Genomic DNA, 135,554 nt, shown 5'->3' on the forward strand with positions numbered 1-135,554 from the left:
CCCAATATTAAGGACTAAATATTACCTGGGGAAATCCAGGGATTTATAATAATTCCAGAGATTGTCTGCGCTGTAATCCTCTGCAAATCTGACATCGTCTGTAATTTGGAAAGTAAAATTTTTCCAGCACACATCACCTTCCTCTATCCCAGACATTCTGGGGTATTAGTAACTGTATGAATCAGACTGAGTAATCTCCTCTAGAATTTAGTACATTCACTGTCTTTTAGATAAGTGATATGAAAAACAGGTGTCTCTACGGCTGTAAACGAGCTCTCAAGTTTTCTTTGCTAAATCATAAAGTTAACAGTTAACTGGACTATAAGAGAAGTCTGCAGCCATGCTAGTAGCTCTGAGGTAAATGTTAACTTCAGCATGCTAACATCATCTAGCAGGTGTGATGTTTCCCATGTTTGCCAGCTTTATTTAGTGTTTTGTCACGCTAACATGCGTTAGTTAGCGCTGTACAGCTGGAGATGATGGGGATGGGAGTAGTTTTCAGTCATAATCCAAAGTACTTGTTTGCAGTTTGATGGCGCAAGATGAATATTAAAGGGTTCAGTTGTGGTTTATATTGGTTGATAATTAGTTAATTATTTGGGTTGGTAAGACTACGAATCATTAATAAGCTGTTATTAATCATTGGATAAAAAGGGCAATGACCTGCTGATTGCCGAATAGTGAGCCCACATTTATCTGTCGTGATGAGCCTCAGATCTCAGAGGTTACTCAGCTTACATTGTCTTCTCCATCAGTCAGCTGCATCACATTTAACCATTTTACCAGCATGTCTTCAAGGTCAAAAAGGTTCATCTGGCCTTTCAAATTAACAGATGTCAGTTAAATAGATGTCAGTTATTCACTACTAGGATTAATCAGTAGTAAGCAGTAACTGGACCTTGCCAAATAGTGAGCCTGCATCAATGTATAAAAACTGTAACTTGTTTACAAGGATATTCTTAGACAAAATCCTACCCTTCATTTTAGAAATATGCTGGTTCATATATTTCTTTCATGCACACATTCAGGTTTCTGTTGAACATAAAGTTGTTTTTGGAGTTTTAGCAGCAGTGGAAGATGATCGCTGCAAGACCAAGTTCGGAACAGTCAGTCTGTACGTTGGCACTGAGAGTATAGTTGGCTTCACTTAGTTCTCCACCCTGACATGCTGCACAGCATTTGGCGTTTGGTGGGTGGTGCAATCGGTGAATTTCATTATCCGCTGTGGACGTGCTCCACAAAATGCAGAAGTTTGAGGATGATTCACTAATTAGACAAAGTCCTTCCCACTCTCAGTTTTCACACTTGGCTGCAGTCGTGTCCACTGAGCTGCTCTTTTCTCTCCAGGAAGACTAAAAGTGCTTAAAAAGATGTATAATGATACCTTCCTGTCTCTTTGTCCCAGTCCGGCTCCTACCGCAGCTACCTGGTGCACGAGGACCTGGTGGTGACGGAGCGTATTGACGATATCAAGCCTCTGGGCTTCTACATCCGCCGGCTGTGTGATGGAAAGGAAACATACAGGATGCAGCGCCGCTCCAGCCTGCCAGGTCTGGATGTGCTGTACAGCTAAAACTGACTTAAGCTTCCTCCACGTTTTAAAAATACCATCATGTGCTCAAACAAATGACAGATTAATGCACATTTTTCCATTACTCAAAAGAGGGGAAACCCCCAATTTAACTTGAACATATTTGTGGACATGGTGTCTGAGCTTCAAACCTCTGGTGGGTTTTTTCCCCTGACAGCCGATGTTGCTAGGATACGTCTAAATATAATCTAAATTTTAGCACAAATATGTTCAATTCAGCTAATTTAAAAGGAGCCACTGTTTGTATCTGGTTTCACTTGCCATGGTGCCACTCCTACTCCGTATAATAAGGCTAGCAGTCACAGGAACCATCTTGGAAAAATGCGTGAAGTTTTCCTTTCTTTCCACCGTGCCAACACTGTGTTAATGCAGCATTAACCTTGCACAGCCTACGTACATCCAGCAGTGTACTGAATGCATTTGTCATGGATGTGTCATGTGAGTCTAATCACAGCGTGGACTAACTTTGTGTTTAAACCACATTTGGGATCACAGCTACACTGACGTCAGCCCCTCAGCTTGGTTAACTCTTTTGAACTGATAGAAGCAGCTAGTTTATGTTGCACTAATCAAACAGTACCAACATTGTTAGTCAATCACGCCGGTGAAATTATATGGAGCAAATGTCCGCACAGAAGTGATCGGGGGCTTGGAGCCGCCCAAGCAGGTTAGGATAAGCTGTCAATCATGACACCACACACCCTTTTTATAGCAATAAATTAAAGTAAATAAAACCTTATCAGAAAAAAAGAACACTTGAACATACACCAGATCAGGTGATGATGAGAACTACTTTAAATGACAGAAAGCAGTTGCAGCCAGCCACCAGGGGGCCATCCAGATGTTTGGCTTCACGCTTGGGAAGCTGTCATACCGCACATCTTTATATACAGTGTACGGTCAGGACCAACAATTAAACACTAATGTAGAGGGCGCTTTTATAACTTAAACTTCTGTTTTGTTTTCAGAATATAAAGGATGTACTGAATACTGCAGCTAAAATGAATTCAGATTTCAGTTCCGACTGAACGTATCAAACACAAAGGGGTCACTTCAGTATCTGGGACTGACGTTTGCATCTCTGTGTCCGTCAGGTGGAGGCATCCAGAAGCGCTCGGCAGACGATTGTTTCACCATCCATCACTTTGAGAACAAGTTTGTGACGGAGACCCGCATCTGCAAGGCTTGATGGGAAAGCTCGTGCGTAGGTCAGAAAGCAAGCGAGAGAGAGAGAGAGAGCAAGCGAGCCAGAGTGACAGAGACAGAATGTGAGTAGGAGGGAGGAGGCGAAGGAGGGAACAACTTTTAGCAGAAGGTTACTTTTGTATAAAACTCTTAACTCCCGTTTTTGCTTCCCCTGCTTTAACCCTAGTGATATGTGACTTTAAGTTCATATAGCCTAACGTCCCTCCTCTGCTGTATTCCCCTGAACCTGTATAAGTCATAGCTCTCTTGCTCAAATATTCACTAGTTAGTCTTGTACTGATAACCAGCGGCAGCCTGCTTACTAAGGATTTACTAAGTTTCATTTGTTACGTTGTTTTTCTTTGTTCTGTTGCTGTAGCTTCCTGCTGACTTATCTTATCGTTGTTTCTGTATTACAAGATGAAATCACCTCCAGACGAGAGTTGTTAGTCCTTCTACTGAATTTCCTAGTGATCCTGAGAAGTCGTTCATATCAGACCTGTTTGTGTGCGTCAGCCTACTGTTCCTACTAGAGCAGCCTCGACAAGGTCTACTGTATGTTATAGTGTGAAATAGCACAAGTCGCCCTGGAAATGTATGGTATGGTACAGTGACAGTACACATGTGACATGGTTGTCAGTGTCTTGGGTACCGGCGAGGTTACAGGCTCTCAGTCACCATTTTTGTAGATATTTCCCAGAGTGCCCTGCTGCTCCCAGAGCCCTCTGCTGTCCCGCTGTGTGATGATTTTATGTAATTGATGGTGCCATACCTGATGATGAACAGTCCAGCACCCTATATGACCAGTGTTTGTGTTTGTGTAGAAACCTCATTTGTGACAATAAACTTGAAGGATGGTTGATGAGCTAAAGGAGTAAATAAGCTAAAGGGAAATTTCACCAAATTTGACTTTGAAATCACTTTCTGTTAAGAGTTTTCTGAATTCTTATTAATCAATTTGGAGTCCCGTCATGAGGTTACATGTACTGAGACAGCTGTGATAAATAGCCAACTACAAGTGGCTGCAGGTATTGCAGAAAATGACATCTTTAAAATTACCACAGGCAGAGTTTGTTTGTAGAATCACTTGAATGAATCAGCACAAAAGAAACGTACTGATTGAAACCCCCAAAGGAAAAGCTTGAAAGTGTGAAAACACAAAAATAACTCTAAGTCATTTTCAGTGGTTTCCCACTTGATGCCTGCACAGAAAGACAATCAGACAGGAAGTGTGCTTGTAAAAATGTGTTTCTGTCTCAGCTTTTTAACAACACTAGAAGATTAAATAAAAACCAATGTTGTGTGCAGCTACTCAAATGAACTTCACTTTGTTGCTGAATAAAGTTGAATTTCTTTACCTACTGAACATTTCGGCTGTCTCCTTATTATTACAGCACCAGTGAAAGCAGCACTTAAAGCTAACACCGTCCCGTTTATCCTCATCTGCAAGAAAAGTGCAGCCTGGTTAGGGAGCCAGTGCACTCTTCACCAGGGTCATACGAATTTAGAAACAACAGATGCATCTTTAATTCAAATATAAATATAAAAATATGTCATGTATTCACATACGTTTGGATGTAAATTATATCTCCGTAGTTTTTAGGAATGCACGGACTTTATGTCAGGGTTCAGTGGTTCAGATCAAACCGTTGCCCCCCCCAACTATAGTGGTTCATCGTCTACCTCCTCTCCTGCTGTTATGCAGGACAGGCGCCTGCTGAAAGTCATGCTGGTCATCTCTGGTATCTCTGGCTTGCTCAGTCGCCTCCAGAATTCATCAGTGGTGAAATAGTACATGAGTGGGTCCAGGCTGCAGTTCAGGCTGGCTAAGCAGAGCGTGAAGGGGTGACATCGCAGAATCAGGTCCCTGAGGGCGCAGCTGTTCAGGGCGTTGGCTTTAGCCAGGAAGTCCAGGGGCATAGTGACATGGTAAGGAGCAAAGCACACCAGGAAGACCGCCGCACAGCTTAGGACCATCCGTAACGCCCTCCGCTTCTCCCCTCGGTCAGGAATCGCCCCTCCCCTCCCCTCCCGTAGGCTCCCAGCAGTCAGACAGGAGCAGGCTAACACCAGGATGAGGGGGATGATGAAGCCCACCAGCTCGGCTATGATCAGGAGGGCCCAGGCTGCTGGAATACTGACAGTCCTCATGGGCAGCTCTGAGAAACACACAGAGTCAGGTCCGCTGAGGGGGGCACCGGCCTCTGAGCTGAGCCTGTCACGTGAATCAGGGTTCAGGCTGCTGCTGGGGTTCCTCAGCAGAGGGAAGGGCAGACAGCCCAGACAGACCAGCAGCCAACCGAGGACACAGATGAACATATCTCCTTTTCGCTTGGATGAGTTGTACCTCAGCGGGCGCATGATGAGCTCACAGCGGCGCACGCTGACGCACACCATGAAGTAGATGGAGGCGTACATGTTGACGTACTTCAGATAGAAGCAGATCATGCAGAGAGGATGACCGAAGGGCCAGGTGTTGTTCAGGTAATAGTAGATCCGCAGAGGCAGCGAGAGCACCTGAGGAGAGCAAAGAGTGTCAAGGCTGTAGAAGAAGAGCTACAAACAAAAACAAATAAAATACATAGATTAGATAACATGGTGTCAGAGCCCTTTCACCTTTAAACCAATCAGTTAGTTGGTCTGCAAAGACAGTTTTGATCCTTATTGTTGAAACTTTTGGTTTGCAGTGTTTCAAACCTGCCCAATAAACCACTGAAACCACATGGTTTCGTTTTTTTCTCTGCTGGGGGATTTCTGCTTTTCTTTGTTTTATAACACTGGATGTTAAGTAACCTTTGCATTTGCACTTTGTTGGAGGTACAAAACAAGCAGCTCGATGATGTTTCCCACAACTAAACTAAACCTGACATTTAGTAGGTTAACCAGTTTTATTTGAACACGTCTATTTCTAAATAGAATATTAATAGTTGATGAATGGTTTATAACAGTCTATGACACATTTAAGTGTAGTTGTATTCTTATTTAAAGTCATATCGAGTGTTCGTGTATTTTTCAGCACCTACAGCTCCTCTGAAGCGTCCTAACAAGCAGTGTAATACTGTGTGAATATGAAATATAACCCTTTATTATATGAAGTAATTGTATTTATCAATTAGGCTCTATTGTATTCATTCATTTAGTATGAATTCAATAGATATAGGTAGGTATTTTTTTTACTCTTATGAGAAAATTCCACGAGCTAATGAAGGCCATGAGATGTGGCTGAAAGCTCTAGCAGAAATCTAGCATGAGTACCGTTGTTAAGGTGAAGTCATGAGGGAACTTTCAAGATCTACAAGTATTGATTTGTACATGTGTATGAGATAAGATAAAACTTTTTATTGATCCCTCAGTGGGGAAAGTTCACTGTTACTGCAGCTCAAGGACAGACAGAAAGCACACAGTTAAAGGAATAGAAATTAAAAAAAATATATATATATACAGAAAAAAACCTTATATACACAACAGAAACATTATATACAGTAATACAATAAATATAAAGAAACAAACAACAGGGTGGGATGGGATGATATGGATTATGTATTATGGATTATTGCACAGTTGCCCATGAGTTGAGTAATGATAATAGAGTGCATTGAGTAGTATTTGTGATTGTGGTTGGTGCAGCAGGCTATAATGCAGCATTATACAGTCTGACTGCAATCGCAATGAGCATTCAATAGATGTTTTCTTACACAATCATTAATCATCAATGTCATTAAATGCCATTACAGCAGTATTATACAGAGCTAACAGTGGGTTTATACACCAGTCATGGATGCCTCATGGAGGAGGCTCACTCTGCTTCAAACCGGATTAACATTACAGAAACCGAGAAACAGATTGCAGTTTCATTAAACTCTGCCCCAGAGTAGCCTCTGTAGCTGCTTTTTAAAACGTTCTTAAATAACCCTGCTTGAGTGAGTACGTATTGCAAACTATTCCGCTGAGAAAGTTTTCTTGACAACATTTTCTCTAGATTGAGGAATTGTATCGTGACCCCTCTTAACCTTGTGTCATGCTTATGTCTGTTCTGTGAAAATGTTACTCTTGAATACAGGGAGTGAAGCTGTTTCAAAACACGTATATTGATAAAATTAAAAGACTGCACATTAATCTGTCTTCCGTTTTCAGCCAGGCCAGTGTGCATTTGGTTTATAGGCTACCTGACTACAATTAAAGTGTGTTATAAATAATCTATAGTCTTATCGTGCTGCTTGCAAATGCTTACTGTGGGGTCAAAGTAAAATGTTATGGTTAAAGGGTTGATTGAAAGAAGAATTCATAGATTAAGTGGTAATAAAATCATTATGTGCAGCTCTGCCGTCCACAAAGAAGAGGATTTATCTAAACAGGAGATATCGATAATAAAAGTTATCTGCAAATGAGACAAGACAAACAGACATAAGCAAACATGCTGTAGACGCATACTTGGGGATTTAGATGAATGAAAACCTAATTAAGCTATTAAACAAGAAGCACAGAAGGCAAAAAGGGATTCTTACCTGCAGCAAGTCGGCCACAGCCAGGTTCATCATGAACACCACAGCCTTCTTGGTTTCTCTGATGTAAATCCTGAATACCCAGATCGCCAGCACATTACCCAGCAGCCCCGGTGCTAAGATCACACTGTACACCACTGCATACACACGGTGCTGGTACGCCTGAAGATCTTCACCGCTTCTACAGCTGTGGTTGGCAAAGTCCATCGTAAACCAGGCGCTGTTTGCTGCTAACTGTTAAGACAAGCCGCCTTGTGAACCAACAGGAAGCTTGAATCAGGAAAGCCGCCTTTAGTCTGGTGATGGACGTGTGTGAGCCTCCATGCTGTCCATTATAAAGCTAATTGTTGATGTGTCAGACCGCTTTCAATCCCAGGAACATCCTGGTAGAGGACAAAAGAAAGGGACAACTCATAGAAACCTGATGCACCTCTCGCCCAGTGCATGCTGGGATAGGTAAACAAGACGTTATTTGTGTTTATGAGCTTGCAATTGCGGCATGTTTTGCATGTTGCACGGACAGATACCAGTTTTATGACTAAAACTCCCTCAGTCACAAGCACAAGCTCTCTCTCTCTCTCTCACACACACACACACACACACACACACACTCATACATGCACACAGCTGGTTATACGAGGCGTTTTACCACTGCCTAACATAATGCATTATTTGTGTGTGTTTGCACCTTTTGCAGCAGCATTTACTGTAAATATGCAAACCCACAGATGAGGTGATGCTACAGTCTCCCACGTTATGTTCACTGCTGAATGCCTCCATCTGCAGGGGAGCTTACAATGAGCCAGGTGAAACTAAAGTGGTTAGCAGGCCAGACCAAGACGGAGCTGCCCTCTCTAAGTGCGCTTAGACATGAGAAACGGCCCTTTCTGTGGTGAATCCTCATCACACGCTTCACCTACATTATGCTTTAAGACATTTCCACACAATGAATGTAATCTCTGAAGATTGTAAAACCTCGTGGGCTATATTAAATCCTGATGAGCTTCAGAACTTGATTTAGCTTAGCAAATGGAAACACACAGTAACGTTAGGACCTGCGCTTCCAGCCTGTAGGTGTGATCCACCCACTTTAGTAGGTGTGATCTGATTCAGCATGGGCTTCCTCACAGTTTGTTTCAGCCCATGTAAACCATTTGATTGACCACACTTGTGAGTTGCTGATTTTTTTCCCACATAGTTATGAGAACAACTTAAACCTGAGAAGATTTTTTTCTGTCCTCTTGTAATGCCTTTAATCCCCTAAGTCTGAATGTGTCACTGTTTGGCATCGTGAGTAAAAGTAAAGTAGTAAACCTGATTATTATGTATGGCTTTATTAACTGTCGGTCATGCTGTCCTCTGCTCTGTTCTATTTACGAGCTTCTCAGCTGTGATGCAATTGGTACTCAGATCCATCACTTAAAGTAAAAGTACTACTACAATTAAGCAGAAGCCCTGCATTAAAAATCCTCCTCAAGTAAAAGCGACGGAGGTATTGTCAGCAAAATGTAGTTAAAAGGTCAAATGAAGTATTTAAGTGTGCAGTATCATACACTGTTGCCCATAAAGTTGGAATAAAATGTTTTTTACCTCTTCTCATGAAATGATTGTGACAATGTGATTTATTCTTGATAAATAAAGTGTATATCTTCTCAACTTTATTGATCAAACTCTTCCAAACAGATCACAGTGAAACTTAAACCACAATTAACCTTTGCTAACTGTGTATTCAGGCTTTAACAAAATTGGGGGTATTGAACAATTATTCCAACTTTATGGGCAACAGTGTACATATATAGACATTTTTGGTTGTTAATACTGATGCCTCAAGTGATGTAACTGTCTCATGTACTGTTAAGTCCAGTGGTCCCCGCCAAGAGGGTTGCGTCCCTCCAAAAGGTCTGAAGATAAATCTGAGATGATCGATGAGGAAAGAAGAATATCTGCTATAAAAACTTGTATTCCATTTTTAGATTTTCTTATCATGACAAGGAGCCCCGACTAGACGCTCAGGAATCTCTGGTTCAGTCTTAAATAATGTGCTGTGTTTTATGAGCCCATCATGTGTTTCTAATGTGAACTCTTAACCTGAACAGTAGCTATAGCTGTAAAATAAATGCAGTGGAGCCAAAGTACAATAATTCCCTCTGAAATATAGTGGAGTAGATTTATAAAGTAGCATAAAATGGAAGTGAAGCACAGTGTCTTCACAGTTAAGCTCAGGGCAGCGGGAGGTGTACTTTCCCCTACTGCTTCCCAGAGAGGACATTAACGACAGCAGAGGAATTTTGGATAAGTTAAAGGGGGATTTGCTTTAAGAGACACAGAGTAAACTCTTCCACAGCTCCCTGGACTCTGCCTCTGCTCTCTGACCGCCTCTCATCCAGAACAGATCTCCCAGTGGACCCTGAGCCTCCGGTCTTCCTTTTAGCCTCACTGACCTTTGATCTGTATGTGTCTGTATTAATGTGATTCTTCTCTCATCACTCAAACTTGAACTTGAACTTGCACGTACAGATCTCAAATGTTCTGTCATCCCCCCCCCCCCCTGCAGCTTATTGCAGTGGTATTACATGCTCAGTGATGACCTATCACGGCCAGCCCATCTGTGATATCCAGCAGTGCCACACGTCATCTTATTGTGACAGAAACATCATCGCGTGTCTTTGGATCTTGATATTTGGGTACACCAAAGAAAACCGGATGAGTGTGAGGGTTAGGGGTATATGAAGAGTTTCACTTTTTCAAAACAGGGCTGCATCCCGACCTACCTTAGATCTCAGCTGTTTTAGGCCTTCGTTCTTGCCAGTTGAAACACATTATTTCATCCACTGTGATTCATCTCTCCGTGGGAGGTTGGCACGTTAAACTTTTTCCACGATATGTGGCCTCATGTATCAGCACCCAAAATGTTGCCAGTGAGCACCCAGGTCCCTCCACGTGTGCTGTTTTAAGACACAAAACATATCATGATCCCCATCCCCTAGATACTATAAACCTCCAGGGACTCATAAAGGAGCACACAGACACTCTGACACTGGCCTACAGAGACACATTCACACCCTCAGCATAACAGACATTCCTCACATTGGAGAAACTTGCAAGATCCCCCATGAGGCATGACTCTACACTGAAAGCATCCAGCTGTTACAGCCTCTCGCACAAAACTCACAGTTTCTTTAAAGAGATTCATAAGACCGACAATATGCAACAAACATTCTCACCTCTGTCTTCAGACTTGGTGCTGCGTCGGATCAAAAAGCAGAAGGGCTGGAGCATCAGCCAACACACGCCATCCCCTCCCTCCTCCACTTCTAATACCATTCACTCTGTCTCCCCGCCTTCTCACGTTCTCACCGACTCTCTCACTTACTCTCTTTTTTTGTGTAGAATCGCCATTTTCTGTATCCTGTGTAATGATATTTACTTTGATTTCTCCCCGTGTTCTCTTTATATGTCGGCCTGTCTTGCTCTCTGCCTGTGTCTCCTCTGTACTGGGGGTTTCAGCACACATAGCACTTCCTGTGAGTGTGGGGGTGTGGTTTACAAGAATGTCTGACACCATGACTTCTGCTATTAGGGCTACTGTTGTCCTTGTCGACGATGTGTGTGAACCATGCGTGTCCTTCTGATGATAGATGAAAACATATGTATACATATGTAATAATATGTACGTAATATATCCCGACTGGGAACTGATACTGAAACTAGAAGGTGTTGTTTTTTTAACCTCTCACATATTTCACAACACAATGTTTTTAGTTACTAAATAGCAGATAAATGTGATTAAAACTGGAGTATGACAGCTTAGAGATAAGATGTGGGCACATTTTGTGGCAGGTGAATCAAACACCTGGCAGTCTTTCCTAAGGTGGGCTGCCTGGGGGTGGGGGTCGCCTCAGAGTTGGCCCAGACTTGGGTTGAGCAGATGCACGAAGAGGTGGGTGAGGTTTTTAAAACCGGTAACTGCCAGAGTTTGGCAGTTACTGTTTGTTGAAGCTGCTGCAACTGCTGTCAACTGTCTTTCCCACATCATCCTGCGAGAGGAAGTACAGCAAATATGAGATAACGCCTGTTTTTATCTACTGTCACCCAAAGGAAACCTCATTATGAAGAAAACTTAGATACACAATAGAGACCAGCATTGTACCAGATAAGACAGAAAGCACAGATTGGATTTTATTTACAATACATATACAAATAGCTTTGACATTTATGAGATAGCTTATTTAAAATTGTTCCATTTTTTACTGAAGATTCACAAGCTGTAGGCAATCTAAGATAGGCAGGATATTCACATAGATATTGTGAGCGTACACATCAGTTGACGATTTAATATTTGTTTCAGAGGTCGGAGCTCTTTGGTCCAGTTGGTATTCAGACAGCGGTGACATGTGAAATAATCTCATTGTCTGACTCTGATCTTGTCAGCCTGTTTTCAAGTTCAACAGAATGCATCACGGATGTATTTGTTCGGTTTGGCCGCGTCATTCCCTGAAAAAAATACACAAAAAAAACAATGCTAGTCCCTGTCCGAGCAGCTACTCTCCATGCTCATCAGTCTGTGCTGTGCGGGCCGCTGGGTCGGGGAGCTGATCGGGGAGGAGAGGAGCGTGGAGGTGAAGGAGGAGGTGCGCCTGGTGAGGTGCAATCTGAACTCAGCTGTTAGAAAGTAATAAAGCAGAGGGTTGAGGCAGCAGCTCAGGCTGGCCATGCACAGGGACACGGGGTGGAACTGACGCACAGCCATTCTCGTCGCACAGTGGGACACTATGCCCTGCGACACCATCAGGTAGAGCAGGAAGTTGAGATGGTAGGGGGCAAAGCAGAGCAAGAAGAGGGCAGAGCAGCTCAGCACCATCTGCAGAGCACGACGCTTCTCACTATTTGCCTGCTTTTCATGGTATTTATCCGCCTGACAGTTGGAGGTGACTGACTGGAGCCGGCTGCGCCCTGAGGAGTTGCTTGTGGTCGAGTTTTGCTGATCCTGGGTCTGTTTCTGGTTGAGGGACCGGGCAATGCGGATGGAGCTGTAACTGATGCAGGCCAAAGGAAGCAAGAAACCAAACAGCTCAGCGAGAGCCATCATGGTGACCGCCATAGAGAGGGGCAGGCGGCGCATGGGCAAGTCCTTAAAACATCCCACTCTGGTAGAGCTGGGGCTGGAGACTGGCCTCAATCTGCTGGGGCTTGTACTCCAAGGTGGTGCGTAAAACTTGGTGTAAACCAAAGGATGCTGGGTAGAAGCATCCAGAGAATAGGACATGTTATGGACTGTCTGCACACTACTGCTGCTGCTGCTGCTGCTGCTGCGCATCAGGATGAAAGGTGAGCAGGCCAGACTGACCAACACCCACACTATGATACTGATCAGCAGGTCGTAACGCCGCCTCCACCGGCGGGCGAAGAATGGGTTGAGCAGGAAGACACACCTCTGCATGCTGATACACACCTGGACACAGAGGAAACAGTGACATGAAAATTATCAACCAGATTTAGCGAACCAGAAGTGAATTTGTTCTGAGAACTGAGAAAGGAGTCACAGGCTTTGACTCAAATGACTTCCTGTTAGACCTAAAGTCATGCATCACACATTTGACTCTTTGAGAAATTGCTAAGTTTCTTCCCAGGATTCCAGGTGTATTTTCGCTTTTCTTACCAGGAACACAATGGCGGCGTACATGTTGAGGTATTTGAGGTAGAAGCAGAACAGACAGAGGCCTCGTCCAAAGGGCCAGGTGTGTGTGAAGTAATAGTAAATCCTGAGGGGGAGAGACAGGATGTGGGCCAGGTCCGCTAACGCCAGGTTTATCATGAAGATCACCGCCTTGGTCTTCTTACTGTGGAGGCACGTGCAGAGGAGTTAGCCGTGTCCACAATGCAAGTGAGGCTCTCTGCATGTAAATGTGTGTTTGTGCGTGTACCTGATGTGTCTGCAGAGGACCCAGAGAGCAGTGGTGTTGAGCAGCAGCCCGGGGATGAAGAGCAGCAGGTAGAAGTAGGTGTACATCTTGTCCATGCTCTGTTCCCAACTGGTCATATTGTGGCCACAATGTGAGGGGGAGTTGGCTGGGGACTCCTCCCTCCATCCAGATGCATTCACAGTCATTCTCTCAAAAAGACGCTGGCGGCATAATTCAACAACCCATTACTTTCAGTCCTTCATCTTGTCCCTCACACACTCTTAACACCTGCAACAGAAAAAGGAGAGTTGACAGTTGCGGACTTGATGAGTTATTTTGGGGTTCCTCATTTAGCAAAAATCATGTGTGCAGTTTAAAATATTAGGAAGCAGTTATTAGTATTACTAATATGTAGTGCTGCCAATACTAATGTTAATGTGCAGCTGTAAATGTCAATAAGTGACAGAAAATATATAGTGACAGAAAATATATTTAGGCCCAAATGCAGGTAAGTGGTGAACTAGGACGCTAGCTAAGACCAAGCAAGTGGAGGATAAACAGCAGCAACCTCACTAGTGGCTTATAGCTGAGTGATTTGTGAAATATAATGAAGCCATTAGTTGCAACTTTCAGCACTCATTTATATGACACATAACAGGAAATGCAAGAGGAAATATGCAGTGCCCTGCAACTGATGTTACCCTGTTCTCCTGTGTCTCATTACTAGCTAGCTGATTAGCTCTAATTTTGAGTGTTTAGTTTTTGTCAGTGCAATATTTTTGCACTGACAAAGAGAATGTGTAATAAATCAGAGATGTCTGTGTGTGGTGGAAGGAGACAGCAGGAAATGTGTGGAAGTATGATAGAGCATTTATTCAGCTTATCACTGAAACATCGCCTTTCCTCCTGCCCTCAAGACGAGACCACACCCTTCCTCTGCCAGTCCCAGTGGGGGGAAGAGAGAGCCAGCAAATCTTTGCCGCTTTACTGTACACTTGACTGGTGTGGACACTCTCTCCTATTGGCTGATGGCAATATCAGTCTGTCGCGGTCAACCAACGAATCCCCCCACGTTACCTGCACAGTTAAGAGTCGTGCAAAAGCTAAAAAGCGAGTTTAAGGAAGTTATACACAAGTCAACTTCTGAGGATGAATCTGCAACTTTCTTTTCTCAGCATTGTGTAGAAAGCATCGTCACACATTTGAACAGTTTCTCAAACCACGTCATATGGTTCACTCTTAAAATCAAACCACACTTCAAAACAGTCATTCCGAATAGTGCTGCAGCAACATAATGAAGCCTGCATGACAACAGTGGACGTGGAAGCAAACCACACCTCATCACACCTCATCTTGACTTATTTTGACCTAATCTGACTTTGATAATGCCTATTACATGAAATTCTAATGTAAAATGCATCTAATGTTGCATTTTGATGTTACATCAAATGCCGAGTGAAGGAGCATTTCTTAAGCAAGACCACAAATGTTCAGACATTTTACCTCAAAACAAAAACTGTGCCATTACCTTGAGCTTCTCCTTATATGATCAGCATGGACGGAGGGGAGAGGTTAGAGCCAGGAGTGACCACAGGCGACCGCATGCTCCATCCACTTCACACTCCTCTGTCAACAGCAGGCTGACGCACAGACACAGCCTGTCCTCGGGCTGTGCAGTGGCAAACAGGGTCAACAGCAAACCCTCCTGAGACACTTCAGCAGCAGAGAAAAAAGAAAAAGAACCTGTCTGTGTGTGCAAGTGTCAGCATTATAGCCACCACTGACGTGGTTTCTGTTTCAATGTGTAGTTGCATGTGGGGATGGCATGTGGTGGGGGCTGGTCTCAGGCTCGGCTGACTCTCTTTTCTTAGGTATAGTGATGAAGAGAAGAGGAAGCTCTGCCCACATGCCTGTTTACTCTTTCCTACATCACGAGTCCCTAGCAACTCAGCCAAAAGACACATGCCGTATTGGGCACACAGAGGGTGTAGTTAAAAAAACAAAATGACAGCACTTGCAGGTGAAGATGTTAATCTAAAACACAACAGACATAGAGATGCTAGTTCCTCTGAAATTTAGAAGCCATCTAAAGCAGGTGATCTGGCACAGCGGGGGGCACCTTCTACACCTTCTACAACTTCTAATGCAGCTTCTAAGTACACATCTACACTACACCTCTAAACTGTATTGTAGTGTAAAAGTCTCTCTAAAAGTCTTTGTATTATGCAATATTTGGAGTTGTGTCAAAAAATGCGTCCACTTCCCCTACCAGATGCTACACTTCCCTTTTTAAAGTTTTATCCAAGCATAAGATTTGGTAATATAGATTCACTTGCAGATCAACCTCACGTGTGAGCTTTAGTCCTCTGAAACTTTGCTTGGTATGTGGCATTTGCAACTTTTGCAGTATGTTTATGGTTTCAGTTATGCGACATCTAGAAAAACAGATTTATTACAAGCCTCTAAAATGGCAGCAGTTTTATCCGTCCACGTGAGGTCACACCCTGAGAGAACAGGTTCCCAGGCTGTTTCAGGCAGCTGCATGGCTCACGTGCAGCTTCCTGTGTTACTGCAGTGTGGTTTCACCTCATACAAAGTGCAACGCAGAGCCAGGACAGGCTATCAGCACCCACGACTGCTCATCACTGAACAGTCGTGGGTGCTGATATCCGTCACTGGAGTCTATCGTGGTGTTTTCTCTGAAACGTTTGCTCTCACTAACAACCACTAGAGGTCACAACAGGCCACACAGTTTCCTGAACCATGCTAAACAGTTTTTTACTTCAACAATCAAAGGGGCAGATTGCTCCTTTAAAGGAAACATTTGAAGGGCTGAGTGTCTTCTGTTGTAATATTTCAGCACATTCTTGGCATGAACCACTCAAGGGGTTGCTGCATGTTTGTTTTTACACTCCCACTCCTCTTATTTCCTGCTCTGCAGTACTTCTCTCCACTCCAGTGTTTCAGTCCTCCTCTGAGCTACCCTTGACCCCAAATCCCTGAGTTCATCAACTGTTGTCTCTCCGTCTCCGCTGCTGGATGCACATGGTCACATCAGTCAACTACCAGAGAGGCCTTCTAGGATTATTAGCTTTCTTGCCATCTCTCTGTACATACCACCACTTCATGTCTTACATTGCCAAGTGTGGCCATGAATCTAACTCTGCATGGCTCTATGGAAGAATGGATAAACAATTCAGTGCTAACATCTTGTATAATGTCCTCGACAGCAACGGATTCCCGTCTCCAGCAGCAGCCTATAGTATGCATACAGAAACATATTACCGGCCCTGCAGCTTCAGTCACAAGAGCTCTCTGATCTTCCTTCTACCTTCTCCTTGCTGTGCTGTTAACGTCCTGGCTTATTGTTTTCAGGAGTGCACATAATTTCATTTAATAAAGAGTTTGAGTGGGAATAAAATCTTCAGCAAGCTAGCTGGTTCACTAACTGTCAGGAAGCTCATTAGCTCGATTGCTAACGGTAAAGTTCAATGGTTATTCAAGAGAAGTACATTTACCAATGACTCCTGTCTTAAAACTGTCTGCAAACGTTCACTCTTTTGTGGTTAAACTCTGACCGAGGAGGGTTAAATAAAAGTCACTGGTGCTTCAGCTAATAAGCAACGAAAGCGTCTTCCATTTTGGACTTCCCTTAAAGCACAGCCAATGCAGTTTGCATTGGTTAAGTTATTTGTTAAGGATTTCACTGCCATTTGCCATTTTAATGCTGGTGCGAGTGGGCTTTAAATCCCACTGGGGTCCTGCGTGATGGATGTTTTTGTATTGATGGCATACTCAAAGCCTTATTTTGGATAAAACTATTCACCACATGAACCACACATTTATACCCGCAAACTCAGCAAACCCCTGGATCTGCTGACTAATGACATGAACTGTTTTGCGATTCAGATTCGTGCACTGTAACACGATGATTTGGGGTATTTAGTCAACAGTGTTCACTCGTACTTTGGAGTGTGCGCGCATTGCTGTGTGTAAGAGACTTTGAGAAGATCTGCGGTCTAAGGCCAGATTAAGACAGAGAGACCTCATTCAGAAGCAAACAATGGACCATTGCTCCAGTCATAATAACCATTTGGCCTGTGACACAGCACACAGGCCAAGGTCCTCGACTGGATCAGAGCTGCCCTCGGCTCCGAGAACAAGATCGCACTGGCTGCTTGGTGAAAATGAGGATCCAGAGCAGAAAAGCTCCTCCATGAGTTCAAACCTACAGTCAAAGGCCGGTCCGGACTATGTTTGACCGAACCAACAAGCCCGAGGCGGGGGACAGAAATAATAAATGTAGCCACGAAAGCAATTCAAAACAGACATTTAATGGCCTCAAACCTCAACATGAGACACATTTAACTCAGCAGGTCAGCGCGCTGCTGTGTTATAATAACAACGGGTCTCACCACACTAAAGAGTGTCATAACATTGACGTCTAAATGATATAATGTACTGTGAAAGCATGAACTTTATAACAATAAAACTTAAGGGCTCAGTGTGTTACAAAAGAACTAAACAGCATATTCCAACAACGTGGACGGAAATCACCATCTTATCCACAATCCAGTGCATTTGTGAGTGTTTGTGTGCGTTTAGCCTGAGTGCTGATGTGTTGGAGTCTCTTTTAGAGGCTCTGCATGTGTCTGGATAATAGTCCCCGTGTGGCTGGGTCTCTGGTCCCCGTAGTGTTCTCTCATAACAAACACACACAGATACATTCCTCTGTTCTCCAGTGGTGGATTAATCCGTAAAGCTCAGGCCATACCTCAGGACTTACCTCAGGACTTAACTAATCTGCTGAGTTATGTGTTTGTCACTTCCAGGACCAAACAGCTGATTGTTTTATTTGTCAAATTCAGGGCACCTGTCAAATCCACCTTGTCCTTCTTTACCGTCCTTGTTCCTTGCCGAGTCAGAACTGACTCTCAGACATCTTTGAGTCTTTTCCATTGCTGGACGGAGTGTGTGTGTCTCTGGGGAGTGTGTTTGCTGTGTCCTGTGTCTCAGTGTCGCTGCGGGGGATACTCTCTGGCCGGGAGCCGGACCCTTTGCCTCCCTTGGTCAAGCTTTTCTGGAAGCTCTCTGAGGTGAAGTAGTAGACCACAGGGTCCAGGCAGCAGTTGAGACTGGCCAGGCACAAAGTGATGGGGTAAAGAGTTCGGGCAAAGCGCTCCACGCCGCAGTTAGCCAGGGCCTGGGTCCGCACCAGGGCGTACAGGAAGAGGATAGAGTTATAGGGGACGAAGCAGATGATGAAGATGCCAAGATGGACCAAAATCATCCGTAGGACACGTCTCTTGCTGTCACAGCCATGACCAACAGTCACTGGACGCCGCAGTGTCCGCAGAACAAGCGAGGAACATACCAAGTTAGCGAGGAGGGGGAGAAGGAAGCCCACAATCTGGAAAATAAATAGGAAGCGTATAAAAGCTTGATGTAAAAGTTTAACTTTACCACTATGTCTCTGATTAGGTTATTAAAAAGTGTGTAAATGGTGTGTGTGCATGTTTATTTGTGTGTCTATCAGAGCGTCCTCGCTCACCTCGATGAAGATGGTGATTTTGGACAGGTAGGTCCTCCAGGTGCTCTTGGAGAAGCCCTCAAAGCATGTGGTGGCTCTGTTTGTGCTGTTAATGGTGGAGAAGAAGGTCACTGATATTCCTCCTCCTACGATGGTCAGCCACACGGCGGCACACACCAGCGCCGCGTTCCTGCGCGTGCGGATGGAGCGTGAGCGGAAAGGGTAGACTATCGCCAGGAAGCGGTCTACGCTGATGCAGGTGAGGAAGAGCATGCTGCCGTAGATGTTGGTGATGAAGGCTGTTCCTGAGACCTTACACAGCCCATCTCCAAATGGCCAATGGCGGTTAACATTGTAGAAGACCTTGAATGGCAGCGTGAAAACAAATACTAAATCAGATAGCGCTAAATTAGTCATAAACATTGTGGTCTCGTTCCGCATCTTCATCCGGAAGCAGAATACGAAGAGGGCCGCACAGTTGGTGATCAGGCCTAAGACAAAGACCACACTGTAAACCACAGAGTACAAGTTGTACTTGAAGGAGTCGTCAATGCCACAGTCCTCCATTCCAGTCTCGTTGAGCACCAGGCTAGCCATGGTGACGGCCTAAACAGGGAGGGCAGGGGCTCCACAGAAAAAGAGTACACCAAGGCCGTCAGGGAAGAGGGGAGCCGGGCCGGATATCTGGGGATCGGAGGTGTCAGCAGGGGATCCACCAGTCAAGTCCCCTCCAAGTCATCGTGGACAATCAGATACAAAAATGGAGTCTGAGACAGTCAGGATGTACGCCTGCAGGGCTGGTCAGTCATCCTGTGGAGAGAAAAGGAAAAGCCCACGGTCACTTCCTCACTATAAAAGTTACAGAGCAAGAAGCAAACAACTCCAGCTCCATGAGATGAAGTGTATTGTGTGTAGTGCAGTGTGTAGTATAGTGTGTAGAAGGCAAACTTTTATTCTGTTACATCTTAAACAAATCAATCTTGAATGTACAATTTTGAGAAAACCACTGTAATATAGAGGAGCCGGAGTTGTAGGGTATTTTCTGAGAAGACAACGGTATACCACTTTATCTTTTATAACATTAATCAATGTGACTTACACACTTCACAAAATAAAAGCGGCACACAATCTTAATCAGTCACAGAGAATGAAAGAATATTAGAAATGCTTCAAAATTAACTTTACAACCTGTATTGAATTAATTTTAATTAATTAACCTGAATTAATTCAGGTTATTGCATGCTTGTCAGTACGTGTGTGTGTGTGTGTGTGTGTGTGTGTGTGTGTGCCTTAATGCACTTCATGTGTCATCTGTCAGTACAAATACAGTCTCATCTGTCCACAGCGTGTCAGCTCACATGAGGCACCGAGGCTGTCATCAGGACTGTGAGCGCAGAAACGTGTACCATAGATCGTGGGGCCCACACTCCTTTATGAACCGACGTCAAAAGCCTAATGTAAAATCCATCCAGCCACAGAAGAACAGAGAGTATCTAAGGCCGGGCTCCAACTGGAGGAAGTAAATATGTCAGCATGTTGCCTCGGTACAAAAGAGCTGCTCCCACCATCACAGAGCACTGTTGTCAAGAAACACAATAGCTTTGTTGTCCGACGTGAACCATTACAATGATTTAACATTGTGAAACATTTTCCAGCCGTTTACTTGAAGAAATATTTGGGTGAATGTGTGTGAACAGGAACTAGGCTATTGGGAATGTGAGGAGCGCTAACTTTCTTATCTGTGAACACACTTGTATGTGAACACACTTGATATTCTACATCCACAATAAACTTCATTTATGTATTGCGGAAGTGATGCCCAGAGACTTATAGCTGCCATCATGAAAAATGCACACTTTATGTAGTATAATGACTAATAACATCTGTACCTCAGAGCTCTAATTTGTTTAATACTTAAGAAATGTGTTTGGATTTAGTCAGAGACTTAAACTAACTAGTAACACACTAAATATTACACCGACATATAGTAAAGCCCCTACATGTCATATGATTATATAGGATCTAAGGAAAGACACTATCCAGTTGCATTATGGGTTATGTAGGATCCAGCTTGACCAACATTGTGGACTAAAACCTCGGGACTCCTCGGCCTCTGCTGTATTGATTCTGACCTCTTTTATCTGTCTTCACTAAAATCTAACCCAACTTTACAGGAGAGCAGTTCTAAGTAGCTACAGCACCCGACATAACAAGCGAAACTGCCCTTATCTTTTGTTACGCAACAGAGCTACAGCAGCAGTGTGGTGGCCACTGGCATCGCGTGTAACAGTCCCCAGCGTCTCTGGATCAGATTCACTCTATCTGTCTTTTCACACACACACAAAGGCGACGCTGTGAGCGCGAGCAGTCCATCAGCCCCGTCCTGTGCCAGCTGCAGTGTGACATCTTTACTGCGTTTTCACACGCCTCCCAGAAAGCCTCCGCCGGCCCTCACAATGCCCTCACTGTACCCGTCTGGGCCCAACACACACACTTACATATGCACAAGTCTCCACACGTGCATACACAAGCAGGCAAAAACTTATATGTGCCAGTCCTCACACACACACACACACACACACACTGTAGGGTTCTGTGTACTGTGGCTCTGTCCCAGGACCTCTGACAGTGCCGGCTTCATATTCTGCTGATGTTGTTTCTGCAGGGAGTCGAGTCTATAGAACGTTGAATTTGGCTGCTATACAGTTTATGCTCAAAAGAAACAAGAACCACGTCTACCGCAGACCTGGAGCAGAGACACATTAAGTGTGTTGTGGATTTCTGACCTGAGTGTGTGTGTGTGTGTGTGTGTGTGTGTGTATGGATTTCATGTACAGGTCGTGGACAGCTGCACAGTTAAAGGGGTTCCCCCCGCCGTCGGCCGTGGCAGTGACAGAAACAGGCCTCTGGGACCCGCTGATCTGAACGGATCGAGTTCAGGCTCAGCTCACATCCAGCTGTTCCTTTCTCTCACAGGCTCGGAGCAGGAGGGCAGAGAGAGCTGAAGGTGGAGGACGAGCGGGCGTACAGTGGACATCTTCAACTCAAAGGAGCCATCGTGCTGAGTGCGTTTTTTAATCAGAAAGCTCCTGTTAGAATTATGTCTCAAGTTACATCACTCCCAATGTCATGAATATTAAGCTCACCAATCAATTTCTGTTCATTAAATCACTTAAGTCATTTTAATTCACTGGTTTTAGCTTCACAGATGAGAATACAGGTTTACAAAGAGTAAATAGTAGTAATTTGGATATTTTTCTTCTCTTCTTCTTTCCTTAGGTTTTGGACTGATAAACAAAACAAGAGTCTGAAAATCTTGCCTTGACACTTAATAGACCAAACAATTCATCTTTAAAATAAGTGAATAACCATGCAGCCTTCATTCTTAGAAAAAGAAATGGTGAATTTTTGTTGAGAATGTGGAGAAATTGGAGAGCTGGCTGCTTTGGGATTCAGGCAGCACCTCATTCCTCTCCTGAGAAGTGTTGTTTTGTGCCTCACACATGTAAATTGAGCCTTGTGACACACATTACATCTGTCAAATCCTTCATGATGTTCGATTTTTAGGCCAAAAAAAACGTTTTATTTACGTAAAAGCTGCGTGGACGCACTGATCACACTGTAATTCAATCATCACACTGTGATCCAATCAACAGCTACTTGTTGAGGCCCCACTGAATCAGCCAGTGTTGAAAGCTGTGTGTGTTATTTGTGAACCACAGCAGCTGAGGGCCTTGTCATACCCAGTGAGCTGAAGCTGTGCAGGCTCACAGCCTGGAGAAGCACTTTATCAGTGCACACTATCAGTTCTTATACAGCTGCTTTAACTGGATTTTGGGGCGTCAAAAGTTAGAAGCTGCTCCAAAGTTTTCCTCAGCCAAAGATAAAAACATGTTTTGAGAGATGTTACAGGACAAAACAGAGGAAACTTACTGGCAGCTGAATGATGGTGACAGCTCACCTCCCGGTCACTGATGTTTGTCCGTCTGGCAGCCGAGCAGCTGTCAAAAGCAAACCTCCATACTTCTCCTCCCAAAAGTTGTGGCTGACTTTCTCCAGAGTCAAACTGCGTCTAAGCCTCACGGAGAAGAAGCCGCTTTTTCAACCGGTCAGAAACAAACAGATCCTGCTGCTGGGAGTCCTTCTCTCAGTCCCTGCGGATCTCCCCGTCCGTCAGTCCGTCCGCCACAAATGGGAGCGCAGCTCATCCTAGCCGGGGTGTTTGTGTGCGCGCCTGCGCGTGCGTGTGAGCGTGCGGGTGTGTGGGGGAGCTCGGCCACAGGAAACGAGACAATAGCACCTCGGCTGGGCAGTAGGGAGGAGGAGGGGGGGGGGGGGGGGGGGGGTAGGGGACTGTGGAGAGGGAGGGGGGGGGGGGGGGAGCAGGGTGGTGTCATCAGCTGGAGAGATCACAGTTTATTAGGATAGTGTTAGAATAAATAACTGTTTTATTACTGTGTGGGCAGAAGCAACTTCATTCAAGTCAAAAGTTATAAACACATTTATCTTTTATATTACTTGAGTACAATTCTTAACTTCTTCTACTTTACTTGAGCATTTCTGTTTTATGTCATATTATACTATCTCATATGGAGATACTGTACTTGCTGCTCAACTTGACAGCCACTGGTTACTTTACATTAAAACATATAAAATAAATGTATTTGACCTAATGCATTGCTAAAGATTAAAGTGGTTTCCAACCATCCTGGCTTATGGCCACTTCCAAAAAAAGCAGCATCTAGTTCAGGGGGCCACTTTTCAGATGTTTAGCAGTTACACCAAAGGGTCATTTCTTCTTCTTCAACTTGGTCACATGGTCGATTTTCTGATCACACCTCTGCACTTTTACTTATGTGGGATGTTGAATGAAGGACTTTTACTTTTACTTGGAGTATTTCACAGGCAAATACTTTTTTTATTTGTTTTATTTTTGGTCACCAGTTACTTTGCAGATTGAGATTTTACATACAGCACAAAACAAATGAAACACACACATATGATGGACAGTTATAGATTAAGTTACACAGCAGAATGCAAAGTAATGTGTTCTGTAATGAAATCAGCTGTAAAGCTTGTGGGCGAGTCCCTGTATGCTTATATGGGCTTATTATAGGTTTTAGAGTTTATTAATAGTAGCTACTGATGACAACACCTGTGTACTGTTACAGACAAAGGTTAACACAATACTGCATGTGTGATATGTTCACAGCACATTTATTTCAACCTCAATGGTTTCATAAACTATTTTTGACCAATTGTTTCAACTGAGATAAAGTGACTGTGTACATCAGAGCATTACTGAACTCCCCACAAGCAAATTACATATATACTGTTTCACCTGCAGTACATTAAAAGAAGATGGCAGTATAATTAAAGCTCAAATGGAGGGTGGGATCTGTACACCAGCCAAATATACTGGTAACTGTAATGTGTTAGACCTTACAATAACAACGTAGTGCTATTTTGGCTGATCAAAGTCCTGCAGTTCCATTGTTACAATACAATCTTAATGTCTGAGGCTACCAAAAGGGTTATTTTTAGCCAGGTGACAAGGCTGTGCTGGACAGGTTCCCATTGTGTTCAGGCTGGCATGGGGCGGCGTGTGTGTGTGTGTCTTTCTGTGTGTGTGAGCGACAGAAAGAGAGAGGCACTTGACAGAGGGGAAGTGGTCTTTGAGGGTAGCGTCTGGCAGGCTGATAGCACCACAATAGCACCAGGGAGGACAGGACATCCTGCTTACTGCATAAGCTGAACTCAGACACACACACACACACAATACATTACACACCACCAGATGTCTTTTACCTCTTGATTGTTGCATGAGTCACACATTGTGATAAAAACATGTTTCCTTAATGATGTTTCATAACATGATTTTAGCATTTTCCTTTGTTTATACAGTGTAAATATGGCATCGCTTAGCAAGTGATCATTTTCAAATCTTCTCAAAGAGTTTCCCGTTGATTTGGAAAAGACATCATTTTGGCAGCACTGACCCACTGGGCCATTATGGGGGATAAAGGGTGAAAAACAATATTCTGAGCCTTTTTATCACAAAGCTAAAATTGTCATGACAAATAGTTTCAGATCACTTCTATGAGGATTATGATGTGGCAACGTATAATTATATACACGATTTGCAAGTTTTCATGCATATCTTGTGAAAGAAACAAATGTTTTTGTGAACATTTGTACAAATTTATCGTGACCTTTTGATTTTCCGCCAACATCATTCCCTGTGTGATCAATGCTGAGCCAAGACGAGCAGCAGTATTCAGTGGGCCACATGAACCTTACCTGGAAGCCAGAAGTTTGCACCAGCAATTCTCCCTGGACAGATTAGGTGCCATGGTTCGTGTTCGGTATCCATTTCATACAATAGATCCATGGATAAAGCTAGACGAAGACTTAAGTGATCACCAAAGTTATTACAATTTATACTGAAGGGAACATGATTGTCATGATTGTAATCAATTCACTGACCAACATTGCCATAATAAGCAGTTTGCCGCTAGTGTGGCTAAAAAACCAATGGGTCAATGTTTTGTAATAATTTTGAAATTTGTATTTTCCTCACGTTACTATAAAATTGTTATGACAACCGTTTATGCGCAAAAAAAGTACTGAGCTTATTTCTGGTTAATTTTGTTTCTCTGTAGATGACTTGACATCTCCTGTGTGACATCTCCTTAAGTGTGCAATTAAGTCTGACAAGGTGATTGTACAGCTGCAGTGGAGCGCTGGTTGCCTGTGATGTGCCGATAATCAAAGCAGCCAAATGGGGCCGAGAAACAAAACCAATAAAGATGAAGGCTGAGAAGAAGAAGCTGTGCTAAAATTTCATGATTGGATGCGACAAAAGATGTTTGATTGGGTTGCAGAAACATCTCCCAGTCCTGACACACACACACACACACACACACTCACATGTATTCACACACCCCTCCCTCCTTCTTCTCTGTGTTTGGTAACGGTAACTAAGCTGTGCTGCCCCGGCCGAGGCTTTGTGAGTCACACCAACCAGAACAAAGACCCCATTACTGCACCCTCCCCTCCATCCTCTCTCTCCCTCCCTCCATCTCCTCTCTTTTTCGACCCCTCTGTCCTGCTCTCCTTTAATGCGTTGATGAGTGTATATCCTTTGCTCTCCTCCCCTTGCCTCTGTCCATCCTCTCATTCATTGGCTCCAGGAGGGTTTAGGGGCAGCCCCGTCGTGCCATACATACCTCTGCCCTGACAACAGGGCCGGACAAAGGCAGCGAGGCAGTACAACGCAGGAGTCTTGAGCTTTATAGGCTCTATGGACTTATATTAACATGATTGCAGTGGGGTGTCCTATGCGTGTATACATGTAGCTGTACAGCTGACCTTAGCCCCTGTGAGCCAGCGTTCAGCTCTGACCTGATTAGAGTCCGGCTCATCCAGAGCAAAGTGGAGCCCGGATCAATGCTGCCGGCTGGGACTGAGGCCACAGAGGGAGACCACAGACACTCTGCAGTTACAACCAGAGATCGAGCAGCGGCTGTTTACCCCACAGCACTGATAGGTGCAGCATGAGCAGCCATGGGTGAGCGCTCGCTCTCCAGACTGCGAGGCAAAGCAGACAGGCTGACCAGACTGACCCCAGCCTGTGCAGACAGAGCCTGCTCTTTGTCTCTGAGATATAATGGGCTGATGTACCTTGCCTCAGGGTACATATGGTAAAACGTTGGAGATTTGATCAGCTCATTTCCAAACATGGTCGTCTTGGCAAGGCAAGGAAGGCAAGTCTATTTGTATAGCACAGTTCAACAACAAGGCAATTCAAAATGCTTTATGTCAGACAAGGGCATTCAGAGAAGGAGCACAAGGAAGTATAAAAACAGTAAAACATCAGGTTTCATAAGGGTAAAATAAAATAGGGGATGAAATAAACTAGAATAGAATAAAACAGATCGGAGAATCAAAATTATTAGTTTAACTTGATAAAAGATTTAAAAGAACTGAGAGTTTGAGTGTGTGACAATCTAAGAAGTGGACTGATGTGATTGATTTCTCTGGTCTGACTGAGGACAGCAGCGTTCTGAATCAGCTGCAGCTGTCTGATCAAGAGACGTTACAGTAGTCAAGTCTACAGATTAATGATGAGAAGGTTTTTCTGAATCCTGCTGACACATAAGTCCTTTAATTCTTGATATATTATTAAGGTGACAGTGGGCAGGTTTTGTAATTGTCTTAATATTGCTATGAAGCTGAGCACTGACTGTTATTGACTGATATTTTAGTTTTATCGTCACACGACTGTTATTGTCATTACAAAAGGATTCCAAGGATTTGTCAATTTATAAAGCTTCATTTAAGGGGTGAAAAGCGTTATTTGACAATTTAGAGTTTCTTGTGACAGGGCTGAAGACAGACTGTAGCTGACCAGGATTGGAAGTTTAAAAAATCTGTCCTCCCAACAAACTACCAAGTGAAAAATACATTTTTTAACCCTTTTTATTGTATTTATTAGATCATAGCAGTTAATTTATTATGTCTAAGTTTCATTTAATCAAAGTATTTCTTTCAAGAAAATTCATCTGGAAATAAACATTCGCTGAGTAAAATATAAACCAAACTCTGATTACAATAACTCAGGATTAAATCTCAGAATATTAGCACCAGATTAAATAGTAGTAACAGTCATTTATTTATCTTTTGTATAGTGCACAATTTTTCACATTGACATGAAATCAGTGTGTCATGATAAGAGGCGCTCGGGTGGATGTGGGTGTATTTCTTATGATTATGCAAAATCTGCAAAACTTGTTTCATAATTTCAGAGTGGGGTAAAATTGGAAGCATTTTGATGATGAAATGACTGGATGATACAGAAATAATGGCAGCTAAGTAGTGTGGATATTAATAGTTTTCATCTCTGTGTGGATCTTTCCAGCTGTAAATAATGAAACGAACGGTGGCTAAGAATTCATTATGTAAAAGTTAGAAGATGTAAACAAACTAAGATGGTGATTATCCTTCACCCATCACCCGGAAAGAGCAATTTTGACATTTTTTGGGTAAAATTGTGCCTCTCACCATTTCATACTGACAAATGTGCACCGTCCAAAGGAGGGCGCTAGAGCTGCATGTCAGAGCCAGAGGACATTCTGTGCTGTATGTTAAAGGTTGGCTGAAAGATGTTCATTCATGGGAAACAACATGTTTGTGATGAAGTTAATAGTTTTGTGCTTATACCTGCTTTACACTTTCTTTATTCTTGTAACGAATCCTCACATCGTTTCTCTTCTTTCAAAGCCTGCAGCGCACAAATGAACACTGCCGTGTTGAAGAGGACACACAGAATCTACTTTTCTTGTTAATAGTTTGACGTCCCACATTGTTTACTTGTGACTGACAGCCCAAGTGCCAAAGTACACTATGCAGGGCTACCCCTGCCAAACAGAGAGCATCATGGGAAGGAAGCTGCCACCACTGTTCCTCACTCCTCAGCCTGTTGTTTCCAGCCTTAATTGATTAGTTCCAGGAACGCACACACACACACACACACACACACACACACACACACACACACACACTGAAGCAGCCATACTAATTGGCTTAGTGATGTAACTCCGTCTCCTCCTGTGTCCCTGCACTTTGACAACAGCTCCCTACAGCCAGCAGAATGAGGCAAAGGTAGACTGTGCTTCCCTCTGCTGTACACAGCTCACACTGCAATACAATCCTGTTATATGACAGGAGTGTTTATCCTCCTGGATCTTGTCCCTTGCAGACATTTTTCAGCAGTGACTGCGGTGTGTAATGTGCTTGATGTCCCCAATTCCCTCCAAACATTACTAATGCAATCAGATTACTCAAAGGATGCACATCTTTGATCTTTCATATCCTCCGCGACAAATTCTGCAGGGATAATCGTAGTGGCTGATATCTGTCAGCTTCAACCCGGCATACAGTGTTGAAGCTCAAAGCCCTGTGTATTTTTCTTATCAGCTTGACCAGCGTTTGACTCGTATACACAGAATGCTTCTCCACTGTGTGTGTGTGTGTCTATATAGTAGCTGGCTAAGTGAATGTTTGACAGCAGACTGTAAACAACTTCAGATGGAGCTGTTTCCCGAAGAAAAAGACATCTTCTTGCTACTGAACTGTCCCAGCTTGTGCTTGTGCTCAGTTTGGCTGTTCAAACAACACGCTGCACAAAAATGTAAACAGACACATTTGCGATCTATTGGTGAGGACGTGAGATATGATATACAAACAGAACACACCTTTAAACCCACATTATGAAGAAGACGACTTGGTGTCTTCGCTCTGTTGTATCTTCCTGGGCCGTCTGCCAGGTCAAACATTTGAGTGGCTCAGAGATGAAAGCATGTTCACAATATGGAACAGATCATAAACTCTCAGATCAGCTTGCTCACAAGCATCTCAAATGGAAACTGATGAATCCCATATAAAGCCACATTTTACTGGATTTGAAATATTCATCACACTGCATGTTTTAGGTTTTTAATGCATGCCTGATGTTTGATTTTTTATGTTACATCTTATACAATGGATGTATTTCCTGGAATGGTTTCCTCATTAAACTGGAGACTAACTTTTCAAAAGCAATAAAACTGAAACGTTCTCTATTTGATTCCCTCTGGGGTTTGCTGCAGTCTCACTCCATCTGGTCTAACCAGTTGTTTATGGTGACTAATGTTTAAGCAAATAATTTTAGTCAGTTCACTGGCTTTTTGACTCACTGTACACTGTACACTGTATTTTAGCCTGTCACATATTAACATTTCAGTGATTTTATGTGAAACACAACAATCATCTTTCTCAGAATATTTACGACACATATTTAAATTTATTTTCATTATATAAATTAACAAAGAATAAACCACAGTTTTGTTTGAGTTCATGCTATTTTATGGCCAAAGCTGCTAATGAAATAGGCTCTTTCTCTTCTGTGGTTTGCTAAAGAGGACAGCATAATGCAGCCATAAATTTAACAGCCATAACGTCCTCCTCAAGCAGGAGGAGAAGGCTGGAAGGGAGAGAAGAGGCCCCAGACCCAGAGCGGAAGTTTGATTGTTTTGTTGTGTTGAGGAAAACATCTGTGATCTGGAGTCCTGCATTAGTTTTGAGTGGAGTGAGAACAACTGTTCTAGCAGCACAAGCATCCAGACCAGGCTGCAGCTGAGCTGGGCCCAGTGAGAAGTCCTGAATCTCAGAGTCTGCTGAGGCCAGCGTGACACCAGAGTGGCCTCCAGTCCCAGCAGCCCCAGCATGAGCAGAGAGGCCAGGTGGTGAGCATCGGGCAGCTGCTGGCAGAGCACGCTCACGGCCTCCATCCACCAAACGGATTTCCCTCCCTTCTTAATCTCACAGCCCGCCTCCTCCAGCCACCAGGCCAGCGTCCCCCCCAGCCGATGCACCCAGTGCAGCAGGACAAGGCTGTCGGTGAGAGCCAGCTGGCCCAGGAACACAGTGGAGGGCTTGGTGGAGATGTGAGGGGAGTGGAGAAGCAACAAGGCTCGCAGGCTGAACATGCAGCACACCAGCAGGGGGAGGCCTGCTATGTGGGGGAACAGCAGCACTGTCACCAGCTTCAGCAGTAAGAACTGACGCAGCCACCCCCTAGAGGCCGAGAGCCCTCCTTCTGTGACTGAACCAGGCCGGCACCAAGATGTTATCCCCCAGACAGACTGAAAGACTTGTTTTGATCTGCAGAGAGTGCAACACATGCAGGTTAGCTCAGTGTGACCCCCCTCAATGGTTTTGGACAATCTCTATAATATAAACATTAACTATGTCTCTCTGCCGTGCCGATTTAAAGGAAACACACACACACGTAGTTTATCTCTTCCACATCATTCTCTTTACACCTTTGTTTTATGACTATGCCACAGTGTTATGCAAGTAAGTAAGAGCCTGGGCAAGCAAACAAGCTATCAATAAATTCTTCAGTTTTACAGGTATCATGACTGCGGTTGAACGTCATCTGGACTTACCTACTCCAACTCTCATTAAAAACGATTTTCTGTGGCAGGGTTTTCATTTTGAAATAAAGGATAAAGGAGCCTCATAAACAGCATATGGTGCAACATGACACTTAGGTCACTATGACACTTCAGTTATTGAGGAAAATTGGTGTAATTCAGTTTATTGATGGCAAAATTAAAAACAGCCAGAACCGTTATTTTTACAACATGATGAACATTTATTAAATACAGGGGTTTTCGCATGGTTATTTTATTCAATCTGATGCATTTAACTCTCTGTCCACTTTACCATCTTTAAGATATAAGCCTACATCCCCTCCAGCCACTGCAACTAATGATTCAATAAACACACACATCTACATTTGAAGAAAAAGTTTCATCTTTGTTTGTTTTGGACTCACCTATGTATTGGCAGGAAGTTGAGATTCAGAGTCATTGTCCTGTTTCACCTGGATGTGGGCTGAGCTTTTCAATCCTATGCCAGGCCCTCTCGTCACAGAGGCCGAGTGAGAGTATGCGAGGAGTCCCCTGTCTCCTCTCTTTATTGACGCTGGTTGCTTCAACTCAACTGGGTTTGTCTGCAAATGTCATCATGTCTCGTCTGGAGGAGAGCCAGACTGCATCTGACTAATGCTGGCAGAGAATCGTTGCCCGAGGGGTTTCTCCTGCAAACTTGTATGTCTGTGTGTTCTTTCACACAAACCGAAGCCAACAAAGGAGCTAGTGCCGAGGATTAAGTTGCCAATATACCTTTCAGGAAAGTATCAAGAAACATCACATTGACTCATTTCAAATGATTCCAAAAAGTGTATAGCTCAGTATAAACACAGAGGGGATGTAAGAAATGTTTCCACAGCTTGGTTTCAGGTATTTCAGTGTAGGTGTAATGACCCACATGCGCTGTCAGTACTCTGAATACTGTTGTAGGACAGGCTGAGTGAAACACACACCCGTATCCACAACAACCAAAGTGTGATCACCATGATAACAGGACTTTGTTATCACTGCCAAACAATGTGACTCTTCTCTAAACTGACTAATCAGTCAACTCACTCTAGCTTTACGATTTGCATTGCTTAATTCATCACGCTGCACTCCTGTGATGGTTGACTGGAAACAGGTGGTTGTAGTTTTAGTTCGATATACACAGCACATACGACGTGATGGGGTTTAACAGGCCAGGTGTGTGAGTAAGTCTTTGTCACACCACGTGAGTATTTTTGTGTGAACTCTGGTATGAACGTCTTTGCCAAATATAACAGGAAGTGTTGAAATATGTTTAGCCTCAGAATGAAGGCAGGAAATGTGTGTGTGTGTGTGTGTGTGTGTGGGGGCAGTCTTGGTAAATGAAGACGTTCTGGCTTGTTCTCATAACTTACAAGGACTGCTTTAAGGTGAACACTTGGTTTTAAGGCTATGGTTAGAATTGAAGTTAAGGTTAGGTAAGGGTCGGGGTCAGGCGTTTATTTGTGATGGTTAAGGTGAGGGTGAGGGGCTGGCTGAGGGCGCATTATGTTAATGAGATCCCTCACAAATAATGAAGTACAAGTAAGCAAGATGAACAAGGGCAAGGTACTTTCAGTACAATAATAATCATAATCATAATCATCATGATAATAATGACATCCTCAGGCTATTGGTGTTTATGGTGTTTTACTCATGTTTAAACTCCTAACTAGTCTATTTTTTAGTTCTAAGAGAAGAAAAACAGTTTTATCTTTAATAACAATATGTTCTTCATGAGTCCACATTTTGAGGATCTGGTTTCAAGCTTTAATTTCCATTTTTTTCCCCACCCACTGAAAATGCATTTCCTCCAAGAAAAAAAAAGTTTGCTTGACCCCCTGGAAGTGCTGCTTGCAGTGTTGTCGAGAACTGCCCATCTGATCGACTTCACACTTGACACTAGAGTCCTTTGGGTCCTCACACCCACCAAGTGTGAAGTCTGTCAGAAGAACTGTTTCTAGCGATACTTACACACACCTGAGGTAGAGAGGCTGTGATTACGGAGAGGGGATATTTGTGGTTTCCATATTGGAGAGCTCATGATCTTCTGATTGTTTTCTTTTAATGGTATCTTTAACATTTCACATCCAAACAACCTCACACTCACACTGCACTTCCTTTGTCCACAAAGCTTTATGTGTAGACATAAAGCTTTGTGTGCAGACAAAAAGCTTTATAAAAGCTCAGGTTAATGATTCAAAGATTGCCCAATGACTTAGCAACTGATCATAATCAGACAACTTCTGGTAAAATTACCATGCATTAGTCTTTTGGAACAGCGTTTTTCTAACCAGAAAGCTCTCAGAAATGGTGAGTGCTTCATAGATTGCACATCATCAGATAAACAATAATGTCGAGGCTTCCTCTATATGCACTCTCAGGAGAGATTACTACATTTCTCCTTTTTATACACTGTCAGACTAGACAGATTAATCTCTCTGTGTGTGCTTGTTTAAAAGTATGTATTTCATCGATGAAAGCCATTTGTTTGGTGAAACATCACAGCAAACCTGGGCCTCATATAACCGCACACAGTGGGTAAAATAACTATGGAACACGTCACCATTTTTCTCAGTAAATATGTTTCTAAAGGTGCTATTGACATGAGATTTTCACCAGATGTTGGTAACAACCCATGCAATCCACACATGCAAAGAAATCAAACCATAGATGTCCATAAATTAAGTTCTGTGTAATAATGTGAAATGACACAGGGAAAAAAAGCATTGAACACGCTTACTGGAATTTATTTAATACTTAGTACAAAAGCCTTTGTCGGTAATGACAGCTTCAAGACGCCTCCTGTATGGAGAAACTAGTCGCATGCATTGCTCAGGTGTGATTTTGGCCCATTCTTCCACACAAACAGTCTTCAAATCTTTAACCCTTTCATGCATAGAGGTCACTACAGTATACAGCTATTCAAAAGCTGTTTTCTTGTATATGCATGAGTTTTGATGGCATAGTTGCACATCAGCCACTACAGTGGATGCTGCTGCATTATCTCATACACTGCTACCCAGTGCCAAGCCATTGCAAGTGAAAGAAAAAGAGTGAAACCAAGATGGTCGACAGACAGCCAGAAACACTAAGTTGCTCATTTCTTTCTTTTCAAACCTTCTATAAAAAGAAACCCTTGCAGGTAAGAAAAATATGGTGAAATCAAGTAACATTTAAGGAGTCATGCAATTGCTAAATTTTCCAAGTATTGATTTTATATTGGGAGGAAATTATGATTAACCACATCATACACACAATTGTACATCATGCATCACTGGCTATATTTCAACTACTGGACATGTAAAAATATCTTTATAAAATTTGGGTTGAAAAAAAAAAAGTTCAAACCTTGTTTTTCATGCTTAAAAATGAATAGAAACACTTAGTAAAAAAATCTTGACTGAGGTTGTCATAATTCATGCATGAAATAGATTCAGTTTCCTTAGCTGTGTGTTTGGGATCATTGTCTTGCTGAAATGTCCACCCTCGTTTCATCTTCCATTTTTCCATTGATCCTTCCTTCAATTATATGAAGTTTGCCAGTAACCATATCCTGAAAAACAGCCCCACACCATGATGTTCCCACCTCCAAACATCACTGTTGGTATGGTGTTTTTGGGGTGATGTGCAGTGCCATTTGTCCTCCAAACATGGCGTGTATTATGGCATCCAAAGAGGTCAGTTTTGGTCTCATCTGACCAGACTATATTCTCCCAGTATTTCACAGGCTTGTCCAAATGCTGTGCAGCAAACTTTAAACGAGCTTTCTCTTCAGCAATGGAGTGATGCGTGGTGAGCGTGCATACAGTTTGTGGCGGTTGAGTGCATTACTTGTCCACAAGTGGTCCTTGACTCTTGGACAACTCTTCTGATAATTCTTTTCACTCCTTTGTCAGAAATCTTGCGAGGAGCATGTGGCCGGTTTATGATGAAAGTATGTTCTTTCTACTTTCGGATCAAGGCCCCCACTGTGCTCACTGGAACACACAGAAGTTTAGAAATCCTTCTGTAACCAATGGCATCAGTATGTTTTGCAACAATTAGGTTAAGAAGGTCTTGCGACAGCTCTTTGGTTTTACCCATCATGAGATGTTTCTTGTGTGACACCTTGGTAATGAGACACCTTTTTATAGGTATCAGTTGGGCCTGAACCAGCTGATATTAATTTGCACTGACAAGGGGCAGGATTGCTTTCTAATAACTGATTGATTTCAGCTGGTGTCTTGGCTTTCCGTGCCTTTTTGCACCTCCCTTTCTTCATGTGTCATTTCACATTATTACACATAACTTATTTTATGGAAATGTATTGTTTGATGTGATGTGTGGATTACATGGGGTGTTACCAACATCTGGTGAAAGTTTCAAGTCAATAGCACCTTTAGAAATATATTTACTGAGAAAAATTGTGACGTGTTCAGTACTTGTTCTACCCGCTACATAGCAGTAAGCAAAGTGTCCAAAGATGCCATGACTGAATAGTGGCTTTGATTCTTTATTTTGTTTTGTAAAATGAACCAACTATGATTCTGTTCTACATAATATTACTGCCTACTTTGTGCAGTAGGGGGTTCCCGAAAGCTGCACTGCTGTTTCCACTGACCCGAAGCATCCATAGTCTATAAGGTTATCTCTGTACATCATCTACCACACACTCTTGCACGTGCAAGGAAACCACAGTTTTATAAGTTGTTTGTTTCCCACCAAGCAAGTTCCTATCGCTGAGCACTACTTTGTGAAACTCTCCAATAAACTGCTGAGGTGAGCAATACATTTCTGAGATAAAGTGACCTACATAATCATACCAGTCTGCAGCACATTACCAGCTCTGTCTCAGCAACCAAAAGTCCTGGTGAATAAAGTAGAATAGATCTCAGTGTGAGCAGACCACCCAGATATCAATGGATTTTAATAAGCCTGCTTTTCTTCAACTCCATAAATCTGTGTGTTTAAACATGGTGAAAATGTCAAATAAATGAACTAAAATAAGCTGCATTTCCCAGTTAGTTGAGACCAACAGTGTTGGGAGATGTGTTTTGATCTGTTAAAACACATCAATTATTAAATTAATCTTATGTTGATAATTGGCGCGTTAGCTCAAGTGAAACAGCTACATTCGCTTCCATGAAAGGAGAGATGCTGTGGCCTGCAGCAAAACTAACAGCTGCTGGGCCCAGGTCAAATATGCAGTTTGTCTATATCCAGTAAACAAGCGTTCTTGCGACAGGGGGTTCGTCACTGCCTTCCAAAATGTTTCATACAGTGTGAGCGTTATCTGAACCACCACCTCTGTCATTAAGATGCATTATGCTAAAGCTCCAGTTACAGTGAGCCCATCGAAATACAAGTACATTAAAGCTGTTTTACGAAAATATTTTTATTTCAACGGCAGCTCAAAAGTGGAATGTGAAAGGGGCCACTTGAACCTCTATTGGATCATCACCTGACTCTCTGGTTCCCCCTCAGCTCTAAGGAGGGTTTTAGCTCATTACTTAGGTTTTCTTACCCACTTCTCTTCATCGCCCTCATCAGCTGCATTTCCAGTGGCAGCAAAAGGCTGTTTGTTGTGAAAAAGCACTAACAACCCAATATACACCACCTGCCCAGCACCAACCAGCAGACAGACACAGTTAGTGACGAACATTCAGCAGCTGAAGACTAATGATTTCTGCCACTGTTGCCTAAAACCCGATGCTTGCTCATGTAGGGATTCTTGAATCCTTAATTTTTAATTCTTGAATCACTCTCTCTTTTAGACTTGCTCTTTATGGAAAGCATCTTGAGATAACATTTGTTAAGAATTGGCGCTATAAGAATAAAGATTGATTGATAATTGATTGAGTTAAGGTTACTTAGTGGCCGGGATTAAGTTCAGGGAATTGTTCATGTTTAGAAGAAACAGATAGCAAACCACAGTCTCTGATTTCAACGGCACATACTTGTTATCTTCCTTGCTAGCTGGAGAACCAGACATGTTTTTTCGCTGGCAGACATTTACAAATTAGTGTGGCGATGCCAGGCTAAGGTTTTTATCATACTGCAACATGTGACCAGCTAGAGAAGATGGTTGTGCCTTGTTCACTTTATTCACCTCATATATTCACAACTTAGAACAGTCCCTTGCTAGTGCCCGTTGCAAGACCAGCCCTAAAGGAAGAACATCCATATTGACCAACTCTGCACATTAAGATTTACATTTGTGCCATTACAGGAAGTAGTGTGCCCTTAGTGAGAGAGAAAACAAGGCTGTGGAGATTAGAATGGTAGATGCACTTAACATATTAAGCATTTCAACTTCCCACCCACATTATTGGATTTTGCAGATCACTGCAATTATGAACCACAGCAGCTGTTGAAACTGCACCCAACTCAGTCTCCATCTGTTTCCTGCCACCTGTAGGTGCAGACAGGTAGTATTTTGAACTGTGGTTATGTTTGACTTTGCTGCTTATCTGTGGTTTCTTTGGACTCATTTACATGTTAATCATGCAGTTTCCTTTGCATGTTTGAAGTAATAAGTAATCGGCCATCTTGGCAACTTTAAAACCCCAAACACTGTTCAATAAACAATTAAGTAGCTCCACGCCATAGCTGGCTCATTCAGAGGACATAGAATGGAATCACTCAAGTGCACTTTGAATGTCTCTCAGAAGGGTCAAATTACCTATTGAAGCTTTATGCCCCCGTGATTATTCTTCTTCTTATCAAGCTAATAGACTAATAGTTCTATGAGCATGTAGAGTCTGTGGTGCATGTGGGGCTGAATATTTGTCTTTGCTGACACATAACCACTAAATGAGTTATATATAAATTATCCTGCCTTTCAACCACAGAGGCCTTTCAACTGCAAAAATGAGTGTGCCCATTTCCACTGCAGTATCCGCAGTCACACAGTCATTAGCATCATACAGGAAATCATAGGAATCATAAGGAAATGCTGTGGAGTAAACAAAAGTCCTCAATCATCAGTCAAGAGTGATTGTTTTTCCATGCAAACACATGTTAAAAGGTACTTCTGGCAAAAGACTTCAGGCTCCTGATGTTCTTAATAGGTTCCAGTATACACAGTATAGACATTCAGCTACTGTATTGTCAGGTTCAGTGTTTGCTTATTTACAGGTGGAATAGGTAATTACAAGCAAATGAGACAGAATAATGAGGTGACACAAGGAAAAGAAGGCATTTATCTCGCAGCTCACTTGATCCTGCGGGAAAGACACACAGAGGAGGTAAGCTGACGACAGAGAGGGGGCTGCAGGTACCTGCAAAATTAAGAGTAAGAGTAGGACTCAGGCACATATTTTAATCAAAAGAATTAATGATGACTTACTTAGTTGATGCACCTCCTCTCTTTTTCTACCCTCCCTTTTCTCTTTCATTTACCATAAATGTGTGGCTGTTGACATGATGATGTCATTGGGTACGATGCTGCCGGGCTGCACAGTAGCAGAAAAAGACCGTCCTACTTTGAAAAGTTTCTTAAGAACTGAGACTTGAAGGAGGAAGCTGCAGTGCTTTCCTCCCATTGCTGACATCTGGCAGACAAAGCAGAGAGGCGGAGGAGACACACACCAAGGAAGTCAACCAGGAGAGAAGATCAACAGACCGGCTGCATCGTTCTGGCACCAGACAGGAATTCAGCGGTAAGAAAAATTTGCTGGTGCTCGATTTTATCAGATTGAAAGTTTGACTTTTACTAAATAAGAGATGTTTTCCGTTTCGTTAAGGGAAAATGACAGTAATAACAAGTAATAACATGAGCTAATAGTGTGACATGTTACACCCAGTGTTTGGGCAATGTAAACACTGTCAGTTTGTACAGCAGGCAATCCTTTGCACAGCATGTTTCATATATTCATCTCAATCAAAAGACAGAGTAGAGCAGCACTGCAAACTCTTTAATGCAAAGTGCATCAGAGCTGCTCAGATAAATAAGTTCACACCAAAGTGCATGATATTCTGATATTCACTGAATGCATTTTGTATTAAAAAGGGAAGCATGGAACATTTTATTGTGAATTACCTTTGTATTTTCAATGGCTGCAGGTAATGTGACAAGCATGTAGCTTACTTCTTAATCACCTCCTGTGCCTTTTACCTTTTTTCTTACCCAGGCAGTTTCTCTGACACACCTCATCATTTCATCTCTCTCTCAGCAGCTGCAGTTGTGGCCACAAATGGCACAAATGAATCTGACAGACGGCGTAGAGAGCAACTCTACTGAGTGTCCGTCCATCGATGATTTCCGTAATCAGGTTTACTCCACATCCTACTCCTTCATCACTGTGTTGGGCCTGGTTGGAAACGGCTTCGCCCTGGCGGTGCTGATCAAAACGTACCACCAGAACTCCTCACCCTTTCATGTCTACATGCTGAACCTGGCTGCGTCTGATCTGCTCTGTGTCATGACACTGCCACTGCGAGTTCTCTACTATGTCAACAAGGGCCAGTGGAACCTGGGCGATTTCCTCTGTCGCATCAGCTCCTACGCCCTGTACGTTAACCTCTACTGCAGTATCTACTTCATGGCTGCCATGTCTGTCACACGCTTCTTGGCCATTGTCTTCCCTGTGCAGAACATGCGGCTGGTGACAGAGAACCGCGCTCGTCTGGTGTGTGTGGGTGTCTGGGTGTTTATCTGTCTTTCATCCTCACCCTTCCTGATGTCTGGCGAGCATATTGACCCCATCACAAATAAAACCAAGTGCTTTGAGCCTCCAAGAGGTCAAGGTGTGAGGAAACTAGTCGTGCTGAACTATTTGTCTCTGGTAGTTGGCTTTGCCCTGCCTTTCCTGGTAATTTTGCTCTGCTACGCTGGCATAATCCGCACCCTGCTGTCCCGCATCAATGCTGCCCGACGCCAGAAGGGCGCAGGCACCAAAGCCATCCGAATGATCGCCATCGTCCTGCTCACATTCCTGATCAGCTTCATGCCATACCATGTGCAACGTACCATCCATCTGAACTTCCTGTCCCGGACTGACACCACCTGCTCAGAGCGGATTGCCATGCAGAAGTCTGTCGTTGTGACACTCTGCCTGGCTGCTGCCAATTCATGCTTTGATCCACTGCTTTATTTCTTCTCTGGGGAGGGATTCCGCAATCGCCTGTCCTCCCTGCGCAACTCGGTGATGGGCAGCACCCTGCACCGCACAGCCAGACTGAAGCCTGCCACAAGCTTGGAGTCCGGGGAAAACCACCAGCTGAAGGCCAGTTAATTTACACCCGGCAGGAAGGTCATCAAACAAGCAGCTTAGGATGTCTCGTCATGTTGTGCTCGTATTAACAAGAAGGGAAAGAGTTCAGAAAAACATTAGAAAATGATGAAAGGCAGAAAAAGTTTTAACAATTGAGGGCTGGTTTACTCATGAACAGAAAAATTAAACATTTAACGGTGCACCGTGTAACATTTGGTGGCATCTTGCAGTGAGGTTACAGGTTGCAACCAACCAAATGCTCCTCTGCTCACCCCTCCCTTTCCAAGCATGTAGGAGAAGCTACGGTGGCTGATGAGGATCCACACTCCATTGCTTTTACTTGTGTCAAACTATAAGTATGATCCTCCATTTGTTAAAAAAATTGGGTTCTCTAACAAAATGGCATTCCTCTTGTCCCTTTCTCTTCATCTAGCAAGCGATGCATTCACGCCACGAAATTCACTTAAAAACGGTACAAATGTGACAGGGCCACCGTAGAAACATGGTGGACTTCATGGTGGAACTTCATAATTATATAATTAATGATTAATATAATTAATAACATAATTATGAATATTATATGACATTTCTTCCAATAGATGCCCCTAAATCCTACACAGTGTACCTTCAATTTACTGTTTCCATTCCAAGTGATTTTTATTATTTAAGAGAGCATACTATTCAATGTTTAAGTGTCGTTCTGCATTACGATGACAGTAACCAGTAGCTTATTATGTCCCAAAGGTTACTCATACTGTGGAGTTACAAACATAAATACATTAAAACACAGTGTATCATACATATATTGTAGATAATGTTGTAATGAGTCTTTTTATCTCGATTGTTTTCAAGAAACTTGAGTTTTGTTGCATATGAATGTTTATGAAGAAGGGCTAAACTCTGCTGATTATTGTAGACCTTTACTTGTCAGGACCATTATTGTTATTATTGTGCCTTATTGTGTCACTGTTATTTTTAGCATTGATGTGACTGTGTTAATATTGTAATGGCCATAATGCCCTTGTAAGCAGAAAACAGGGCTCCAGATCTCTGATAGCCATTATAAATAATAAGAGGAAATGACCTTTTGTTTTTTTGTGATAACCAGTTGGTTATCTCATTATGTCGAGATGGTGAAGCTTGTTTTACAGAGATAATTACCTCGTGACCTCGGGTAACAGCATTTAAAAAAAATTGTTGCAAGCATTTTCGGTTTCTCTATGTAATTACGCAACCCCCCAGCCACCCAGACATTATTCAGTTTGCATTCATATTTCATATTATTGATTTACTGCTACTGATTTTTTTTTACCATTGCTGTGCATTTTTTGTAAATAATAATGATTCTGTGATGTTTTTTCAAACTTTTTTAACACCTTAAAAACCCTGATCTTATACACTGTACTCTGTTTCAATCAACAATGAGCTGGAAGGGCATTCTGGGGTTTGGAAGTTTACCTTCAAAGCAAAAGCTGAGCATTTTATTTATTTTATTTTATCATCTTATTTGCAATCTTGCTAAGGGTTTGATGAGAAGATCTGTATCACCCCCATATCTGTAAATACGAAACTACAGCTGGCTGAAGGTTAAGCGTAGCGGAAACTGTCCAACAATAACAAAATGCAATGCATTCTGCCTGCAAACATCTCTAAAGCTCACAAATTAACAAATATAACTTGTAATCTGCATAATTGTTGGTTTATTTACTTGTTTCCAGTCTTCATGCTAAGATAAGCTAACCGGCTGTTGGTTGTAGGCTAGCTACAGGGAGTGACATCAGTCTTCTCATCTAACCCTCTAACAGGAAAGCAAATAAGTGTAATTTGCAAAATTTCAACCTATTCCTTGAAGCACCTGAAAACATGCTGCTGTATTTCATGTCGTGTGTGATAACTGCATAAATAAATTATCCGATATTTCAGTGTCATCACATGTAATCCTCACTGTCGTAGAAATCCACCACAGTGCATGAAGACTTACAGCCTCTGTCCACTGGATGTCGCACCAGCACACTTATTGTTCCAGTCCCTCTCTATCGGATTCAGTGCTGATCATTTTCTTTTATTGACCTCTGCTTTTCTATCATTTCTCTCTATATCATGAAGACAAGAAAACAATGAGTTGCTGTTTTTGCCTGTAGGGCAGCACGTCAAGGAGCAGCGGTGCACTTAAACAAACTCAACTTATGCCCAATGCACATCATAAAACTGTTTTTGTATATATAAACTTGTTACCTGAAGCTATACAACATGTCAGATTGCCATTTTCAGCATATCCTCGTTCCTCTTTAGAGCCACAAAAATCCGCCATAAATTTAGCTTTAAAGTTAATCACAAATACATAACAACACTGAGAGACCAGACAGCTGAGGCCGCCTCTGCTGATTAGAACATAGAAGGCCACTGTATTACTACTTCATAAACAGATTATATCAAGCACATGATTGGCTGCCTCCTCCATTTGCACAAAAAGATGCTTGTTTCAGTCTGCAGTGCTGGGCTATCTTAGAGATGGGACCCTGTGTTTGCAGTGTTAGTGTACCTCACGGCGCAGATGCTCGCCATATAGGAAGTAAGGAAAGTCCCTGCTAAATTGGCTCTAAAGACATTATGGATAACAGTGCACCCCATTGCATTGCAATCATCGTTTTATGTCTTTCATCTGCATTCCAGGTTTAGTGCATTGATTCGTTTTTCGGAAAGGTTAAGAATAAAACTTGTTTGCCTTCGGGGGAACAGACGCAGTTTTGCAGCATGTGGTAATGCCCACCATGTGAGTGCAGAGAGGAGCTCTGCAGGAGAGCTGCTGTTATTGTACACACATACACACAGCCCCTCTCTCTCGAGTTAATGTTGTACTTCCATGGCTGAGATATATTCACTTTTACTCTCCTTGTGTCAAGCACTTAAGAATTTGGATCGTATATTTCCCATGATGCTACTTGATTTTCGTCTTTCTTTCAATATTCTCCCTTTCTGATAAACAGCCACGTCTTTCAAAATGGATATAACCTCTAAACCCAAGCCAAGATTAACTCAAGTGACGCCTCTTGGGTTGCTTCAGACTTCAGCATCTCTAGAGCCAAAGAAGAAATCATGTGTGACAGGTAGTGCACTATTCCCCATGACTAGTAATTTGACTTTGACATAAAATCAGAGGAATGCCCATTTAATAAGCATACGATATATCCCGAGTGGTTCACTCTTTCCTTAAATGTGCATGAATTGATTTTTTTAGCCACTTGTGAGCAGCACAACAAGATGTAAACAGAGCACTGACAAATGTATAGAGTTATGTTACAATAACAAGATCTGTTAGCAAACACATCCCAATGAGACAAAGGAACATTCGACTTTATCTGGCGTCGCACGTCCAGCGACCCATCAAATTTAAGTTTACTATTCATTCACCTTTTAGCTCTGGTTTTCGTCTCTATCAACAACTGAAATATCTGTGTCTTTAGCCGCTAAATGCTCCACTGTGTTCATCAGCTAGTTGCTAACTGTGTCTGCCTGCTGTGTGATGCTGTGCAGGAAGTGTACAGTGGCCTTTTCACTGAAAACAGATGCCTGCTGAACCAAAACATTAAAATTGCTGACCATAAAACCAAAACAAGGAGCTGAAAGATTAGTATGAGTGACACCTTTCACATTATGCGTAGTCATCAGCTGTTTTTATGAAATTACTGATTAGAGCAGCTTTACACATGAATACTATTTGAGTCTTCAGTGAAACTATTTTTTCCAGAAACAATTTTCTCTTCAAAGGAAACAGGGGAGACAGGGAAATTGCAGCTGGCCTGCGGTCAAACTCTCCTACAAACTTGAGGCTTGGCGCCACCAGACTTGATTTGCCACACACACAAATTGGCCGCCCCCACCTTGTTGATAAGTAAAGCTAATCAGAGGTTAGTTAGGACAGTAAACATAACCCTGCCTTGTGCAGTTTATTGATGTCACATCACATTATTCCAACGCTCACTACAGGTCCTGAATGAAGCGCTGGGCTCAACCTGCTGCAACACATTCACCTGTCACCTTAAACTCGTCAGCTTATGTAACTTTTACTTAAAAGTATCCGTGAGGAGGAGTTGATGGAGTTGATGATAGAGTTGAATGTGTTTATCAACATAAAATCTTAGTTAAATTGTGTTCTAAATCATTACACATGTGATTTGGTACACGGTCATTAGTTTTGCTGTTCACACCGTTATTACAGTAGCTCCAGGAGCTTTAAGTTTGTTGCTGTGAAAGACGGCTTATTTGTACAATTGCTACCTTCTCTACTGTGGGGATGTAAGATGCTTCATTGCATGATTTGTGTGATTGATGGCTGATTAAGCAGTTTCTTGTGAAGTCCCCTCTCTGCTTGTCATTGTGATTCCTCAGTCATGAGACATGAGCTAAGAAAATGCTGTCCTGGGCCTCTGATTGAGGTCCAGTGGCCTCAAGGTCCTTTTGTGTTGCAAAATAGAACTGAACTGAGAAGATCAAAGCATGAAGCAACAGAGGAGACTAAACAATGAAGCCCTCATCTCCCCCAGAGGAAAGAAGACAGTCAAGTACTGGGAGACGCACGGAGGAGAACCAGGCTGAAGCCATCGCACCGCACTTTGATTAAAGTTCAGCGACACCATGTTGAGCGTACCCACATGTAATATCCATCAGGCCCTCAGAGCAGGCCATGAAGCACGTAATACAGGTGGAGGTGGGAGGTGGGGACAGAGGCATCCAGTCAGGACGAGGCCCAGACGAGGGTTAAAACATGACGCCCCGGCTCCAGGGCAACCGCTGAGCCACCTGCCACAAGGGAATTAAATGCGAAGCCCTGTAACCCCTTATATCAGTAAACCTAGCCTTCCAGCCTGTGTTTCTATAGCGAAGCCTACTAGAAAATATCAAGGGTTCGGGCAGGCGGCTCAAAAAATAGAGCAGCGCTCAGGGTAAGTTATTAATAATAGAAACACTGCGAGGAGAAAACTCATGTTCGGGTGATCAATTGGATATTATAAAACCTTGACCCACTTAGGTCTGACTTGGCTGGCCTACATTCTCCCAAAATTGTTACTTTTGAACACAAAATCTGGAAGACACTGAAAATTATTATTAACAAAACTGAACTGAACTGAATCAAAATGGCCGCAGGCACTAACCATTAATACCAAGCCCCCAGGAAGTGTGCCTGACTTTGAAGCAGATTTGACATAGTGGCCAAACCATGTAATTACAAAAATGGTGTCCGTCATGTGATGCCACCGGGCCCCAAAAAGCATTATTCCCACACACAATCATGATAAAAGCAGGGGCTGTAAAATGGTGGATCTATGTTCTCCTGAGATGACTCGTTTCAATATCAGAAGTTGATCGATGGGGTTCGATAACATTTGAAAAGTCTAGAAGAGCTGCAAAAATTAAATCATACCATCCCCACTCAAGGTGCGGCATGAGACGCAAGTGCTTAAATACAGTTGCTTTATTGACATGGAAGTAGGGAAGTGTCAATAATGACACTATTATTGCAAAAAGAAAATGAAACAGGTACAATTCATAATATTAAGGCTTGAGAGGCGGGAGGACTGGACTGGTCACATAGAGACAGACAACCACTCACACTCACATTCACACCTACGGGCAATTTAGAGTCACCAATTAAAAAGGCCACATGCAGATTGCAATTTTGTTCTTTACTGTTAGGGTCCAAGGTTAAAGGCCAAGCTGATGGGTGCTGATCATTCACACTGAGGGGAAGTGAGATAGACAATCAACTCACAGACGGGATAATAGCAGTTAAGAGTCTGAAGAGCCGCAGGCGTCAAAGCACCTCAGACTATCACAATAACACCTCTCAGACGGCTCGGTCTATCACATCATGTGCCGCCGACCTCACCGGCTGTGTGTCCCCATTGTTTTATCCCAAACGTACTCATCCTGCTTCTAGAGTTTGTCGCTGCTCTAACAGGAAGTTTCCGAACGGTGAAATGGTGTCAACGAGTGATCGTGTATTTCATTGAAAGTATTTTTGGCCACCAGTGTATTTTTATCTGCACACTGTGACGCACACAGAGAGAAAGGCCCCTCAGTTTGCTTGTTTTCTGAAACTTTATCATTCCATCACTTCTCCAAATCATATCAAGCCCTCTGGCATTTGCAAAAGCTGCAATTTTTCTCGCATTTTTAAAATGAGAACGTGTTTTTTTTTTATCAAATAATCTTGCAAGTTTTAGACTATAAATACAAAGAGCATGAAGATTTTCAAAATGTATTTACTGATGTGCAAAAGCAAGACAATCCCACAATAAATCCTGGAAATATGTTACACAATCTAGCACATTGTTCTCTGCCATAACAATAATTTCTGTCCTTAATTAATCTGCTGAACTCTTTAGCCTGTATCCGGCTAATGTTATAATATAGTGTATAAAGCATACTCATATATTCATTTTTCTTCACAACTCGATTTCTAATCTATTAAAGATGCCAATATACTCTCCCATGTGGTTATAGTGCAGCTGTTCATAACAGCAGCCACAGTTGTCACTCCTCTTCTCAAACATCTTGGCAGAGGCGTAACTTGCGAAAGCTTTTCTTCAGCTCTAATCAAAATGAACAACATCCCTCTGGAGAGCTGAAGCTCTACAGCACGTCTGTAGCAGCTCCAGTGCTCCACCGAGCCAAAATCTAGTTCAGTGTATTCGAACACAAGAAACTTTCTACAGACCAAGAGGGTCGTTGACTTGCAGATGTCTTATAAATAAAAGACTTTGCCTCTTTCACCACGTGTCAGTCATTTCTGCCATAATTTAGCCATCTAAGCCAATGTAATCTTAGTCGGTTCAAACTTAACAAGTCCACAGCTGTGGTGTTTATCTCTCCAGATACCAGATCCGCAGTAGGAGATGAATTTAATGCCAAAACTGCATGTTTGGCAAAAACTTGAGTTTGTGGAACAGAAAGCTCTTTGTTCAGGGTCAATGAAACAACTGCGTTGCGGCTCTCAGGCTGAGTCTTCCTCAGACAACAGGGGCAGAAAACGTCTTTGTAAATCAATGAGGTGAAAAAAAGAGGATTTAGAGGTTTACTGGAGCACTGAGCATGGAAACTGAAGAGAGGGGAGCGTTCACTAACATACTGTAACAAGCACCGTGACGTGCAGGGAAACTGGGTCATTCTGGTGAAACCCCATTCAGAATCAGTCAGTTTTTCAGTCTCCCATACATTCCTCGCAGTCTGCGGTTAAATGTATTGGGCTGTTGGTAGTTTGAAGGCTCTTTTTGTCCCATGATGAATTGGTTAAGGGCCGTACATATGTATAGTGTCTGAGCAGGCTGTCACAGTTTATCCAGACCAAACAGACCACTGTAAACAAATATTAGCCCCTGAGGGAGTAAAGTCAAGGGTTGGCCCTGAAAACTCCTGCCACATGGTGGAAAATAAAACTGTAAACATTAGAAAACACAATTTGATTTGTCTTCTTTATATTCCCACTCCAACAAGTCATTTGAATAAATGATTGTCTTGTTGTCTTTTAGTTTGTGAATTCTTATGAATTGTCAGCAGATTCATAATTTATAACGACAGCATGTCATCCTTGTCCCACAAAAGCGTCCATTTTATCTAATTAAAAAGGGTCTGGGGAGCCAAGTGTGGATTTTGAAGCCATATAAAAGCATCTAATCCTCCAATATATCTTAAAACTGAACAATCACCATTGACATAGTAGAGCTCCACTATTAAGCCCCACAGCCATTAAAATGAAATAAAAGGTAATCAGAGGAGTCAGAAATATAATGCATGTTTTTTTCATTTGCAGTGTGATTCCGTTGTTGTATTTTATTGGTTTTGGATTTTTGTCTGTGTCCTTGAATTGGCGTCGTGTCTGAATCTGCAGCACGTATCTCCTAATGGAAATGTGATATTCGCCCATGTTGGCCACCGTAGTCAACTAAAGCTATCATGGTAGCCACATTGTTAACTGTCAGGCAACTTATGTTCTTCATTCATTCCTTATTGAATAGGTCAAATCATTCAGCAGACATATAGAATAATATCATTCATACACTTATGACTTAAATATACGATGCGTTCAAACTAAAAACATCAACAATAAATACAACATAATTGTTTTGCCCACAGATGCTGGCGTGAGCTAAATTGCATTAAATTACCATTTTTACTGTGTTTACTGCGGGTAAGATTTATGGCATTTGAAATAAAATACGAGTATTTTCCGTTTGTTTGACTTGTGGAGTTTGTTAAGCCCTTTTCATGTTGGCATCACAGCAAAATGAGTCACGACAGATAAAGAAAAAGACACAAAAACAGGCTCATCATTCATCTATTTCCACATTTATGTGACAAAAGAAAAATTTGAAAACTGTAAGAGCAGACCGAACCAAGTGGAAAAAATTAGTACAGGAAATGTGAATTTCAGGACCAAGGTGACAAACACAAAATCACTGTGAATCCATATTCCTTAAAAATATATACTTTTCTAGGGTGAATAGTTTTAGTGACTTTTGTTCCTTGATTGTGCTCCATTCTTTGCTGTACTTCAATGTGTTCAGTCCTGCTGGTGTGACTCAGTTTGTGCTTCTCATGTATCACCATTACTTTACAGTCACAAGACTAAACATCTGATTTTCCGAAAGATAATTACACAGCAATCTTTGAAAAGGTCATTTACCAACAGCTACCTCTGTTCTGAAGGTCTTTCCAGAAGCCTCAAACACTCTTCTAACCATCTGGGAGCAAAAAAAACAAATCTGTCCACTGCACAGTAAAGATTTTAAACCTGTTTCCCACATTGCACTTCTTTTTCCTGATTCAAACAAAGGTGGCACACAAACACATCCACCATTCAAGTCATACAAAAAGGAGCTAAAACCAGAAATTTTGCCACCAAAGACGCTGATGTGTCGTTCCAATATTTGATATTTTCACACAAAATAACATTTTATACTTTGTGTTTTGCAAAAAGAGCATGGACATGCATCATTACTGACTAGTAGAACATACAGCCTCAACTGAGGACAGGAAAAAAACTGCGTTTTTTGTCATGCAACAGATTTTTCACCCAGATGGTTAGAGGCGTGTTCGACGCTTTACTTTCAGAACAGCTGGAAGTGTTGTTAAACAAGCTTCTGGGTTTTTCAAAGGTCGCTTATGTTCTTTTTCAGAAAATCGGATGTCTAGCTCTGTAACTGGAATGTAATAAAAAGATAAAAACAAAAAAATCTTATGTCTAACCAAACATTGTTCAAACCCACAGGCCTTTATTTTCAATTCTGGAGGAGGTCCGGAAGTTGCCACACATACCAAATGTGTGAGTATTTCACTGTGTAAACATCGTGAAGCTTCAATGAGGTGTGAGGTTAAGCGGTTACAGAAAATGGGAAATGTATACAGATGATTTAAAGGGAAACAATAGCATACATGTAAGGGTTATTGAACCCTGGGTAAGTCATCAAGATTTAAATATTCTGTTATCCTGTTATCTGGAGTGGCAGGGTGGAGTCCTACGCGCTCTGTGGGATTTAAATGGAACGCAAACACTGCAGGCCTGGAGAAGTGCGTAATTACGAGGCCGTAGAAGGCTCCAAGGGATGTGTGATTGCGTGTGTGGATGAGGGGTCACTGCGGCGGGCTGAACGCAGAAGACGATACCAGCAGGGATTAATGTTGTTTACTTTCTCCTTCAAGTGGCCATTGTGTTCGCTTCCACATCACATGACACCTGGTCACAGTCTCCTCATCAGGGTTGTCCTCGACCATCACGAAGGCACACACACACAAACACACACAGCCACACACACACACACACACACACACACAATGGGCCTCTTGTTATCCCCTCTGAGTGTACAGGAAGCTTCCCCTCCAGATTTCGGTTGACTGCGGAGGGCCCAAATGATGTTGGCATGGCCCCTCACTGACCCCGAATCCTCATCAATAAAGGCCATTGATACACACTCATTTCCTCTGATTAACTGACATCATCACCTCTCATCCCACTGCCACTATCAATCTAGTCAACACTGAGAGTCAGCACTGACAATATGGTCGTACCCGGTCGGTCGTTTCTGCTGACCTCTTATGTGTTGAATTCTGTATAAACAGCGTTTAACGTTTAGTTAGCTGAGACAGTTCCCGCCTTAATATCCATTAATATGGTCGTTAAAGAGCTCGTTATCAGTAATGCACCATAAAAATGCCTGCTGTGGCTTTGAACCTCACTCTCACTTCTGATGTTTCCTAATATTTCTTTTTTTTTTATGATTAAGCTCTATTTTCCCTCAACAATTCAATTTAGGCAAACCCATCCCAGCTGCCGGGTTTTGTAGAGTTCAGATTCAGGGTCATACAACATGAGAAAGTATTAGATTCGCTGAAATGGAGTATTTGTCAAAGAGTGGAGACACTGAGTCTGAAGGTTTGGTGACATCTTACTCCTGTTGTTTCAGAAAAGTCATCCAGCAGAGACTGAAGTTTGTTCTGCTTGGTGCTCCCGCTGCAAAGCTCATGAAGGAATTCAGCGCTGGATAGCAAAGCGGAAGATTATCTCTTACACCTGAGACATTAAGAAGTGAAAATAATGTCACAAAACAATTACTTTTTGGCATCTGAGGACCACAGAAAAACATTTAGATAAGTTTAAAAGCGCCGTGTGTAGGAAGTAGGAATTTGAAAAATGGCAAAGGAACCCCCAGCTTTAATTTTTTCATCATGGCTTCTCCTTCTCCTGCTCCTCCTCCGTCTCCGATGATGGTGATGATGGCACATGCTGTTTTCAGAGGCATTCAGTCAGTGGATTTGAGGAATGAAAAATGTAAAGCAGATGTCCAGATGTGTTTGTCAGGACAGCCAAAATCCCACCACAGCATCCGTGTTGAGAAGCACAAACATAAATTCTGATGGGATGTTGTACTGGCAGCCAGAGAGAGAGCCAGAGATTTCGTAACGGATAGACAGACATTTTCTTTTCTATTGGCCTCGTTGGGCTAAATCTGGTTGCTGTGAGACCAACATACCTACACATACAGCACATTTAAATGCACAACACTTCAATCGTAGACTTTTCACAAGCTTGGCGCCTGAACCCTTGGTGGTCAAAGTCTGTTTTAGTGATGTGTGGATTTCTTGCTGTCATGTCAGCATCTCAAAACAAATTGTCGTAAAGCCTTTGGGTAAATGTGAAATGATTATGAAAAACAGAGTTTAAATGAGACTCAGATGTGTGTAGACGTATAGGCCATCTTCTCATCTTCCCTCTCTCCTTTCCTTCTTCGAAGCTCCTCATTTGTTGTACAAAGGAATCAGTCACGACGTATACTTATCTAACCAAAAACACAACTGGCAGCTTTGTGTCCCCAATTACTCCGTCTGCCAGCCTGTAATGAGACACATGAGTTGGACGGTGAGCCCCTCAGTTGCATAAACGACCCGGAGATTTGCATGCATACACAAACACACTACAGATACACTGCGGAGGCCACAGCAGACAAACAACTCTTGGGTGGACAAATACTTAACATTCCCCTGGGGTGGCCACACACACACACATTTACACTCACCAGGATGACCTTTCAGCAGGAGGACAGGACTTCAACACATATTTTTTTGGCAAGCATCTGGTGAAAATGTCCTTGAGCAACTCATCTGTCCTACACGAGATCCTTGTGCTCTGTTTGATGGCCTGACCCATGTTCTGACCTTGCTGAGGAGGGGACACACATGAGTCAAAAAAGAAAAGAAAAGAACAAAAAGTATTTCACACACGCAGGCACAGACAAACTCATTCAAAAGGAAATTCCAGTATTTTTCAACGCGGCTCGTGTTCTCATTCACATAATCGAGTCCAGCTTGGTTTTCTACCAAATTTCGCTTTTTTTTTTTATTTAATTGGAACAGTAAAAATGTCTTGGGTTGTGAAATTTGCTCCCACTTTTTGTCCATTCAAATAGTGAATGAGCCCCTCCTCTGCTGCTGCAGCCTCAACATGTTGGTGAATTTTTCAGAGGGTACAGCTCAAGCACAAAGTAACTTTGGAGCCTAAGCACAAAGCCACTGTCGGTACATTGTAAGCCCTGAATGCAGAAGTAGCTTAACTTTGCACTCTCCACCTCCACTGTAGAGATTATCTTGTAGAGAACAGCGCTTGTTGGGCAAAGCAGCAACGGTTTTATAAGTCATTTAAAAGGCCAGACTCAGAGTCCAAACGGTCCTGAGGAGGCGCAGGACAAGACACAAACCTACAGGCTACGGCAGAACCAGACTTTCTCTAGTTTGTTTGAAAACTGTCAGGATGTTCATGCTGCTTGCCTCGATATGTGCTGTGTTTAGGGAGCCTCTGCAACAAGGGGGGAGAGTGCAAAGTTAGCATTGTAACATGACATTTTGGCTTGTCACAGTAGGAAAAGAACTGGTATTATTGACAACATTAATTTTGGATGTGTCCCAGTAAGCCACGACAGTCAGTCAGCATGCACACTGCCAGCACCCTGAATCTATAGCAGCTAAATGGAACTCAGACATCATTGATTTGATGATTTACACCTGTGCTTATCCTACTGTGGCAAGTCAATGGTTGAAAAATGCTGGAATTTCCTTTTCAGTGACATTGATCTCATCTAAAAAAATACAGATATTGTTGCTAATATCAGTGTCAGCCTTTGGGATGTAGGTCAAGTTGAAAAACTAATTTCAGGAATTTTAAAATATCCTGCCTCAGCAGGGTTTGATCATAAAGAATACTTTTCCAGATTGTTTCATTCTCCAGAACACATCAAAAACCTGAGCACAGCAAAAGATGGGTGGAGAGAAAAGGTCCAACTGGCCCATGCAGCATACTCAGCATGCTCAGCCTCCATCCGTTATTATTTCAGACAGCAGGCTGAACATGGGCCAAAATGAGTGGAGGACAAGATGCAATATATAACACATTCAAACCAGTGAACTCACGGCACAGGTTGCTGGGTGGAAGCAAAATGGTAATATGAAGAACACATGAGGACGTTTTGTCAGCTGTGGATCAGCATGAAGTCTTCCGTCGAGGGAACACAGCAGACAATAACAGACAAAATGCTTACAGCACCTTCACCGAGGCCAGCACACAGTCTGCTCACAGGAGTGCTGGATGACTTAGCCGTGTCTCTGTTTTTCTGCTTTGTTCCCGCTCGTCCATTTTCGTCCCTCAGTCTCTCTTTTATTCTCTGTCTATTTCAGACTTGTCTTTTCAGATTCTTACCTCCCCTTTGTCAGCACCCATTGACCTTTGACTTTTAGTTAAAACGCCAAAGAATTAAGGGATTAACGGTCAGATAATGATATCCACAGGAGGAGGCATTGCAATAGTCTGTAGCATGTAGCCGGTAGTCTGTTTTCCACCCCTTGCCCTTCAGAGACCCATTGCTGACGATATGTGTGCAGAAGGTCTTCCAATTTGTTGGTCAGGCGGGAGTCACTGTTCCTGTTCTCAGGGCAGAAACGGGCAGAGCGTGTGTGTGTGCCGTGTGTGTGTGTGTGTGTGTGCACATTTGGTGTTCATATGATGGAATTATAAGTGCCCTGGGGGTTATCTGCTACAGGGGAAAGCCTGCCAAACAACCCTTCAGAAAAGAAACTCTCCACACAATGTGAGGTCACTTTCTCCCTGCACCAGTCAGCACTGCGCCAGCCCCCCCACGGCATCCATCAAACCTGAAAGGATTTTCTTAAATTACCTCAGACAAGTGTGGAGAGAGCAGAGAAAGGGAGTAGGAATGTCAAATTGGAATTTCTTTGTTGGAGCACCATCTTTCAAAATAGGAAGTATTCAGATCTTATCAGTGTCTTTTTTTTTTTTTTATGTAAAAAAATCTTAATTTGAAACATAATTCTTCTTTAATTATGTAATTCCTTCTTCCAGTTATTAGTTTCTTCCAGTATCATTTATCTATCCATCTATCCATCCATCCATCCATTTTCTATACCGCTTATCCGTCACGGTCGCGGGGGGAGCTGGAGCCTATACTCTCACACTCACACCTACGGGCAATTTAGAGTTACCAATTAACCTAATGTGCATGTCTTCGGATTGTGGGAGGAAGCCGGAGTACCCGGAGAGAACCCACGATAGCATGGGGAGAACATGCAAACTCCACGCAGAAACAATTGGTAACTCTAAATTGCCCGTAGGTGTGAGTGTGAGAGTGAGTGGTTGTCTGTCTGTATGTGGCCCTGCGATTGACTGGCAACCAGTCCAGGGTGTACCCCGCCTCTCGCCCGAAGCCAGCTGGGATAGGCTCCAGCTCCCCCCGCGACCCTGACGGATAAGCGGTATAGAAAATGGATGGATGGATTGATGGAGTGTTAGAGTAGAAGTAAAAGGAGCATAAAATGGAAATACTCAAAATTGCCTGTACAGCACTTGAGAAACTAACTTTCCACCACTGCCCCTTGGGTCTTTCCCACTCCTCAACTGTAATACCATGTAGCCAACAAAATGGAAACACTCGCATAATTTCCAGCATTATTCAATTATTCTAAACGTTTCTGGATTTGGCACCAGCTTCCCTTCATTCATCAGTAAAATGCAACATATTCATTACAAACTGTTTAGGTCATTTAGTTGGAAAGTCCCCCAGGACGGAGTGATCTAAATAATTCTCAACCCACATTAATCACAGAATTTGGTTGTTTACATGCGCACATCAAAAGCTAAATTGCACGATCCCTTTTTGGCACCATCCTAAGCAGTACTTACACATCCTAAGCGCTGTGCAAAGCCTTCCTCTGCTGTACCAACCGTTGTTTTTCTGCCTGCTGCTAAGTACAATAGTATTAAACTCTCAAGTAGCAGAGAGGAAGAGGGGAAAACTCATTTGAGCATTAATCGTGTTTTCTTATGCAGAATTATGATAATCTTTGTCACAACTCATCCTCCATTTTTTCAGCTTTATCTTAGATCCAAAACTCAGCTAATCTAACAGTACAGTGATAGATCTATCTGTCTATATATTTTGTGTAAAGCTTTAGGACTTGAATGATTGATGTAACTGTTGTTCTGTGATGACAGGGGAGGTCTCTATCACGGCTGATCAGAAAGTCCAACAATGTGCCTCTGGCCGCACCACTGAAACAATATAGTGATAAGATGTTTAGCTCTGGGGGAGACAGCAATCTCCACCAATCAAGAAGGGAAGTCAACAACGCTGCAAGACACAAGCCTAATTCATGTAAAGTACTGTTGATGTGCATGACTCCAGCAACTCAGAAATGCACAAAATAAATGCCATGACCTTTGGCACCTATCAGTGCTGGAATGCCAATTGACATGCACTGTGGAGGAAGTTTTACTTCAAGTTTGGCCTGTGGATGCTTCCAGAACATGGTCAGCACCATAGCCAGCACAACCAGAAGTGTGAACTCTTGTGCATGACACCACATAATTAGGAATCTGCTCCCTTCTCCAGGTCTAATCAGCTCCAAACACTCAGAGACTCAGCCAAAGCGCAGATCACACTCAGGTCTAATTTAAGAGCAGACAATCTATCCCTTTATTCGATAAAAGATAACTCATGAATATAGTTTGATGGTTGAATGAGGCAGATCCTTCTTTAGTAGAAAAGGGAGCACATAGATCATTGAGCGACTCCCCTTTCCTTGCACAACTTTTCAAAACAGAACTGCCTGGCACACGCACCACGAACGGTGTACGCCAGAGAATCTGACAGTCCTGCACGTACCATCATGTCTCTCTCAGGATTTAATCCTTGAGAGCCTGATGTTCACAGGGCACCATGCCCATCATGTCATCTTCGTGGGCCATCGCTTCCAGGTAAGAGCAGTGCCAGAAGCAGGTGAGTTCATGTGCACCATAGTGTTGTTGGACCATGGATAATTGGCAGCATACCATGTCTGAATCGCTCCAGCAAAGAGGAGATCTGTCAGAGGAGAAGAAAGGAGCACGTACTGAACATGGCTTGACTTGGCCTGAATGTTCTGGTGAACTGGAATTTAGTCTGTCCTGACAAATGGGCTGACAATCCAGCTCTCTGTCTGATTTTAACATCAGTGATGGTTGAACTTTGGCCTGCTTGTTGATACTTCCGAGGTCAAGCTGCTTGTTTCTCACTTAAAGTTCTGCAGCATTAACATTACTGCATTCATGTCCAGCGCCCTGATGTGACAGTGCTCCTGTGGAGTCCATACTTGACATATTCAACTTCATCCCACTGATTCCTCTTCAGTTTCGCCAGGCCAAAGCACGAGTGGATATCCTCCTCAGAGATACCGAAAGTCTGGCAGAGTCCAGCCAAACCTTTTCTTCAACTGATCATAAATTCTGTATCAGGAGCTGAATCTACTTACCTGTGTAGACAAAGATTAATTAATGTGAAAAATTATTTAGTTCATGCCATAAAAAAAGAGATGGATTTCCTGGCAACAAAAGACTGAGATGATGCGCTGCAGCTGTTTCTCTGAGCTGACGGTGTGCTGTGGACGGGATGACTGGCGTTGTTCTACAGCGAGTCCAACAGTCATTCATTTGAATGAATGCAAATTTCTAAAAACAGCTAAAGAGAAAAAAAAATCACAATACAGACCTTTGTTCACATCCTTAAGAGAAACTAAAGAAATAACATCTCTGCAGAAGTGGCTTCATAACTCCGGTAAATTTGGGAGATGGACAGCAAATTTAGAGCATATGGTTCAGCCACAGCATTCTGACATGAAGTTGGGACACAGCTGCACTGCCACTCCTGGATGTACTTCAGCAGGGACCCGCATTCAGCTGTGGCATTAAATAGGTCACTAAGCCGTCCGGTGGACTGTCTACAAGCATTGTCTACAATAAGCAAGTCTCCCTCTACTTCGACATGATTGGTGCAGACAAAAGAACTTTTAATACTTCCTCACTGCTCAACCACAAGCTGCTCTGCCTCACTGCTGATGTGAGCTGCAAGACAAGGAGGCCTCTAGCAGCTAGTGTATGTCCACTTCTAGATGTTGATAAAGGCAGCACAGAATTCCACAGTGGTGAGAAAGAGCAAGGATAAGAGATCATCATCTTCACAGCCATGTGGTATGAAATCAATCTACTGAGAGGTTACACTCTACCTCAGAGCAGAGCATTAAGGAAAATCCTCAGAAGAAGACCCACTGCTGTGAAAAGAGCACATACCAGCTGGTGCAGGAAGCTGGCAGTGCGTGATTTCCTCATTGCTGGTGAGAATTGATGACAGCAACTCAGGCACAGCACCGCATTCTTCCGACGAGGCCCCGCTTGGCCAGGCTGGTGTCGTGGTGGTGGAATGAGCTGTGAATGAGGAGTAAGGTTGATGCTGCCCTTTCAATAAGATGTAGGGTTGAATGGGTTCATTTTGGGTTGCTGAACACAATTTTATGACATTTCAGAGCTCAAATGTGTGAAGGTGAGTTTAAGACCCCTGTGTGAACTACATTACAAGGCACTGATATGCCTGAGCAGCCGTGCTTGGCACACAGAACCACTTTGCTTTGGTCCGATGGAACATCAGAAGCAAGGACGGAAACATTCAGACAGCTGCAGGCTTGCAACACTGTGTGTGTGTGTGTGTGTGTGCATAGTGTTGGTTTGGGGAATCACAGGACAAAGAGAAATTTCTTTTTTCTATGTTTTTGCTATTTCTTGTTCGGCCTTTAGTTGTGAAATTCAATGACTGACAAGTAAGGGATCTGATTATCCTCTGTGCCAGTGTGTAAGTGTGTGTGTGTGTGTGTGTGTGTGTGTGTGTGTGTGTGTGTGTGTGTGTGTGCGTGCTCTTGTATTACTTACTTGATGGGGCCTGAAAACTGGGAGCACACTCACAGTGTGGGGTGTGGGGTTCATAGTGTCTTCTATTTCAGCAAGGGCAGCTTTTGTTGGATGCTTCTGCCAACATCAACCTCAAGAGAGCCTGTGAGCAATGCATCCTGGTACATGTAGGCACTGCCAACACGGCTCTGGAAGCAGGAGAACACAGCTTTCCTGGTCCATAAAGCACAACTGAGGTATCTATTGTTACGGTTAACTGCATTTACAATCAACATTGATTGCACATCCACATAAAACATGACAAAATTTCCCTTTAAGTAATTTTTTGAATGCAAAAACATTTCATGGGTTCACTTTCACAAATCTGAAGATGTGTTGCTTTTCCCTTTATTCAAATAATCTAAATTTACTTTGAACTATTTGGAGTTTTAGTCTATTGGTTGGACAAAACAAGCATTGTGAAGTCGTCAGTTTGAGCTCTAAGTAATTGTGATAGCATTTCTCACAAATTCAAAATTTTTATAATCAAATCAAGTCAATCAATAAATCAATCAAATCAAACAAATGATTAGGGAGAAAATCATCAGCAGATTAATGCATAATGAAAATAATTATTAGTTGTGCTTATGTACTACATAGGGCTGGTTATAACTGAGCAGTAAACGCCTTCTATTACATTAATGCATAAGTTATAATAATGTAATTATATAACATATAAAACTGCAACAGTCAGTGTTTTTACTTTCAGTATTTTAAGTACAATTTTCTGATCACACTTACATACTTTTACTCCAGTAAAATTTTCACTGCAGTACTTTTACTTGTGAGTATTTTTAGTGTCAGATTTGTGCTTTTACTGTAGTAAAGGATCTGGATACTTCCTCCACCGCTGGACTTGACCAAACATAACATGCTTCTTCTTTCTTTTCAAATAATTACACTGCAGGTACCACCTCACCCATCTGCCAAAGCATCATAAAGCCATTTTTAAAAATTCATATTGCAGATCCGGGTTGCAGTGAGAGTTAGTGTTTGTAGATGTAAGCCATTGCCATGTAAGCCAACAGAAACATTTCCACACAACTGTTCTCAGAGGCAGCAGGAAACCTTAACAGCTCGTGCTGCTCAGCCTCAACTGATTTATGTCAAAGCTTGATTTTCACCCTTGAGTGCCTTATTTAGTAGGAATCATTGGCCTTCATCAGCAGACATGCTGAGCCTCTGCCGGCCAATGACTCCTTGAATCTTCTCCCCATAATCCATCTTTCTTTTAAAGGACTTTAGAATTGTTTTACAGAGATTAATTCACACACACAGATTCATTTTCTTTTTAAGATTCAAACAGTCTTGTTTTTAACTGTTGACCTTCTCCAGTGGGTTATACAGGTTTTTTTTAAGCCTCTTAAGAAATGAGAGACTTTTGTCAACGGCTGGATGACCATGTAATCCTTTATATGAAGGGAAAACATGAAGCTCAGCAGCAGTGGTGTAGCGAGGTTTTCACGTGATAGTGGCCATATATTATTCCAAAAGACACAAAGACAGACTTCTGGCTTAAGGTGGTGCCAGGTTACTGTGATGTGACTGATGTACAAAACCCTTTACCACATTTATTTAAAAAGGTATTATTAAATCTTTGTCTTAAACTCCAAGGCATCCAATGGCGAGTCAGCTGCTGAAAACTAATGTTGTGTGACTCAAACTCACAGATATTTATTTAAAATTATGCAAATGACACAAAAAAAAGTGGACATTGGACATCAAAATATTAAATATTTCAATTTAGTGTTATTGTGGGACCTACTACGACACAGTTTTCTGATTTAAAGACACTCAAAAGTTCAAGAGGTTGAGCTGATGCAAATAGATGATAAAGAAAGAGGAAACAGTGTCTTGTTAGATGGGAGGGCACAGTACGCTGAAATCTCGATTTATCACATTACAACCAGGAATGACTTATGGTATGGTTGTGTGGTTTCCACGAATTTCCACTCCAGTGTGTAAGTCACTGAGTTATAGAAAAGTTCCAAAAGTGGGCTGTGGGGAAGGGGGGAGGGGAGATGTTAGAAACAGAGACTTTTCACAAGCTCGAGGACGACATCTGTCTGCCCCAGGAGCCATGTGGTGCAGAGGGAAGCACCCTATAAATGTCTGTCAGGTTCCCTCCTCTGGACATCAGCCTGGGGATGGAGCCCTGCCTTGTTTTTCAGCGATTAGCTCAGTTCAAAAACATGAAGTGGGACAATCTCTCGCAGTTTGTCTACCTCTGAAAGCCTTTGTTTCTGCTAGTCCTCGTCACATTTTGGGTTTAAAAAAAAGAGTGTACTACAGCTTCAGACACTGTCAGAAACTGCAGCGCAATCTGGAAAGTGCTTCAAAGTGAGCTTGTTTCCTGCGACAGAGGATGAGGAATGTTTACAGATCAGGATGAGGTTCATTGTAACTGTCCAACCATGTCCCTCTGCCAAGGCCACGTAGACAGAGCAACGGGGACAACAGCATGTCCTCCACACACACACACACACACACACACACACACTCAGAGAGAGAGTTGTAGAGACATGTGTATAATGGTGATAATGTCTGTTAATGGTTTAATAATATGAGACTGTGCTAATGACACTAATGATGCACCAGGAATAGACGCCTCTCCCAAAATAGAGCAGGGGATGGATGTCATTAAATAGACTCTACAGAAAGACCCTTTGTTTGGGGTGTGTGTGTGTGTGTGTGTGTGTGTGTGTGTGTGTGTGCGCGCCCACTGGTTTACTGGCAGTGGTGATGGTGATTGCCGTGTTTGATGTCTTTGTTTACACATATGCGATTGCATGTTCAAGTGGGTGTGCATGTACAAGCGCGTCACACCCACTGAGACACAAAATGTAGTCAGTTGTTTGGCATTGTTGCTTCGCATTTTGTATTTCAACTGATTTCGGAAATGTTGGCCTCTGCAGTGTGTCGGTTTACATCCACATTGTTGGGTGAAATCTCAAAGTGACAGAACAATGTGCTCACACACATGCAAGCTGTGTGTCACGCTGTGTGACAGTGGGTTTGCTGCAACTCTTGAATACTTTGAACTTAGCAGGAAATTCAACATCTGCACAACACTGATGATAATAATGATAAGCAGGCCGTTCACACCTACAAATTTAAGGCTCAGTCATCATCAGAGATGCACTCAAGTCTTGTGTTCACCCTGTTCCTTAACAAAGTAGAAAGTAAAGCCTTTCTGTGTGGAAACTGCTATTTGTGAAGAAAGCCCCCTTTTTTTAAAAAAAAATACCTGAAGCAAGTGATTCATTGTTGCAGGTGACTCCTTTTCTATGCTCAGTTGTTCTGTCCTGTTGGATCAGTAATCTATCAGTCATAATAACATGTTTTACAAGTACAACCTTTTCCAGCGAATGAACTAATATAAAGAGGTAGAGTGTTGAAGAGTACAATACTTTCAAAAGAAACTTCCGATGAAACTTCAAGAAAATCTCACAAGAGCAAACAACAAGCAGAAGTCAGGCAGTGTGAGTATCTTGTGCTTTGAAGTAAGATCCTGCAGGGGAAAACCCTGGAGGCTCAACCATTCCCATGACAGCAGCGCGCTACTGGAGCTCACACAGCGACTCCTCTTGCACCTCCGCTGTGGAGCCACACATCGACTAACAAGTATTTGATTGTTGCTGTTAAAGAGCTGGAAAACCCTAATTGCAGAACTGATTAAAAATTGCACATATTTAAAAAGTATATTTATATATAGATATATATATTTTTAAAAAAAGGCTTGTTAGCTGAGTCCTGGAGGAAGAGAGGGAAGGATGCTCGGGTCTGTAACGTGATTGGCTGTCGCGTCCCGTGGCTATAAAAGCCCGCACAGTGACTCGGAGAGTCAGAGCGCAGCTGAAGCGGAGGAGACAGGAGCGGGACGGACGGCGGGACACACAGTGGACGCACCGTGAACTTCCACTGCTGGAGCCCACAGATCACTCAGAGAGCATCAGGCCAATTAGCGGAACTCTGCTGGAATATTGATCAGAAAACTTTGGCCACGCTGCCCGCAGCACAGCACCGTCCGGTCCGGTGAGTTTGGAGCGACGGCGTCATGGACTGTGATTCAATTCATTAAAAGCTGAATTTAAGTGTAAGTGGTTAAGGAGCTGTTTGACTCTGTGCACTTTGCGCAGAAATAGCCACAACCACATGACTTAGATTAACTGTGCCTCTTTATTTTTAAGTTCTATCCATCTATCTATCTATCTATCTATAGATCTATAGATCTATAGAAAGTACTGGGTTGGTGATTTTGTTTTTCTTTTCTTTGTTAACTGGACCCTTTTCTCAGTAACTGCATTCGGTCTTTGGTTTTTAACTTGCTGCCTGTTTTATAACCTATTTAAAGTTGATGTGTTGGAGTGTATGGCCACAGAGATGCTCTCCTACATGACATTATCGTGTTCATGGGGATGCAGATGAAAATACTGGGCTTGCTCTGATCATCTCAGTCCATCAGTGCTCCTCTGTCCACACCAGTCACACAGTCTGCACGACCTGCAGCTCATGTGTCGGCCTCAGGGTGTACATTGCAGCCTGCCGTCGCAGTAACATATTAAAATCAAAAGAAATCAAACAAACTCTCTTTTTCACAGAGAGAGAATTTATAGGATCTTCTCACCGAGGAGGCCACAGCAATCCAGGGAACTGGCAGAGAAACAATCCTAACACCTTGACAAAGACTCTAAAACGAGACCATAAAGTTTAACTGTGTATTTAGTTGCAGTGAAGTTGAAACTCAGCTGGTGTTATTAATCTGGAGTTCTCAACCTTCAACACAAAAAAACAAGAGCGTGATGGCATGTGCATTGGTGTTTGCATTTTTACTCACATGCAGCGTTCCTGTTATGGCCATAAGGTGTTCCTGTTATTACAGACTGGACATGGGGGGAACAACAGGAACGGGAACAGGAACACCTCACAATGTCAATACAACACCAGAAACTTGCAGCCTACACTTTCACCACATTACATCGTGAGCTTGACATAGTGGATTTGTTGCTTAGCTGTTTGTGCAGTTGTGTCCTGGATCATAGTTTTACCAAAATATCTGAGTTGTGTCTTTGTTAAGTTCTACATAGAACTAAATAGTGGTGGATTGTAATTACGTACATTTACTCTACTTAAGCACTACTTGAGTATTTTCATTTTATACTGCTTCTTTGTAATTCTACATATCAGAGAGAAATATTGTGGTTTTTATTACATATGATAAGCGTATAAAATGCACTATATTGTTACAGGGTAGACCAGTGCTTCTTCATTTTATTTTATTTTTTTGTCTTGTGACCTCTTACGTACAAGTGTGTAGTTTGGGCCCATTGTCTTGTTTCAGATGTGTCTGAGTTATTATCAGCTTCACTAAAGAGACTTTTTCCTTCTAAACTTCTCACATGGTTAAATTACTGTTTAAATGAAACCATGTGAGAAGTTTAAAGGGGAAATTAGTGGGTCCTGAAGAGGTCAAATTATCCAATATTTCACAAAAAAAAGTAAAGATCACAGAAAAGTAAAAAAAAACAAAAAGCAACAACCCTTTGGAAGGGGAACCACCAGACTGGGGAACTGTAGATAAAGTAGATAAAACAAGCTTCACCTTACACACAGCAGTTTGAATACTTTAATGATTTCATACATAATAAATCAGTCATGGCACATTTTGCTGCAGAATGAGTACTTTTACTTTTGATGCCTTAAGTTAATGTTGCTTATAATAGTGCTTTTACTCAAGTAGGGCATTCAATGGTGGACTTTTACTCGATTATTTTAACAATGTGGTATTGTCACTTTTACTTAAGGAAAAATCTGAGTGCGTCTTTGATCACTGCAACTAATCACATGAGAATATTATGTTTTATTATGTTTTGGTACTGGGATTATTTGCTACAGAGAATCTGTGCGGTTCAATAGTCTTGCAAAATGTTGAATGTTTTTGCCTGGTTATTAAACTTCATTATCAAACCTCTGTTTCACAAGCTCAGGATCAAAGTCACATTTAGTTTCTCATTTGTTCTTCAGTGTTTAGTTGATTCATAATACCGATGAAATACTTGGCATTTATTTCTCAATTAGTCCAAATGAAACAGAACCAGTTTCACAGAGCAAATCATGTGCTCTCCCCACATCTCCCTGTCATCTCGGTGCTTTACTGCCTCTCTCCCTGCATTCAGGTCACTCTCATGACTCGTGTCCTCTCAGGCGTTCACCTCAGCTCTCACTCTTTCCTCTAGTCTAGCTTGGCATTTCCTGTGCTTTTGTGCTCTTTGCTTGCTGTAACTCAAACTGTCAACCATCTCAAACCTAACTTCTGTTACTGACACGCTCTTCCTGCATTTCTGTGTTTTTCTCCGCACATCTTAATACATTTTTCTCACTTCTCGTGCTTCCCTTCCCGCTCTCTCCTCCCAACACACAAACGCAAATTTTCTGACCACCTTCGAGTACCCCCCCCCACCCAACACACACACACACACTTTTACTCTGCTGCTTGCCAACTCTCCACCTCCTCCTTTCTAAGATGTGAAGCCAACAAAGCTAAAGGTCAGAGATGGTTTCTAAAGTAAAATTTATTAGATTAAGAGGATTAGCCCAATTAAAATTCAGCCTTCCAATTGGGTCAGACAATCATACTCTAACATGGCCTAACGAGGTACCACACAACACAAAGGCATAATTCAGATGACAGAGCGGATGGACAGTGGCCAAACTGATTTCTTGTGATATGAGTTCATCCATGTGATTTTGCCTTTGTGTGTGTGAACAGAACAAGCCTCTGTGTTTTTGAGCCAAATGCAGCTATGAATGCCAGTTGTGTTCCAGACAGAGTGTGTGTGTGTGTGTGTGTGTGTGTGTGTGTGTGTGTGTGTGTGAGAGAGAGTGTGTGTTTGAATGGTGCGGAGGGTTAAGCACATTCTTAGATGTGATCAAAAAGCATTAAAAAGTAAACTAAGCAGTTGTCAACAGACCTTTTCCTTTTGAAATATTGGAGTCAAGAGGTTTGCACATCTGCGCCTAGAGACGGAGAGATTGTGTGTTTGTGTGTGTGTGTGTGTGCACGTGTGTGTGTGTGCGCGTGCATACCCTGATAATGTGTTTCTGCAGATATTGCTGCGACCGTCAATAAGCTCATTTATCTCAAGAGATGCCCCAAGGCGTCCGGGGGGGTACACATGATTCTCGAGAGGCTCAAAGCCAAGCTAGGGTCCTCAATGAGAGACAGAAAGTATCTCTGTCACACACACACACACACACAGACACACACACACACACACACACACACACACACACACACTGGACACACAGAAGCGCTGCTCCTCCTCTAAACTATAAACTCTGTTATCACTATTCCATTTGGCTGTTTTATGTTTCATTGCACATCTCTCTTTCTGTTTGTTTCTCCCTCTGTCCTTGGTTTGATTTTATGTTCTTTTCCATGACACAAAAATCTTGCCAGAGTTTTAAGTTTTAGAGATTTAATTACAAACACTGAGTACAAGTGCTGTTTATTCTGTTTAATGAATTTTTAAAAATATCCAAATCAAATGAGTGACGCTTGATCTGTTTGAACATTTATCATGTAGCTGCCTGACGAGATCAGGCTAAAGTAAGCTGAGCTCCCTGCTCCTGAGTTCATTACCCTGGTAACATCAGTTCAGTAACACAAAGAGCCTGTAGCCTACTTGTGAGCTAAATGCTGTTACATCTAAGTTTAGTGTGTCAGCATCGTTACATTTACCAATAGTATCACTAAACTCAAACTGCAGCTGAGGTTGCTGGGAATGTGTGGGAAAGTATTTGGTCATGAACCACATTATTGGACAAATTGAAATTTTGATTCGATGATGGCCGTAAATGATAAGTTGAAGGATCAGCAAAGAAACAAAGTTATAATTCATCTGCAGGGGGGCATGAATGACATAATGCCAGCACCAAATTTCATGGCAATCCATCCAGCGTGTGTCAAGACATTTCACTCAAAAGCACAATGGTGGTGTTAGACGAAAAGCCAAGAGTATTGTTATAATCCATCTAGTGCTCTGTTTATGTGTTTGTGTGTAACATTGTGGTCTGTCTATTTTCTCTGCAGGAGAAACAACCTTGGACTCAGACTTCCAGGCCCGGAGAAAGAGCCAGCGTGGGGATGTGTGTGAGTGTGCGAAAATGTGTGTGTGAGAGCCTTTAATTGTGTGTTTGCAGACTGCTGTGTGCCTTTGAGCGAGCAAACGACTTGCTGTGTGAGTGCGAAGCTCGTGCAAACATGAGGGCCATCACTCTGCTGTGCCTCCTGATGGTCGCCGAGGTCGGAGCCTCCCGGTTCATCCGCGACTCCCAGGGCATCTCAGAGCCTCAGAGAGAAGCTTCAGAGCCCTCCAAGAACAACGCCTCCATCCCGCTCCCTCCCCTACAGCCTGGCCGGCCGCGGGGCTCCTTTCCCCCCATGTGCATAAAGCCCACGGAGATCAAGCACGCCTTCAAATATGTGAATACCATTGTGTCCTGCCTGATCTTTGTGGTGGGGATCATCGGCAACTCAACGCTGCTCAGGATCATATATAAGAACAAGTGTATGAGGAATGGACCCAATGTCCTGATTGGCAGCCTGGCACTTGGGGACCTGCTTTATATCATCATCGCCATCCCCATCAATGTGTATAAGGTGACTACATCTATCTTTTGAGTCTCTCCATCCGTAATTGTTTCCAGTGTTTGCTGAATGTGACTGTTGATCAAAGACACTGCACGTTTTAGAAGTGATGACGTTTGGATCGTCTCGTAGCTGCACATGTCAAGCCATAAGATCAAATGGATTACTCTGTTTGCTCTATACAAAATGATTAGAGGCAGCTTTTGCACATAAGATCTTGATTCAACAATTCGGGCATAGCTTTGAATTTATTACCCATCACTGGGTCTGTCTCTTATTTAGTACAACTCTAATCTATAGCATTTTCCTCACACCACACTTTGGTTTATATATTTTTGGTTTATTGCTCCAATCTATCTTCAGTGTCTTTTGCGTGTTTCTTTCTGTTACCTTTTTCAGTATAAACTCCTGAAAACTCCTTTCCGCCCATATTATAAGGAACAGTTCAAACTAAAAAAAATGGGTGAATGGAGATGCGAGCTAAAAACTTAGTGACAGCTTAAGTGTTGGGAGGAAAAAAATTATGTCGTTGTTTTCCTCATTGGCCTTGTGTGTGTGTGAGGGGAAACATCCTGTGGGCTTGGGTGTAAATGCAGCCACTGCCAAATGTGCAACTCATACTGTTACTGTGTGCCAGTCAGATGTTCCATAACCAAAGCAAAATGTGAAACAAAAATGTGTTTTGCTTTCCAAATCTGAGTGGATTCAATTCAATTCAAATTCAGGGAAGCTGGAGACCAGTCACAGTTGGGGGGGTGCTGACAGAAACTCAGTCCGTTTTATGACATCATACTAACTGCTGCACAGTATTCATTTTGGCATTAATTTTTGTGGCCATTAGTTATTAACAGTAGTTGACAAAAGAATGTGTTCCACAAGCAGGAAGCAAATATACTGTAAATACCAACATAGTGTATGTGGTAGCAGCTACAGCTACTAGTCAGACAGGATGTGGACACGGACATGTTATCCCTCTCTCTTCAGGGTAGCACAGTACGTTTCAACATCATTAAATTAATACTCTGCTAAACCTCAAAATTTTAGGGCAAGCCCTGGCTTCTATAGCTATAACCAAATCAAACATCCTGTCGTCTGCACTGGCCTCTATAGACACATATGGCACTGTATAACGGCAGTAATTTAAGTTTCCTTCATATTCCTCTAGCTGCAGCTGGCTGGATTAAACTCTCTGGGTCTGTATGATGGGGGGGGGGGGCAGAGCCCTGACATCTTTGGTTACTTTGACTTTAAACTCCCAGAGGACCTCAACGTGTTTATAGACTAAACTTATATGGACTAAATTCTAGCGCATTATACAAATCCCAGTAAAAGAGCAGAACTGATGGTCTGTGTTACGCCTGATTTTAGGAGGTGCTGCAGCTTCAGCAGTCCAGAGTCCTGAGTCCATGATTGGATTTAGCTGGAATGCTGAATTTATCAAGGCAAATCAGAATAATTGTCACTCTGAGCCACATTTTCTTTGCCTATATTTCAGGTTTATTAGATAACCCAAACTCTTACTGTTACACAGTAAATGTATTTTAAATGAATGTTAAATTTAATGAGAAACAGAATCTGCTGAATTGATAAAAGATGTGGTTTTAAAAATCCAATGGCCATACAACCTAGGATTTCTATCAACTTGTGTAGATTTATGGGGCTGACAAGTACAAAGCACATGACAATAACCAAATGTGAAGACTGATTTGATGTTGAAGACACTGTCGGGATTCAGAGCAGATTTTATAACCTCTGGGGGAAGACTTTCAGCAGTGAGGGGAACGAAGTCTTGTTGATTGTGGCTCCAGCTGCTGCAGTAATAATGGAAAACTTGAGGAGGGCAGAGCCTCTGCATGAACCCCAAAGAGGTTTGTCCATGCATTTACACAGGGAACACTCCTTAATTGTCTCTCTAATTACAGATGTCTTTCCTGTCCATTTGCCTCCATTATTTTTGCTGCAGCTAATAGCCGAGGACTGGCCGTTTGGCGTGTACGTCTGTAAGCTGATGCCATTCATCCAGAAGGCCTCAGTGGGAATCACCGTCCTCAGCCTGTGCGCCCTCAGTATTGACCGGTAAGTAGACTTCTACTCTGCTAACACAAGGCAAACATTAATGCTGACAGCAGCTAATGCATATATCTGCGTGTGTTTGTGTAGCTACCATGCGGTGACGTCATGGAGCAGAGTGAAGGGGATGGGGATCCCTCTGTGGAAAGCAGTGGAGGTGACTCTGATCTGGATGGTTGCTGTGATGCTCGCAGTCCCAGAGGCGCTGGCGTTCGACATGCTGGAGATGCCATACAGAGGCAACAAGCTGCGCGTGTGTCTGCTGCATCCAGAACAGACCACCAGCTTCATGAAGGTGGGCATTGGTTGGATGTGTAATCTGTTAGCAGTGATGAAAGCAGTAATTATAGTGTTGAGTAAAAGTAATTTTGTCTGTCAAACAAATGTAGAGGGTAAAATGGTGGGAAAAAAGTAACATTTGCCTCTGAAATGTAGAAGTGTAAGCTAGGATACAACAGAAGAACTCAGGTAAAGTACAAGCACTTTAATTTTTTATGTAATATTGTACTAAATGAACTACTGCTGCATTTCACAGCTACCTGTTAATTACATGTATGCAATTATTGCTTAGTAAGGCACAGCATTGCTTTGAGGTACCATTTTATGGTCAAACACAAAGTACAGCAGAGGCTAATGGGAATGCCATTCATTTTGCAGGTATTTTCATTTACCAAATGTTTTTACAATTTTGGCCTGATGATGGCTGCAGAGGAAAAGTCAGTGTCCTGTCCTACATCCTCTGGTAACCACGAATGTCTACATAGATTTTCAGTTCAGTTGTTAGTTGTTACGATGTTTTCAGTTGGGACCAAAGTGGTGGACTCACTCACATTGTTATTACTACGCTGCTTGTGTGGATAAAAGAATGACATCAGCCACATCAGCCGGGCTCAGTGGAAGAAAAGAAATTGTTGATCTGAAAATGACAACTTAAGTTAAGCATGAAAACGTGATTCACATGGGAATATGTGAGAGTACAACAACCAACAACGTAAAGGCTGGATACTTCCATCTTCCTTTCACAGAAATATGTTCTGAATAACTTAAACTTGGCATAGATTTTAGTAATGCATCACCTCCCAATGTTCAATAGAGAACACTGTTTTCCTACAAGCATATGGTCACACTGATTTAGATCTGATTAAGGCCAAGTCAGGGAAAAAAATGGATTTTGTTCAACTTGCACCTGATGTGACTTTGAAGTATAAATCTCAACAGAATCCCAAAGCACAGTGCCTGAAGGGCAACAATACACTTAGTTTGTTTCTTTAATCAGTATTTCTTTTTCAAGCTCTGCCAGCAAACAATTTGTAATTCCAAAACATTTAAAACAATACATATGCTACATGCAAATCATCTGAATGTCATAATATGTTCATGCAGCTGCACAGCAAGACAGAAATTGCAATTTCCAAAATGTGAAAACGTCAAGTTTATTTGAACCAGAGCAGGCTAAAGGAATTGCAGGACATTGTAGAAGTTTTCATGTCATTTTCAGTGAAGCTTGATGTCATTAGCACAAAGACATAATTCAGTCTGAGCTTGTAGAGCTTGTCAAAGAGCTGGAATTTTGACACAAGCAAACTGAGGAAATGTCCTTAATTCACCCAAACCTCAATTTTCCGCTCAGGCAAAAAAAAAAGAAGAACCATAAAAGCACCAAAACAAGTCTGATTCTAATTTAACATATTTACAACACATTTCCAGGTCTGGAAGTGCGCTAACATCTTTTTTTATATTCAGTCCAGAGCCACCTGTCACAAAACACACGCCTTAACTGAAACCATATTGATTTTGAACAGGACAGGAAGTGTGATGTGATTTTTTTCCTTTTATCTGTTTTTTGGGGTTTTTTTCTTTTTCATTCTGGCATGTATCAGCAGTAGATACAAATAAAATGTGTCACATTAAAATAAGATTGATGATGCTATATATTTCACTGTCTACATTATGATACAAATAGAGGAGTCACTAGATTGAAACTGAAGGCTGTTTTTGTCTGTAACAAGTCCTGTGGTTCAGTTAAAAAATCTCTAGAAAACATGCTATGTACGTTTTGACTGGTTGCGTTTGACTTGGCCTTTTTCTTGTTCCAGTTCTACCAGGATGTGAAAGACTGGTGGCTGTTTGGCTTCTATTTCTGCTTCCCACTGGCCTGCACGGGAATCTTCTACACACTGATGTCCTGTGAGATGCTCAGTCGCAAAAAAGGCATGCGCATCGCACTCAACGACCACATGAAACAGGTATACAAGCCAATGACCGCTGTGCTCAACTGCTGTAACCGCAAGACTTGGAAAGACAGAGGCTCGCAGTAGCATCAATATTTGTCTTTGTGTGTGCAGCGGAGGGAAGTGGCGAAGACGGTGTTCTGCCTCGTGTTGATTTTTGCTCTCTGCTGGCTGCCCCTTCATCTCAGCCGCATTCTGAAGAAAACAATCTACGACCAAAATGACCCCAACCGCTGTGAACTGCTCAGGTAGGAACAAATATCGCAAACTTCATGAGAACCCATTGTTCTCTGCTCAGTGACTTCCTCGAGTCTCTTCTGTAAACTTTGCCCTTTTCCCTGCCAGCTTCCTGTTAGTGATGGATTACATCGGCATCAACATGGCCTCCCTAAACTCCTGCATTAACCCGATCGCCCTCTACTTTGTCAGCCAGAGGTTTAAAAATTGCTTCCAGGTAAGAGGGCTCTCACTGACACTGAAAATATGGTGTTATTACAAAATATGGTCAGCGAAAAGCAAATAACTGTGTGTGTGTGTGTGTGTGTGTGTGTGTGTGTGTGTGTGTCCTGCAGTCTTGCCTGTGCTGCTGGTGCTACAGAACATCTCCCCTGGATGAACGGGGTTCAGGAGGACGCTGGAAGGGCTCTTGTCACGGGAACGGACTTGACCGCTCCAGCTCCCGCTCCAGTCAGAAATACACAAGCTCTTCATAAACACACACACACATGCACACACACCTACACACACACGCACACACACATAAACACACACTAACCACACACACCTTCTGCCAAACCCATGTTCCCATCAGCTCCCATCAAGGAGAAACAGTGCTGTCAGCTCCAACGGACCGACAGCCAGGTCTGAGTGAGGAGGGAAACATGGAGGGAGGTAGAAGTCACTTCTACGGGACTCACAGCAGACTGAAAGAATGAAATAACAGGATCGTACCTGTTCAGGCTGCAGAATAACTGCAAAAACTATGACGAAACCAAAGCTACGTAAATCTGTTCATACTCCGACTCTGAGGCTTGTGCAGAGGAAGTCTCTCAGTGGACCGTCACGGTAAACACATCTACAAAGAACGTTTAGTAAAGCCACATGTAAATGTACAAGATTATCTACATGCAGTCTGCAGACCTATGATTATATTCTAGCTAACCTTAGTGCTTCATGTATGAATAACACTGATAAGCACTGCCTTTTGAAGCTTTAATACCTCACGGGGAAAGATAGAGGGAAACTGTGGCCCTGAGTTATTTTCCAGAAAGCCTTGGAAGTGCGAGTCTTTTTATATATATATATATATATACACACACACACACACACACACACGAGTGTGCCTTTGCATACGAACACAAGCCGATTATCTGCCAATCAACTGCACGTTGTCACTGAACTCCTCGACGCCCATGTGCCCCGGTGACATCATACCGGAGTAGAATGGGCCCCACTGTGTGTCTTACAGTCATGTGGAGAGTCGAACGTCGGACATCTTCTGCTGCTTTAAGTCATGTGGAGGGCAGCTGTAGTCCAAGAACGCTGACATATACCAGATGATTCCCATCATGCTACACAAACGAGGTTGTTATTAGTACTATATTTTTGCAGTGTTTATGCTGTTGTAAGCAGTGTCCGTTTCCACTGTGTATAAAGCCTTAACCTGTCTCTTACATTGTACAATAGCTTTTATTTTTCTAAGAAAATATCACAAAACAGTGAAGCTTGTTGGATCGTCCAACATGAGGTATCCATTTATTATTTCCAAGTACTTCCCCTCGTTCAGTGAGTCGTCATGTTGCATGTTCCTGTGGCTGGAAATTACTCGGAAAATTACTTGTAAGAGCTGCTCAAGGAATACATTTTCTGAAATTGATCCCTTTAGAAGCGTTAGGAAGGAAACAGAAATGCTGTCCAGCTGGATGTTTCTGAGAAGTTAATGGTTGTAGGGGAGATTATATTTCTTTAACTTTGCAGTAATCATAGAAAATATTTAGATGTATTAGTGGTTTCCATTAAATATACAGTAATCCAGGTAAAATTCAGATTTAATGTTTTTTAACATTTGTGAAAGAGAGATGCTGGATCCTGGAAGGACTTGTGGTGCAACACCGTAATAGAAATGTGTTCCCAATATTTTATGGTAACTTTGTAACTTTGTCATATACTATAAATCTTGTGATGCCAGCGTGTCAAGAAAAACAGTTTACACAATTTCTGGCTACAGGCCGTAGCTTGTGCCTGACAATAAGTCTCCAAGCCTAACTATCAGAGAGAACACACAGATTGTGAGCTCTTAGTATTACTATCATTCGGGAAAACGTGCAAATGTTGCATTTCACTGTGAGCTAAGTTCCAAAGTTTTTAACACTGGCAGAAATGAGAGCATATACTAGTGACAGATGCACAGGAAGGAAACATTTTAACTGGTGTCACTTTTGAAGCATTTTAAAGTGGACTTGATTTATGTAATATAATATATACAAACGATTTCCTTTGCCACTGTAGTAGAGTTTGCAATCAAGTCAGCTGATCACGCAAGTATGTGACTCTATCTCGTATCTATTTATGGCATCGTTGCCGTGCTTTTAGCTACACCTAAAAGCGGCTGTGTACTGGAAGGTCGGAGCAGCTTTGTGACTGTCTTCACAGAGGGACATTTAGAAGTAATGTGAGGTTGAAGATAAAATGTAATGTGAATACTGGCCCTGGTGTTTTAACTTGCATTTATACTGTACCTATTTGCTGAGAGTATGTAGTAATAAATATTATTTTATAGCATTTGCGTTGTATTTGACTTATTTATTGAACTATGAAATATTACGCATGTATTTATGTGCATATTTTACATGTTGCACAATGTATATTGGCATACATTAAACATTCCCTGTGGAGTTTTCGACCTCTTTAAGCTGTTTTTCCATTAGTGGGTCCCTGTTTTCTTTATATTGACTCAATGTGCACGCAGGTGATGCAATCCATGTTCTTACCAGTGGTTTTACATGGGAATGCATCAAGATGTCATGTGCCTTTAGTAGTGAACTCCACAGAGCTCCTTTAAGTAGTGTGCATGGAGAGGATCTGTCATTTTCGCTGTTTTTAGGGCTTGTTGACTTTTCCTGTACATCTTTCATGTAATGTGCCCTGTGTCACTCTTGTCATCTCATTTCCCTGAACATTAAGACCACATTTATGCTTTGTTAATGCGCAAAAGTTCCTTACCTGCCCCTTTACAATCAGAGAACAGCTTTGTTTTGAGGGACTGGTGCACTCTTGACAGGAGTGAGCATAAACATTCACCTCTGTTATTAACAGCCTGTCAAAGGTTAATTACAGTGTGTCACGGGTTTTCATGCCTTTTGTTTTGTTGTTGCATTCGTTTTACATCTGATTTCAGAGGAAGAGCATCAAAAGAAAGTGTGTCAAATGTGTTACAAATGACTTTTTACAAGGCATTTCCTGGGCTGAAATTATTGCTTTGGACACCCCGACACTGGCGCCAGAGACCAGTTCCAAGAAGCAGGTTTTTACAGAGATTACTGTTGATTAACTCTCAGAAAAGAGTTTTTACATTCAGTTCATGTTACAGATATGAAAGAGTTCTGGTTTTTTTCCCTCAGTTAACAAAGAAAACAATTTATTGGAGAGAAGGATTTTGGTGGGTTTTTTTCTCGACAGCTCCCAAACCACCAGAACTGGCCGCAGTCAATAATCAAAGGTCAAAGATATGTACTACTGCTATTAGAAACCATAATGTAGGTTAAAACAAAATACTAGTTACACAAAATTAAATCATTAAAGCAACAATTCTGATCACATATGGAGTGAATAGTGGGTAATAAAAAGATATTAACTGTACTGTTTGGCAAAATGGAAGTTATCACTATATTGCTGTTTATGATTCCAGTGAATAATTTCCACTGAGAAAAACGTTGCCTTCACTTAGAGACTATTTTTCCAGAGGAGAGCTTCGTCACAACAACAATCCCTTCAAGTACAATATCAGCAAGACCAATGAGCTTGTGGTGCTCTGCCAGAGAAATGAGACGCCCCCCTGTCCTGGTTGTTATCCAGGGGTAGGAGGTGAAGAGGGTGTGCTCGGGGGCCAAATCAATAAACTGGATTCCAGGACGGGGGCAGAGCAGACTGTTCCTCTTAAAAAGATTCAGATCCCGCAGTGTGTACAGGCTCCTGCAGATCAGTCTGCAGCAGCCAGTGCTCCTTTCTCCGTGGTGTTGTGCTGGGATGGTGGCATTAAGGCTGGAGGCAGAGACGGAGAGGACGGGCAGGTCAAAGTTATCTGAGATAACCCCTCTCATCCTCTCTACAGCCCCCTCAGACGTCATCTCACCCAGGTGGAAAACTGGGTGCTTCAGGTGCTCATTTGCGCCCACAGCCGTCAGACTGTACAACAGCAGTGGAGACCTCTGCCTATGAGACCCCCTGTCTGCAGCCATGACAGTAGACTGTGTAATGGATGGTGTTCAATCTAAAACATGGTTGCTTCACACGCATCTACACAATCACCGCAGTTTCAAGGTGAACCAAACCAACCAAACGTGAAATAGGGTCACGATCTCTGCTTCTGGTCCTGAGTGATGGTGTTGAATAACGGATAATGGAATAATAAAGTGTTTTGGCAGAACATTATGCTGTCAGACTGAAGTTGACCTTTAGGATATAGAATTCATCAGTCTATCATTTTAACTCATTTGACATTCGTGTGAAATGTTGTCACTTATTTTCATGTCACAGGTCATCATGGCAAGACTGAGCACAGCAACATTATACAAGGTAGTTACAATAATGACTGTCTGCAGGAAACAGTGAAGCATGGTGGAGGTTCCTTGCCAGCTTGGAGCTGCATTTCTGCAAATGGAGTTGAGGATTTGGTCAGAGTTAATGGTCCTCAATGCTGAGAAATACAGACAGATACTTATCCATCATACAGTACCATCAGGGAGGCGTCTGATTGGCCCCAAATTTATTCTGCAGCAGCACAACAACCCCAAACATGCAGCCAATGTCATCAGGAACTATTTTCAGCGTAAAGAACAAGGAGTCCTGGAAGTGATGGTGTGGCCCCCACAGAGCCCTGATCTCAGCATCACCCAGTCTGTCTGTTATAACATGAGGAGACAGAAGGATCTGAGGCAGCCTACATCCACAGACGATCTGTGGTTAGTTCTCCAAGATGTTTGGAACAACCTTTCTGCTGAGTTCCTGCAAACTGCAACTGTGTACAAGTGTACCTGGAAGAACTGATGCTGTTCTGAAGGCAAAGGGTGGTCACATCCATTTTTGCTTCTGTTTGCTCTCTTTGCATTTTGTAAATTGATTAAAAAAAAACAATTAAGTTTTATATTTTTTTTTTTATATTTTTTTCCACCAAAATGTAATCAGGTCATCCTTAGGTCCAGCTCCCTCAAAATGTTCCTGAGATATCTCGTTCACAAGAGTGGGACGGACAGACGGACAGGCAGAGAACATAACGCCTCCATCCACATTTGTCGCTGGTGAGGAGACATGAAAGCAAGCGAGCTCACTGACTCAGTTTGGAGGGATTTTCCTCCAAACTGGTGAAACAAACATACACTAAGGACTCATTATCATGCTTCAAATATAACTCAGTGAGAGCTAAAACTTCATTCCCCATAAACTAATTATGGAACTTTTCGACAGTGTGACATTTTGAACGAAACCACATCAAATACGGCACAACACCCAAAATGATTGTTTGCTAAGAAAATCATTTATCCACAGCAGCGCCTCAGACTCCCTGTGGCTCTGCATAAACGATTTTCTACACAAGCAATATTTTAAGTCTTGTGCCCAAGCCTGATGTGTTTTTCTAAAAGCAGATGTAACACATTCTTTGCCTTACAAATCATAGTTGAATTCTGGCTTCAACTTTGGCTTGTCAGCTCATGAAATGTTAGTGATGGATTTGAATTTTATAGTTCTCCAGTTGTGCTGCTGCCACACCAGTATTTCCACAGCGGCTGCTGTTCAGCACTTTACTCGAGTTTCCCCATTTTTTGACTCTCACTGCTAAAGCTCGACTTACTTTTTGGGAAATGACCAATTTAGCTCTTATTCTCTTTGATGTAGAGGGCCAGAAGAGAAGACCGATTCCAATCTCACGACAGTCAATTAAAGCTAAATATGAAGCTACACCCTGGAGGCCCTTGGTTAGCTTAGCACAAAGACAGGAGGCATGGGAAACAGCTCACCAGCTCTGTCCAGAGGTTAAACCCCCCCCTAAAACTACCTTGTGACATCGTTACACTTTCATTTTTGCATTTGACAAATAAGACATGTGAGGTGCTGGTAAGGACAAAGCAAGGCTAGCCGTTTCCCCATTTCCAGTCCCTGGAAGTGGTATTGATCTGTTCATCCAACTCTGTAAGACAGAGAATAATTTTCCAAAATGTAAACCACTCATTTCAAAAGGGTAAGTCAACTTGTTCTATCATGTGGGTAATGAAATAGTAATAATTTGCCAAATATGAGTCAAGAGTTAGTTGCTGTTTTTCCTCAAATTTCAAATTTGTACCCACAGAGGCAGCCACGCATGAACATGTGACTGACGGAGGGATGCAGTTAACCTCAAATAACTTTAACCTCATTATTTACACTTGTCTCCCCTCATTTTCCCTCTCTGTCTTCCTGGCACTGTGTGAAGTCCCTCGCACCACATTCCTCTGCTAATAAGGACATTCTAGCTTATACTTCTTCATTGACTCGTCAAAAACACGGCTTCAAAGGACAGATGAGAGCAATTTGGTGTTTGAATCTCATCACTTTAGTTGGACATCCTTCAAACAGTGTTACATGAGTAGTTATGAAAATAAGTTTTAAAAGTCAAATCAACTGGCCAAGTGTTATTCATGGAGTAAATCTTTCCATGAGATAAAAAAAAATAAAGAAAAAGAAAATTAAAGTCTTCTAAAAGTTGAACACCTATTATTTCTTTTACTAATCATTCCCATCAATCAGGAATGAAAAACACAGGACTGATAGACATACATGTTTATAATGCATCACGAACCAATTCCAACAAATACAAAAAAGAAAGCTGTATAAATAAATGTGATAGGATCAAACCATTTTGAAAAAATGACAAAAAAAAAAAAAAAAGGACAAATCAAGGTAACGTTTTTACAGTTTGTAGCAGCTGAGTGCGACACACACGTGTGATGCTCTTCACTCCATGGGCTGCTCCTGCCTCTCTTTGAACTCACTGACTCTGGCCTGGAACAGAACAAAAGGAGACGTAGTCAGAGGTGGAGCTGAGAGAGTGCGGAGAGGGTCATATGTTATCAAGGGTGGCGTACATACAGAGGCGATCATACGGCCCGGGGTTTCTTCCTGTGTCCCACATGAAAATAATAATCCTCCATGTATTCAAAGTTCACCTCTTACTCGCCTTTCTCTGCAGAGACGTCAGAGCAGCGGCTTATCAGCTTTTGACAATAAGCTCACACAAGGGGATGACTGATTATACTCCCTGCTCAGTACACTAGCCCTTTATATTACTAGGTAAGGCTGGGGGATATTGTAAAAAAATAGGATCACAATCACTTCTTTCCATATTGATCACTATCAATATTTAATCCCAATTTATAATTGTATAATAATACTGCCAGTTTGAAGAGTATCCTGGTAACGGCTGAATCCTGAAGAAACCAGAGGCTTAAACTTTACAATATAATTTATTATCATGAAAAATAAAAAAATAAAAAGCTTATCATCCTCATAAATTTTATCACGATCCTGTATTCAGATCATGTTAACGCCCAGCCCTTCCACTAAGGATGAGGTGACATCCAATTTTGGATGGGACTTGACAGAAAATGTAAACTTGCCAAATTTGGGTTGGACTGTGTTTCACCTGCCATTACCGATATGGAAATAATCCTTATAGGGGCATTTAACTATCTGCAGTAACTTCTTTACTTATGTTCTGATTTAAAGTGGTCAATGTACCAATTTTCTTTATGAACTGAACAAATAGCTAACCCCCCCCCCAAAAAAATCAAGGTTGAGCAGCTGCACCCCCACTTTTAAAGCTGGGGGAGCAATTGAGCTTGGATCAAAATTAGTTCTATCTGGCTGTATCATATGTAGAAGGTGAATTAAAAATTATTTTTCCCATCATTGCCAAAGCTGTTTTCTCATATAAACTCCGGACAATTCACAGAGAATCAGGTCCGGACATCCGGAGTCACTCTTTCACACATGTAGCACACAACCACACAGTCTATGCACACAACAGCAGCCTGTCTGTCAGACTGTTACCACCTGCTGAAATATTCCGTTTGGTTTAGCCGAGGGCTGCAGGAGGCAGGACAGGATGCTAAAGTACGCTCCGGTTGTAATTAGGTGTTTTTAGGTTTTTACCAGAAACTAATCGGCTTTTATTTTGCAAGAAATCACAGGAAGTCCTCCCTCCCACTAGCGCGAGCTTTACAGCTGAGTGTTCAGGCCCAGTCAGAATTACACCATTGTGGTCCAAACAAAACACCAGAGAACTACGTAAGATACGCTAACTAACTGCGTTATTGCGCCCTGAATAGCTGTATGGTTGAAGAAGCATGAAGACGTTTAGCTTCAGGGCTTTCTGGCAGACAGTTTTCAGGGAATCAGGTGACGAAGTTTAAAGGCCGACAAAGTCGCAAATGGAGGTGATGCTGTAATGGGAGAATGGTTCTACAGTCGAGGCATTATCGATGTTTTAGTTTTACACACACACACAAACACACACACGCACGCACGCACAGCATGTGTATGGGGGGGTTAGGATTTGGCTAGTATTCTTTGGGGGTTACTTTTTTGGGGGGAAATGCACATACTGTTAAGTGAAATCACAAACACAACAAAAGTCAGAGTCAAAATATGTCCAGATGAGCTCATAAGCTTGCAATTTCTCTTGGCAAAGTATAAAATATATGCATTATGTAGACTTTGAGGCAACATTTAATCGGTGACTCACTGCTGAAACTAGTACAGAACACAACGAAAAACTAAAATTTTATGGTGCAATACAAATTGAGATCTATACTGAAAGAGCAGCTTTACTGATCATGATTGGAGGCTCTGTATTGTACAAAATGGCTTTTTCAGGCGTTGATTAAATGAAAATTTTCTTGCCGTACCCCCCCTTGCCCATGACTAATCATGCTCAGCAGTGTTCCCCAGTAAGAGACTGGTGATCAGCGTATCATACGGACACACAGGCCTACCTGAAAGGTGCTGAGAACATGCTGACAAACACTGCTGAGCTCATTCAGGCCCCTCCGCAGCGGCTCTGTGGCTGAAAGTCCCCCTGAAACAGACAGGAGATACATCTGAGGAGAACAGCCACAGCAAAAAACACCCACAAAAGATCCTTGCACTTAACGGGTCAATCATGTCAGGATTCAGCCAAAGTTGTGAGTTTTCATCCTGCTCCCCAAAGAGCTGTCTAAGTGGAAACAGGCAGCCATGATGAGGACTGAGCTAATAGAAATCATGAAACCAAGCAAGACGGAGATGCTGCTTAGAGGCCCCGCAATTTTCCACAAGATCATTTTCTCTCGCTTGCCACTCAAAACTAATGATATATGTGTCCCATACAAGAGCCCTGCGGGACGCTCAAACCTATCTGCAATTTGCAACTACGTCACTGCTAATTCTAAGCAGTGTTTAAGCACTGGTACGCTTTTGAGGTCAAGTACTGATCAAGAGCTCAACGCAAGTCAAAATATGGTAAACTTCTCCCTTAAAAAATACCTGACTACCTTCGCTTTAAGGGATGTTGATCTAACTATTCTAGAGTAACTTGATAAGATCATCTAATAGATAAACCAGAAAATGAAAACGTGTTGCTGAAAACCATTGATTTAAAAGAATCCCCCCCCCCTCCTCCACCCATTTTCACTGTGGTCACGGTGGGAAATGATGACAGAAATAAATACAGACATATAGTTGAGTGTCTGAAAGCACAGTGCCTGAAAGGTAATTGTCTTACGCTGTGATGAGAAAATTCCAGGCATCCTGTAACTCAGTGCAACAACAAAAACAAGCTGTTTACTCAGTCCTTTCATGTGATGGGGGTGGTGTTATCATGAACAAGAGGGGGTGTGTGTGCATGTGTGTTACTTAGAGTCAGTCAGTGGCCTTTCTTGTTCGGCTGAGTGGACAAATTAAACGCACCAGACTCCAATAAACATGTTTACTCTGCAGCTGCACTACGCATGAATGTAAAGTTAGCCATCGGTATCCTGGATTGTGAGGAGAAAAAGAGGACAAGGTTTATGGGGTGTTTCTCACCTCGAGTCTGAATGCGAAAGTTGATCTTGCTCTCGGACGGGTGGGTGATGGTGTAGCCACAGAACTCCACATCCACACTGACGGAAAACGGGAAAATGAAAGCAGGACATGTGATTATTATCATTGTTTTACTTCAGATGGGTGGAGACATGTTAGTGTTATTACAATTTTTCCACCATCAACTCATCCCAGCTGACCTGGACTGACTGAGAACAAAAACCCTGGGAACAAATTGGAATCACACACACGATTCTTGATATTACAAACAGCCAGACTGATCTCTGGAGTGGATCCAGCTGGAGTCAAATCACAAGTGACAGATATCAAGCATCAATCATACTGTTTGTACTTCAGAGCGTGCCTCATGGGAGTGGGGTTAAGGTTGGGCCAGAGCGACAGGTCAAAACCGTGACATCAACACGCTGAGCTTAAAGCAGCTTGTAAAGATAAACAAAACAATGGCACTGACCTCTTCATGATCATATATCTGAGGGAGTTTCCCAGTGTATGGTCTTCATCATGCAGCACAAATGTTACACTGCCCTCATCAGCCCCATCAGCCTGGACCTGCAACACAAAAGAGATACTTATAACTCCAAAGCTAAAATTGGAAATTAGACAAATCCCTCCTTGGTGATTAGTGAGTTGGAGGCGTCAGGCATATAAAGAGGGGACTATGATGCACTGCCAATACATCCTGTACTTATTAGCTCACAGATGCACACTGACAAGCAGGAGTTTAACATATTGGACAGCATCAAGAGAAACTGGAGGATCACTCGGGTCTGTTTAAACACCGCCCCCCAGTGGAGGAGCCGAGTCAAACTATGGGCTGAGAAGGAAACAGACGTAAAGCAGGTAAAGTGATTTACGTTTCAGGTCACCTTAGCTTAACATAACACCGCTCATTAGATGGGCCCGCAGCTAGTGGTGCATTAAAGAGAAGAGCTTTTAATGTAGTTTGGGTCTCAGGTGGCACCACTTGCTAGCTTCACTAGCTGCCCACGTGAAGAGTTGACAGGCGGTCGAAATGCTAGCTTTAGCTCCTTTAGCTTGACATGTTCCTACTAGCAGGGTTTAACAATGAGAAAACCGTACGGCTGCGTACAGTATCATTAAGAATGAGGCATTTTCGCGTCTTACCATCTCCAGCACTGGTTTCTTCTCGCCCTCCCCGGCCATGCTTCACATCGCCACTGTCCGTCAATAAGGATGGGGAGGGCAGTCAGCCCTCAGCGCTGTCTGACAGGCAGGAGGCGGAGCGACAGGGATCAGCTCCTTTACCCCACAACAGGTGTTTTTATTTTATTTATACTGTCAGATACTGTTATTTATTATTGTTTGCTGTTGTTTTGTCTATATTGTGTAAGACATTTAACCGCAACAAACACAGGCAGTGTCTGTGTTTAGAGCAGCATATATGCACAGCACACTGTATATCAAACATTCAGACACATGATAATAATTATTATGACAGATATGTGAACCTTTGTAACCAGTAACTTTGCAACCTGTGAACCACAGCATGCGAGTGGGCCTATACATGTAATGCATGTAGTAATGATCTGATATTTTGACTTTCTTTGTACTACGAAGTCATCTTTTCACGGTTGGGTAGATGACAGACTGAGCGCCTTGAGTTGCCTGTAAGACCCTCAAAAGGGTAGAAACGACTTGAAAAAATACAAACTGTCGCCCTAACGTGACGTATATAAAAACATGTGACGAAAACACTGCGTAACCGGAAGTAAAATACGTAGTTCCAAAAACGAAACAATATAGCGGAGTGCTTTGAACAAAGACTGTTGTAAGAACTCCATTACCCAACAGGGCAGTGACGTCTTTTCCTGGGTCTGGGTGATTTGCAAAGCAGAAGTCACTCGAAAGGGATTAGCTAGCTTGCTAGCAGATGGAATCTGCTTAGATGCTGGACTCTGCACTAAATGAGCTACTTTGAACAGTGCTGACACTTCGAGGTATTTGATTTGTTGTTATATATCACCTTTAATTCCGCTAGCTACGTAGCTAGAACCAATAATTGGCATTGTTGTAAAGCGCTATCAACCTAACGCCGTTAACGTTATGTACATCGGGTAATAACATTATTAGCTAGCTAGCTTGTTGTTTTCCAGTCACCGTTAATCTGGCTTTCGCTTCCATTGGTCGTGACAATTGGATCATGTAACTAGCTAGCAGTTATCTTAGTGGCTACTAATGCTTGGAGTCTGTGAGCTACACACGTTCACACACATACTCCCCTCCTTGTCCTCTCACCAGAGTCATTCTTTGTTAAGCAATCTCCTCTTTCCTTTTCTAGTAACATCTCCCTGTTTCTGCTCCTGTGTTGTCAGCGAGTAACAGAGCCGAAAGCCCAGCTGTTGCCATGGCAATCCTATTTGCTGTGGTGGCTCGTGGAACCACCATCCTGGCAAAGCACGCATGGTGTGGAGGCAACTTCCTGGAAGTGACCGAACAGATTTTAGCCAAAATTCCATCAGAGAATAACAAACTGACCTACAGCCACGGCAGGTAGGATTTACGCACACAACACCCACCCACTCAAATGCTGTGGCCAGTCTGTGTGACTGTCCCATTTCAGTAAAGTTGGTGTAATGTGGGTGCTAACAGCAGTAAACTTACCTCGATTGCTGTACATGATATTTATGAAAGCTGACCGAACCCCATTGTTCCCAGTGGTTTCCTCTGGCAAGTGTGTCAACAATAGTCAACTATGACTATGTAAACAAAAAAACAGGCTATACTAGTCATCAGGTAAAGTCAATACACTGGATATTAGTTTAGATGTGTTTAGTTTAGATGTGTGTGTCTAAAATACCAATTTATGTGCAGAAGAACATATTTACACACAAATTCAACAGCCACATGGGTTTTTACAACAAGCAGTTGTTGTCAAAAGTTGATATAATGACTTAGATGACTAAATACTCAGATATTGGATATCATGTTGAGACGGTGCACAAAAAGAAACCACAAACTGATACAATAAAGTGGTATCACATGCCAGTCACATGTCCTCCCTCAAAAAGACAGGTGAGAGGAGAATAACAGTGTCATTTAGTCTAGTTAGTGTTCTCGTAGACATTTTACAGCATGTGTAGTGTCCTGTATAAAACTGTGCTCTTTCAACTGTGCATCTACAATGTTAAATGGTGTTTTTTGTCTTTTTCAGCTATCTCTTTCATTACATCTGCCATGACAGAATTATATACCTGTGTATCACTGATGATGTAAGTATACAACTGGCTCAGATATCTGGATATTTATATGTTTAGGGGTTAGTGGAAATTCAGTGATAGATATTAAAAGTCCCTTGAATTAGATTTAAGTTAGGGCATGATGACGAATAACTGAATATAAAGCACTGATCAGAGGTTTAGTTTAGTATCCCTGCCACCTTGAGAAGCAGAAGTACAATTATTGCACCCAAATGCATCCCCAACCCATGTTTGCAGGTGAATATATTAAGTGTGTGAAACAGGAAACACAGGAAGCCCTTTTACAGTTCACTGGAACTTCAGTGGGGTTCTACTTAAAATGGTAAGGATTACATTGATTTTTTTTTGTACTATAGGACTTTGAGAGGTCACGCGCATTCAGCTTCCTCAGTGAAGTCAAGAAGCGCTTCCAGACAACTTACGGGTCACGAGCACAAACAGCCCTGCCTTACGCCATGAACAGTGAGTTCTCCTCAACACTGGCAGCTCAGATGGTGAGTAGGCCAAGAGTCTTTTTAGGTATATTGCACAACAGTTTCTTGTGAGGGCCCTTTGGCTGCGTTTTGTGTCTGTAATCTATGAAAAAAAGAGTGTACAAAATACACTCAGATCTCCTTCCTTCTGTTCCCCCACCTCTCTCCATCTCTGTGTCTCTTTGCAGAAACACCACTCAGACCCACGAGGATCAGATCGACTCACTGAGACTCAGATGCAAGTGGATGACCTGAAGGGCATTATGGTCCGCAACATCGGTGAGCCTCTCATGAGTCTCCCCATGGAACAGTCATGCTTAAATACCTCTATTTGATTTGGGACTGTCAGATAGTAATTGATTTAAACGCCTGTTTAATTGAATCAGAAAGGACTTACGATGTGTGAGTGAGATTTTTGTGTGTGTGTGTGATTCCATCAATTACCTCTTCAGTATGCTGTGCCAATGAAGTGCTGGTCTATGCTGGCCTTCATGCCCAAGGCAAATATTATGGCCAAAGAGTTGTGTAATATTTTGATATATAAAACTCTGATGAAAACAGGAGGATTACTGCCTCAGATGTCTGTCAGATTCCACCCGCCATTTGATATGAGCCACATTACAGTGGACCTTTTGTGTCTGCCAAGTTAATGTTGGGTTTGTGTCTTTCCACAGACTTGGTAGCTCAGAGAGGAGAGAAGCTGGAGTTGCTGATTGACAAGACAGAAAATCTGGTGGATTCAGTGAGTCTAAGCACCAATGGCTTTGCCCCTTTCATCCTACATGTGCTCTGATGCATGCCACACGCTTACATTTTATCAGCAGACCATTTACCCACAAATGTCAATGCCACTGATGTCACTTTCTCTCCCTGCTTTATTTAGTCGGTCACATTTAAGACCACAAGTCGTAACTTGGCACGCGCCATGTGCATGAAGAACCTCAAGCTGACTATTGTCATTGTGCTGGTGTGCCTGGTGAGTACGCACAGACATGGTAGTCGTAATGGTTTTATCGCCGATTTTGTGGATTATCACTTTGGCCTGTGCTGAGTTCTTGTCATAAAACATCACTGAGATTACTTAAATACTACTGCGACAGCTTCCCTGTAAAACTCATGTGATTTTCTTCACATTATTAACTTTCTGAGTACTAAAACTGCAAAAATTAATCTATAGATGTCAACTATTAAATTAATTGGTTTGATTAATTCTTTAAGGAAAAAAAATCTTTGATTCCAACTTCTTAAATGTGAATATTGTCTGGTTTCTTTTCTCCTCTATGACAATAAACTGAATATGTTTGAGTTGTGAACACAACAAGGATATCATCTTGGCCTTTGGGAAACACTGTTCAACATCTTTTTTTGGACATTTTATAGACCAAACAACTGATCAATTAATCAAGAAAATAACTGATAGATTAATTGATATTGAAAATAATGGTTAATTAGAGCTTTACTGAAAACACATTGCAGCACTGATCAAAGAGCCTCCTCAGCATTGTTTGACATTGACTGAAGGAATTCCTTGTGTGTGTTTCAACTGTGTGGCTCAATGTGTGATTAACCAAACAGTGATGAAGGAAGTGAACTTTGTTTCTGTGCTCTTTTCAGGTGGTCCTTTACATCATCGTTTCTGCAGCCTGTGGGGGGCTCAGCTGGCCCAGCTGTGTCAAATAATGGGAGGGTGGGGATAACAGAGAAGGAGATAAAGGAAGAGGGGGAGAAGCGCATGATCAACTCTGCCCACCAGTGGATACAAAAGGAAACACAACTTTCCTTCCTCGGCTCCTCCAGCTTCAACGTCCCCGGAAGACATATGCGGCTCCTCCTCCTGCCTCCTTTCCTCGCGCCCTCTTTGATAGTGTGCACACTGACTTGCCTTCTGGACAGGGAGTCCCACCTCATACCCACACTAATGGACAGCAGCCACGTGGCCTAAAACTGATGTGGAACAGTGATCTCGTCTAATCTTGTTCATCCTGTCTCATGCACTTAGTGGCCTGATGTATCGGTTTCTCAGATACTGTCCTGCACCTATCTATGTAATTAATCCATTCAGACCGATACCTGGAATGCGCCACAAAGAGAGCAAAGATTGCTTTGTTATTGTCCTGCTTTTCCATATGGGACCTGCAAGTGTAAGTAGCATTTACAGTGTATTGCAGATATTCCACCAAGGACTCCCTCAATACAGTGTCTGGTCCTCTGTTACATCACTGAAAACTAATGTTTGACAAAACTGATGCAGTATACGTTACGTCTCAAGTGTCTAACGGGCCATGTAGGCTTTGTCTCATGAAGATTAGCCCCCTTTTTGGTCAGAAACACAGATTTTCTGACTTCCGTCATGTTTATCACCAAGCACAGTAGTATATTCTCAAATGAATGTTGTAAAATACCAGATATGATCATACGAATAAATATTGTAAATTTGATTAATATTACTAATTCAGATTATGTAATGGTTCTTACAAACCGCCTTATCGCTTTCCCACCTTGACAGGAGGCTTCCTTTTACCTGTTAAATCTGCTAGGACGTTCAGTGTGCCCACGTGTTCTTTCTGTTAACACAATGCACTTTTTACATTGTACATAGATGTACAATTGGCTTCCTGGCACCATATGATTTATTATCATGTAATTATTTAATTATTGTACATTCAGATTTGAAATAATAAAATCTGATGCCATCAAATGGTTGATCCCTAGAGATGGAAAACGAGAGAGGATGATTTGATATTTTTGTGGTTTTCATTTTGAAAAATGTCACCTGATTACATTGATCAGAGCAATTGTTCTCTGATTAGTTGATTACAACGACTTGTTCAGGACTAAATTAAGTAAAGGGACGCCAACGCATCACGTTGTGTCAAAGTTCAAGACAGCAACACTCGTTCATCAGGTGTGCGGCTCAATATGAGCTGAATGGCCAGGCTGTAGGCAGTGTGTGAGGGGTTTTCTTCAGGATGCTCAGAAAAAGGGAAAAACCACCTGGTGGAATTAATTGTTCATTAAGACCCGGTCAGCGGCGCGCTCCCGTAGCTGCAGCGCGCTCCCGTGACAGGTACAAGCCATCCAGCTAGTACTGTGCTCATTTTCCCATGTTTAACTAACGCTGTGTCCTTTTTAATGAAATTCATTCATTATTTTATGTCTTTATTGTTGGGCAGGTGGTAAGACAGCTGTTACACTCACCTATTTAAACTGTTAAACTTAAGGTGCAAAAACGTTAGACCTGTCAACGGAAATTAACGTGTTTCTTGTTTGGGTTAGCTAGTTAATTTTAAGCTAGTTACGCCAAGTGTTATTTTTTTTTATTTTTTATTTTTTGTCAGCCGCTGTTTTCTGTTGGCTAACTTCAATTTAATTTTTCGTCCAGTAAAATCTATGTTTGAAACCTAGTGTAGCTTTAGTTAGTGGTGGTCCGCTGTGTCCCAACTATTGCTCAGCCTGCTAACGCAGCTAATGAGGTAGCTTAAACACCGAGGACTTTTTGACGTAAAGCCACCGTATTCACTAATCTTTCAGTGTACCAGAGGCGCTGTGTGGTCCACTATGTTTTTAAACCATTTATGGACTTGAAAGAGTATTTTCCTTGCTATTTGTAGCGGCATGTCATGTTTACTCCTGCTCTAATTATAGACCTAAGTGGCTGGAGGAGGCTCCTCGGAGGGATTATCTGTCAATCAGGTGCAGGGGGTTGTTTTGATCAGGAAATGTTGACCTCGTGTGTCAGAGCAGTCAGGGAGGACTGAGATACTATAAATACACCCAGCAGGATTCCTTCATGTTTATTTTGATTTTAACTACACCCCCTTGACCAGGTGACTCCATGTGTATGTGCTTGCAATCTTAAAAACTTAGTTAATTGCAAGGTTGCACAGATTCTGTCCAGCAGGGACTCCTTTACATGACAGAGGTGCACAGCACAGACTGTCCTTAGATACTGCTAAAATATAGGTGTATGTCTGACACGATATTTCAGGTTGAGCTTGAGTTTCAGCTTGTCCGAGCTGCTTGTCAAAAACAATCCGAACGCAAGTTAATCCAACTTCAGTCTTTGTTCATATTGTTTTTTTGTTGTTGACAAACTCCTGGGAATGTTTTACTCGTGTATTCAGTGCAAGTATCACAGTTTGGGCTAAGCGAATGAAGAGCTAACCGGGATACATTCACCCAGCTGCTGACACATCTGACGTGCCTCTGTTTTTCACTAAGGGTCACAGGCCCGCAGCTTTGTCTTGAAAGCCTTTTTTCCATTCCTTCTCACTGGAGCAGGCTGACTAATGCCGTGGCTGTTGAAAGACAGTGCCGTGCTATTCTTCCAACCAGGCGCATTGGTTTGGTTTTGTTCCTCTGTGTTTTACAGAGGACAGTGTTGTGCCTGTGGCATGCTGGCTGGAATCCGCCAACTTGACCTGCCCTGCTGTAGTGTGGGGCAGCTCTGTGCTGCGCTTTTGATGACTGACCCTGTTTCTCATAACTGCTCACTGTATTATGCTGATGTGTCTGCTCACCCATGCAAAGGCAAGGAAAGGCCATCTGAGGCTTTCTGCTCAGTGCCTCAGGGGCTTCAGATATAGAAAAGGCATTGTTCTATTCATCACTCTCAGTTTTACATGTGTAATGCAGTTTGAAGGCAGAAACTTGCATTGAATTTCTCTAAATATAAACAGTGAGGCTGCATATCAAATAATAATGCTGATAATTAATGTGAGACACTTAAACCCCATTTTAGCGTTTTACATGGCAGAATAGTTCTGGCTGTCAAATCTCACAGGTCAGTAGACCACATAGTCTTTTACAGTTTACTGCACAGTGTCGGGTATCAGAGGGATTTTTGCCAGACATCCCACTTGTTTTGAATGCATCTGTGCTTTCATAGTGTATCCTGTGTAGGTGGCAGCATTCATCGCTGAGGTTTTAGTAGGGAATCTTGGACTGGAGAGTCTAAAAGCTACTTTTCTAAATGCTACTGAAAGTGGACATGCTTGTTAACAACAGCACAAGAGGACCATTTTTACATTGTATAACTAGGCCCACTAAACAACAGATTTTACAGGATATAAGGATAATTCTTAGAACTCAGAAAAGATAATAAGCTGACTCCATACCACTTTGTCTGTTGTTAACATTAGACTGAAGTTCCCAGAGTCAGCGGCCTTGTATAGATTAAGCAGAAATAGCGTGGGTCTTAGGGGTCTTAGACTCTGGTGTCACACCACTGCTGTACTACCAGGATCAAGTGTCGGGCTGTTTGTGTTCGACACAAGGCCGTGTCATTAGACAGTCACATTGTCAGTGGAGGTCTTCGAACCTCAGCTATAACCAACCTTGTAATGTGTCTTGACGTCTTGGAGTAAGTTTCTGTGCAAATGCTCAGTGGGATTTACCATTTAAAACTATTCTCCAGTGCCTAGGCCTCCCATCATTCTGCTCCCCTTTTCACTTTCTCCTTACTAAAAAGCCGCCTGATCCATTCCCTCATAAAAGAGGGACTTTGGCTGCTAAGCAACAGTGAATGCCAACTCAACTGGCAGGCCATGGCCACTCCCCCTGCACTGGGCTCGGCATGGATAAGGTAACATGTTGCTTTCCTCCTAGCTTGCTCCGTCTGTAAACTTGGGAGTGGAGCTCTACACTGAGCACAGTCCTTAGCTGGAGCTTGATATGCCTGCGCTGGGGTGCGCAGTGTGCAGCCAAGTCACTGATGGCGTCTGATACAGTGGCTGGTTGGAGAGAGTGCTGATCCACTGCTGCATTTGGCCGTCTGGACTAAGTGACGTTACCTCAGGGAGGGGAGGGAAAAACAGTATCTAACGCCTGCACAAGGGGCACTCTCATTCAGGCTGTGATGTTACTGATGCACGGTTGACTCTGAACACGAGGAGGCAGGAGTGGTGGGACGGGGGCCCGCTTATGTCTGGCTGAAGCAGACTCGCACACCACTGCCTGCCCAGTTGGCTGGATTTAGCGCTTTGGAAGGAAAGCAGTAATGGGATTTTCTCTGAGCAGGTGAAATGAGCTATGTGAACCTGAGAAAACTGAGTGATCTCCAACGTGATGCAGCAGGTAAGACAGCTGACTGTGGAGGCTTCTTCTTCCTCATTGAATGGAGAGGACGAGAGTGGAGGTAATCAGCTAGTTCAAATGATAGTTGTTCAGATTTTTAGTGAATGTTAAGTTTTGTGGCCCTGTTGTTATTTTGTTGTTAAAACTCTAAAGTTGCCTCCTATTCATTGGCTCAGTGTCTTGCAGCTTGAATGTTGTGATTTTGTTTTTCCATAAACATTGTCCGGTCATGGTTTGTCTCACTTGCAGCTGTACTTTACATAACAATGTAACGCCCTGTCACATTTCATCCAGCAAAATCACTGTTCTGTATTTTTATTCTGTGTTGCAAGAGACTGCAGTGGCCTTGAAAGGAGCAGTTCCTGTCTAGGTTCAATGTGCACAGCAGTTTGTGTGATCAATAAAACATACAGCCTTGGCAGACTGTAATGTACAGTAAGGTGTGTTGTTTCTCTTCCTGTTAAACAAATATATTATTCATCCAGATTTGGACTGTTGGCCCTGTTGATAAAAGCAGAGCTGCTTTGATATATCTTATCAGCAGTAGTGTCGAAAGTAAGGCAGGTTTAACTGACATCCAGTAATTACTGTGGCATATTTATGTTTTTAGTATTCTATCTCCCTATAGAGCAGCTCTCAAGATATTTCAGCAGAGGACTCTTAATTGATGGATGTTGTTGTCGTTGACCTTACATACTCCAGCACCATAAATCGCTGTAAGGTTGATCATATTCTTTTTATCACGGTGGAGTATGCATGCTTAAAGGTGAGGCCAGAATAGTCCAGCCATCACCAGGATCACCTAGTCTTGATTTTTCTGAATGCTGTGATGTAACAGTGTTTTGGGCTCAAGGAAGTTTGCATGAAAAGCTTTTTTGAACTTTAAATCGTTTATTTTATGGTTGACATGTTTTGAATTTTATCTTACACCATCTCATTTGTAGAAAAATCTATACATATGAGTTGACTCAATGATTGTGTCATTTATTGGTTCTATTGAATTGTGATTGAGTCTGTGCTAGCAAAAGTAGACTGTTGTGGTTATGCAAAAAACAGTCAATGTAAAGGGTTTGTGCATGTCAGGCTTGCAGCTAGCTCTAGGAGTGTCAGGTCTTAAATGAGTACAGGAGTCTGTGACACTTTATCTCTTTAGTTACGTCACTCATTTCACTCACTTTAAGTGGAGTCTTGTTTGCCTCTCCATACACGGGGGACGGACAGGCTTATGACACACAGCCCGCTGAACTGCTGGATTGCATTTGGACATTGCTACAGAAGAAACTTGTATTTTTGCCGCAAGCCATGCAGACAAGCTAAAGACAAACAGACCAGCAGGAGCGAATTGTAACATGAATGTTGTTGTTTCATTATTTTGAGGGGTTTGCAATGGGCACAAGGGGCTTTGAATCTGTACAAGCTGGAGTTTTTCTACAGAAACATGTTTAGATTATTTAATAGTTTGCCTCAAGCGTTACATTTTCTTATGTGCACCAGGATGTCTGGGGTCCACATACTGGAACATTTTCAGGCTGTTGGTGACTTGATATCTTACTCTCTGGTGGTGTGTACCACAATGGTGCTTTTGTTGTAGTAGTGGCTGGCAAGCTTAGCGGTCCAGTCGGCTTAAATAAACACAGCATTGCACAACAAAGCAGTTAAGACTGTGGTTTACTTGTCATGCCAAACGCATGTCTGCTCATTTCAGAATGGGAACATGCCTCATAACTTCCCGTCCATCCTCACATTATGATCAAACCATCCTCCAGAAGAGTCAGCATGATAATTCAGTGATCATTTTCTACTAACTCTTACTTGGAATGTAAAGTGCACCGCAGAGGAAAAGGTAGCTTGTTTTAACTTCATATGTGCCTTGTCATATGATGCTGTGTCTTGTCAAACATATCTTTACAAGGGGTACAGACCCATCGGTAATCTGCTCTTGCTTGGAGGTCACTTAGACTTGCACTACCATATTCCCTAAGCATGATCCTGATCACTTCTGCATTTTTCATTGAACATAAATAATTTGAGTAGCCAGCTACTGTTACAATGGTCAGTGGCTACAGAGGCTTACCAGGGCAGCCAAAGCCTTTTTGGAGCCCTAAGCTAACTTTTACAACAGAACATCAAGGCATAAACTCATTTTGGGTTGTCTCTGTTCTGTGAAATTGCAAAGGTGTCAACACGGATGTAGTAGTAACATGGGTATAAAAAGTTAACCTTTTCTTCCTATTTACAGATATTCATGTCCAATCAACAACATTTGATGGATTCCAGTGCTGCTAACTGAATGTGAGGGGAAACTACAGACGAAGGCACAATCCCGTCAGATCTCCAAAATGTCTAATAAGACGTTTAACATGTCCAATGACCAAGTTGAGCACACAGTTCCTTTGCCTCACAGAGACCTGCAGCTGGGCCACTCACTTGAGAGTCAAAGCAGCCACTTATCTCTGTCCTGTTCACCTGACTCCAACAGTAGTATCTCCAACTTGAATGACAGAGAAGCCAACAGCTCCCCCGACATCGCCATGCTGGAGTGCTGCCTCAGCAACAGTGCCGCAGTGGATAACCACTACAGCACCACCTTACCACAGAGTAATGCGTTCTGTGACGTAAGCACGAACCTGAACCACACCTTTATTGGCACACCTATTAATGGCAGTGTGAATTTCTGGAATGAAAACTTGAGTCTGTTGAACAGCCATGAGACAGGATCAGAAAACTACCAGACTTTTAATAAAAACACAGAGGATGGAAGTAACAGTGCAGTGACGTCTCCAGACTCTGCTGGTAGGGAAAGCCAACTGAGTTCATGTGAGACCTCACAAAGAGGATCCACAGAGAATGACTGCTGCTCCCTGAGCTCGGGGGAAATGGTAATAAGAAGCGACAGTTTTTGTCTTGAGGACCAGTCCCTCCTGGTAGTTTCTTCCCTGGAGGAGGCTTCAATCTCTCCAGCTACAGGCCATCTGGCATTGCCTGCTGATTTTAACCTGCTGTCAGCCACTTGGCCAGACGTCTGCGAAACATCCACAGAAGGAGTCACTGAGCAGAACACAGGCCATCCGTGTCTTGGCATTACTTTCAATCAGACAGAGATCCCCACTGAGGAAAATGATATAGCAACATCCAGCTCCCTTGTAACTCTGCCAAGTGAGAATGAAGGGGGTCTTTTGATGACCTTCGTCTGTGAAACATCTCCTGCAGACTGTGGAAAAGAGGCTCAGTTTGCAAGTGCTGAAGCAGGGCTATTGCCCCATTTCACTGGTGCATGTACACCAGAACAAGGCAAGACCTTTGTGTCCACACTGTCAGCTATGCAAGACACAGATAAGGATATTCATACTTCCACTCCAGTACAAAACATTGGTAACAAGATACCCAGCCTCCCCTCCTTTTCTCCCTGCATTGGAAATGCAGGCAGCCCAGGACTCCACCCTGCTAAACAGCAGCAAAGCTCTGTAACTCCTAAAAAACGTTTGGTTGCAGGACTGCCACCCACAGCCAGCAAAGTCAAGAAAGTGGAAATTAAGAAGTTTCCCAAGACAGACTTCAGCAGCATAAAATCTAAAGTCGTGACGCGAAATGTGCATCAAATGTCTGTGCCTGCTTCACAGCACAGACCATCACAAGCAAATGTGAACAATAAACACCCTGAAGCAGATAGAGTAGCAACCATCAGGATTAGCCCTGCCAAGGTGAGGAGTAGCACTACAGTTGGTTGTACCACTGCTAAAATGGCCAGTGATGCTCAGAGACGAGTGAGTACAGGAGCTGCTAGTTTGGGCGTGACATCAGCGCAGTCATCTGGGCTTAATCCTGTGGATGGACAGCACAAGAGTAGAGCATCCCCGTTTTGCTACCACCCAGCTGCAAGTAAACACACTGCAGCAGTCCAATGCAGTAATGCCAGCTCTGAAACAGAGCAGGCAGCCTCCAGCCAAGTGGCTGACACTGCAGCTCAACATTTTGGCAACCAGACCTTCTGCTTCTCGTCCATAGAAAAATCCCCTGGTAGAAGTGGCCAAACTCCAAAGAAGGTTGTGTCAAACAAAATTGAGGTCAGGTCAGGCTCAGCATTAGGTCAGGGCAAGTCTCCTGGTCTCAAGACGCGGCCTCGCTGCTCATCGGAGAGTTCATCATCGTCATCTAGGCCACCCAAGGAGCAGGGAAGGTCCTCAACTAGCTTTACGATTCCGAAAGCTGACAGCCACCTGTGTCACACCAAACCTGGGAACCTGATCTGTTCTTCCCAGAATAAACGGGCCATACAGGCTGAGGCCTCAAACGGGCCTGCTGAAGATTTAACAAGAGAGGTTAAGAAGATCAGTCTGTTGGTGAGAATGGACTCATAATGTGAACAATTCAGCAGCAGTTGTAGTACCGTTCATAATCATGTTTGAGTTTTTTTGTAAGCCACATTAAATCCATATGTGTTAGATTAAAGGGATGTATGGGAAACTGTTTTTAACTATCAGAGCTAATTGCTAAGAGCTGAGGAACTGGGTGAGAAATTTCTCTCTTTGCAGACAGAGTCCAGCAAATCGACAACAGCAGGAGCCTCATGGGATGAGAGACAGAGCAGACTCCGAGGACAGCCCTCTTCTAGACAAGCAAGAGGGGCACCACTTTCACATCCTGCAGCTGCCAGTCCCCGACCAGCCAGTCTGTCAGCCAGACAGAGGCAGGGAACCCAGGGGAGGGATGAATGCAGGACCCCTAAAGCTGTAGGGACGCCACAATCCAGACAGAAGAGCAGTACAGGTAAAATTCATATTAGTTAGGCAATGTTGTATACTGTACATGATGTATGTATTTTGTTGTCCTGTCAAAATGAGCCTGTGATAACGTTGCAGGAGTCTTGAGAGAAGTTTAAAGTTATTGTTTGTTTGTTTCACCAAGGGGAAAGTTGGCCTGGTCACAATCAATACCCTCATAGGTCTTATGACCTGCTTTTGACTAAGAGAGCTAATGATTTCTGATCTGTTTCCTCTATTGTGTAAACGGAGAATTGTGTAATAGGCGTGTTTAACCCTGTGTATAACTGAAACAAGCACAGTAGAGAAGTTGACTTTGATGTTTCCTGCAATCTTGCACGGCCCTTGAAGTGCAGTCAGAGTTACAGTTTTGTGTACTGAAGCTGATAGCACTTTATTGTTATTAGATAGTGCTTTATGCTCCTCAAACAACAAATAAACACCTAACTTTGCTTGCAGCCATCATTTCGCAAATAATAAAAATGAAAACAAATGTAAAAATAATAAGCATTTTTGTTGTAAGTCTCCTCCACCTAGAAATGCTGTTTTGAATTGATTCAGGTTGCAGTAAAGTGGTGTCCCCATCAGAGGGTGACATTGAGCAGTTCCCCTTATAGATCTAATGTCTACCTCTCGATGAGCTCACCCATGTTCCACAGGAACAGTGGTGGATACAGATGTCACCTCCGGCCTCTTGTCCAGGTCTTGGGGATAAACAGCTAACTCCCTCTGGCCTGCTGCTCTTCATAGTAAGAGGGCTTGTGGGGAAGGAGGGGGACTCTTCCTCTGATGGGAAGCCATCTGTATGTGTGGAAAAAGCAGGGGAAGGAAAGGGAGGTTTTGGACTCTCCAGTAAGTGAGACACAGTGTTTTCACAGTAAAAACGTAGTAACGCTCTCCTGCTCCAGCTACAGGGAAACTCTACAGGGATGCATTATTTTGCTCAAATTGCTACATTTTTTTTAGCTTGTCGTTTTGTTTGCAGTTAATCAAATGTGACATGTTTGCCGTAGTGAGGGAAATAGGTAAGCTTTGTACAATTTTTTTGTTAAATGTATAGATGAAGAAGTAGGTATTTCTTCATAGATTGATATTTCCATTGTTTTCTAAACTTTTAAATGTACTTTTTTTATTTTTTGTGTTTTGCTTTCTGACTCTAAATGTCTCCTAAAATACCCCATGAAAAGGGCTCTTACTTGGCCTGTCTGGTAGCTCTGTGGATATTTTCACTGCCTGCGTTTGTATTCATGACAAATACACTGGTGTCCTGACCTCCAATGTTTATTTGTCCTCCGTTGCACCCCAGGCAGTCAGAGAGTGCAGATAGCAGGAGAGCCATCCCGTGGAAGTGCCTCAGCAGGACGTATTAAGCACCAAGTGAATGGATCCCGACCCCCTCAGACTCCCACTCGCCCCTCTCTTATGGGCCCTCCCGTTACTCCTGCCTCTAGACTAACATGCAAGACGGTGGGACCCTCCAGGAGCCTAACAGTGCCCAGCATTCACACAGAGGAAAGTCCTGGGAGTACTCAAGGTGAGCCTAGAGAGGATTTGCATTGTTTTTAGTGATAGGATTTTCAGTCTGTATGGGCTATTAAGTAAAGGTATGCAGCATCAGTTTTATGCAGGCTGTTTTCCAGGGTCAGACGTCAGTGTTCATCATCTGGACATGGAGGGGAGGGGCTTCTCTTTTAAATGGTGACCCACTTTAGGACTGGACTTTGTAAATCTCCCTCAGGGCTGATCTTGCTCTGATTTAACATATCTGCATCTGCCATAGTACAGGAGCTTGGCATCTGGAAAACATTGTGACATTTTTCAGATTTCTTTATTTTCAGCTGTAGGAAAGTGTGAATGAGCTGAACTTTGAACGGTTCCAATGTGAACTTTGTCATGGCATTTTATTTTCTCACTGCTGTGTTGTATAAAGAGCAGAAGCGCCGTCAGACAGGGGGCTCTTTTCCTCTCAGCTTCTTCAACAGCATGCAGGTCTGTGATTGGCCGGGGGACCTATTTTCCAAACTGGGGACCCCCCTCCCCTGTGTGGTTGTCATGGCAACGGGTTCTATTCCACTCTAGTTCACACACAGCCTAGAGGAAAGAGAGCAGACATACACTACAACTGATGCCGTCTGAGGTGCAGAAAAGGAGCAGTTTCACTATTTTTCTTTTCTCTTAAATTAAAACCAATGGCTGGTTACACTGGACTTCGGAGCTGCACTTGGACTGAATTTCCTGCTGATGTTTTCAACAATTCCTCTTTAATGGCACACGGCAGTGCAGCATCTAACTGTGATGTCACCCTCTTGACATGCCTGCTCATTGGATCCTATCGCTTTTGTATCATCCCTTTGTTAGCTGCATTTAATGGAAAAGATAGAAAGCTCTGGAGAAGTAAGTGAGACTTGAAGTTAAATCACAACTATGGTATCCACGGTGAAGTCTTAAATTTAAAGGACTTCTAGATATTTTATTCAGTTTAGCTCAGACTACATAAACATCTGTTGAGCGTGCCAGATATTCGTTCAGCCATATTGTTTGTACATTAGGATCAATGTTTGCCACATCTGGCTATGGTGAATTTTGTCAGATAACACCACCTTTTTGTTAATGTGATTAATTTTCATTTACCAGAAATGTCATATTTAATCACATTATTAAATTAATAAAGAAGAATATGATTTACTTTGTTGCACTTGAGGTTGTGCTTACTTGACTGTCAAACAAATCACTTGCAGTGACTGACTACATGAGGTTACTGGTGACTTACAGTAGTACTGTATTGAAATGGCTGAGAAATAACCAGCACATCTTTTCTTGGTCAACAGTTTCTGGAGGAGCTGCACATAAACCCACCCCATTAAAAACTGTTGTGCTGAAAGCTAGACTCATCACAACCCCTGGGAAAAACACTGGACCATGTGAGCTCTCATCTCTCTACACACACTCAAACGCATTTTTGCATTTCAGACTTGAATCTCTCTTTTGTGTCTCTCATTTTTATACCTTTTTGTTTGCAACCTTTCATTATTTTTTTCAGATAAAATGTTGATCAGATTTAAATCTCTGTCTCTCCAATTTGTAGAATAGACGTGAGTGAGACCACATTGATCTTTTTTCAAATCCTCGCATTTAAAGGAAATGGCCCTGTTAAAAGGTTTAAAGTGATTAAATCCTCCCAAAGCCCTCAAGCACAGAAAAGCCATTATTACTTCTTAATGTTTATATTGTGTGCTAACCATATTTGATCAGGGTTCTTTGATGTTGATTGAATTAAATTACTTCTACTACTATCTTTATTTTTTTCAGCTGAACAGTGTGATTGATCAAATCTGTTGAATTACTTGTAGCATAAAAGCTGTCTGCGCTTGTGGTCAGTTGCCAGTGTTCTGCTTCGTTATGGGTCAGATTAATTCCTGCCTTGTGTCTCACCTGGATCCTCTGCCCGTTACAGCTTTGGCCTCAACATGCAAACCTGCCGTGGCCTCCAGCAAAGGAGCTTCCCATTCTACTGTCGGTAGAAGACTGGTTCGTCTAACGTCAAGCGGACCTGGTAAGAGTTTTCTCTCTTCATTGTGTTGTCGACACAGCTTGTGCTTCTGATGACGTTGTATCCATTCAGTTTTTTATGTGTATTAGCTCATGTTAATCATGTTTAGTTTTCTTAATAGAGACATGATACAAATACAACATGGGCATATTGTACTGACTACAGAGGGCACTGCCCTGTGCTGCATTATCTTTGATTTATGCTGAGGTTTAGTGGGTCTATTTACATTTAACTGTAACTACGTCTGTTTTCAGTTGAAAACACTTATGAACTAGCATTCTAATGCTGCTCAGTGCTATATGGAGGTACTTGCGATATGTCAGATTTGGTTTGTACTAATTTTGACCAGAGCATTCAAGTTCTCACATCCTTGGTGTTAATCAGTGTTTCCCCTCTGTTTCCTGTAAACGCAGTCATATTAAAGCTTTGCTCTCTGTTTTATTTGCTTTTGTTGCTCTCTTTTGCTCACACACAATGCTTAAGGCTTATTTTTGGGAGCTTCATGTGTCTTTCCGTCTTTCACAGTGTTGATACAGTCCGGTCAGGCATTATGTTCTGCAGAAACTAGATGGAAAGCATGCTGCGTTATAGAACCGTCAGTTAGTCAGTACAATGTTTTGAGTCTTGGACTGTTTACAGCTCAGCTCATCAGACAAACCCTTGCCACAAGAAGTCTGTCATCTCTTGCCATCCCACTGCTGGTGACACAGGGAAAGAGGGTAAATGAGAGGAAGAGTGGGGGTGTTAGATTGAATTCTCATTGGCTGTAGTTATGGTGTTTGCTCCTCCCTCTCCTTTCTCTCCCACCCCACCCCCTCGGCTGTCTTCCTAGCATCCTGGCTGTGCTACAGCACCGCCATCATCAAGCTTTGAGATGCTGCTTTGCTCTGCTGTGAGTGATTCATATGTTTGGCGAATTGCTGAAGCCTGGCTTTACCAAGAGGATTAAGGGATTTTTACTTTTGTTCCTGCCCCTGTCACATCTATCAGGCTGTGCCACAAACCACTGGCTAGCCTTTACCCTTCTCTGCATCCTCCAGCCTTTCACAGCTGGGAATTAGACTTTGACTTGGGAGACCTGCCATGCTGAACTGGGTGCCTTCACTTTTTTCAAGGCTGTTTCAGCGGTGTGTCACCTACTACTGTTTTTTATTGTTTTATTTATTTTTGTGCCTGTCAGTGCTACAGTCACCTGAGGCATAATACACTGAGGCGCACCATGGCATGTGGTTCATAGACAGCATCATAAATCTTTTTTTTTTTTTTTAAAGTAATTTTTGACTAAGAGTAGTGGCGGCCTCACTTTTTGTTTGAGAGATGTTATGGTCTCCGAAGCTTTCCCTGTCGAACATCCACGTGCGCCTGACAGCCAAGGGTTTACTCCGAAACATTCAGCTGCTGTCAGGATGCAGGAAGAACACGGTGGTTTTCCAAGCAGGTCTGTTTCATTGTTAAATATTTCTGCTGGTATTGTTGAGGCTTTCTGTCTCTATGCTGTAATAATTAGACCAAACCTATCAGTGTTTGTCTCTCACGTAGACCTGTGCGCTTAGCTGTTTCTGCAATCTATTTTTAGGATGGCTGTTTACTAGCCAGGAGGTTCAGCTTTCATTTACCTACCTTGGTCCTCAAGACATGTGACCCTGGACAGAAGTATTTTCGGAGTATCTTCATGAATCTTGAATAAAGGGACAAAATTATTTGAATAAATAACAGTCATACTGACGTCAGGATGGTTTACATTATTTTTGAGGCCACCTTCCATATAACTGTGTGTCAAATTGCTTCTTTCTTGCTCTCTTGCTCATTTGGACACCCACTACTCCTGTTTCATCCCAAGTTATACCAGGGTTATTTTGGTTCTCGGTCTCTTGGTTGAGGCCTGGGACGCTTGTTGTGATTGTTGAATTAGGACTGTGGGAACACAGTAGCGCCCTGTGGTTCCCACATCTAAAGCATTCCTCAGTTTTGGAAAGGTTCTGACCAAATATGGTAACTTAATTTTGCAGACTCAAATAACTCAGTGTGATTATTTCCTTATTAAACAAAGGCAGTCATTATTAATTTACATATCAGGTCATTATTCTACTACATACAAGGAGTCACATGAATCAGTTAGTGAAAACATTTACTCGTTTATTTGGCAGTAGTGTTCAGTGAATGCTACACTGAGAATTATTGTCTTGTATTGTGTCGACCAAGTGCTATAACAAGTGCCTGATTGTGAAGGGTCTCATCAGTCATCGTGCTTTGTGCAATGGTGTGACATCTCCTTCCAGCAGCAAACCACTGTGCTGTGGAGTCCCCAAATCACTCAATACTTGATGTTAAATTGGTACAAAATGATTCTTTGATCCTGGGAGGAAGTATGAAATAGAGGGTGACATGTGTCATCAACTCAGTGTTCAGACAGTTTGATGAAAATAGCTGCAGGTCCTCTGTTGCCATGGAACAGCAGTGAAATGGAGAGACAGCTTATGAGCTTACATAAAGTCAAATTCATTTAGAAAGTGCAGATTATGGAAAACAAAAAACACATTACAGTTAAGAATAAATTCAAAATATGATAAAACTAAAGGTTAATAAATGCTAATAAAAGAAACGAATCTCTAGATGAAACAAATGCAGGTTTTATTCATTGATTGGATCTGTGAATCATTTCCTGAATGTCAGCTTTTCTCAGGTCTGGAATGAGACCACCTCTTTAGACCATTTTGAATTATTTAAAAAGGTGAGAGCATGAATTTTTCAAATTCACCAGAAAGCTGTTGCATAATGTCCACTTCTGTCCATGGAAACAAGCACTAGATGATGGCTGGGGGGAAATAAACATGTATGGGAAGATTTCTTTCAGCCAGTTCCTCTTTATATGGACATGTTAAAAGTGGCACCAGTGAACATATGATCCCACTATTTGTTTAATCGTCCCAAGAGGTCAAGCGAACAGGAGTCAAAGAAATACATTTGTGAAAACAAAATAAACAACAGTCACATACTATTACTTAACAGAGTAATAACATGCTATGATGTGTACAAGATGATGTGAGCTGTTTGCTTCTCTGCAGTAGCTCAACAGCCAGACTGTCATGGTGATTGGCTGTATTTTGTCTGTTTGTGGTATGTGTTGGTTGTGATGCAACTTAAGATGGCTTCTCTGTGTTCTTTGCACAACCAGCAGAGGGCATCCTAATGTAAAGAAACCCTTTTTAGATTTAGCAAAGTGCAGCATCATCAAAATGATTAAAAGCCTAAGTGTCTGTTTGGATCAAGGCTTTTCTGTTTTCATCCTTCTTATGCTTTACTGATGAACTGTACTTGCTACACCTAGTGTAAAAGTCATTGTATGTAGATTTAGGGTGCAGTCAGCTGAAGTAGACAGTAAGCTGTTTTTCTGGTCTTGAATACTCTGTCCCATATTACAGTATAAAAATTTCCCAAACAATATTAAAAGCATAAACTTGTGCTACGGTACAAGCTCAAGAATGTGTACGTCACGAAGTGAAAGCAGTAGAGGTGATCAAATGGATCTAAATGGTGTGCTAAGGAGTGTGCTTGCTTTGTCAGTTGTACCGTCCGTTCAGGTGCAGTTTAATGTTAATATTTTGTTTGTCTTAGAGGCTGCGTCGAACTGCTGAACTGTTTGCTTTGGCTGTAAAAAACTGAGAAGCCACAGAGAAACTAGTTTTGACATGAAGTGCACATCCGCATACAGAGCTGTGTAAACTCCACTCAGTCTGTGGTATGAATGCAGAATACATTGTTATTCAGATGTGACTGATCTGGCCTTATTTATGGGGTCTTTGTTGTTCTTCCTTGACTCCGTAGTTGGGTGTTTGTTGTGATGGACTCAGTCTGTCAGCTTGGCCATTCCCAAGTGTTTTTATCAGCAGTATCATGTTGCCCTGATCAGGCCAGGGTCCAGAGAGCTGTCTGCTCTGCAGCTCCTGGATCAGCAGTCTACAGTCAGAGGGGAAGACACTTCGTCTCTTCACTGCCAGAAGAAACTTGGGTGTTTTATTTTGAAAGGCATCCAAGTAAATGCAGCATCTTGCATTATCTTATTTTGCTCAGAAAGCTGTCTGTATCCCACAGTTGCTGGTGTTATTCTAGGATGTTATGTTATTCTAAAATGATACTCTGCTACGTGCATCTAAATTTAACTTGAATATGCTCCAGCTTTTGTGGTTCATAAAGGGCATGATTACATGTTCAACACTTCATGGGATGGAGTTGTGCATAGATCGTGTTACGAGAGCACACTTAGGTGAATTGAACTACAGCTTTAAAGTAGATTTTCATTGGTTCCAAATTCACTTGTGCAACTATATCGATATTTGGTTTTTGCTCAGTAATTTACTCTAACAGCTGTTATCTAAAAGAGCAGACAGAGCTGAGAGAGTATCCCCCACAGGCCTGTAGTGGTACAGTATATTCCACTCACTGGCATTCCCCATGTCTCAGGCTATTCTCACTGCTGTTACGTAACACTCTCTACAGTCTCCTCATAGACAAACTGTGAGAAACAATTTTTGCACAGGTGTCCAATATCACCAATAAGTCTTTCTCCACGGTAACACTCAGTGTTAGCGACTTTGTTTGGTGTTCCTCTACTCCGGCTCTACTCTGTGTTGTAGCAGGGTAAAGTATGTAGTAGGACTGACGTAAGGATTGTATGGTGGTGATGTATTTATAAAGCTGATGTAAATCAAAACTACAGTAGCACGGCCTCGCTAAAATAAGTTGTCCTTGGTGACCAATGCCTGCAGAGCACTATATTGAATTAGGATACGGAAAACTAATTGTATTTAGAGGATCCATTTTTATGTCTGAGCTGACAGAGGAGCAGCACTGGCACTCATCAGACTGGCTGATTGGACAGACCAGTTCCGGACGGCAGAAATATCCAGGGCTGTGACACTGGAACTTGCTGTGACCCTGACATGAGTGTGTAGGGTGGGTGGTACTGCCATCAGACCTGCTGCAGCGGCTATGGAGGGGGGTATGATGATGATCAACGTTGTCACGACACTCAACACATGTTCTTTCACAGTGGACAAGAACAAACCCAAGGCCAGCTCCCGCCAGCAACACCCTCAGCAGCAAGCATCCCAACCACACCAGAGTAACAGACCTCCGGATGTGGTACCAGCGAGTGTCGCCAAGGCTGGGAGAAAGGACCCGAGCATCCAGCAGCTCAGAGGACTCCTGGCAGCCAGTAACTGCAGATTTGAGGCAGTCGCCATCGTCTTGCAGCAAACTTTGGCTGAGGTATGAACATTTTTATTTATGATGGGAGGTTAATGTTTTAGATTTTATGTTTATTACAACATAGACTCTTCAACATTTCCTAATGAATGCAACAGGAGGAAATGCAGTTGGTACTGCAGTTTGTAGCCCAAGCAACCTTTATTCAGAAACAATATAGAGAGTTGAGTGTTGCTTTAACATACAAATTAAAAACAACCTTACAGTGGAAAAGCACAGGAATGCCAACAGAGCAAAGATGTTCAGAGTAAAAGACGGATATTCTTGAGGTCTGAATTTATCTTATGATTGATCACCTTGCAGTATCACTACATGTGCTGTAACATCAAGTCCTGTTGATAGAAGGCAAACCCACTGGTATTTCTATTTACGGCAGCAGCAACAGGAATGATTGTAAGGGAGATACTTGGAAACTGTCCAACATGTAACAGCCCTGTTGTTGTCATCCACTGAACAACTGAAGCAATCCTGGATCAAAGAGAAAGTCTGCTCAATTGAAAATTTCATCGTAATTGCAGCACGATTTGCATGTTCTTGTAAGTCTGAACTTATTGCAACTATTATCTCAAGTCTCACTGCAAGTAGATTCATAGGTCATTCAGGTAAGCAAGCATGACCCTGAGAGCCTTTTTAAAATATGGATGTTTAAGCTTGCTGTTTGTTTTTGGATCTGTTTTAATAGTGGTGCCATGTGATTGGCTTCCAGGAACTGGATGCCCCAAGGGATTATTCTTCCCACAGTGCAGTACACACAGGCTTATCCTATCAGCTACCCTCCGCCCGACCCCAGGCATCATACTCCCTCCTTTAGTCGTTGTCAGAGCAAAATTCTGATATGGAGCCTGGGCTGTATTAAATACATTTACATCAGAAGTCTTACAATCTAATGTGAGTGAATCATACGATTACATTAAATCTGCCAAATGCAGTTAGTAAAGATGTATATCTGTGTTTTCCTGTAAACCTATAGGAAAAAACGAGATACCCTGTTGGAGTACATAAAATGTCAGTCTATTTCAGTCCCTCTAGTTAACTTTAGAAATGTCCCTGTCAAATATTTTCACACCATATGTGTTGATTGAGTGAAACAACTGGAATATACCATCCAAATATAAATTGATCTCCCATTAGATTGTATAACCCTGTCTTCACTTCATAGTATCTGATTTATGAAAGGTCAAAAGGTTGAGTGGTGCAGTCCTTAGTGTGTCACTGCCTGGACGTCTTAATCAGGTGACTTTGTCTTCTTCTTTTAATTTCTTAGGTTTTAGTCATTTTCAAAAAGAATAGTTACAGTTCTTGTTTTGAATTTACAGATTTAAGTGAGAAACCACAACACACTGTTTTACGTTTGTATAGAATATAAACTTATAGTTCAGTGCTGTGAATTTAATACCTGTGAGCAGTAGCCTGATGTCCAGATGGGATTAATGACATAAGTGACACTTGATCTTGTCCTCCACTCCTCATTACTGTTGTCAGACATTAGCAGCATTCAGCCAGCACACTGAAATAGTGGAGACAATAATTGTGGACACCTTGTTGAACCAAGGTAAATTTGTTTCCAGATATATTTTCTGCTCAGTAAATTTCCCCTGCCAAACCTCCTGTTTGTGTCAACATATGACAGTCTATTGAGTTGTCGTCTTTTTTCCTTTCTTACTTTGTGTTTGTAAGTCAGTTTTATGTCATTGTCAGATGAGGTCTTATTCAGTGGCACAAGGGGCAAACATCACTTCTGCCAGGAATTTCCTCTAGAGGCCGCTGGGACCTCGTCATCATTTCTCTGCATCATGGCTCCACCAGACCTTATCTGTTGTTGAGGGTCTGGGTGCTGCCAAATCCATTAAACTCACATATTCATGTATGAGATTGTAAAAACACAAATCTTCATTCAGCCTAGCATCCGTCCTAGTAGATTCAGAGGACATCAGCACGATGCAGAGAAAGAACACATTAGTGACCCTATTTCAAACTGTACTGTAGCTGTGGTGCTTCAGCTTAGCGGTGCGTACCATCACACACTATTAAGCAGTGTTTGACTGAGGGATCATATACTTGTTGCTGCTGTAGTGATTCCTTCTGGTTGGTTGAGGCACCTGGGTAGGACAGGTGGGTTCTGGTGTTAATCTCAATAAAACGTCACATGGTCTTGGTGAGATTTGTTGCCGCCATGTAAAAAAGCGGCTGGTGACTTCATCAATGCGCTAAAAAGTTCTTAAACAGGATGTTGTTTCCAATCAGTGTGCTATTTAATCTATTACCACGTTGTTTTATCGTTTTTTTTTCCTGTCTGAGTCTTGTCTCCTCACACAATTTCTTAGTTTCTAACTTGAAGCATGTGGCCAAGAAACAAATGTGTGAAAGCTCTCTGCAGCTGAGACCTATTTCAGAAAATTAAATTGCTTTTCTCAGTTGTAACATAAAAAGCCACTCATACATTTATTTCCTTTGGCCTAGATTGCAGCAACTCCCTTCAGTCCTGCCTTGCTCCAGAGTTTGACACCAGACAGATCCCTCGTGGCAGTGCTCTGGATAGTTGCAGTTGTGACAGTTCATATCAATCCAATTTTAGCCTCAGTGAGCTTCAGTGAGTGCTGTTGTTTCTTAACTCCTGCTTCCAGTTGCAGTCGAGTGTCTAAATTATTTTGACATTTGCTCTTCAGATGCTCAGGAGTCATCTTGGGAACGTTCTTGCCTGTTGTGACTTGAGTGAACATTCCAGGTTTTCCAATGCTTTTCCAATTATATAAGCTGTCATAGAAAACAAAGCTAGAGAAAAATTAGTATCAGGCGATGGTCCTTGTAATTTGCTGGTATTTAAGGCACAGCATGTGATCTGCAGTCACTGACATTTGACTCATATCCCTGTGTTTGAGTGGTCGGGTTGTGAAATAGATTGCATCAACGGTGTTAAAAACATAACATGTTTGTTCCTCTCTAATAGAAAGGTGGCTGCCTCACTGGGCCAGCTTTAACTACACCATGTCCAGCTGCTTTTCACCCCAAATAATGCCCACATTATCTTAAACACACTACACTGTTATTGACAAAACATCAATTCAATACACAAAAATAACAGATAATATCAGGTGTATTCGTGGACTAGTCTGTTTGCATGCAATGTACAGTGGAATCTAGTGGCCACCCATCAGACCCAGAATAGGAGGCAGGTCCTTACCATCATGGTGTGAGAATGTCCCAGCTGTTGACTTGATATGGTTATGAACAGCATCCAAACACTCGACAAGAACCGAGCACTGTTTCTTATCATCTGTTTGGATGGAGTGTGTAAGCACTGGACCTGGTTTGACATACCCTCTCTCAATGAGAACACGTTTGATTTCAGTGTAGGAATGCAAGCACGCTCCCAGATAACCAGAGAAATGATTTACAATCTCTCTTCGCTTCACTTTCTTTCTGATTGTCACAATATTTCCAGGAAATTGTAATTTGATCTAAAGCTATTAGTTATTGATCTTAGTCTAGCATCAAGTGTTATCCTACACCTGACATGGTATCATATTGATACACTGGGGACATGTCTTCTCTTTGCACCCAGTTAGATGTCCCTTAGAGTTACATGGGCTGGATATATAAAGTTAAAATGCCAAAAACATGCACAGCCTAACAAGGACATCTGTGATTACAATTTTTAGAAATGTAAAGGTCTTATGCAAAGAAATTTTAGTATAGGGCTGCATGGTAGCTGTTATTTTCCACAATTTTAATTGACAGATACTCTCCCCAAAAAAGCATGCAGCATGTTTTCATGAAGGAATGTTTGAATCTAAAGCCACCAAGAAGAGAGTGCCACAATTTTGTGTGTGTGTGAGACAGTGGAGATGGGTAAATACAGCCTGTCATCAGTGGCAATTACTGGTTAAGAGATGCTGTTTCTAATACAGTCTCTGATTATCAAGGCGTTTGCTTTGTCAACAGGTGACATATCTTTTTCTTCAGTTCTGTACATTTACTGTAACGACCTGTGCTCATACAGAAGCTGGAAATGTGATCTGTGTCAGCATTATGTCATCTTGTGATGGAGAGATTGTACCCATGAAGCCCCTAGCCACACAGCAGACTGTAAGGTAATGGTGCAGAGGGGTGAGGGGATGATTTAATGTAGGTTTGGGTGAGTAGTGGGGGATGGTGGTAATGAAGCCTCTCCATGTATCCCCTGGGAAGGTCACTGCACAGCACAAGTCCTGCTCCATCAGCCTGATGTCAGACAGCTCTGTGCAATTTATCTGTTTGCTCCTTTCCGGCTGCCTTTAGTGCTGCCTTAAAGTGACCTCACCTCACTGTGAGGAGGCTGCTCTTATGCACACTGTAGCCTGCCCCTTTTTAGGTGTAATACGGTAATGCAGTCTGCAGTCACTCACCACAGCCAGTGAAGCGGCTTTTTCAGTCCTGCCTCAGATGTAGTCAGAGCAGTCTGGGAGGAGGTGTGTGGAGGTGGTTCGTCCACCTGGACCACTGTTTGTCCTGGAGCTCAGGGTCGTCTCCCTAGCTGGGGTGGGGCTCCAGCACCTACGCCTCAGGCTGAGGCTGGATCATGGGCTGTTCGGGCAGCAGAGCGTGCCTTGGTGCTCCCTGCGCTGCAGAGAAGGTAACTGGCTTCTACATTGTTCTACACTGCAGTGAGGAATAGATGCAGTTCTGGGGTACAGCAGGACAGGATGGACTATATTTGCTTTTGTAAACCGATCAGTGAAGTGATATTTGGCTCGTCTTTCTTAGCCTAGGTTCATGATTGAATTATGCAAGCTGGGTGATGTTGTGTTTTGTGTGTCAAGTCGTTAATGTGAATCAGCAAAGTAAGACAAAGGTATTGAATGAGAGGTAAACAGTTTTTGGATCATCTATGCGTCAGTTTGAAGTCTGGAGAAGCACTGCAGCTACAGTGCACCCTCCTCTTTACTGCAAAACTGAGTCAGAAAGGGAGAAGTAAAGGAGTTAGGCTGACTGAACACGAGAGACGTCAAGTTTCCTTAATCCCCCTCCCCTCATCCCTGGTAATGTTTTTCTTTTGTTAGCTGCTGCTGCTGTGGTGTCAGTGTGTTTACATTTAGCCTTCAAACACAGTGTCTTGGAAGGAAGACCCGTATTCATTATGTGTCAGGGTGTTTCCCTCACAGAACCTCCCTCCTTTTAAATTCATAATGCTGGAAACTGTGCTCATTTGTGGTCTCGCCTGTGATGATGCTTTCTGTGTCAAATCTTCTTCAGGAGCATGTGTGTAACTGTTTACTTTTTTTTATTTCTCTCTCTCTCTGCAGCGTGATGAAGCTACAAAGCATTGCAGGGAGCTGTCCCAGGAGCTGGTCAACCTTCAGGGAGAGCTGGGTAAGTTAGGTCACCTTGGTCACACACACCAGCTCTGTTTTTAAAGTTGTTATCACCAAAGTACACACTCCTGGTACTGGGTCTGCTTTTAGTTTACATGACAAGTCAGGAAACCTTTGGGATCATGTTGGTACAGATAATTAGGACAATACAGTTTTCCTGTTTTGGCTATTGTATGTTTTTGTTATTTTTTTTCCCCATTAGAAGTATTTAATTTTTTTTTCTTATTATCTATTCTATCCATTTATCATTAATTTTGATGTTTATGGCATATGGTAGACATTATTCTATATTAGTGAATCACCCAGTGTGTGAATTCCTCCGGACTGACAGTCATGCAGTTTACATTGTTTATCAAATAAATTAATCTGTATTTAATAATGAAATAGGTCAGTGCTGTGCCTTGAAGTGGTTTGTGCCGTGATGGGTTATCATCTCTCATTTGATGGAACTGCCATGTCCCAAAATTGTTTTAAAGAATGAAATGTTATCATGTCTGATCAGAGAACGTCCCCTGTGGCTCCTCCTCCACTCGTTAATTGCTTTGTCCTCCCCTGTAAATCAGATAGCTGTTTGTAAAGGCATGTGTGTGTCAAAGTGTTGCATAGTAGAGTGGTGGCAGCTCATTCCCCAGGGAGTGGCAGGCTGACCTCTGACCCCACACAGGACGGGCTCCCAGTGCTGGAATGCCACAGCACCTGAGGCCTTGTGAAGGCTTGGGGACAACGGCCCATGTTTCATGTCCAGCCGGAGCGCTGTCACACTGAATAGCCTTACAGGCACAGGCACATGCACGCTCAGACACACCAGCTTTCATCTCTCTCACTTAAAGCAGCAGTGGTGTTTTGGCTCCTCCCTCGCAGCCTCGGGACTTCCACATGACTGCTCTTATATGCTGAGCGCTGTTACATCTGCGCTTTAACACATTCTTCACTTCAGGGAGGCCGTGAGACCTGCGCTGAACTCAGCAGCATCTTTTTGTATTATGTGTAGTAAGTTTGCTTTTAGTTTATTTCCTCCTTCGGCTGTGTCCCTGCCTGCTTTTCCAATGATCTCAGTCCTCATACAGCAATAAATTACAGTCTTGGGCCACAGCCAAAATTTTGATACAACCACACCCCCCTCCCCGTTATCATTCCTCGCACGGAAAATTCTGTCTGCCTTTATTCAGCATCTGCATTATCTGTGACACTTCCAAACCTGCTGACGGTGGGCCAAAATACAGCTAACTTTAGATTAACTGGGCCCTCCTCCCCTGTAAGAGGCATGAGGTGTTTGTAAGGGGTGGATTTGGACTAGAAAGGCTCATGTGACCAGATCTGTTGCATATAGTCGCGTAGTGCTGGGCTCTGTTTGTTGAGTTGTACGGACCAAAGCCTGATAGATAGTCGCTATGTCAGCTTGGCCTCTGTTCCTGGATCAGCTGCCGTTATTCCACTCTGTAAGTGAATCTTGGGGCTCACACACTGCAGTGCTGTTCCTTCACACTGTAGGTCAGTACTTAGCTGCACGAAATCACAGACTCTTCATGATTTAAATTGCAACAATGCACAGTGCCAACTCGTAGTTGGATCAAATGCAGCATGTGTCCATCACATCTAACAAGGGGAATCTTCATATGTGTGAAAGATGCTAAAAAGAGCTGTTCATGAGTTCTTTCACTATTACAACATTATATTGTGGTCACCACATCTGTTGTAGAACGCCCACCACTGAAGTCCCACTGTTTCCAGTTGTGGTCTATTGTCATTCCCTGTATGTGAGACCAAACCTTTTAAAGAAAATCACCTGCTTAAAGGAACGACCGACATTCTAGATGTGCACAGCTGTCTTTCTTCCCCAACACCATCAGTGACCTCACTGGTGAGTTGAAGTTCTCATCGGCTGGTAACTCTGGCTGCTGAGTGTCAACAGTGTTTGTGCTCAAGCACTTAAACTGGAGACAGGTTATGGAGTTGGTCCCTGTCACCCACTCCAGAGCCGATATAAACACTTGGCCAAGGAAAGAGTTGGAAAATACTTAACAGAATAAAAACAAAACCCACCAATTTCTCCAACTTACAAATGGCAAATCACCAGCTGTGGAAGAGTCTGTTTTAAGAATCAGTTACCTGTGTTACCGATTTGAAGATATTGTAAAATAAGACTTGTTACCGTATTCCCATCTGCCTATAAATATCTGCAGTGTAGTTGGCACACGCAGTCAAGTGCAAGAGGAACCTCCCCTACAAAGTCATTTTTTCCATTCCTTTTTGGAGCACATGTAGTGTCACATTTACTCCAAGGGAGGCCTTTGCTGAACAGAGATTCCTCAACAGATACCGTATTTATTACACAAGCAGCTACTCACAGAATTCCACATCTGCCCTATTCCCATGAATGACGGTCTGCACATGCAGCACACAGTCACTGAACACCATGCAAATGTCCTGTCACCCTTTCAGCAGCTTTCTGTTTCTTCCTTCCAGTTTGCTCCATCGGTTCATCTGAACGCTTGGAGAAGGAGAAGGATGAGCTGCGCGTCGCTCTGGAGGACGCCCTGCAGACGCTGCAGGAGCAGCACCAGAAGGACCTGGCCGAGCTGGAGCAGAGACTACAGGCCTTCTACCAGGCCGAGTGGGACAAGGTCCACCTCACCTACCAGGAGGAGGCTGACAAGTGCAAGACTCTGATGGAACAGCAGGTTTACTTTCATGCATAAACTCTTCTATTATTGAATTACTTTACTTTGAATTGATTTGATAAAGGTTCAGACACCAGTGCGGGGCGGGTGTTCTGATGCCATATATCTTTAAAATGTTTGTTTCTGTGCTTCAGAAGGGAATGACTGGAAACATCTTAATGCAAAACAGCACTCAGTGATGGCCTAAGATCAGTAATGCTGTGGTTTTAAATCAAGATTATCCTGTGTCCTCTTTAAAGATGGGAGAGCTTAAAGCCAATCATGAAGCCATGAAGCTGGAACTAGAGAACAGCCATACAGAGCAGCTGCAGTGTGTTAAACAGCAGTATGAGATGTCACTGGAAGGTGAGTGACTGGACCAAATTATTGAGACTACATCTTTGTAGAGCTACATTTTAAGGGTTTGTTTGAAGCTGACTCAAGATAAGAAAGCCCTGGGTGATATTCTACCTCAGTTAACAGATGCATGTATGATTTTCTTTTTTTTCACTCCACCATAACGTGACATTGTGATTAGCCTTGATCTTTGTTGTGCAGTTTCCCTGAAATATTTCTGATGTCATAATATCCTTTTAAACTCTTCAGAGCTCAGCAAGCTCCACAGTCAGGAGCTGCAGTCTTTGGAGAAAACTTTGAAAGATTCGGAAGCTGCTCTATCTGTAGGTTTGACTTTTTCAAACCTTTTGCAAAGAAATTGTTACATGTAAGTCATGGATTGATGAACCAGGGTATGAAAACATCCCCCCAAGTGACTAGATTGTGTTGTGTTCATCTACAGGATCAGATTGAAGAGCTGACTGTGGAGAACAATGCCCTAATTGAGAAGCTCACTGCAGAGGAGAACAGGAGAAAAGAGCTGGCCGATAAGAGTCAGGTAGTCTTATCTGTGTGCTCCACTTTAGAAACACCTCATGACTCCAGTGTTGCTTGCCTCTAAGCATAAAAGACCACAAGCCAACGATTACCAGAAAGATACGTTTTCAGCCAAAACAAAAAATCAATACACACTTTTTTTTAAAAGACCTCATTCTGACCATGAAATATCCTCTAGCATGTGAAACGGTGTGAACAGGAGTGAGTTAAACTCGACTGAGTCGACTACAGCACTGCACAGAGTGTAGATTTAAATTTTTCTAGAGTGCTGTTACAGTAGTGAGGCTGCCACTCCTCATCAGTATTAAGTGGCTGCCACATGTACTCTGCATGCTGCCCTGGCACAGTAGAGTAATTAAGGTAACTACCTCACATCAGCTATTAATAGATTAGTGATAGGAACAGCATCAGCTCAACAGCTCAGTGTTACATCATTAAAAGTTTAAAAAGGAGCACAAAGCATTATTTGCATGTTTGTCATTTTTCTGTAATTGTGTGTGACAACAACATTTCATTGTCCCTGTGAGCCCGCAGCAGCTAACATTTTGTACGTGATGCATGGCGCCCTCTGTTGTGTGCTTCTGGATTTATAGCTACATGACATTTACAAGGCCGGCTGCTCTCATTTTCAAAGTCTTCAACAGTCTCTGAGCATCCTGGCACTAATTTATTTGTCCCTGCAGAAGGACTCCCACACCCTGTATCTGGAGCAGGAGCTAGAAAGCCTCAAAGTGGTGCTGGATATCAAAAACAAGCAGCTGCACCAGCAGGAGAAGAAGCTGATGGAGATCGACAAGCTGGTGAGACCGGAGGCAGAGGAAAATGATAGCCGGGCAACAAGACGATGCTGCGGACATTAACAACACATGGAGCACTCATCAATCATCATTTCATCATTTTGTATTTTTTTCTTTTCTTTCCAGAAAGAGAAAAATGTGAAGTTGGATGAGAGCCATAAAAAGGTCCAGCAGGAGAATGAGGACCTCAAAGCCCGCATGGATAGACATGCTGCACTGTCGAGGTAAGAGTTCACCGTATGAGCTCATGTAGAGTGATGGAAACCAGGCTGAAGCCCATAAGCACCTGTCTCAGCTCAGACTGCTTTACGACTCTCTGAACTGCATTATTATCTGTTAATCATGTTCCTTTCAGAAGATGAGTGTACGTACACCTGCTGTTTAGCACTGGGCGCTAAACATGAAACTATATGATTGTAATCTGTTCTTAAAAAATCATCTTCAGTAGGAACTGATGTTACATAGCCAGTGTGATCCTTTATCCTTTCCAAAATAACTCTGCAATCATAATTACCGTTTAGATGTTTATTTCTTTGGGTCGTTGCCTAAAGCAGTCTGACACCAGATAAACCACATAACTCATATATTCTGTATTCTGCAGGTGTCTGTAAAGCATTTCTAACCTGCCTGTCGTGTCCATGTATTACAGACAGCTGTCGACAGAGCAGGCAGCGCTGCAGGAGTCCCTTCAGAAGGAGTCCAAGGTGAACAAACGTTTGTCGATGGAGAACGAGGAGCTGATTTGGAAGCTCCACAATGGAGACCTGAGTAGCCCCCGCAAGGCGTCCCCCAACTCCACCTCCCCCTCCCACTCCTTCAGCCTCCAATCACCCCGCAGCTCCGGCCTGTGCTCCAGCACTCCCGTCTCACCCAGATAACGATGGGCACCTGCTTCCACGAAGCAGACCCCCTCTTCTGAGTTGTCCCTCTGGAATTAAGAGCCATGTTTGTTTCCTCTTTGCTTAGCAACAGAACAGCTCCTTCGGGATTGGATGAACTCTGACGCTTCCTGTACAGAGACGCTACAGACTGTAAAACAGGAAAAAAGTTGCACAGAAGCACTTAAAAAAAAAAAGCAAGGTCACCTTGTTCTTTGCCTTTCACGTCTGATAGTATGGATGGGAAAAAGGAAATCTCAGGACTTCTATGTAATGATACAGTAATTTTGTTACTTGTTGCCAGAGGGTTCCTGAAGCTCAACGCACGCACACGTCTACAGTACATGCAGTAGAAAATACACGCATGCATGCATATGTCATCAGATACAGCTCTGCTGTGAGAGCGAGGGCTTCTTTGTGTCTCTGGAGACCACAGCCATGGAAAGTCTGAATGCAGAATAGTTATGAATACAGAAGACACTGTCCCTGCTCAGAGTGCATTTGATTTGAAATGGGGAGTTCCTTCTGTCACCATCTCTCACAGCTACCTGGCACCAGTGGCAAACAGTCATATTCCTGACATCCTGCTGGTAGTCAGTTCACCAGAGCTGTGCAGGTCTCAGTCTATGTTCAGAATTTCTTTAAGATTACTTTTCTTTAAAATATCGTTTGTGGCTTCAAACATGTTCTGATTTTCACGTTTGTTTGTTTGACCATGGGACCAATTAAGTCTTTTGCATGTGTTTGAGTCTTATTAATCACCCCTCACTGAACCCTCCCAGTGCAGCTTTAAAGTCGGGGTCTTTGCAAAGAGTTGACCAGAAAAAGCTTTGCTTGTACTTGTCGGAGACACTGCCTCTTGGAAATGTCTTTTTGCGTGGAATTGGTGTTATCAGTGTGTTGGCCCTGATTGAAATATGCAATTAATAAAGTCATGTATTAAATCTGGTGTATTATAGTTTTATGCGACTTGATCACAGCTGATGAAAATCTACTGGTTACTTTTTCAAGAGGTATATTCTAAAAAACTCATCATGAGACTGGAAAACTTGATGTCAGCAGGTTGATACCTGTCCAGGCTTGTGACGGAGTTGAATATCCTTAAATGTGTCCTAAACCGCAAACATTCATTTCCTCAGCTAAAGTATATTCCAAAATCTTTTTTTTTTTTAAAAACCCACTGACTATTGAGCAAAGTGGAAACTGCAGCAAGTGTTGCATCGGACCAAAAGAAGTTCTGGGCCTGCAGATCACATTCCACATACGGAGTGCATTAGTGTGTCAGCCTGGCACACAGCTCGGCTTCGAAACACATTCTGCTTTTCACAACAAGCTACAAAGCCAGAGCAACTCTCTGATGGCTGCTGCTCTTAGCCAGCATCATTATTTCATCTAAATGTAGCATAAAGGCTAACTGATGAGTCAGAGTTTGATTAGGTGTCTAACACAGCAGAGGGCCAAGGTTTACAGCAGTCCTGGTTCTCCATAGAGACGCTAAACATCTCACTCACCTACCCGGAACTCTTGTTAAAGTGAATATGTATTTTTTTTTTTTATAAATGTAGCACTTGTGTTGGTTACAACTTTCTGCAGACTTTAAGAGTCTATGTTAAAGTCATGCTCCTGTAGAGCTTCTGATGCAGCGTGTTATGAAACCATTTTGGCTTCTCTCATGAGAAATATTCCCAGAGATGTTCAGCAGATTTGAGGTCTGGTGACTGGACTTGAGGTAGTCTGGATTCATGTTTAGGCTCATTGTCCTGCTGCAACACGAGTCATCTGCACAACCAGACCCCCAAAATGACGTCATGTAGACAAAGCTCCACTTTTTGAAATGAACTCTTCAACAAAAGGTGTAGCAAGTCTTTATTATGTTATTACAATCTACAATCTAAAAGGAAAACACCCATTTCTAAGTATATACATGTCGAGCTGGTCTCATCTGGTGTGTTACAGTTACATCTCAAACTCGGCGCTGGCTTCTCTGCTGGGGCTATTAGGAGATGTTGATCGTTACGATTGTCTCACCGTGCTGGTTCTTGGCTTTACATACGTAGTGTCCAAAGTCGATGGTCTCTATGTCCTCCACAGTCATGACGCTCTGGGAGACCCGTGTGGTGTAGCCCATTCCTCTGTTAACCAGCCTCCAGGAGCTTTGGATGTTAACTGGACGGTCGGCCTGCATGATTTAGTACCATTATGTTATTTTTTTGGTGGCAATGATGGCAGGAAAAAAATCCACTCATGATGGTTAGGTACATTTTAAAGGCATTATTATGCAAATTCATTTGAATTGAATCTTTTCCCATTTAAAAGATAGAATAATGAAATTAAGACAATTATTATCAATTAGTAAATTCAATTATCACTTTATATCCTTTATTTGATACCCTACTTTCTTTTAAAATGATTTTTAACAGTGTGATTTAATTGTCACATTCGAGACTCCATAGACTTCCATCAGAACACCGTCTGCACTTCTAATTATTGTTGTTGTTTATCTACTTTAATCAACCCAGAGTGAGGCTCCTCCTGTCATTCTGAGCCCAGTATTCCTCTTACCTGACCGGGATAAGACCAGGCGAAGCTCACGTCCACCTCTGGCTCCCCCAGCACTGTGCAGGTCACGTTGACATTGTCCCCTCCCCTCACAAACTCCGGAGAGACTTCAAGACTTACAAACGGTGGCCCGCTAGGAACTATCAACAAGAGCCAGTAAACAATATGTATTACCAAATATCATACAAGCGCTTTATGTACAAGGTAGTAACATTTCTAGGTGAAAGCTGGGTGGTGTTTAAACAGTTAAACCATCACTCTGCTTCCCTCCACCTGTCAGCTAAACATGCCAATGGAGCTTAATTTTACCACACAGTTTCCATTTCATAAATCCAGACTGCGTTGCTTTTTCAGTTGGCCACATAAACCAAGATCAGCGGTGAGGAGAGAGGAGGCTTTTGAAATATAGGACCTTTTCCTGGAAGTAACCTGCACTTGATTCATGACTTTGTGAGAATGCATCTTTTAAATCAATAAGGCGACACGTAATGCAGTTATTTTCTCTTCCCTACCCTCCACGTAGAGCAGCTGGTACTTAGTGGAGATCTGAGGGGTGCCCCTGGTCACAGCCTTGCAGTAGAACACCCCCTGATGCTCTGGGCTGGGGTTCTGCAGGACGAAGCCCTTGGTGGGGTCACTGGTCACCAGCGTCCCGTTGGCTGTGATCTCCTCTGGAGGGACTTCTCTGTGCAGGGACATCTTGGCCTGCGGGTCGGTCACGCGGCAGGGCACCACGGCGGGCCTGTCTGGGCGCAGGTACACGATCTCAAAGTGGATGGCAGAGGGGACGAAGAGGTTGTCTTTGTCTGTTTGAAGGGACACATGCGTGACATTAGATAGTCAATGCTTCACTGCAAATGTCCTCTGTGACACTTAGAAAATAAAAAATACACCGCAATGAAAACAGGTCATCGTGCCATAAAGGCGGTCAGTGTGTTGGATGGACGGCTGTGTGTTTGTGAGGAAGATATTAAACCCTCATCACTCACACATTAGCGTCTTTAAACACTCACATGTGGCATCACTAATGCTTGGTACGAGACATGTTTATTGCTTGATGATGATACAAGATGCCGATGCTCTGTGCAACAGAGATCCAACCATCACATTAACCGATTTTCTGACCACTTGGTGCCAAAAGAATGAGATCTAAACACACTGACCTATGATCATAGTTGATATGTGAACATGCTGCCTATTTACACATTTAGCAGACACACACACACATTAGCATTCTTTTGGAATCATGCCTCAGGCCACCTGGGAAAAAAAGTCCACTCTCTTTTAGCTTTATTTTGGTCTCCTCCAACTCCTGCAGGAAATATCAGGAACTACGTGCTCCTCTATGCTCATATTTTGCTGAAATCAGCTGCTGTTGTGACTGAAAACAAGGCTGATGGGAACTGCAAGAGTGAATCACAACAGTAAGGCTGTGGGCTGCTATATGGGTTCAGCACTGGATCTGTTGTTCATGTCATAAGTGACAACATGCACTCTTTGTAAATGTCCCTTATTGCTAATTTTAGAAAATAAAAAAGGTACAATGTGCTCTGCTGCCCCCTATTTTATTCACCTGAGAAGTAGATGTATGAGATATAAGTGCGGTCGTGGTCCTTCTCACACTCTGTGCCGTCACACACGATCACCCAGCAGCTGAAGGCCCCCGTGTCGGCGGCAGAGGGCGACATCAGGACCAGCTGGCTGTACTTGTCACTCTGCTTGATGCTGGAGGCGGGAGACAAACACATAAGACCTTCACATCCACATCAGCATGACAATGAGCCGCTGTCTGCTTCCAGCACCTGAGGCGTGAGTCGTTGAAGGTGTCCAGGTAGGCCGGGTATGACCATCCGATGGAGTTGCCTTTGCAGCGCAGCTCCATGTTCTTCCCAGGAGTCAGAGTTGTGCTCTGGCCCAGGCGCACGAAGCGTCCTTTATCTAAAACCTGGGTCAACAGGGACTGGCCCTTCCCTCCTCCATCTTTTAGTTTGGGGTGTCGGATCTTCACCCGTTTCCCCCCTGGCCGGATGCGGTTCTCTCCTACGTCTTTTCTCCGCTTGACTTGCTGGCAGGCACCTGGATACCCAGAGGCACAGGGGAAGGGTGGGTTAAAGGCAAGAGAGAAAGGGAGGGGGGGGGTGAAAACAATAAAGGTAACAGAGATAAGTCACAAGTCACATCAGCTGTTACTGTCCTGTGGCCTGATTCTGCACAGAAACAGTGTCCAGTGTGCTCATCTGGAAAGCTTCTCTCTGTGTTTCTCCCAGCTGTGACAACAGTTGAACAGGAAGGGTGAAATCCTTATTATTGGCACAAGATGTCCAGAACCCAGCCTCTCTTTCGGCTGCATGCTCTGCATTTCTCAGTGGGCACATAAGCCATCGTAGACCAGAACAAAATAATCGGTCTGTAGTGCAGACTTCCAGGGTTTGTTGTTGTATTCTTCAGTGCAGCATTAATGGGAGAGGTCAGCAGTAAAAGTCCAGTTAATTAGAAACGCCTGTGTGGGTGCGTCAGGCGCAGCTGGTTTGAGTTGGTCTGCAGAAATACTTTGCAAGAACTCACACAAGTTCATGCAACTCTTATGCAAACATTTACACTTTACATGCGTTGCATTTCGCCATAGCAGACTGGTTACAGTGTGCCACAAAATGACTAAAAGAAAAAGTATTTGGCTCATGTGAATAAGATTTTCTTTTTCCACCTCTCATTCTACGCCCATTCCAGAGACTGCTGCCCCCCAGCCAATATTTATACAGCCTCAGGTTATCTAACCCTCCTACTACTCCCAGGTTACACTCCAAATTCTCATAATGACATTAACAGTAATTTTGCTTCACTCAAAAATCTACGTGACAGATGTGGAGACACAGACTTTACTCACCATTTTGGAGCTCCCCCCAGAGCAGCGCCAGGCAAAGCACGACCCAGAGCTTCATAGTGTGCTGACGGGATGGTGAGAGAGGCGACGGCTCTGCAGGACCACACGGATCAGGGAGGTCTGATGAGGGGCTCAGCAGGAAGGGAGGTCAGGCTCGGAGCTTCGCTGGAACTCTGCAGGCTCCGGCGCCCTGTTCAGATTTCCAGCTCCATCTTCCTCCCAGACTGAGAGGAAAAGGGAAAATAACTCCAGAGCCCTTCTGATCACTCTCTCTCTCCTCAGATCTGAGGAGCGCAGATGCATACTCTGGAGCCCTCTGCTGAATCTGAATGGGAATCATTTTAAAGGACTGGTTCACCTCTTTTCAGGTTAAACTGAAAACAGTACTGACATGCTCGTATACACATTGAAAGAGTTATTATCAGGTGCAACAAGTGCAGAGACCAATCACTGTTTCAGTAGAGGTATGGGCGTGTAAGTAGTTTTAAGAAGGGCTTGAAAAAATGTGAACCGACCCTTTAAAAGGGAACAGAAAGCCACTGCTGTGCTGCTCTGGGTGGTTTCTTCATTTCAGGTGCTGCACACTGTCCAAAGGCATAATTAGTGACGTCTCAGCAGGTGTTCTGTCCATGACCACTCACGGCTAACCAGTGCTATGACATCACTAAAGGGGGTGTGTTGCAGTGCACATGGTCCTGAATGCTGCTGCTGCTGCTGCATCTGGTTCCAGCTCCACATGAAAACACACGCAGTGATAGAAAAGTGCAGTTTGGCTGATGGCAGCACTGCTGTTGTGGGAAAGATGTGTGAAATATCAAAGAACAGATTCATCTTTTTTAGACTTTGAATGAGTGGTTCCCTACAGTGGTGGAGAGTAACTAAATATATTTACTCAGGTACTGGACTTTAGTACAAAACTTGGTTGGGTATTTCCATTTACTGCTAATTTATTCTTTTACTTTACATTTCATTGGAAATATTGTACTTTATACTGGACTACATTTATCTGACAGCTAATAGTGTCATTAGAATCAGTTATAAGAGACATTTATCAGCCCAATAAGTTAGTTTACCTTTGATATTGTACATCATATATTTTTAGCAATAATACTTACACTACTCACAAAAAGTTAGGGATATTCGGCTTTCGGGTGAAATTTCAGGATGAACCTAAAATGCATTCTAACCTTTCCAGGTGAACTTAATGTGACCTTCTCTAAACTTTTGAATGCACATGTCCAACTGTTCAGTGTTTCAGTACTTTTTGCACAAGTTGCTGTTCTCTAACAAGAAGCTTAACAGCAACATTCAAAACAGGTTTGATCCATGAATCGACCAATACATTTCCTGCTTCAGTTAGAATTGGTATTTAAACAGTCCTCCTCATCATGCTGTTCACATTCTGACATCATGAGACCAAGACGACACCTAACAGTTGATCAGCAGCACCTCAACACTGGAGGCTTCAAACAGGAAGTCCTCAGACGGAGGTGTCATCAGGAGGTTGTAACAGTGATACAGAGACTGGAAGAGTCACAGAAAGGAGAGGAGTGGACGTCCTTTGGCCACATCCCAATTTATTGAGACACTGAACATTTTTTGTTGTGGTATACCTACCACTGTTGGTAGCTTTTCTTTCAATAAATTGTTTAAAATGAAGAAATGACCATTGCATGCTTCTACTTAAATGCCCTTCTTTCATGATATAATATCACTGTCGCATCAACTTTTTCCATTTTCCATATATTTCACCTGAAAGTCCCTAACTTTTTGTGAGTAGTGTATGAACCTTTACTTAAGTCAGTTTTTGAATGCAGTGGTAATGGTGGTAGCAGTGATGGTATTAATAGTAATGTTAGTAGTAGTAGCAGCACCTGTAGTGCAGTATTTTTACATTGCAGTATTGGTATTTTGACTTGAGTAAAAGATCTCAGTACTCCCTTTCACAGTTCAGGGGTTTAGGAGTGAAAGCTTTCTAAATGACCACATGGTGGCGCCATCTGCTGTAAAAATGAATCAGTTCTTTTAAGGCCAATTTTCCACCAGATTTCATAGAAATGAGCTCCATATTTTTTCAGACATCATTCTAACTACCAGACGAGAACAAACATACACACAATAAAAAATTAAACACCAAACACTGTCTTACTGGAAAATACATTTATTGTTTTTGTCTGTGCAGTTGGTAACAAGTGATATCATGACATCATGGTTACTTCTGTGTGCTTTATCCTGTAAGCTCTCTGGAAGACTCTACACTGGTAATGTAGAGGTTCGGTAATGTAGAATACCTGCTTTGCTCCGACTGAGTCGACCCTCTGCTCCACGTTCGTTTGAACCACTGCGCTGCACACATGAATCACAATCAGACAAGTTTCTACTGTAAACTACAGCTCACTGAGCCTTACAATTCATAGTACTGTACAAGGAAAACAGGTGGGGGGGGCACTAAAAGCCCAGAGGAAAAATGAAAAGTTTAAAGGGTTGAATTTGCATGTAGTTCAGCACAAAAGGTCTCTTCAAAGCAGTTAGAAAGCAACACAGAGTCCAGGCTTTAAAGAAACACTGAACACAAGAGAACCAACCTGGAAAAGTTCATCTACATTATGCGGCGAGACAGAACTCATGTAATGGCAATGGTGTGAAGAGAGAATAGCTTCATTAAGGTTATATTAACAGCATGTCTGAAACTGTATCAAAATAGCACAAAATAACAGACAAACAGGAAAATACAGCATGTCACAATCTGATAGTGAATAAAGACACTGCAAATACGTTTTGAGTAGAGTTCTGTATCAAATATCAACCTTCATATTTAGATTGTAACAGTTCATAGATAAAACACGCCCGAGCAAAAATAGAAAAGTAGATCTGTGCTGAATAAAACCACCACACCAGCAGCAGATATCTCAATAACTACAGCAAAGATGGATGTGATTCGTTACAAAGAACCTACAGAAGCCTGAAACTTCCCACCAGCACTCTCAGGTCTCTGACCGAGTCACCTCATGACATGTTAAGTGCCTACAAAACCATGTTTGATATATTGTACTTTGGTCTAAATGTGGCAGCGCCTTTAACATCTTTCTATACAGATATCACAGTTTCACATTTATGCACAAAATACCTCTAAGATATATTTCAACTGTAGAATTACCAACACGTCTTTAACCTAATGTTGGTCTTTTCTCATCATTGTACTCTTATGTTGAAGAAGAACGAGTGCTTTTACCACAAGCTACCATTACTTTTAATACTAGTACATGAATCGAAATGAGTAATGTCCATACATTAAGTGAACAACACAGATTTCCAAGACTTTACAATTACAAACCCACCTGTACAAACGCTTAATATGCTTAAAAAGTAAAAATGAAAAGAACGTGTGTCGAGCACTAAAAAGTCTATAATGAAGCAGAGAAACTTTGCTGCAGTCTTGAATTGACTGCGTCAGTGTTAAAGGAAATGAACATCACTCTCCAGTGTGTTACCTGTCCTTTCAGTTCTGCCTTCATGCTGTCCATAAATCCCAAATGACCTACAGGATGTGGTTCCATCACAGTGATAGAGCGGCTCCCCGTCATGATACAGAATACTGACGCTGCCTCCCAGGCACAGACGGTGAAGCTGTACAAACAGGGCAGAGCTGCTTTGTGCTTTTATGCATCTGTGGCCTCACAGAGTCAGTGAGCGAGCTGGTAAACTTTAACACTGGCTGGTCTTTTCTGGGCAGCTGAAACGCTCCTGGTCTTTTCCGACTGCGTCCACGCCAACCTGCTTCTCCTTGCCAGTCTTGTGCTCCTGGGTGCTGCTGCTGCTGCTGTTTAAAGGACCCTGCAGTTGGCGCTGGCGCTCCAAACTGTGCCACATGCCGTAACCGAAGTAGATCAGGAAGCCTGATAAAAGTGTTGGGAGAGATATGAAATGGCAAAAACAAAACATTTCGGACAATGTTTGAATCATTGATGAGAATTTTGACGAGAAGATCAATACGACTCTCATATCTGCCAAGACAGAGCACCAGAGCCAGGCTAGCTGTTTCCAGACTTGATGCTAAGCTAAGCATCGCTCTACCTTCAGACTTTCCATACGCATGAGAGTGGTATTGATCTCCTCATCATTATCTAGACATAAAGAGAGTAATCACATTTCCCAAAATATTCACAGTGGTGTCTGTAATTCTTTGGGTTAAAGGCACTCACCCACAGCCATCCACACGGAGAAACGTATCCATGTGTCTCCACTCAGCTGAACCATGAGGTAAATATTGACAAATATGCTCAGAATAGGCAGGAACGGCAGAAGGGGAACCTGTCATGGCAACAAACACAAAACCTACCATCAATTTATCTGTCCTGGATCGGTCTCAGTCCATAATGCATGACTTAGTATGAAAGTAGGTGACTCTTTTTGCTGCTACGCACCATGAAGGAGACCTTCTTGCTCGTCTGAGGCTGCCTGCAGATCATGAAGATGCAGCCGCTGAACATGAGGAGGCACAGGGACAGAAACGCCAGGATCCACGCTTCCATACCGAGGATGGAGCCAATGTGGTACGTGGTGAGATAGCTGATCACACACACTACCAGCACTGTGGTGTGCAAACACATGCTTAATTCTCAAGTCAATTAAGCATAAATCATCATCATCATAAAACGGGATTTTAACTTGGCCTGCTTACCCAGCATACAGACGGACATGTTGACCACACTGGAGGAATGCTCGGAGGGTGAGAGGGGAGGGTGTATGACGGCCTGCAGGGTGGAGCTGCCGCCCTTCAGCATGTTGAGGTGGGACTCTGACTCTGTCAGATCAGACTCACCCTCCTCAGAGGACAGGTAGTCCCTCTCAGTGGTGCCCGCCCGCCGCTCCATGGCTCCATCAGGCTGGTACCTGGACCACAGAGAGGATTAAGGTTACTAGTTTGTATTTTAGTACGGTTCAAAATCAAATGTTTAGTGTTTCCATTGCCTGGAAGTAGCACCTGTTTGTGTACTGTACAGTCACACAGCTACAAAATACTTTCACTGTGAAATAGTTACAGGTGTTTCATTTTACTTGAAAAAAACCTGTAAATCATGTTCAAACCAGAGAAGGAACACTGTGTGTGTTTCCTGTGCCTGTGCTGATGAGTCATTTTGGTGCAGCCAGCAGAGGTGTACAGCATGTTCAGAGTTCAGCAAGTACAGAAAACACCTTCATTCACTCAATCAGCCACTTCACATTCACACAATTGGACCATTCACAGCTCTTACATCACCGGTATGATGCAATAGCATGAGGCGTATGTAGCACCAGGGGGGTAATAATACCTGTGGGTTTTTGGAGAAGCTATAAGGGGAGCTGTTTCACAATGTCGCACAAATAAGGTTTCTTTCATGCCGTATGTTTTTCTGTTTTAGTTCAGTTTCATTTATAAATGTACCCACCTGAGAATCAGAACACACACCGCAACCAACGAGTAGGCCAGCAGAGTGCCAATGGACATCATGTCAACCAGCGCTTTGAGGTCGAACAGGAAAGCCATGATGGCTACAGTAGGCAAGAAAAGTACAATTAACACAAACCTTTGAAAGAACGTTTAGCAGAAAGAGGATCATTACTGGAGCGACCATTTTCACAAAATATGTAAAAACACCCATTTACACCCACAAATTTAAATTACGAATAGAAAAGCAGTTTTCTTTCGATGCACCATCCAACAAATGCACAGGAACATAAACAGATGCAAATCAAATTACATGCAGACATGTTTTGACAGTAGTACGAGCTGAATGTTTCCCTGGGCTGACAGCTGTGATCATGTCCATAAGAAGCGTCGTTTGATGTGAGACACGCTGTGGCGTTCCCTCTCTTGTATCTCAGCGCCACACTCCAGTATGGAGCGGATCTCAGCAGCATGACTTCAAACACAGAGCGGTGGTATGTCCGCTGCTCCTCACAACATTACACTACAACAAGGATAACAAAGAAAGCTCCCCTGCCCAGCTCTACCACTTGCTCAGTACACGGCCTGTTCTCTGGCTCACACAGGGGCTGGTGTGCTCGGTCCCTCCCAGGGTTTACACCAGAGTACACTTCTACATCACTGCAGCGAGGCCAGAAGTGAAACCACCGGAGGTCAGCAATAACAGAGATTAAAGGAGAGAGAAGATTAAAGGAGGTATTAACTCGCTTTGAATATCTTCAAGTGAGGAAAGACTACAGTACCTGAGCAGAAAAGAAAATGTTTTAAAGTGGCAGAAATCTGATGATCATGAAAAGTCTAATGTGATTTCCAGATGTGATGATTTCAACATGAATACAACCACTAACCAACACCGCTCTGGTGCAGTGATGTTCTCCAGTGTGGTGACTTCTTCTTTAAATAATAAAGCTCTCTTAGAGAAAAGTTAAAGAACAACCTCCTGCTCATTCCTCTCTAACAGCAGAAATGTACAGAGGACCAACGCTGGCAACTGGCAACCACACAGTGCCGAGGCAACTCCAGGAAGTTACTGCCAGCGGCCAATTCTCTCTTTTTGTGTTTAGAAAAGTGACTAAAAGCCAGACGCACTGAAGTAAACATCATTCATAATTCCTCGAATGGTAAAACATGTCCATGAATTTATCAGCCTTGATGATGTGTTAATTGTTTTCTCACATGCTTTTGGAACATGCAGCCACCACCACCACCACCATGTGCACAGATCAAACCCCAACACAAGTCCACGATACACCCCCATGATAGGCGAGTCCTTGTCTCAGGAGCTTACCCGCAGTGGTACCTGCTGCCATGGTGGCAGCCACGGGCGACTGGCGCTTACTCACTTTGGACATAAATTTGAACAGAATACCATCTCGTGCCATGGCAAAGAGAATGCGCGGCAGAGGGAACATGGAGCCCAACAGGCTAGGGAGAAGAGGGTTCATGGTTAAGTTGACAGCATTCTGGGAAAGAAAACATGACACCTGCACAACTGTGAAAGGACAACGTGCAAATATGGAGGGAAAACCTCCTAAAGTGGAGTAATTTAAAGCAGAGAGTGTAAACAGGTGGGCCAATTTGAGGAAGACAAGAACCAAATGAGTATCTGCATCTTTGACTGTGTTTCACAGTTGATTGGTGGAGAAAGATTAGCAGGAGTGATCTCACTGGACTCTCCCCGGCTCTCACCTGCAACTACACCGGAGGTCATAGTGGCAATAAGTGGGGTCTTCGTCTTAGGATTGATTCGGGCTAAGACTTTGAAAAGCACCCCATCCTCTGCCATAGCATAGATTACACGAGGCATGGGGAAAATGGAGCCCAGCAGACTGCATGAGACAGCAGAGACATGCAAGACCAACACGTTAGTCAAAAGCCCCAAACACACACACACACACTTACACCAGTCACATCTTTGAAGCTTCAGAGCATTATTTAAGTGTCTTTCTTTCCTGTTGGCACACCAGTACCATCATTTTCTTCATTCATTTTCGTAAATTTAAATGAAAAGAACAAAATAGATAGTGGCTGTTTTTAAAGGCAAATTACACATCACGGATGTCTTTAAAAAATCGTATCTCTGTGTTTTTCTAGTTGTTTTTCTCCATTTTGAGAGAAGGTTTAGAGCAGGATTTAATTTGGGTTTTCATGGGTCTTTGAGTAACTGCACTCCCTGGGGTGTAAACATTTCGTTCAAACATATAAAAACACCTAAATGTGCGTTAAAGGGTTTTCACAACTGGTGACATCGTGAAAACAGCTGCAAAAGGGCGGAGCCCAAAGTAACCTCCTAAGCACTGATTACAGGCACTGACATATCCAAAATGTAATTGGTTCCAGTCAAATTTGATAATATTGCACATGATGCAGATCATGACATACGGAGGTGCCTGACATCCAGCAGGGACTGTTGACAGAACACTGATAAAGAAAACCACCAGGGAAGAAAGACAGAATTAAGTCACACCAAAGTACTGTTTCGAGACAAATTTGCCCACCATATTTATGATACTTAAATTATAGATAGTATACTGAAGTACAAAGACATGCAGGTATCTGAAAACAGAGAGAATTAAGTGCCCACTATGTCCCATTAAGCAACATGAATCAATCCAATAACAAGACATGGAGATATGGGGTCAGGGTTTTTGACCAGATCTCACCATTATCACCCATTTATGACATGCACATCAATCACAAACTAAAGTCATATTATGAATCCCACTGACTCAAATACAGTAAATCTAACATTTTAATGCTACCATTACTATCGATATTTTGTCCTCAGATTGTTCTACAAAAGCAGTTCCAGCGGTTACCTGGTGGAGAGGGCACACAGTGAGCCTGCAGCGACCACGTATTTGGCGGGGCCCCAGCCCACATACTCAAAGGCCATGGGCAGAGGGCTCTTCTCATCCAGCAGGTAATAGGGCATCATCAGTGTGAGAGCAGCTGACACACCGAAGTACGCCAGGAAACACACGGTCAGTGACACCACGATGCCGATGGGAATGGCTCTCTGAGGGTTCTTCACCTCCTCACCTGCCACACGCAGACACAAATACCTTTACATTTAGGCCTGATGACATTAAATCACAACCAATCAATGGCTCACCTGTGGTCGCAATGCAGTCAAAGCCAACAAAGGCATAAAAGCAGGTGGCGGCTCCAGCTAAGGTCCCGCTGAAGCCGAAGGGCATGAATCCTCCAACTCCGTAATCACTGCTCACATTGGCCGTCACTGACAGGTTCCTGAAACATATCAACTGTCACTTCCTACCAACACTTGGACTTGTAGAAATGTAGATGACATGAGGAAGAAAAGTAGAAACAGCACTGCTGCCACGTGTGTCTGATAGGGAACATAAACAGCAGCAGTAACACTGCCAGCGATGCTGTGTGTGCTGTTTAGGGGGCAGCTTTGCATTAATGAGCTCTACAGACATACAACCAGCTAACACACGAAGAAACACTTACCTTGTGACTATGGTGACATTTATAAGGGACTCTTCGGTTATCTTCCAGTTGTGCGTGTCTCCTTTGACGAAGCCGGAGATGATGACAAACAATAGCACGAGCACGTTGATAGAGGTGAAGACTTTATTGACCCAGGCGGACTCCTTCACCCCAAACGACAGGAGTCCTGGGAAGCACAAAAAGTAACGTAATAGTTACTATGTGTCTTTGCCCACATCAATATTATTATTCATCATTAATTGTTGATCATTATTAACCCTTTCATGCATGAATTATGATAACCTCAGTCAGTTTTTAAATTTTTTTTTTAATGTTTTTATTCATCTTTAGGTGTGAAAATCAACCCAAATTTTATAAAGATATTTTTACATGTCCAGTAGTTGAAATATAGCCAGTGATGCATGATGTACAATTCAGTGGACATGTGATTAATCATAATTTCCTCCCAATATAAAATCAATACTTGCAATCAAATTTTGCAATTGCATGACTCCTTAGACGTTACGTGATGTCACCATATTTTTCTTTCCTGCAAGGGTTTCTTTTTATAGAAGGTTTGAACAGAAGAAAATGAGCAGCTTAGTGTTTCTGGCTGTTTGGCGGCTGTCACTCTTTTGTTTTTTCACTTGCAATGGCTATGAGATGATGCAGTAGCATCTACTGTAGTGGCTGATGTGCAACTATGCCATCAAAACTCATGCACATACAAGAAAACAGCTTTTGAATAGCTGTACACTGTAGTGACCTCTATGCATGAAAGGGTTAACATATGTCACTTAACCCAAAAAGAACTCTCAGGACATGACAGACAGACACCAGCTGCATACTTTTTGACCTGCTGATGTCGGGAATTTAATTGCATTTACAAAAGAATTTGTTAAAAAGGATAAATGTTCACATAAAATGTTCAGGAAATAATTTGGGATGTTTCAGACCTCAGCAAAACCACTATTTTTCTTTTAATTTGGTTTTGGCAGATGGACATTGCATAAATTCTACATCTGTGGTCCTTAAAAACAACCAAACACTAGTGGATTGTTTCTGGGTCACACTGACTTAATGCAATCATTGCATTGGCAGACCATTGGATAAAACACATGATAAAGTTTTCAGTTTTCGGGTCATGAAGGTGGAATTTAATCAAAACATGTCCCGTTTGAATCCCTGGGCCGTCGTGAATCTGACCACGGCTAAATGAATATGGACTATGGTGTAAAGAAACTACTTGTCCTGAGCAGCTCCCAGACGTGATTGTGTGTGACTGTGGGAAAGAGAAGCAGGGTGCTGCTGAAAAGTAGCAGAATGACCGGGGGGAGTTTTTCATTTTATTTGTGGGCTCTCAGTGGGCTCACGCTGCCCTGCCCTATTAAGCGCACAATGTCCGTGCCATTTCTTTATTGGGTCATACCAGCTGTGGGTCATGAAAGTTGTACAATCCTAATTTCCACTAATTTCCACTCTTTCTCTGCAGCCACTGTACCAACATGTCAACATGAATCATAAGATTCTCTGCCTTTATTTGCTGCCTTACCAGAAAGCAGCAGTATCAGGCAGACTGCGAAGAAGTCCGGGTACTGAGCCAAACCAGGAGAGTTCATGCTGAAGTAGGTCTTACAGAATACCTCTATGTGTCCCCCTATCATTTCATCAAATGTGCCACTCCAAGCTCTCGCAACTGAGGAGGTACCTGTGAGAAAGCAATAAAAAAAACACACCATGAAGAATCAGGATCTTCTTTAAATAACGTGTAAATCAAAGACTGTCACTGACTCACCAATCACGTAGGAGAGGATGAGGTTCCAGCCAGTGATGAAGGCCCACACCTCTCCCACAGTCACATAGCTATAAAGGTAAGCAGAGCCAGTCTTGGGGACGCGCGCGCCAAACTCAGCATAACACAGGCCGGCCATGACGGAGGCGAGGGCGGCTATTAGGAAGGAGATGACGATGCTGGGGCCTGAGTCGCCCTTGGCCACCTCGCCGGCCAGGACGTAGACGCCAGCACCCAGAGTGCTGCCCACCCCCAGGGCGATGAGGTCGACGGTCCCCAGGCAGCGGCACAGCTTTGAGTCCTCCAGGGTGCTCAGGTCGACCACTTTCCTGCGCACCAGGGAGCGGCCGAATGACAGAACCTGCTCCAGCATGTCTCCACCTGCTCACAGAGGGGGAGAGAGAAGGAAAGACTGAAAATGCCTGTGCAGGGTAATCCTGACCTACTTTACTGTGTGTAAAGTAAGAATGCTTTTGTTTCGTTGCCCCCTTCGACATGAGAGACATTTTACTTCTAGCGGTTTATGTGGCTAATTTGATTGGATTAATGAAAATGTGTAGGTGTATAGGTACATGTGCACACAGCATGAGGGCCTCTGAGGTGAGACATCATAAAGTTTACATATCATTTGAAAATATTAAGTCATAGTGCAACAGATAGGGGCAGATCAGCCAGCGTATTTTATTTGTTTCTCATTACTACTATTTTTCTATGTTGGAATCAATATTTGCATTCAAGAGAAGCTGCAGGTGTTGTGAAACCAAAGGTCAGGTTTGACTGAACTCCACCTGCTTTACACTTTCAGGGGCTCTTGCAGCTTGTTCTCTTGAAAAAATGCTGAAAAGTCAGTTGCATAACATTGGGTGGGATCAGAAGTGTTGAGAGGGATATTAACCCTACAAACTATGACGTGCATTTTAGGAATGTTGCCAAGTGCCGTAGCGTGGTAAGGCTCATACAGCAGTGTCCCATTAAAATCTATTGTTTGGGGTTATGGTGCAGATCCAAGTGCTCAAAGAGCTGCATTCATAAGGGGTCCATGAATGCACCACTAAAACACAATAAAGACATTCCAGCATCTCTCTTTACTAATTAGACAAAAAAGGACATAAAAAGAAAAACTGCAAAGTTTTCTTTGTTTTCATTGTCCTTTCATCTAAAACGTCTCTTTTCATTAGTCAGATTGCTGGGGACCCTGCCGAAAGTATTTGCATGAATACAAAATGATAAAAGATGAATGAAATATGCTCTCCAAAGAATACGCTCTAGCTTGCTTTTGAAGTTAAGGCGTCTTCTTCTTTTATCTTGACCGTAAATTAACACTGACGACCGTTCAAATATGCATTGATCTCTGTTTGAGTGTGGCTTTTTGGGCCAAGAGAAATGAGTTTTGGACGTGACAGCTCATTAGCATTACAATGTGGGCCGTATTACAGCGTCTCCAAGACTACAGTGGGCAAAACGTGAAGATCGTAAGACCAAAATCAGATTTTGACGAGTGAAAATTCAGTTTTGTAAAATTACAAAAAAACACTACAGTAATTTAGCCTGTCAGGATGTTGCCTGTATCATCATTTTATACTTCGTGTGTTTCATATCATACAGCAGCATCTACGTCATGCCTTCATTTGAGCATGTAGAATTTCTCTGCAAAGAGAGAACACAAACAACTCAGAGCTACTGCAAAAGTTTGATAATACCAGTCCAGCATTGGTTATTCTAAGTGTACGCACAACTGCTGTACAAAGTTATATTTAATGTACTTCATTAAAGACATGCACCCACCTGTTAGAATGACACCGTGTTGATATGAGACGTCTGAGTTCAGACACAGAAAAGAGAAGGCTGTTGCAACTGTCGGCTTGCCTCTGCAGGGAGCCACAGCAGATCAGCGACACACCAAGTGCAGGTAAAACTTAAATTACATCCACTGATCCCATGAGCTGCTGCCGCGAGCCTCTGCCTCAGCACTGTGCTCAGCGCTAGTTCATATGCTGGCATGTACACTGCGCAGAGCAGAGCTTTTTCACCTCCCCTCTGTCACCAGTATTTCTTCATAGGATCTGCCCTCGCCTTGCCCCTCGACTCAGCCTCCAGTCTGCTGCAGCCAGGGGAGTGACGTCCCTTCCCTTGAGAGGGGAGGCATGAGGGGAGGAGGGGGCCCCGGGGAATTGGAAGGGGGTGGGGGGGCTTTTCACCTCCATGCTTGTGGTTTGGGGGAATAAAACTCTACGGAGACAACACTGGATCACACAACAGCACAGACAAGAAAAGGAAGGAATCTTGAAGGTAGAATTAGTGATTTCTAATGCACACTCAGGCCAAATAGATCCCAGCTGCCCAGACGCTTACTGACTACTGATAAATGGTTAGGCAACTGGCATTGACAAACATTGAGGCAGACACTTGTGTTTACCCAGTGCAGCCCACAGGAGTGCTGCTAAAAGCATGGGTGCTGATTGGTCAATGAAGGGTGGACGAGCTACAGTACTGGGGGGTTAAGTCCTCCTAATGGAAGACAGGTATTGCTCAATGTTCCCTGAGCTATTGGACCCACGGACATTACAAAATCAATAGCACAGCTCACTGTGGTACACCACCAAAAGCCTGGCATCTCCACGGCAACTTCAGTTACAAGTTTGAGCTCTTGGAGGGATAAAAAAGTCACATTTTTTGCCTGTGACTTAAAACTATGGATGAGTTTGCAGTGGAGAGAATCTGAGCCAAGACCAGCTCAAACCAGCTTGAGACCTCAGTGGGAAGGTGGCAGCTGGCAGCTAGTACCGCCGTCCAACCCACAGACCAGAGACTCAATGGCATGAGAGCAGCCAGCTCTCTCTCAGAGTGTCCATCCAGCAAAGCAGCGAAATATCATGGCCCATCGCCCACCAACCCTTGGCTGCAGGGGCTGATTATCTGACCTGCATGCTGATGGGAAAACCAATGTGTTCCTTGGTGTTATGGCAGGCTGGAGACACTTCTCTTCATACTGGATCAGTGAAGCAGATTGTTACACTAATGTAGCTTTAAATATTTATTAACAAACATAATAAATAACAGTAACCGTTGCCATATGAACTGTGCAATAACTGAGAGCAGCTTTTTCTATATTACACATTTCAGTAGCACTTAAAAATGTCAAATAAATACTTTTTCAAATAATTTTTACACATCTGAAAATCCCATAATATCCACCTGGCCTACAAAAATACTTGTTTTTGGAACGTGCATCGAGTTTTTTTCACGTGCAGGTCGTCACTGTAACCATGGAAAGGATGGAAAGGAGTCACTGGCTCACCGTGTCTCACTGTTGACATGCGCTAATTCTGTGAAGCCAATTGAATGCATTTGCCCTCCAATGGCTGAGTGACATAGCTTCAAAATGTGGATATGGTCAACAGATTGAGTGGTGTTTGCCTTGCGGACACTGGGACTGCTCGCTCCAGTTAACACTGGTGTCACCAGGAAATGTTAGAGTGAACAATTACTGATAAAGCAGACAACAGCTCTGAGTAGGATGAAGACAGAGAGAGGGACCTCCAGATTAAAAAGACAGCAGTCTTTGGGCCAGAGACCTGACATCAATTTGACCAAAATATGACTAGTTTATGTGGATGTACCAAAGTCAAATAAAACACAGAGCCAAAGGTAACTAAGGGTGACAAGGACAATTAATCAATTTTGTACACTTTAAAGAATAAATATTATATATAATATAGCTCAATAAATATTTTAAAAGTTGCATTCGAATAAAAGCTTAATGCCCCAGTTCCATGTTAAGACAGATTGGCTTTAACTTCAGCAATTCCATTTATTTCAGTGTAGCTCATTGGGAAAATGTAAAGACAAAGTTTAAAAATAGGTTAAAAATGTGTTTAGGAGGCCGGTATTAGCCCTGGTTTAGAAGCTGAATTTAATGTAATGACCCAAAGCCTCTTCATATTACATTTTAAGAACAGTCTGGGGACTGAAGCCTGAAGACATTACCTGTCCTTAGTTTGACTTAATGCTCTTTTTATTAGGTAGGAGGATGAAGTATTATCTATGGATGTATCCTCATTAGACACTCCCTCTCCCTGCTCTGCTAAAAGTGAGCTCCTGCCTTTATCTAGGTCAGTGTACAAAGCTTGTACAGTACAGATATGGCAGTTTTTCGTGTCATTGGTCTAAAAAAAAAAGTTACATTTGCACAAATTCAAATGTAATCCAATGACCTTGGATGGTTTCGGAAGCTACGCTGGCCAAAGCTTGTAGTGTAAAATGCCATCAATCTTTTGTTTTTTGGCAACAGTAACAGATTCCTTTAAATATGATCTGTGATGTCCAACAATCTTTTGGCCTGTGGGTTAATTGTGGCCTTAAAAAGACTTAACATGAAGTCCCTCGAGATACACTCATTTCCAAAAAATGAATTCCACCCTGAGCGGAGGCTAAAACGTGGTTTACCATAAAACTGGCTGATATGCATGAGGGATTTCACAGGTTTACAAC

The 135,554-nt window shown here is 42.7% G+C and overlaps 11 protein-coding genes across 16 annotated transcripts in view; 5 read left to right on the top strand and 6 right to left on the bottom strand.

Moving 5' to 3' along the window:
- LOC139206970 (integral membrane protein 2A-like) overlaps positions 1 to 4,142 on the top strand; it is a 6,431-nt gene extending 2,289 nt beyond the window's left edge. The window contains exons 5-6 of the mRNA XM_070836590.1: positions 1,406 to 1,550; positions 2,686 to 4,142. Coding sequence (XP_070692691.1) covers positions 1,406 to 1,550; positions 2,686 to 2,780 — 240 coding nt within the window. The 3' untranslated portion in view covers positions 2,781 to 4,142. The remainder of the gene's footprint in view (positions 1 to 1,405; positions 1,551 to 2,685) is intronic.
- On the bottom strand, positions 4,020 to 10,745 carry gpr174 (G protein-coupled receptor 174). Its single transcript, XM_070836589.1, has 4 exons — positions 10,503 to 10,745; positions 10,050 to 10,223; positions 7,282 to 7,661; positions 4,020 to 5,293 (listed from the first exon to the last, which is right to left on the bottom strand). Exons 3-4 carry the CDS (start codon positions 7,483 to 7,485, stop codon positions 4,439 to 4,441), a joined length of 1,059 nt encoding a protein of 352 aa, XP_070692690.1. The 5' UTR covers positions 7,486 to 7,661; positions 10,050 to 10,223; positions 10,503 to 10,745; the 3' UTR covers positions 4,020 to 4,438.
- A 690-nt stretch (positions 10,746 to 11,435) lies between these two features.
- Positions 11,436 to 14,934, bottom strand: p2ry10 (P2Y receptor family member 10). 2 transcript variants are annotated; one of them, XM_070837450.1, is made up of 4 exons: positions 14,710 to 14,934; positions 13,203 to 13,402; positions 12,938 to 13,118; positions 11,436 to 12,730 (listed from the first exon to the last, which is right to left on the bottom strand). In XM_070837450.1, the coding sequence occupies exons 2-4, from the start codon at positions 13,385 to 13,387 to the stop codon at positions 11,801 to 11,803; spliced, it is 1,296 nt and encodes a 431-aa protein (XP_070693551.1). In that variant the 5' UTR covers positions 13,388 to 13,402; positions 14,710 to 14,934; the 3' UTR covers positions 11,436 to 11,800. The 2 variants fall into 2 exon arrangements, with proteins under 2 accessions (XP_070693551.1, XP_070693550.1); XM_070837449.1 differs by having other exon boundaries at positions 13,203 to 13,469.
- Positions 14,935 to 17,499: 2,565 nt separating this feature from the next.
- Positions 17,500 to 19,512, bottom strand: lpar4 (lysophosphatidic acid receptor 4). The gene is made up of 2 exons (XM_070836819.1): positions 18,733 to 19,512; positions 17,500 to 18,591 (listed from the first exon to the last, which is right to left on the bottom strand). The coding sequence occupies exons 1-2, from the start codon at positions 19,306 to 19,308 to the stop codon at positions 18,103 to 18,105; spliced, it is 1,065 nt and encodes a 354-aa protein (XP_070692920.1). The 5' UTR covers positions 19,309 to 19,512; the 3' UTR covers positions 17,500 to 18,102.
- A 19,349-nt stretch (positions 19,513 to 38,861) lies between these two features.
- On the top strand, positions 38,862 to 40,225 carry cysltr1 (cysteinyl leukotriene receptor 1). Its single transcript, XM_070836872.1, has one exon. It carries the CDS (start codon positions 38,873 to 38,875, stop codon positions 39,911 to 39,913), a length of 1,041 nt encoding a protein of 346 aa, XP_070692973.1. The 5' UTR covers positions 38,862 to 38,872; the 3' UTR covers positions 39,914 to 40,225.
- A 21,344-nt stretch (positions 40,226 to 61,569) lies between these two features.
- On the top strand, positions 61,570 to 73,436 carry LOC139207044 (endothelin receptor type B-like). Its single transcript, XM_070836675.1, has 8 exons — positions 61,570 to 61,739; positions 65,797 to 66,366; positions 68,318 to 68,430; positions 68,515 to 68,719; positions 70,521 to 70,670; positions 70,770 to 70,903; positions 71,001 to 71,109; positions 71,228 to 73,436. Exons 2-8 carry the CDS (start codon positions 65,968 to 65,970, stop codon positions 71,366 to 71,368), a joined length of 1,251 nt encoding a protein of 416 aa, XP_070692776.1. The 5' UTR covers positions 61,570 to 61,739; positions 65,797 to 65,967; the 3' UTR covers positions 71,369 to 73,436.
- Positions 73,437 to 77,038: 3,602 nt separating this feature from the next.
- polr1d (RNA polymerase I and III subunit D) lies at positions 77,039 to 82,182 on the bottom strand. The gene is made up of 5 exons (XM_070837007.1): positions 82,113 to 82,182; positions 81,439 to 81,536; positions 80,970 to 81,046; positions 79,901 to 79,983; positions 77,039 to 77,909 (listed from the first exon to the last, which is right to left on the bottom strand). Exons 1-5 carry the CDS (start codon positions 82,149 to 82,151, stop codon positions 77,862 to 77,864), a joined length of 345 nt encoding a protein of 114 aa, XP_070693108.1. The 5' UTR covers positions 82,152 to 82,182; the 3' UTR covers positions 77,039 to 77,861.
- A 625-nt stretch (positions 82,183 to 82,807) lies between these two features.
- Positions 82,808 to 87,398, top strand: sybl1 (synaptobrevin-like 1). 2 transcript variants are annotated; one of them, XM_070836726.1, is made up of 8 exons: positions 82,808 to 82,945; positions 83,287 to 83,498; positions 84,160 to 84,217; positions 84,562 to 84,699; positions 84,867 to 84,957; positions 85,353 to 85,420; positions 85,562 to 85,654; positions 86,293 to 87,398. In XM_070836726.1, exons 2-8 carry the CDS (start codon positions 83,353 to 83,355, stop codon positions 86,356 to 86,358), a joined length of 660 nt encoding a protein of 219 aa, XP_070692827.1. In that variant the 5' UTR covers positions 82,808 to 82,945; positions 83,287 to 83,352; the 3' UTR covers positions 86,359 to 87,398. The 2 variants fall into 2 exon arrangements, with proteins under 2 accessions (XP_070692827.1, XP_070692826.1); XM_070836725.1 differs by having other exon boundaries at positions 83,321 to 83,498.
- A 2,900-nt stretch (positions 87,399 to 90,298) lies between these two features.
- mtus1a (microtubule associated tumor suppressor 1a) lies at positions 90,299 to 115,852 on the top strand. 3 transcript variants are annotated; one of them, XM_070836577.1, is made up of 15 exons: positions 90,299 to 90,753; positions 92,993 to 95,093; positions 95,286 to 95,520; positions 96,820 to 97,047; positions 98,342 to 98,434; positions 98,968 to 99,066; positions 104,114 to 104,331; positions 109,611 to 109,677; positions 112,146 to 112,360; positions 112,600 to 112,705; positions 112,946 to 113,019; positions 113,139 to 113,234; positions 113,917 to 114,033; positions 114,157 to 114,254; positions 114,680 to 115,852. In XM_070836577.1, exons 2-15 carry the CDS (start codon positions 93,093 to 93,095, stop codon positions 114,906 to 114,908), a joined length of 3,876 nt encoding a protein of 1,291 aa, XP_070692678.1. In that variant the 5' UTR covers positions 90,299 to 90,753; positions 92,993 to 93,092; the 3' UTR covers positions 114,909 to 115,852. The 3 variants fall into 3 exon arrangements, with proteins under 3 accessions (XP_070692678.1, XP_070692679.1, XP_070692680.1); XM_070836578.1 differs by lacking the exons at positions 90,299 to 90,753; positions 92,993 to 95,093; positions 95,286 to 95,520; ... (1 more) ...; positions 98,342 to 98,434; positions 98,968 to 99,066 and adding an exon at positions 100,381 to 100,501; XM_070836579.1 differs by lacking the exons at positions 90,299 to 90,753; positions 92,993 to 95,093; positions 95,286 to 95,520; ... (2 more) ...; positions 98,968 to 99,066; positions 104,114 to 104,331 and adding an exon at positions 108,758 to 108,940.
- Positions 115,853 to 116,757: 905 nt separating this feature from the next.
- Positions 116,758 to 120,589, bottom strand: pdgfrl (platelet-derived growth factor receptor-like). The gene is made up of 6 exons (XM_070836986.1): positions 120,352 to 120,589; positions 119,270 to 119,543; positions 119,041 to 119,192; positions 117,980 to 118,273; positions 117,471 to 117,607; positions 116,758 to 117,087 (listed from the first exon to the last, which is right to left on the bottom strand). Exons 1-6 carry the CDS (start codon positions 120,404 to 120,406, stop codon positions 116,905 to 116,907), a joined length of 1,095 nt encoding a protein of 364 aa, XP_070693087.1. The 5' UTR covers positions 120,407 to 120,589; the 3' UTR covers positions 116,758 to 116,904.
- A 1,907-nt stretch (positions 120,590 to 122,496) lies between these two features.
- slc7a2 (solute carrier family 7 member 2) lies at positions 122,497 to 133,129 on the bottom strand. Of its 2 annotated transcripts, none has more exons than XM_070836659.1 (12): positions 132,849 to 133,129; positions 131,067 to 131,444; positions 130,824 to 130,979; positions 129,293 to 129,458; positions 128,931 to 129,067; positions 128,635 to 128,857; positions 127,104 to 127,240; positions 125,778 to 125,880; positions 125,030 to 125,241; positions 124,773 to 124,939; positions 124,551 to 124,659; positions 122,497 to 124,244 (listed from the first exon to the last, which is right to left on the bottom strand). In XM_070836659.1, exons 2-12 carry the CDS (start codon positions 131,434 to 131,436, stop codon positions 124,054 to 124,056), a joined length of 1,971 nt encoding a protein of 656 aa, XP_070692760.1. In that variant the 5' UTR covers positions 131,437 to 131,444; positions 132,849 to 133,129; the 3' UTR covers positions 122,497 to 124,053. The 2 variants fall into 2 exon arrangements, with proteins under 2 accessions (XP_070692760.1, XP_070692759.1); XM_070836658.1 differs by lacking the exon at positions 127,104 to 127,240 and adding an exon at positions 127,505 to 127,644.
- Between the last annotated feature and the right edge of the window lie 2,425 nt (positions 133,130 to 135,554).

Source organism: Pempheris klunzingeri, chromosome 9 (genome assembly GCF_042242105.1).
Source record: "Pempheris klunzingeri isolate RE-2024b chromosome 9, fPemKlu1.hap1, whole genome shotgun sequence".
In the NCBI taxonomy this organism is placed as follows: Eukaryota; Metazoa; Chordata; class Actinopteri; order Acropomatiformes; family Pempheridae; genus Pempheris; species Pempheris klunzingeri.

Bases quoted from the DNA above. Each gene is read 5' to 3' on its own strand.
- gpr174 (XM_070836589.1), bottom strand. From the start codon at position 7,485: ATGGACTTTGCCAACCACAGCTGTAGAAGCGGTGAAGATCTTCAGGCG. The intron at 5,294-7,281 runs GTAAGAATCCCT...TGCTCTCCTCAG, and splicing joins CTGTGGCCGACTTGCTGCAG to GTGCTCTCGCTGCCTCTGCG.
- p2ry10 (XM_070837450.1), bottom strand. From the start codon at position 13,387: ATGACTGTGAATGCATCTGGATGGAGGGAGGAGTCCCCAGCCAACTCC. The intron at 13,119-13,202 runs GTACACGCACAA...GTGCCTCCACAG, and splicing joins GTCCTCTGCAGACACATCAG to TAAGAAGACCAAGGCGGTGA. The intron at 12,731-12,937 runs GTAAGAAAAGCG...CTCTGTGTCCAG, and splicing joins ACGCCGCCATTGTGTTCCTG to GTGTGTATCAGCATGCAGAG.
- lpar4 (XM_070836819.1), bottom strand. From the start codon at position 19,308: ATGGCTAGCCTGGTGCTCAACGAGACTGGAATGGAGGACTGTGGCATT. The intron at 18,592-18,732 runs GTGAGCGAGGAC...TTTATTTTCCAG, and splicing joins AAATCACCATCTTCATCGAG to ATTGTGGGCTTCCTTCTCCC.
- cysltr1 (XM_070836872.1), top strand. From the start codon at position 38,873: ATGGCACAAATGAATCTGACAGACGGCGTAGAGAGCAACTCTACTGAG.
- LOC139207044 (XM_070836675.1), top strand. From the start codon at position 65,968: ATGAGGGCCATCACTCTGCTGTGCCTCCTGATGGTCGCCGAGGTCGGA. The intron at 70,671-70,769 runs GTATACAAGCCA...TTGTGTGTGCAG, and splicing joins TCAACGACCACATGAAACAG to CGGAGGGAAGTGGCGAAGAC. The intron at 70,904-71,000 runs GTAGGAACAAAT...TTTCCCTGCCAG, and splicing joins AACCGCTGTGAACTGCTCAG to CTTCCTGTTAGTGATGGATT.
- polr1d (XM_070837007.1), bottom strand. From the start codon at position 82,151: ATGGCCGGGGAGGGCGAGAAGAAACCAGTGCTGGAGATG. The intron at 79,984-80,969 runs GTGAGAAACACC...TGTCTGTTTCAG, and splicing joins CTTTCGCATTCAGACTCGAG to GGGGACTTTCAGCCACAGAG. The intron at 77,910-79,900 runs GTAGGCCTGTGT...GTTCTGTTCCAG, and splicing joins ATGTTCTCAGCACCTTTCAG to GCCAGAGTCAGTGAGTTCAA.
- sybl1 (XM_070836726.1), top strand. From the start codon at position 83,353: ATGGCAATCCTATTTGCTGTGGTGGCTCGTGGAACCACCATCCTGGCA. The intron at 84,700-84,866 runs GTGAGTAGGCCA...GTCTCTTTGCAG, and splicing joins CAACACTGGCAGCTCAGATG to AAACACCACTCAGACCCACG. The intron at 85,421-85,561 runs GTGAGTCTAAGC...TGCTTTATTTAG, and splicing joins CAGAAAATCTGGTGGATTCA to TCGGTCACATTTAAGACCAC.
- mtus1a (XM_070836577.1), top strand. From the start codon at position 93,093: ATGTCTAATAAGACGTTTAACATGTCCAATGACCAAGTTGAGCACACA. The intron at 109,678-112,145 runs GTAAGTTAGGTC...TCTTCCTTCCAG, and splicing joins CAACCTTCAGGGAGAGCTGG to TTTGCTCCATCGGTTCATCT. The intron at 113,235-113,916 runs GTAGTCTTATCT...TTGTCCCTGCAG, and splicing joins AGCTGGCCGATAAGAGTCAG to AAGGACTCCCACACCCTGTA.
- pdgfrl (XM_070836986.1), bottom strand. From the start codon at position 120,406: ATGAAGCTCTGGGTCGTGCTTTGCCTGGCGCTGCTCTGGGGGGAGCTC. The intron at 119,193-119,269 runs GTGCTGGAAGCA...TCCCGCCTCCAG, and splicing joins TTCAACGACTCACGCCTCAG to CATCAAGCAGAGTGACAAGT. The intron at 118,274-119,040 runs GTGAATAAAATA...CCCTTCAAACAG, and splicing joins CTCATACATCTACTTCTCAG to ACAAAGACAACCTCTTCGTC.
- slc7a2 (XM_070836658.1), bottom strand. From the start codon at position 131,436: ATGCTGGAGCAGGTTCTGTCATTCGGCCGCTCCCTGGTGCGCAGGAAA. The intron at 129,459-130,823 runs GTAAGGCAGCAA...TGTGCTTCCCAG, and splicing joins CCTGATACTGCTGCTTTCTG to GACTCCTGTCGTTTGGGGTG. The intron at 124,660-124,772 runs GTGCGTAGCAGC...TTGCCATGACAG, and splicing joins GCAAGAAGGTCTCCTTCATG to GTTCCCCTTCTGCCGTTCCT.